Source organism: Chelonia mydas, chromosome 22 (assembly GCF_015237465.2).
Source record: "Chelonia mydas isolate rCheMyd1 chromosome 22, rCheMyd1.pri.v2, whole genome shotgun sequence".
Taxonomy (NCBI): Eukaryota; Metazoa; Chordata; order Testudines; family Cheloniidae; genus Chelonia; species Chelonia mydas.
Genome location: NC_051262.2, coordinates 234,584 through 344,366, shown reverse-complemented (window position 1 = coordinate 344,366; position 109,783 = coordinate 234,584). Strand labels below are relative to the sequence as shown.

General features: G+C 50.0%; 13 non-coding genes across 13 annotated transcripts; 5 read left to right on the top strand and 8 right to left on the bottom strand.

The window, feature by feature from the left end:
• Positions 1-10,543: 10,543 nt before the first annotated feature.
• On the bottom strand, positions 10,544-10,615 carry TRNAQ-CUG. Its single transcript has one exon. It is a non-coding gene; the product is annotated as a tRNA-Gln (tRNA).
• An 8,709-nt stretch (positions 10,616-19,324) lies between these two features.
• Positions 19,325-19,397, top strand: TRNAF-GAA. Its single transcript has one exon. It is a non-coding gene; the product is annotated as a tRNA-Phe (tRNA).
• A 7,663-nt stretch (positions 19,398-27,060) lies between these two features.
• TRNAK-CUU lies at positions 27,061-27,133 on the bottom strand. Its single transcript has one exon. It is a non-coding gene; the product is annotated as a tRNA-Lys (tRNA).
• Positions 27,134-42,845: 15,712 nt separating this feature from the next.
• On the bottom strand, positions 42,846-42,918 carry TRNAK-CUU. The gene has a single exon. It is a non-coding gene; the product is annotated as a tRNA-Lys (tRNA).
• A 7,679-nt stretch (positions 42,919-50,597) lies between these two features.
• TRNAK-CUU lies at positions 50,598-50,670 on the top strand. The gene has a single exon. It is a non-coding gene; the product is annotated as a tRNA-Lys (tRNA).
• A 3,989-nt stretch (positions 50,671-54,659) lies between these two features.
• On the bottom strand, positions 54,660-54,741 carry TRNAS-UGA. The gene has a single exon. It is a non-coding gene; the product is annotated as a tRNA-Ser (tRNA).
• Positions 54,742-72,650: 17,909 nt separating this feature from the next.
• TRNAN-GUU lies at positions 72,651-72,724 on the top strand. The gene has a single exon. It is a non-coding gene; the product is annotated as a tRNA-Asn (tRNA).
• Positions 72,725-83,920: 11,196 nt separating this feature from the next.
• On the top strand, positions 83,921-83,992 carry TRNAQ-CUG. The gene has a single exon. It is a non-coding gene; the product is annotated as a tRNA-Gln (tRNA).
• A 2,134-nt stretch (positions 83,993-86,126) lies between these two features.
• On the bottom strand, positions 86,127-86,208 carry TRNAS-UGA. The gene has a single exon. It is a non-coding gene; the product is annotated as a tRNA-Ser (tRNA).
• Positions 86,209-96,861: 10,653 nt separating this feature from the next.
• On the top strand, positions 96,862-96,935 carry TRNAN-GUU. Its single transcript has one exon. It is a non-coding gene; the product is annotated as a tRNA-Asn (tRNA).
• A 1,719-nt stretch (positions 96,936-98,654) lies between these two features.
• On the bottom strand, positions 98,655-98,736 carry TRNAS-UGA. The gene has a single exon. It is a non-coding gene; the product is annotated as a tRNA-Ser (tRNA).
• A 3,688-nt stretch (positions 98,737-102,424) lies between these two features.
• Positions 102,425-102,506, bottom strand: TRNAS-CGA. The gene has a single exon. It is a non-coding gene; the product is annotated as a tRNA-Ser (tRNA).
• Positions 102,507-104,463: 1,957 nt separating this feature from the next.
• Positions 104,464-104,535, bottom strand: TRNAQ-CUG. Its single transcript has one exon. It is a non-coding gene; the product is annotated as a tRNA-Gln (tRNA).
• Between the last annotated feature and the right edge of the window lie 5,248 nt (positions 104,536-109,783).

Genomic DNA, 109,783 nt, shown 5'->3' with positions numbered 1-109,783 from the left:
AGAGGAAGAATTTTCCCAGCTCAGTTCATCCTCAGATGTCTCATGGGGGCAGGGGCTTAAATGTCAATGGTGCTAGAATTTGTGAACTTTATGAAATACTATTTTTTGCAGGGGGGCTGTATCTTGGGAAGCCCTTGGTCAATTGACCCGAAATCTGAGTTGCTATCCCAACCTGAATTTCAAGGCAATTCAAATAAATGTGTCTATTCTAAAGCACTTAAAATAGTCAAGATTTAAACAGAAAGCTGGTCTGAACCTTTTCTAGAATAGACCAGGCTGTCCCCTGTAATAATCCCCTCCCATTTCTTTATAATTAACCCCTCGGATCTTGGGGCTTTTCTCTCATTTAGTTACTCCCCTTTTCCTCCCCAATTCTCAAATGTTGCTATCAAATACAAATGATTTGAAATGATGCCTGTTTTCTCTCTAGATATGCATCTGAGTGGCAGTCAGCACTCAGAGCGCCTAGGCTGTGGGCGGCTCGTCCCCAGCACCAGGAGTGCTGGGCAGGTGGGCGGAGTGACCCCCCCCAGCACCCGGAGTGGCGGGCAGGTGAGTGTCATGACCCCTGGAGCGCCAGGTCAGGCATCAGCATCAGGCAGGTGGGCAGTGCGTCCCCCAGCGGCTCCAGTGACCAGAGCACTGGCCCCCAAACCCTGAGCGCCGGGTGTGCATCACAGCCCCCAGTGCACTGGGCATCGCGAGTACCAGCCCCAGCCACCTGGAGTCCGGGGTCGCAGGCCGACCCCCCACAACCAGCCCCAGCTCCAGCCTGGCCATGGGGGAGAGTGGCAGACCATCGTGGGGAAGGAGGAGGGAACCTGGAGGTGGAGGGTGACCAGGGTCACAAAGGGCTGTTTGGGGAGGCTCTGCCTCCCTGGCCTGTGATACCCGCTGCCCATGCAACCCTCAAATATTTAGGTACTGCTGAGCAGAGCTATCAAAGGGATGCTGCAAGTGTCTCTCCGCGCAGGTAAGTTTTTGAACACAGGTCACTCAGTAGCATTGTTTTATTGTCCCTAAACAAATTATGTATCCATTAACCCTGCGCTGCTTGCCAAACTGGTAGAGCCATTCTCAAGCCAATCTGAGTGTGCACGTGGATTTTAGAGCAGTTTGGAAATGCAGATGTTAATTAGGAATCTCCACCCAGTCTTAATGGTGTCCCTGCTGTGCAAAAATCTTCAGTGACTTTTGGAAAAGGGAAGGGAAGGAAAACTGGTTCACCGACTCTTATGAGTTTTTCTTTACAATGGGATGTAGAAAGAAAGCAACTCCAGACATGGTTCTCCTGAGGTTTGCACTCAGATCACTAGATTCAAAGTCCAAAGTGCTGCCCATTACACCACAGAACCAGGTGTGATGGGAAAAATGCACCAGACTCATAATCTGAAGGTGCGGAGTTCGTGCCTCTGAGAGAGCAGCTTTTGTTCTGCTCATGAAATGAACTTAAAAGATGTTTTGTCAAAATATGTTTTGGACTCAGCAGTGACTAAAAAGTGCCCTTCCCTGCACCAGTCCACAGCTTTCTCGAGCAAATGTATTCAGAGAGATTTTTTAAATGAAGGTAAAGTCGTGGTTAACAGCTAGCACATTATGATTAAAGAAAACCAAATGACCTAGAGTTATACACTTCAGTATTTGGGTCACCAACACCAGTCGCTTTATTATACCCGCTGTTTCCATAAGAGATCTGTCACGGTTCCCTGCCCACTCTGAACTCTGGGGTACAGATGTGGGGACCTGCATGAAAGACCCCCTAAGCTTATTTCTACCAGTTTAGGTTAAAAACTTCCCCAAAGCACAAATCCTTCCTTGTCCTTGGATGGGTACTGCTGCCACCACCAAGTGAGTTAGACGAAGATTCAGGAAAAGAACCACTTGGAGTTCCTGTTTCCCTAAAATATCTCCCCAAGCCCCTTTACCCCCTTTCCTGGGGCAGCTTGAGAAAAATCTACCAACCAAATATGTAAACCAGATTCTTAAAAAACGGAACTTTATTATAAAGAAAAAAAAAGTAAAAGAAGCACCTCTGTAAAATCAGGATGGAAGGTAACTTTACAGGGTAATCGGATTCAATACACAGAGGATTCCCCTCTAGGCAAAACTTTAAAGTTACAAAAAAAACAAAACAAAACAGGGATAAACCTCCCTCTTAGGACAGGGAAAATTCACAAGCTAAAAACAAAAGATAATCTAACGCACCTTGCCTTCTTTACTTACTCTTTTTGCAATATTGAGACTCATTTTAGGATAATTTTAGGAGAAGGAGTTTTCTGCCCTGATGCTTCTCTGCTTCCCCAGGGAACACACAAACAAAGAGCACTAACAAAGCCTCCCCCCCACCCCGATTTGAAAGTATCTTCTTTCCCCATTGGTCCTTTTGGTCAGGTGCCAGCTAGGTTTTTTGAGCTTCTTAACCCCTTACAGGTAAGGAGGAATTCTAGGCTACCCTTAGCTGTATGGTTATGACAAGACCGTAGTGATCTTGAGTTGAGTAGCTGTCTGAAAATAAAAGCAAGGATGAGCTACAATTTCAGCATCTACAATGTATGTCCCATCATGGGAGTCCTTTGGGGGCTCAAACCCACATCTTTGGTGTGATTAACCCCACACGCTGTTTGTCTAAGCACTGAGGTTTAACTGACCCCTGTCTGGTTATGAGTTATTCTGTGACCACTTCTTACATTAATGATCCCACCAAGTGGAGCTTTCCTGCCAGTGCATTTGAACTTGCAGCCTTTTCATGAGAGCATCCCAGAGTGCACAGGATTCTCTTGTCTCCTTGGCAGCCCTGGCTGGCTTCCCCCTGCTGGACATTGTGAGAAGCAAATTTTCAACATATCTTTTCTGCCACAACCAGCAGCACCGGGGGTAGGACCATGGGGATGATGCTTAACCTGCCCATGTCATTTCCAAAGTCGGATTCAGTGAGTGGAATGCAACTACAGTGTGTCTGTAATGCTATCAAGGGACTGTAGTGCCCTGCCTGTTAATTCATTTCCAATGGGCCGAGGAAGAGATGTAGAAATATTCTCAGACTGTAAATGTCTTGGGGGCAGATCAGGGCTCCCTGGCATTGAAAATGGGCTTAAATGGCAGCAAGGGTGGTTTAGGTTGGACATTAGGAAAAATGTCCTAACTGTCAGGGTGGTTAAGAACTGGAATAAATTGAACTAGGGAGGTTCTGGAATCTCCATCATTGGAGATTTTTAAGAGTGGGTTAGACAAACACCTGTCAGGAATGTCTTGTTAATATTTAGTCCTGCCATGAGTGCAGGGGACTGGACTAGATGACCTCTTGAGATCCCTTCCAGTTCTACAATTCTGTGTCTGATATAAAACTGAGATCTTATCTAGACAGTGAAATCTAAGGTGTTTATACCACTATCAGCTACCAGGTAATGGGACATCAGTTTTCAGACACCCAGGATATCAAGCTCCCCATCACTGTTTTGGGAAGAGAATTCTATTAATTTCCTTTTCCAATGGTTTATCCCATAAAGATTCCTATAAAATCTTCGGTCAAATAATATTGAAAATGCTCCGTAATGCGGGGGGTCTCCAAAGTCAGCTTCAGGCACTGCAAAGCAGATGCATGCTAATGTAAAATCTTGACAGCAAGGAGTGCAGCTCAAGTCTGTGATTATTAAAAATCTAACAGGCATCAAAGTTTTTAAAGGGACCCGATAGAAGGGCCGGGACACACCCAGTCCTAAATGCCCCAAGGCAGCAGCAAGCAGAGCCTTTTCAGTGAAAATAAATGCCCAATGGACAAATGTCATGGGAAAACACAGGAATGAAGAGAAATGGAACCACACGGGTGCCTGAAATGGATGAGCTGAAGTCAGTGCTGGAGCAGGAATGGGCTGAACTCACTTAAACCCAACCGGTCACATACTGGTCAATTTTGCATAATAAATCTCACACAACAAGGAGCACAGACAGTCAGTGAGGGTGAATGACTGTAGTGTCAGTAACTGAAATGACCTTTTCTCCCCATCTCTCACTGTCTATTTCCTTCCTATTTCCCCCTCCCCGCAAAAATCTAACTCCCCTTCCAGCCCAGCTATCTATATCTAAGTAAGGGAGATGGGCCAGAGTGTCCATGAACTCCAGTACTGGACTTTGCTAGTGATGTGAACAGCGCTCCAGTACTAGGGTGCTGGCTGTCAGTTTTAAACTAGAGGGATGCATGGATGGGTGGGGGGTGGAGGAGAGGACAAGAGAATTGATCAGGAGGGTCTGGGTTTAAAGGATCAAGGAAGTCCCATTCTGCATTCATGGCAGGATTCAAACCCCATACCTCCAAAGAGACTGGAGCTTTAATTTGGGGGGAAGGGATAGCTCAGTGGTTTGAGCATTGGCCTGCTAAACCCAGGGTTGTGAGTTCAATCCTTGAGGGGGCCATCTGGGGATTGGCCCTGTTTTGAGCAGGGGGTTAGACTAGATGACCGCCTGAGGTCCCTTCCAACCCTGAGATTCTATGATAATCCAGCACCTTAGACTACTTGGCCACACTACCAGCTGTAGCAAAAAACAGCTGCTTTGTCTTCTCTCTGTGAGGGCTTGTCTGCACCACCAAATTAGGTCAACACTGTAGAGTGGAGGAGGGAACCCGCAGCAGCTCGGGGGATGGGGGGTTCTCATAACAGAAAACATTTCTTCCTTGCAAAGATGCAGCAGACAATCTCATAGTACCTGGGGAGACAGGTCAGGTTGCTGGGAAGGTAACAGGATATTGGGAATCATCAGGAAAGGGATAGATAAGAAGACAGAAAAGATCTGATTGCCTCTATATCAATCCATGGTACGCTTGCAGCTGTCCCTCCATCTGTCTGGGAGGGAGGCCCTGCCCCTTGCAACAAGTCCTCTGGAAGGGCACAGTTCAGGGGAGAATTAGCACTGGGGTCTCTGCCACTCTGTGGGGTAGCACAGGACTGAGGGTAGGGGGCACCAAACAGTTGGAGGGCTCTGGCCTACAATCAAGGTAGGGCAGCAGTGTCCATAAGCCCCAGCCCTCAGGCAGGGCAGAGCAGCAAGCAAGCAGGAGGTTCTGGCCTGTATTCTGGACAGAGCAGTAGCGAGTCTATATGCCCAGGCCCTATGAAAAGGGAGGGGCTCATGCCTCTGTAGCTGGAATGCAGGGCAGCCAAGTTCACAGTGGGCATTGTGGGATACTGGTGGAGGCCAGTTTTGCTGACAGTCAGAAAGCGCTATAAGAAAATTGGTAGCGCATGTTCACACGACGCTCCCTCGGTTAGCGGCCTTTGGCTGGTGTACACACTGCAATGCCACGTCTGGCGACAAAACTGCCCTGTTTTGGCGACGGAATAAAACCACCTCGATGAGAGGTCTAGAGCTTTTTGCGGCAAAGGTAAAGCAAGAAAACGTCAGTGTAGAAGCTGTTGGTCATTATATCACCATAACTGGCCTCTGCCAGTATCCCACAATGCCTGCCGTGAACTCGCCTGCCCGGCATTCCTGCTGCAGAGGCTGGGCCCCTCCCCTTTCATTGCTCCGGGAAGTTCTGACAGCTGAGCCTGCTGCTCTGCAAATCACGCCCATGGACATCTGCTCTCCCCCATGCGACGAACACAGAGCTGGGTGGCGGAAGCTTCCTTACTGTGTGGGGGCCACCAGCATCCGAACTGTGGAACCCCAATGACACCCCTTTCCCCAAGTCCCCTTACTCACTCCGCCCCTCCTCCCAGAGGCCTCGCCCCACCCCTCCTCCCGAGGCCACACCCACAGACAGGGCCGGATTAATTTTTTGTGGGCCCCCATGGGGAAAGGTGCAGGGGGAGCGGGATGGTCAGTCTCCAGCGTGAAGGGCAGGCTGGGGGCAATGAGGCACAGTGCGGCGGGAGCAGCCCCACTCTGCACAGCCCAGCAGGAGGCACTGTTTACAATCCTGCAGCTGCCAGATGCACACTGACCTACCCAGCTCTGTGCTGCCAGGATGCCCCTTCCCCCTGAGGGTGGCCCTGCACCACACCCGTCCCTGCCCAGTGCTCCACCCTTATGCCCAGCCCCCCCTCGCCCACAGCCCTCCTCCACAGATCTCTATGCCCAGCCCCTACACCTCCCAGAAAGCTCCCCCGCTGGCCTCCCACCACAACTGCACAGCACCCTGCACACCACACCGCTCGCCCAGTGCCCCCTGCCCATAGACTTCCTCACTGCCCACCACCTTCCACACAGTCCCACCATCCCAGCTGCACAGCATCCCAGATTCTTGAGGAGATTCTGCACCAAAAAATTAAAAATTCTGTGCACAATATTTTAAAATTCTGCAAATTTTATTTGTCAATAAATAAATGTGGAGGCTCCAACATGGCAGTGGGGAGTATAGGACACTGATTGCATGAAGGTGGGAGATCTCTGCAGCCTTCCCCCACCCCACCCTGGGACAGGGACTCGGCAGTGAGGCTGCACCCGACCCTGACACAGTGCAAGGGCCAGGCCTGCCCCAGAAACACCCTGGGGCCCTGCCCCCCGTGCCAGGCGCGCCAGGGGTGGGTGAGCAGGCTCAGCCCGGCAGCAGGATCCAAGTGCAGAGGGACTTAGTGTGGGAGGAACCCGGTGGGGGAAAGAGAGTTCTCTGTGGGGCAGTCTGGGTGCGGGCGGCTCAGTGGGGGATCTGCATGCACAGGGGCTCATTGGGGGGTTCTGGGTACCAGGGCAATGGGACTCTGCAGGGGATCCAGGTGAAGGTGTTTGGGGCTCAGCGGGGGGGTCCAGGTGCAGGTGGTTGGGGCTCAGTGGGCAGGGTGTCTGGGGGGTTCATCGGGGTGGTACAGATGCAGGGGAGGTGGGGCTTGTCACGATGAGGGTTCGATGGGCCTGCTTAACAGGTGAGCCCCAGCTTCTGCCAAGGGGATCCGCATGCTGAGCTCCAGCTTCCCCCCTGCCCCCGCTTCCCCATCCCCTGACCCTTCCCCACTGCCTCATCTCCTCCCCACCCCACCCCACCCTTGCCTCTTTCCCCCTGTCCCTGCTTCCCCTATCCCCTTCTCTTCCCCATCCCATGCCCCTTCCCCACTTCTCCATCTCCTCCCCAGCCCACTCCCTTCCTTCCCCCTGCCCCTGCTTCCCCGTCCCCTTCTCTTCCCCATCCCCTGCCCCTTCCCCGCTGCTCCATCTCCTCCCCACCCTACCCCCTTTGTCCTCTTTCCTCCTTGCTCTTCCTCTGCCCCTTGCACGTCTCCCCTGCTCTCCCCAAGTGTTTCCATCTCTCACTGCATGGCTGAGAGCCCCGCTGATGGAGCAGGCTGACAGCTGGGAGGGATGCTACAGAAACAGTGGCATGAACTCTGCTCCGAATATTACCAATGCCTCCGTGTCAAACACTGCAATTTGGGTGGAGGAGAGTTGGCTGAGCACCTTTGGACAGATCTCTCTCCATAGCCACTCCAGCCCCCATCACTATGGCATCCAAGCAGCAGTGAGCTCTAGGGCTGACTCTTGTTGACACTAGTCTTATTACTGTGGCACTGACAGGCCCCAATCCAGCGCGGCCCTCCAGGAGGTTTGGTCTATACCTAAAACTTAGGTGGGCTTGGCTGCCTTGCTCAGGGCTGTGAACAAAGTCCTGCCCCACGCGCTGTAGTTCGTTTGGTGTAACTCGCACTGCAGCTGCAGCTAGGTCAATGGAGTAATTCTTCCAGCTACTGCCATTCCTGGGGGTGGATTTACTAGAGGAAGGGGGAAACCCCTGGTCCCCTTTTGTCTCTGTAGTAAGTGTCTATCCTACACAGCACAGCTGCAGCTGGAGCACTTGCCATGTCGACACACCCACGGAGCATGACGGTCCCTGCCCAGAAGAGCTTCTAGCAGACTGGGGGCGGGGGAAGAACACCTAGTTCGGTTCCTTCTTCAGCACTGACTTCCAGTGTAGCCCTGGGCCAGTCACTTAATCTCTCTGTACCTCAGCAGCTCCTCTGAGCCTTGGGGATAGAGCCATGGCACTGCCCTGCTTGCAGGGGTGCTGTGAGAGGTTTTTAGTTGTTGGCTTTTTTGACAAATCGTTTTCAGTCCCAAAACTCCAGTTTTGTCAAAATCAAAATGTTTTGCATGTAGATTTGGGTGACATTTTTATCATTTTGGATCCTGTTGCCAATATGGTACTGCATCATGTTTCATAAAAGGTGACCAGCAAAGCAAAATAAACCTCCATGATCAAAATGCAACAATAGGAGGGGTCTGAACTGAAGCTTTTTCAGCATTCTTGTTCCAAGGGACACTTTGAAATTTCAGCTTTTTTGTTCCCTTTTTATTTATTTATTTTTTGTATTTCACAATCACCCATATTCAACCAGCTCTAGTTAGGAAGTGTTCCTATTCTAAAGTCATGGGGAGCGAGACACACGCAGCTAGGAAACTGAGGCACTGACTGATGGACAGGGACTTCACGGCTGAGGCAGGACTGACTACTGCTCACCAGAGCCCCAGGCAAGTGCTTTACCCACAAGCCCACCCTTCCTCTTCACTCCTACACCTTAAATCTCCATCTGACGCAGAGCCGCTTTCAGCAGTGCAGGCGCTGCCTCTCCTGGACCCAGCCAGGGGGTGGTTTCTGTGTTCCAGCTGCAGGAGCTTGTCAACATCATTCCAAACACCTGAGAGAAATCCCCACCCCCTGCCTGGCTAATTTGCAGGCACTGGTCTCACTTACCTCTTTGAGATCATGTGCAGCTGCACTTTTCAAAGTCCAAGCCCAGCCATTCTCAGGCTGGTTCTGGCTAACGCTTTCAGCCTAAAATAGCAGCAGAGCCTCCTTGAAAGACTAAAAGCTCCTTCTGGCTCTCCCCGCTGAATCCCAAAGCTGTGTTCAAAGTAATGACCAGAGATTGATCACTGGCTGGATTTTCTTAGGGTTTCTTCCGCAGCAAAAGCAGACTTTGAAATGCACAAACTAGAAATGCTCCCGGCTGAAATGCTGGTTAAACCGCTGCTGCCCAGCAATTAGTGCCACCCAAATTATGACATTAATGCTTGTTTAAGCCATGGGCTGCTTTGGCTCATACGCCTCTTCCCCAAGATTCCAGTCTCACCCCACTAGTTCCCTGCCTGGATACAGTGGCAGAAACATTATTACAAAGAGAACAAACTGAGGTGTCTTCACATTTTAAAGTAATTAGCCCCTGAAACAATGTACCCAGGGTTCTGGTGGATTCTCCCTCACTGCCCATTGTTAAATCAAGACAAGATGTTTTTCTAAAAGCTCTGCACTAGGAATGATTTGGGGGCAGGTCTCTAGGCTGTTCTAGAGGAGGGCAGATGAGATTCTCTCTCTATCATCCCTTCTGGCCTTGGAATCTGCATTATTCTGATTTCTCGGCTTCCTGGGGGGTTGAATGTCACACATGGAGTGGGTCTGATCTTCCTGGGGGAAAGTAAGAATTCCACTGATGCCTAGCATCGCAGGAAGAGCTGGGGCTGTGGACTAAAAGCGAGCACATGGATTCACATCACAGCTCGCTCTGCCTTCCCTGGCACCTGTGGAATGCAACAGGCACTGAGCTCCAGGTCCCCTTTCAAGACAGAGGGGAAAGGAGTGTGTGTGTCTGTGCGGGGGGGTGGGGGGGGCAGGACAACCCAGCCTCTCCACATCCAGCTGATGATCAGAGAGATCACATATGTCAATCAAGTTTCACATCTCTAGTGAAGGGGTGATTGCAGTGGTGCCGGGGGATACTGGAAAGAGATGTCTGTGAGTCCAATGGATGTGAAATCAGCTGTGCACTAACGCTGACAGCTCCCGCTCCCAAAGTGCCCCTGCCAGTCCATGCTGATATCCACAGGGGCCGGGGGCAGAGAAAAGCGGGCCAGGCAGGGGCCCCTTTGGAACCTGGGCCCGGCGCCATGACGCCAGTGGGGCCATGGTAAACCTGGTACTGATGGTAAGAGGCTCCACGGGGGGGCTGGCCCTGCTTTCCTACCACCTTGTGATGCTGGCTGCAGAACAAATGCTGGTCTGTGGGGGGCCTTCAGTGAGGGTTTTCCATGCCAGGGAGCAGGCTGGCTGGGTGTCTTTGTGGCTGTCTGCTGGCCACGCATAGGCATGGTCCTCTTGCCCCACCCACGGTTGCTCTGTGCCTTTTAAGCCTTCCCTTGGAGCTGTCAGCACCAGCCGCCTCTGCTCTAGGTGCCCAGAGGAGGAGAGGTGTGCTGGGCTCCAGCCTGGGACTCTTCCTCCCTCCTGCCTATCAAGCCTGGCCCTGACACTCCCTCCTTTAAATGCCCTGTGGGCAACAGGAAGAGGGTGGCAACTGCAGGTACAAGGACCAAACTTGTGGACATCAGGTGAAGCAGCAACACACACAACCATCAGGTCAATCCGCAGGAATCTCTAGCCAGACTGTGAAGTTCTAGGGCCCCAACCTATAGCGGCCATTCTGTCAAACCAGCTGGACCAAAGATGTCAGTGGATGTCAGTCACCCAGCACAAGGGGAAAAGTGTCACTCTGGTTCACCCAGAGACACGGAAACCAAGCACACTGAGCTCCAAGGCTTTGCAGCAAACCAACATAGCCCCAGGAGGTCCCACTGAGATTTGAACTCAGATCGCAGGATTCAGAGTCCTGAGTGCTGACCATTACACCATGGGACCTGCTGCTGTTTCTTTTTCCGGACTCCTGTGACTCCCAGCTGGCTGGCTTGCGCTCTGCACTTATTGCTTCCCTCCAGCTGCTTCCTCTTGCAGGATTCTCTCTCCTCCATTGACCATGGTCCTGCTCTACTGGATCCGCAGGTCCTGCCCTGAGTCCCTGCATCCCCCTGCTTTGTCTCTGTTCCCTGCAGGCTGCAAAAATGCCAGGGGAGGCCTCCCCTCCCTTCACTCAGTGGTCCCCCTCATATCAGCCAGCTGCAGCCGCATGTCCTGGAACTCAGCCAGCTGTCGCTTGATCCGGTCGTACAGTCACAAGCTGACTGGCTCCCCTGCCTGGATGCTCTTGTGGAAATCCCACAGACGATGCTGCAGGACTTGGCACCGTTGGTTTCTTTAACACGGTGATGTTTGCCCGGCTGCTGGAACAAAGCCGCCAACTCCTCCCGCACCGACTCCCACCAATCCCCCTGGTTGCCATAGAACCCTCTGATGCGTTCCCATTCTGCCAACACCACCAGGCCTAGCCGCTCCTCCCCTTTATCTTGCCAGCTCTGGATGTTCAGCTTCCAATATCCTCTGCCATGAGTCAGGGAATTGCCCACATTGAGGCACATCGTGAGAACTGCATGATCCGAACAGTCCATTGGCACTACCCTGCACTGGGCTGTCGACATGCTCTCTTTCATGTAAATCCAGTCAATGCGACTCCTGGCCTGTTCCCGCAGAAAGGTGTACCCCATCTGCGGCTGGTGTGAGCTTGGATCGGAGGAATAGGAGGCTACAGCCCACCCTCACTGGTTCCACTATAAAGAAACACATTGTCTAAGCCAACCTCGCTACAGACCTGTACCCGGTAGTGCTCATCATAGAAGAGTTTCCTCAGATGGTCAGGAAAACGGGACCAGTGGTCCTCAGGCTGGCTGACACAATTAAAATCCCCCCCCAACACCAAACACCATGAGGTCCAGAGGAAGGGAGCCAGTTCCTTCCATTGATCTTTCCTTTCACACCTTAACTGAGGACCATATACACTAATATAATGATAACCTGTGCCACGGAGCACAAAGTCCACCAATAATACCTGCCCTGGTCAGAGCTCTACCACCTTCTGTACTTGCACCCCAAATGTGAAGAACAAGACTCCAACCCCATCATTCCTCCCTGGCCCCGAGGACCAGAAAGACAGGCCCTTCCTCCAATCACCCTTTGCCCATCAAGCTACCCTAAAGTCATTAATGTATATTTCCTGAATGCCCAGCATGTCCAAGTCCAGCTGCTCCAAAGCACTGAATATCAAATGCCTCCTCCTGGGCCCCCAAATCCCTGCCCCGCTCCACCTGGCCACTTTTACAGATACCCCTTCCCCAGTACTGCCCTCGCTCAGCTGCACAGAGGAGCTTTCGTCCCCAATTCCTGTCCAGCACCCCCTCTGGCACCATTCCCGAGGGCCACCCTGCCTCACTCTCTTCCTCCCATACTGGGTCGACCAATAAGTTGCATGGGAAGGACAGTTCCCATCTCTCATTGTTAAAGGTCAGGAGGGCCAGCAAGGGGTAGAAGCCCACACTATCTTTTCCTGCTGCAGAACACGAGATTAGGGGCTTGCATTGGGTGTCGGCACTGCTAGAGGACAGGCCACCGCTGCATGAAGAGAGGAAAGGGCCTCCCAAAGCCCAGGGTTGAACCAGGGACCTTTAAGAGTTTCAGTCTAATGCTCTCCCTACTGGGTTACTTCAGCAGCTGCATGGCACCCTTTTGGGCTCCTGCATGTCTGTCCAGAATGTTTTTGTCAGCTGTGGCACACAAAAAGGACATCATTGTGAGCGGCTCATGAAGGCAAGACTCGCTTTGGCCTGCCTTGCTCAGCTTGACTTACTTCCTCCTATGACATGCCCCCCAAATCACAGATAGGGTGAAACGCTGGCTGTGATTTCTTCCTGGAGCTTTAGGAGAAAACAGAGTTAATGAGACACATGCACCTCTAACTATACTAACAATATTTTTCACATTTCAAGGATGATTTTAACCAGTTGATTCGGGGAAACTTTCACGGGAGAGTGCATCAGCCACTTTGTTAGAAGCTCCTGAGATGTGTTGGATGTTGAAATCAAAATCTTGGAGACCTAACTCCACCGAATAAGTTTTTTGTTATTTCCTGTGCCGGTATGAAGCCACTGTAGTGCAGCATGGTCGGTTTGCAGGTGGAAACACCATCCCCAAACATATGGGCGTAGCTTTTCCAGAGCGTAGACAATGGCGTAACATTCTTTTTCACTGACTGACCAGTTGCTTTCCCTCTCAGACAGTTTTTTGCTGAGAAACACTACAGGGTGGAATTCTTGATCCGGTCCTTTCTGCATTAAAACTGCTCCCACACCACGCTCGGACGCATCTGTGGTTACTAGGAACGGTTTGTCAAAGTCTGGGGCCCTTAGTACAGGGTCAGACATGAGTGTTGCTTTAAGCTGGTTAAAGGCCTTCTGACACTCTTCAGTCCACTGAACGGCATTTGGCTGTTTCTTTTTGGTTAGGTCTGTCAGTGGGGCGGCGATTTAGCTGTATTGCGGTACAAATCGTCTGTAATAACTGGCCAAGTCTAAGAAAGATTGGACCTGTTTTTTTTAACTTTGGGACAGGCCACTTTTGGATAGCATCCACTTTGGCCTGTAGGGGGTTGATAGTTCCTTGACCCACCTGGTGTCCAAGGTAAGTCACTCTGTTTAGGCCTATTTGACACTTCTTAGCCTTAACAGTTAGTCCGGCCTCCTTATGCGCTCAAAGACTTTTTGTAGATGTTCCAGGTGTTTTGCCCAGGAATCCGAAAATACGGTCACATCATCAAGGTAGGCAACTGCATATACTCCTAATCCCGCTAGGAGACCATCTACAAGTCTTTGGAAGGTGGCGGGTGCATTCCGCAGCTCGAAAGGGAGTACATTAATTTCATACAGCCTTACATTGGTGATGAAGGCTGACCTTTCCTTGGCGGATTCATCTAGCGGTACCTGCCAGTACCCCTTGGTTAAGTCCAAGGTAGAGATGAACTGGGCCCATCCCAGTTTCTCCAATAGTTCATCTGTGCATGGCATTGGATAGTTGTCTGGGTGAGTTACATCATTTAGCTTACGGTAGTCCACGCAAAAACGTATTTTTTCATCTGGTTTCGGAACTAGAACCGCTGGAGGTGCCCAGGCACTGCGGGGGGGCGGATTACACCCATCTGTAGCATATCCTGGATTTTCCATTCTATAGCAGTTTTAATTGAGGAGACACCCGGTAAGGTTGGACTTTAATTAGGTGAGCATTGAGTCAATGGAGTGGTATGCCCGTTCAGTCAGTCCTGTGGTGGCTGAGAACATTGGTGCGTAGCTAGTGCACAGCTCCTGGATCTGCTGTCGCTGCATACGCCCAAGGGTCAGGGAGAGGTTCACCTTTTCCATGCCACCAGCACTTTTTGCTTCATAGTAGACACTTTCAGACCAATCAACGTCATATCCTCCCTGGGCTGTGAACTGACAAACCTTTAATTTTTTGGAATAAAAGGGCTGTCAAGGCTCCTTCCCCACTCTGAACTCTAGGGTACAGATTTGGGGACCTGCATGAAAACCTTCTAAGCTTACTTTTACCAGCTTAGCTTAAGATTTCCCCAAGGTACAAACTATTTTACCCTTTGCCCGTGGACTTCTACTGCCACCACCAAACTTTATCTGGGTTCCTGAGAAAACGTAGTTTGGACACGTCTTTCCCCCCAGAATCCTTCCAAGCCTTGCACCCCACTTCCTGGGGAAGGTTTGGTAAAAATCCTCACCAATTTGCATAGGTGACCACAGACCCAAACCCTTGGATCTTAGAACAATGAAAAAGCATTCAGTTTCCTTACAAGAAGACTTTTAATAGAAGTAAAGGAATCACCTCTGTAAAATCAGGATGGTAAATACCTTACAGGGTAATTAGATTCCAAACATAGAGAATCCCTCTAGGCAAAACCTTAAGTTACAAAAAAGACACACAGACAGGAATATTCATTCTATTCAGAACAGCTATTTTCTCAGCCATTTAAAGAAATCATAATCTAACAAAAGGGCTTTAGAGAATTAATCTGGTACACGTTAGGCTTTTGGTTGGAGGTGGGGAATGCTATGAGATAATTAACAGCTCCCAGGCACTCCTGGACCATGAATGGCCCTTCCCACGACGCTTTCATTTTATGGGCCTGGAGCGCCTTTAAGACCATGACCTTGCTCCCTACTTTGAAGGAATGCTCTTTGGCATGTTTATCATGCCAGGTTTTTGCTTTTTTTGAACATCGTTTAGGTTTTCTTTACCAAGGACTAAAGAAGTTCAGAGGGTGTTTTGTAGGTTGCTTAAAAAGTCCAGAATGTTAGTTTCTGGAGAAGGTGTAAACCCCTCCCATTGCTGCTTTACCAACTGTAACTGCCCCTTAACCTTGCGACCATATACAAGTTTAAATGGTGAAAACCGTAAACTGGGAACTGGTACAGCTCTGTAGGCAAAGAGCAACTGCTGCAACACTAGGTCCCAGTCATTGGAGTGCTCAGTTACGAATTTACATATCATGGCCCCCAAAGTTCCATTAAACTTCTCCACCATGCCATTTGTTTGATGGTGGTAGGGAGTGGCAATCAAGTGATTTACCCCATGAGCTTCCCAAAGGTTTTCCATAGTTCCTGTCAGGAAATTAGTCCCTGCATCTGTGAGGATGTCGGAGGGCCAACCTACCCTGGCAAAAATGTCTGCTAGTGCCTGGCACACACTTTTAGCCCTGGTGTTGCTTAGAGCTACTGCTTCCGGCCATCGGGTGGCAAAATCCATGAAAGTCAGTATGTCCTGTTTTCCTCTGGGTGTCTTTTTCACAAAAGGACCCAGAATATCCACAGCTACTCGCTGAAATGGAACTTCAATGATGGGGAGTGGCTGGAGAGGGGCTTTGACCTGGTCTTGGGGTTTTCCCCCTTTTTGGCATACCTCACAAGACAGGACATAGGTAGAAACATCCTTGCCCATTCCCTCCCAGTGGAATGACCTCCCCAAACGGTCTTTGGTCCTGTTCACCCCAGCATGGCCACTAGGGTGATCGTGGGCTAAGCTCAAGAGCTTGGCCCAGTATTTAGTTGGAACTACCACCTGTCTCTGAGGATGCCAGTCTTCCTGGTGTCCACCAGAAAGAGTTTCCTTGTATAAAAGTCCTCTTTCTACAAGAAACCTGGATCAATTAGAAGATCTGAGAGGCGGTGGGTTGCTCTGTGCTGCCGTCCAAGCTCTCTGGAGGCTTTCATCTGCTTCCTGTTTGGTCTGGAACTGTTCCCTTGAAGCTGGAGACATCAGTTCCTCATCAGATTGTGGACCTGGGCTTGGTCCCTCTGGAAGCGATGTAGGGGATGGGGCTGTTTCCGTTGACTGTGAACCGCTCTCCGCTGGTGCACTATGTTGGGGTTCAGGCTCCAGCTGAACCTCTTGTGTAGGGTTATGGGCTGCTGCCGGTTCAGGTTTGGTGGGGCCCTCTGGTGTTGAGGTTGCAAGTACTGGATTCAGTGCTGGCAATGGGTCTTTTGCTGATTGTTCCGCCGGTTCCGGTTCTGGGACTGGCTCTGTCTGGGTCTCTGGGACTGGATCCACTACTGCTGTTGCAGACATTGGCCTGGGGTCCGGGTCCATCACCTCTGACCGGGTCCTGGTAGAAGTTTCCGGAACAGAGCAAGGCATGAGGCTTGTTTAGCCTGGCTGCAGGTGACCATTCCCACCCTCTTGGCTCGCTTCACATGATTGGCCAAGTCTTCCCCCAACAGCATGGGGATGGGATAATCATCATAGACTGCAAAAGTCCACGTTCCTGACCAGCCCTTGTACTGGACAGGCAACTTGGCTGTGGGCAAACTGAAAGAGTTTGACTTGAAGGGTTGAATCATCACTTGGATCTCTGGGTTGATTAAATTGGGGTCCACTAAGGAAGCATGGATAGCTGACACTTGTGCTCTGGTGTCCCTCCATGTGGTGACCTTCTTCCCATCCACACTCACCGTTTCCCTCTGTTCCAAGAGTATCTGGGAGGTATCTGGACCTGAGAACCCTCTGGTGTGATCCCGGAGCAATGAACTGTAATCTGTTGGGGTTCTTGGGGCAGTTGGCGTTTACATGCCCCGGCTTGTTACATTTAAAACATCGTCCAGCTGTCAGGTCACTGGGGCGACGTGCGTTGCTGGAGAACGGTGTGGCGGGACGATAAGGTGTCTGGAGGGTTCCTTGGGGGGGTAGGTGGGGCCTTGGGCGGCCCCTGGTAGTAGGGGGTGGTCTGAGGTTGTCCCTTCTGGTATCTGCTCCAACTGCGACTAGTTTTTTTCTTTTCTGCCACCTCCACCCATTTGGCTCCAATCTCCCCCGCCTCGATTACAGTTTTAGGTTTCCTATCTAGGATGTATCTTTCTATTTCCTCAGGAACACCCTTTAAGAACTGCTCCATTTGCATTAGGAAGGGCAAATGTTCTGGAGATTTAACACTTGCTCCTGATATCCAGGCATCCCAGTGTTTCACAATGTGGTAGGCATGTTGGGTAAATAACACGTCTGGTTTCCACCTTAGGGCTCTGAATCACCAACGGGAATGCTCGGGTGTTATCCCCATTCTGACTCTCGCCTTGGTTTTAAACAGTTAATACTTGTTCATTTGTTCCTTAGGCATTTCAGCTGCCACCTCAGCTAAGGGTCCAGCTCTACCATGTGGCCTCAGCTCTACCATGTATTGGTCTGTAAAAATGCTGTACCCAAGGCAGGCCCTTTCGAAGTTTTCTAAGAAGGCCTCAGTATCATTGCCTGCCTTGTAGGTGGGGAACTTTCTGCGATGGGAAGTGGTACCTGGAGAAGGATTGCTAGGGTTTTTTGGTATATTCTGCTGAGCCTTTGCCTTCTCCATCTCCTCCACATGCTTCCTCTCTTTTTCCTTCTCCTCCAGTTCTTTGTCCCTTGCCTCCATTTCTTTGTCCCTTGCCTCCATTTCCCTCCTGTGGGCAGCCTCCCTTTCTTTTTCCTTTGCCTCCATTTCCCTCCTGTGGGTAGCCTCTCTTTCTTTTTCCCTGGCCGCATGTGCATCCATCTCCATGAGTTCTAGCCGTCTTTCATATTCCTTTTTTTTTCTCAGCCTCAAATCTGGCTAATTCCAGCTTTTGTTGAACCGTGGAATCTGTCATCCTAACCTCTCTGTTTTTAACTAACTTTACACCTGAGAGTTAAAAACAAAACAAAACAAAAAAACTTGGCTTGTAAAATTTTGCTGTGCTGTCCGGATACCTATGTTCTCTGACAGTGATTGTCAGCCTACAGAGAAATCCTAAAAAAAACAAACCTAACACTTTTGTCTCCAGGCAAATAGGCAGAAAACCCCTCTAGTTGCTCTTAGGTAAAAAAAAAAACAAAAAACTTCAGGTCTGTGAAGAACTACTGTGAAGACTTGTGAATTTCCCTGCAGGAGGTTAACTACCCTGCCTTTAGGTAGAGAAAACTCCAGCTCACAAAAGACAATTCCCTTTTGTCTCTGCTATGGCCCCAAAGCAGAGAAAAAAAAACTTTAACTGTTTTCAGTTTAACCTGCTTTCGAGCAGCCCAAAGGAAAAAAAAATTTCCTTTTCAAATCTGTGCTTCTGGTTCAAAAAAATCTCAAAATGACTTCAAGTTGATCCCACCGCTCTGCCACCATGTCAAGGTTCCTTCCCCACTCTGAACTCTAGGGTACAGATGTGGGGACCTTCATGAAAACCTCCGTAGCTTACTTTTACCAGCTTAGGTTAAAACTTCCCCAAGGTACAAACTATTTTACCTTTTGCCCTTGGACTTCCGCTGCCACCACCAAACGTCTAACCGGGCTTATTATTGAGAAAAAGCCGTTGGAAACGTCTTTCCCCCCAAAATCCTCACCAAAACCTTGCACCCCCCTTCCTGGGGAGGGTTTGACAAAAATCCTCACCAATTTGTATAGGAGAACACAGACCCAAACCCTTGGATCTTAAGAACAATGAAAAATCAATCTGGTTCTTGAAAGAAGAATTTTAATTGAAGTAAAAGAATCACCTCTGGAAAATCAGGATAGTAAATACCTTACAGGGTAATCAGATTCAAAACATAGAGAATCCCTGTAGGCAAAACCTTAAGTTACAAAAAGACACAAAAACAGGAATATACATTCCATTCAGCACAACTTATTTTATCAGCCATTTAAACAAAACAGAATCTAATGCATATCTAACTAGATTGCTTATTAACCCTTTACAGGAATTCTGACCTGCATTCCTGCTCTGGTCCCGGCAAAGAAAAAACACACAGACAGAGAGAACCCTTTGTTTCTCCCCCAACCTCCTCCAGCTTTGAAAGTATCCTGTCTCCTCATTGGTCATTTTGGTCAGGTGCCAGCGAGGTTATCCTAGCTTCTTAACCCTTTACAGGTGAAAGGGTTTTTCCTCTGGCCGGGAGGGATTTAAAGGTGTTTACCCTTCCCTTTATATTTATGACAAGACTGAAGATCTAAAGGTCCCTGGTTCAATCCTGGGCTTTGGCAGGCCCTTTCCAACCTCTTTGTGCAGCAGTGGCTTGTTTTCTGGGAGTGCCATGATGCCTTTAACTGAAGCAATTCCCTGATCTCAAGCTCCCAAGCAGGACAACAGAGCATGGGCTGTTGCCTCACCTGACCTTTCTTTCACAGCTGCTGAAGTAGCTCAGTTGGGCGAGCATTAGACTGAAGATCTAAAGGTCCCTGGGTCAATCCCAGGCTTTGGCAGGCCCTTTCATTCCTCTTTGTGCAATGGTTTTCTGCAAGTGCAGTGGTGCCTGTATCCAAGGCAAGTCCTGATCTTGGGCTCTGCAGCAGGAAAATATACTGTGGGCTTCTGCCCCTATCTGGCCCACCTGACCTTTAACAATGAGGGATGGGAGCTGTATTTTCCACATGACTTATTGGTTGACCCAATATGGGAGGAAGAGAGTGAGGCAGGGTGGCCTTTGGAGATGGTGCCAGAAGAGGTGTGGGGCAGTGTCAGGCAGGGATTGGGGATGAAAGCCAGTCTGCGCAGCTGAGCAAGGGCAGTACCAGGGAAGGGGCATCTGTAAAAGTGGCCAGGTGGAGCGGGGCAGGGATTTGGGGGCCCAGGAGGAGGCATTTGATATTCAGTGCTTTGGAGCAGCTGGACTTGGACATGCTGGGCATTCAGGAAATACACATTAATGACTTTAGGGTAGCTTGATGGGCAAAGGGTGATTGGAGGAAGCGCCTGTCTTTCTGGTCCTCTGGGCCAGGGAAGAATGATGGGGCTGGAGTCTTGTTCTTCACATTTGGGGTGCAAGTACAGAAGGTGGTAGAGCTCTGACCGGGGGGGTATTACTGGTGGACTTTGTGCTCCGTGGCACTGGTTACCGCTATATTAGTGTATATGGTCCCCAGTTAAGGCGTGAAAGGGAAGATCTATGGAAGGAACTGGCTCCCTTCCTCTGTACCTCATGGTGTTTGGAGTTGGGGGGGATTTTAGTTGTGTCAGCCGGCCTGAGGACCGCGGGTCCTGTTTTTCCGACCGTCAGCAGAAACGTTTTTACAATGAGCACTACCTGGTGCAGGTCTATAGCAAGTTGGGCTTAGAGGATGTGTTTCTCCATAGTGGAACCCATGGAGGGCAGGTGCTAGCCTCCTATTTCTCTGATCCAAGCTCACACCAGCTGCAGAGAGTCGCATTGACCGGATTTACATGAAAGAGAGCATGTCGACAGCCCAGTGCAGGGTAGTGCCAATGGACTCAAAGAATCAATCCTGAAGCACTTACATGAGAGGAAAGTGATCAGGAACAGTCAGCATGGATTCACCAAGGGAAGGTCATGCCTGACTAATCTAATCGCCTTTTATGATGAGATTACTGGTTCTGTGGATGAAGGGAAAGCAGTGGATGTATTGTTTCTTGACTTTAGCAAAGCTTTTGACACGGTCTCCCACAGTATTCTTGTCAGCAAGTTAAGGAAGTATGGGCTGGATGAATGCACTATAAGGTGGGTAGAAAGCTGGCTAGATTGTCGGGCTCAACGGGTAGTGATCAATGGCTCCATGTCTAGTTGGCAACCGGTGTCAAGTGGAGTGCCCCAGGGGTCGGTCCTGGGGCCGGTTTTGTTCAATATCTTCATAAATGATCTGGAGGATGGTGTGGATTGCACTCTGAGCAAATTTGCGGATGATACTAAACTGGGAGGAGTGGTAGATACGCTGGAGGGGAGGGATAGGATACAGAAGGACCTAGACAAATTGGAGGATTGGGCCAAAAGAAATCTGATGAGGTTCAATAAGGATAAGTGCAGGGTCCTGCACTTAGGATGGAAGAATCCAATGCACCGCTACAGACTAGGGACCGAATGGCTAGGCAGCAGTTCTGCGGAAAAGGACCTAGGGGTGACAGTGGACGAGAAGCTGGATATGAGTCAGCAGTGTGCCCTTGTTGCCAAGAAGGCCAATGGCATTTTGGGATGTATAAGTAGGGGCATAGCGAGCAGATCGAGGGACGTGATCGTTCCCCTCTATTCGACACTGGTGAGGCCTCATCTGGAGTACTGTGTCCAGTTTTGGGCCCCACACTACAAGAAGGATGTGGATAAATTGGAGAGAGTCCAGCGAAGGGCAACAAAAATGATTAGGGGTCTAGAGCACATGACTTATGAGGAGAGGCTGAGGGAGCTGGGATTGTTTAGTCTGCAGAAGAGAAGAATGAGAGGGGATTTGATAGCTGCTTTCAACTACCTGAAAGGGGGTTCCAAAGAGGATGGCTCTAGACTGTTCTCAATGGTAGCAGATGACAGAACGAGGAGTAATAGTCTCAAGTTGCAATGGGGGAGGTTTAGATTGGATATTAGGAAAAACTTTTTCACTAAGAGGGTGGTGAAACACTGGAATGCGTTACCTAGGGAGGTGGTAGAATCTCCTTCCTTAGAGGTTTTTAAGGTCAGGCTTGACAAAGCCCTGGCTGGGATGATTTAACTGGGAATTGGTCCTGCTTCGAGCAGGGGGTTGGACTAGATGACCTTCTGGGGTCCCTTCCAACCCTGATATTCTATGATTCTATGATTCTATGACTGTTTGGATCACACAGCTCTCACCATGTGCCTCAATGTGGGCAATTCCCTGACCCATGACAGAGGATATTGGAAGCTGAACATCCAGAGCTGGCAAGATAAAGGGGAGGGGTGGTGAGGCCTGGTGGTGCTGGCAGAATGGGAAAGCATCAGAGGGTTCTATGGCAACCAGGGGGATTGGTGGGAGTCGGTGAAGGAGGAGTTAGTGGCTTTGTTCTGGTGGCCGGGGAAACAGTGCAAAGTTAAAGAAACCAACGGTGCCAAGTCCTGCAGCGTCGTCTGTGGGATTTCCACAGGACCATCCAGGCAGGGGAGCCAGTCAGTGTGTGACTGTATGACCGGATCAAGCAACAGCTGGCCAAGTGCCAGGAGATGAGGCTGCCATTAGCCGATTTGAGCAGGACCATCAGCATCCCTGGCCAGTCGCTGAACTAGGGCAGTGGTCACCAACTGGTAGATGGTGATCAACTAATCAATCCTGGACCCTCAGACAGTCGATCGCGATTGCTAGCTGCTAAAATTCCAGTGGTGCAGCGGGGCTAAGGCACACCCCTGCCTGCCCTGGCCCCACGCTGCTCCAAGGAGCAGCCAGCATGCCCCTGTGGGGAAGGGGTAGGGGTCTCTGTGCGCTGCTCCTGCCTGCAATCACCACCTCCACAGCTCCCATTGGCTGGGAATGGGGAACTGCAGCCAATGGGAGCTGTGGCAGAAGTGCCTGTGGGGAGGGGCTGCACGTGGAACCATATGCCCACCCAGGGGAGGCAGGGGTGTGCTGGCTGCTTCTAGGAGTGACATGGGGCTGGGGCATGCAGGGAGCCTGCTTTAGCCCCCCTGCACCACTGACCGGGAGCTGCTCAAGGTAAGTGCTGACCAGTGGGAGCCCACACTCCTCCCGCACCCCAATCCCCAGCACTGAGTCCCCTCCCAGAGCTAGTACCCCAGACCCCCTCCTCCATCCCAAACACCCTCCTGCACCCCAACCCCCTGCCCCAGCCCTGAGCACCCTCCTGGAGCCAGCACCCAATACCTCCTCCTCCATCCTGAACCCCATCCTGCACCCCAACACAGAGCCCCCTCCCAGAGCCAGTACCCCATACCTCCTCCTGCATCCCAAACCCCCTTCTGCACCCCAAGCCCCAGGACTGAGCCCCCTCCTAGAGCCAGTACCCCATACCCTCTCTCCAATCCTGAACCAGCACCTGAACCCCAATGCCCTGCCCCAGCCTTAAGCCCCATCCTGGAGCCAGCACCTGTCAAGATTCCTTCCCCACTCTGAACTCTAGGGTACAGATGTGGGGACCTGCATGAAAACCTCCTAAGCTTACTTTTACTAGCTTAGGTTAAAACTTCCCCAAGGTACAAATTAATTTTACCCTTTGCCCTTGGAATTTCCACTGCCACCACCAAACTTTAACTGGGTTTACTGGGAAACGTAGTTTGGACACGTCTTTCCCCCCCAAAATCCTCCCAAGCCTTGCACCCCACTTCCTGGGGAAGGTTTGATAAAAATCCTCACCAATTTGCACAGGTGACCACAGACCCAAACCCTTGGACCTTAGAACAATGAAAAAGCCTTCAGTTTTCTCACAAGAAGACTTTTAATAGAAGTAAAGAAATCACCTCTGTAAAATCAGGATGGTAGATACCTTACAGGGTAATTAGATTCAAAACATAGAGAATCCCTCGTGGCAAAACCTTAAGTTACAAAAAGGACACACAGACAGGAATAGTCATTCTATTCAGCACAGTTCTTTTCTCAGCCATTTAAAGAAATCATAATCTAACACATACCTAGCTAGATTACTTACTAAAAGTTCTAAGACTCCATTCCTGTTCTGCCCCCGGCAAAAGCAATATACAGACAGACCCAGACCCTTTGTTACTCTCCCTCCTCCCTTCTTTTGAAAGTCTCTTGTCTCCTCATTGGTCATTTTGGTCAGGTGCCAGCGAGGTTACCTTTAGCTTCTTAACCCTTTACAGGTGAGAGGATTTTTCCTCTGGCCAGGAGGGATTTTAAAGAGGTTTACCCTTCCCTTTATATTTATGACAGCACCCCATACCCTCTCTTGCCCCCAACACTCTGCCCTAGTCCATTGAAAGTGAGTGACGGTGGGGGAGAGCAAGCAATGGAGGGAGGGGGGATTCAGTGAGCAGGGAAGGGCCTCGGGGAAGGGGCGGGGTAGATCCTGGGTTGCCCTTACATTAAAAAACTGATCTTGTGCGTAAAAAGCCTGGAGACCACTGAACTAGGGAAAAGGTTACAGACAGCGGAGACCTTAGAAACAATTAAATAACAAAAAGCCCATAGACAAAGTGGCCCAGTACTTAAAACAATAGCCTGCTAATCATTTGTCATTCTTGTGGGCCTCTTTATTCTTCCCTCATTTCTCTCAAACAAGCATTTCCCTCCCACAGCTCAGTGACAGCCCCACACTCTTTGCTTCCTACACACAAAGATTCACACACAGACCTTGCAAGGAAAATTCACCAGTGAGTCAGATGCAGCTGCTGGATCCCTGCACCTCTGCTTTACAGAATCCAAACACAAGCAAAGCTTGTCAGGCCCAGTTAGGGGCTGGCTGGGAGCCAAGCACTGGATCAGTTAAACCAGCATTTAAATGCAGCCACTGCATGTCGCCACCAGTGGATTGTTTTGCAGCCACCCCAGCCGCAAAGCATGGGCGGAGACTGGGGCCGGGGAAGGAAAGGAGCAGCCCCTTAATGCAGCACCCAGCTGTTGCTCCTGAATAGCCATTAGGAAGGACAGCAAGACGCACTGACTTGGTGTTTGTGCTGGTGCCGCCAGCAGGGATTTGAACCCTGCACCATGCAGCATAAGTGGATTTTGACTTCTAGATTTGAGGGGGCGGTTCCAGTCAGGCCAATGAGGCCATGGGGTGAGGGGAATTCTGTGCCTGCCCACAGGAGGGCCATTTCCTATTTCGGGGGGCAACTTTAACCATGATTCACTGGGCTACTTGGGCAATGGAAAACTCTTGGGTTTTTCACAGATAACTTATAAATTAGCTGTCTGGAGCACTGTATCTAATTCCTATATCAGGAAATAAAATTAAATAAATATGAGACCCACACAGCTCTAATACTAACATGTTCCCACATCTTGTGGCAAGTCACTTAAGGGACACTCGCTAGGTTTAAAATTGTAATGTCTATTCTTACTCAGATTCTCTTACTAAAGTCAGAAGGCACCATCATGATCCTCTAGTCTGACCTCCTGCACCTCGCAGGCCACAGAACCTCACCCACCACTCCTCTATGAGACCCTGAACCTCTGGCTGAGTTACTGAAGTCCTCAAATCATGGTTTAATGACTTTGTTGCAGAGAATTCACCATTTACATTAGTTTAAACCTGTAAGTGATCCCATGTCCCATGCTGCCGAGGAAGGCGAAACCCCCGCAGGGTCTCAGCCAGTTTGACCTGGGGGAAAATTCCTTCCTGACCGCAGATATAGCGATCAGTTAGACTCTGAGCTTGCGGGCGAGACCCACCACCAGACACCTGGGGAAGAATTCTCTGTAGTAACTCAGACGATGGCTGCATTACCCTGGTAAGTCGACCTAAGCTACGCAACTCCAGCTATTTGAATAACATAACTGGAGTCAACATGGCTTAGGTCGACTTACCATGGGGTCCACACTACACTGGGTCTACAGGAGTCTTAAAAAATCATTTATCTTCTCAAAGCAAGATATTACTAACTTTGTTCCCCCTTCTTGAATACAACAATTGAAACAATTGTAGAAGAATCTATAGTTACTTTCTATCATTTAGGCTGCTTACATTTCACAGTTCACCAAGCTTGGAACAGATCATTTAACTTCAGGAGACATGCTAACAGTCATTTCTTATCTCAAGCCCCTGTTAATCACTCTATTTGTAAATGAAATTCTGGCTCCCTGCCTCAGGAGCACAAGCTGGGAGCAGCGCTCTCCTGTCTCCCCTGCACAACTCATTGCATTGCACACTGAAGCTGCACCCCTGCCCCAGCAAACTCCGCTAATGGGAGAGGGGGAAATGAGGTGAGGAGACATTTCAAGATTGATTAAATACAGATTAGGAATCAATTAACATGGTAAAATGTAATTACTGATTCATACAAAGAAGAGCAGAATGTGAAATAAGATCAGACACAAACCTTGTCAGTAAGGGCTAATTTCCAAAATGATTCTCAAATTGTTACAAATTCCCACCTGAACCACTGAAGAACTCTGTTCAGCTCCAGTTTCTCTTCTATTCATCCCTATTCCCATTCAAAATACTGTCCTTGGACATTCCTCAACTTGGGCAGACAAGGAGGGTGAGGTAATATCTTTCATTGGATAAACTTCCGTTGGTGAGAGAGACAAACTTTTGAGCCACACAGAGACCTACAGGTGATTCCATTCTGTGTGGCTCAAAAGCTTGTCTCTCTCACCAACTGAACTTGGCCCAAGAAAAGATATTAACTCACCCACCTTGTTTCTCTAATTTCTTGGAACAGACATGCCTACAACTACTCTGGTATTCCCTCCCAGAGAGTCCGACATCCCAAAACCGCACTGTGACTCTTTCTACTTCAAAGGAGCACTCTGGAACCAGCATAGTCACCTCTGGATCCAGTGGGTGGGGAGTCACCCAACAGGAAGGAAAAGATTCGTTTTTGTACAAATGGGGACAGGGGAGCTGAGCGCATTGAGCTTCCATGCTTTCCAGCAAACCAACACAGTGCCAGGAGATCCCACTGAGATAGCAGGATTCAGAGTCCTGACTGTTACACTGTGGGACCGGGTGGTGTAGCCCAGAGTGGAGACACCCTAGTACCTGTTCTAAGTGATCACAAAAAGTTTGGGGGTCAAGCCTCCCAGGAATCCTGGACCGAGCCTTGTTGGGGTTACCAGGACTCTGCCACACATGAGAGTTAAAAGAGTCCTCGAGGTCAGGAAGGCCTCTGGGTAAGGGGGTGGGGACTCAGATCTGTTCACTAGCCAATTCCTCTGAGGTCGGGTATAAGCCAGAGAAGTTTGCCACAATAGCCAGACCAGACCGCCCTTTACACTTGCACTCTGTACTCATTGCTTCTCTCTCTCCCACACCCATCTCTGGTGCTCTCCCTCTGGGCTTTCTCAACACCTGTCCCCACAGCACTTCCTGCCAGCCAGAGACTGTGTTTCTAGGTCTGCTCCTGTGGATGTGGGCCTCTCTCCTGATTCCTAAGGACTAAGCAGGAGCAAGGGGCTTTTCCAGTAAATCACCACAGCTTCTAGGAATCCGTGAGCGGCTCTGGACACCACCAGGAATCATTTGGCTCCTGGCACACAAGGCAACTTAAAAGCTAAGTGCCCGGACAGGGGCTCAAACCCTGGACCCTCAGATTAAGAGCCTGATGCTCTACCAACTGAGCTAGCCAGGCTTGGAGAGAGTATCTTCCCCTTTCACCACAACAGCGAGCAGGCAGGCAAAAGAGAGGCAAAAAAAGTCCCAGGAACCCCTCCTCTTTTTCTCCACAGCCACTGCCTTTCAGCAGGATTCCTCCTCCTCCTCTCTCCTGTGCCTCAGTGCGACTAAGTCTCCGCACCTAGACAGCCGGCCCGCCCGCTGCACCCCAATCCCCAAGGCCTAAGCCTCCCTGTCCAAGTCCTGCACCTGGCTCCATAGAATTAAGTCTCACGTCATGCTGGGGACTCGACTTCTTGTGCCCAGAGAGTCTCTGCCCCACTCAGTAGCTGACCCCAGAAACACAGTGTCCACCTTTTCCAAAGACGTGCTTGTAGCAGCTTTTTGCCTATGACCATGTGGCCTAATGGATAAGGCATCTGACTTTAATTCAGCTGATTGAGAGTTTGAGTCCCGTTGTGGTTGTGCAGTTTTCCCTTTGTGCTGAAAGTCCTGCTTTCTGCAGGGCTGGAACCTTTTCTTGGCTGCTCAGGAAGGAGTTGAGTTTGGGCGTCACAAAGACTAGGGCGTGAGCCCAGGTGCGTCCAGTCTATCCTTTGCCATTCCTGACTTGCCAAAGTAAATGGGCAGATGCCCGGGCTAGCGTGTAGAGCAGTTTCCCTCCTCCAAATGAGCGGTTGTCCCTGTGCTTGAGGGGGCTAAATAGCGTCTTGGGAGCTGGGTGTTTCTCTGCTTCTCGCCAGCTGGGGAAAAGCCTCTTGCGGTAAAATTTCCTGCCCCGCTGCAACAGTGAGCACCTGGTGGGAATGGTCAGAGGCCCTACCAGGGGGTGGCCCTGCTTTCCTACCATCTTCTGATGCTGGCCACTGAGCATTAGCAGCCACCCCGCATGCTGGTTGACTGGTGGCCTTCAGTGGGTGTTTGGCATGGCAGGGAGCAGGCTGGCGGCCAGGTGTCTTGTTGCCCGTCTGCTGGCCACACATAGGCATGGTCCTCCCCTCCTCTTGCCCCACCCTCAATTGCTCTGTGGCTTATAAACCTTCCCTTGGAGCTGTCAGCACCAGCCGCCTCTGCTCTAGGTGCCCAGAGGAGGAGAGGTGTGCTGGGCTCCAGTCTGGGACTCTTCCTCCCTCCTGCCTAGCCCTGAATATTAAGCCTGGCCCTGCCACTCCTTTCTTCAAGGACCATGTGGGCAAGAGGAAGAGTGAGGCAGCTGCAGGAACCAAAGTTGTGGACATCAGGTGAAGCTGTGAGAAACACAACCATCAGGAATCTCTAGGCAGTCTGTTAAACTCTAGGACTCCAACCTATAGCAGCCATCCTATTGAACCAGCCGGACCAAAGACCTATCTCCAGTGGGCATCAGTCACCCAGCAGGAGGGAAAACACATCACTCTGGTTCGCCCAGAGACAAGATAGACAAGCACATTGAGCTCCAAGGGTTTACAGCAAACCAACATAGCCCCAGGAAGTCCCACTGACATTTGAACTCAGATAGCAGGACTCAGAGCCCTGAGTGCTGACCATTACACCATGGGACCTGCTGCTATTTCTTTTCCTGGACCCCTGTGACTCTCAGCTGGCTGGCTTGCTCTCTGCACTTTTTGCTTCCCTCCAGCGGCTTCCTCTTGCAGGACTCTCTTTCCTCCTCCATCGACTGAGGTCCGGCTTGGCTGGATCTGTGGGTCCTGCCCTGACTCCCCGCATCCCCCTGCTTTGTCTCTGTTCCCTGCAGGCCGCAAAAATGTTCGTGGAGGACGCCCCTCCCTTTACTTGGAGGTCCTGCTCATATTGGCCCTCTGCAGACTTATCTCCTGGAACTCGGCCAGCTGGGACACAGGTGTAAGGCTCTGTGGTGTCAGAGCTGGGAAGGAGGATACTAAGGAAGGAAACTGGAATCATGCTTGCTGGAAGTTCACCCCAATAAACATCGAATTGTGTGCACCTTTGGACTTCGGGTATTGTTGCTCTCTGTTCATGCGAGAAGGACCAGGGAAGGAAGTGGGTGAAGGAATAAGCCCCCTAACATCTTGGTGCCGGTGACTGACTCGGATGCATTGCATGGGATAGGTGAGTGGCAGCCTGTAAGTCCCCCTCCGCAACAGTCCGCGCAGCTGCTTGGAGGGGGTATCGTGAACTCTCGTGATGGTAGTTGCGGGTTCCGGCAAGCCAGGGTAAAGGATTTTTTGGATAAATGGATAAGGAAGAACCAGGGCCCATACCAGGTGCAGGGGTCAACCTGGGATGAGATTAAAAGGAAATGGAGGAAGTGTTAGGGGACCTGGAGGGATGGGGGGTGGCTGAGAAGCCCACCCTCCTTGGTATATGGGTAGTGGAAGAAGGTCCCTGCCCATGGGGACTGAATGCCTTCCAGGGAAAGGAGGAACTTCAGTCTGCTTGTGAGAGGTTTGAAGTAAGGGCAGCATTATGGGAAGCTGCCAGGAATCTTTCAAATTTGGTGCTGCTCCAGCAAGGGCTGCTGAAGCGTTGTAAATTAGTTAGGGGGAGTGAAAGATGATTTGGCACAACAGGGTTTAAAGTCAAAAGCAGAGTTAACAGACTACCTTTAGAGACTGGAGCTGGGACTTGGTTCTGGGGGAGTGGAGAGAAAGAAGGAAAAAAAAAACTTTCAAAGTGCAACCTGCCTTTCCACACTCTTTTGTTTTTCTGAAGTTTTAATGGAGGGTACTTTGGATACTTATGTGAGATGTCAAGAAGGAAGTTTTTGTTTAATGATAAAACCCAGTTATATAAATGTAATTGTATGTGCAACTCTGTGCAGTCACATTGGATGGAAGTTTGGTAATTAAATTATCCAAGGGGGTCAGGTAGAGTGGCTACTACCACCACTATGCTTCTGTCCCCAGCTTTTCAGCTATTCTGAGGGAAAATGGGCCCTTTTCCCACAGAAATGGTCTATAAGGGACTGCTGCAGGCAGCAGGCGGAGAGAGAATCTGAGCAAAATTATTTGACTATTGGGTAATGTAATCAAAATCACTAAAGGATGTAAGGGGTTTCTATTGGAACTTAAGTTGGCTGCTCCTGGTTGTGTCTAGTTGTGCAAGATGGAAGTGTAATCGGGGTACAGTTGTGTAAAAGAGTAATCACAGTGCAAGGGATGTTATGTAAAAGAGAATTTTGTGTGTGTGTACAGTGCTAAAATCTGAAGCTGTGTCTCAGCTATTACCTGAGAATAAACTTAAAGCTTGGTACAGCAGAGAAACTATTGCAAAAATGGTCTGTTGTACAAGAGGGGAAACTGAGGTACACCACCACATCAATTTCATAAATAACCAGTGAGTGGGGTAATTCACTAGCCTGACTATAGAACAAAATAAGGACAGCCTGGAGGTAATTCTTCTGTTTTTCCTGCATTTAGCAAGGAGATTTGTAAAAAGGAAGTGGTATTATTATTAAGCAATAATCTGTTCCCACCAGGGGGCTGGAAATTGTTTCTTTTGTTTTTCAGACACTCTACAAGCAAGCTGGCACCAGCGGAAGAATAACTCAGAATACCATGGATCTATGTTTTGTGTTGTTTGTCTGTGGTGTTTGTCTTGTTGCTAGCATTGTTGTGTTTGAATGAACAGAAAACCTCATGATGTGGGTGGGGGATGGCTTCAAAAGGCTGACCTTGAGGGGAAGATGTGTATGGGAATACAAAATGCTCAACTAGGAGGCCAGCACCTGTGTAATAGCTACCATGGTACCTGGAAATGGAATGGCAACTAAGGTGGCCTCCACAAGCCCTATAGAAATAATGAGAAGGGGAGGAGCTCACTGGGAATCAATGGAGGGGTGTGTAAAATAGTGTAAATCAACAGAAGATGTTTGGATGTGCCCTTCTCCTATGACTATGGAGGAGCAGAATCAATGGCCTATGCAAGGGGTGGACAATTGGGTGTACTGTGTATAAGGTGTTTTGCCGGGAATGTACATAGTACTGGGGGCACAATTACACCAGCCCATAACTGGATGAATGCACTATAAGGTGGGTAGAAATGCATATGAAATGCAATGAATGCATAGCTGGATGAATGCACTATAAGGTGGGTAGAAAGCTGGCTAGATTGTCGGGCTCAACGGGTAGTGATCAATGGCTCCATGTCTAGTTGGCAGCCGGTGTCACGTGGAGTGCCCCAGGGGTCGGTCCTGGGGCCGGTTTTGTTCAATATCTTCATAAATGATCTGGAGGATGGTGTGGATTGCACTCTCAGCAAATTTGCGGATGATACTAAACTGGGAGGAGTGGTAGATACGCTGGAGGGGAGGGATAGGATACAGAAGGACCTAGACAAATTGGAGGATTGGGCCAAAAGAAATCTGATGAGGTTCAATAAGGATAAGTGCAGGGTCCTGCACTTAGGATGGAAGAATCCAATGCACCGCTACAGACTAGGGACCGAATGGCTAGGCAGCAGTTCTGCGGAAAAGGACCTAGGGGTGACAGTGGACGAGAAGCTGGATATGAGTCAGCAGTGTGCCCTTGTTGCCAAGAAGGCCAATGGCATTTTGGGATGTATAAGTAGGGGCATAGCGAGCAGATCGAGGGACATGATCGTTCCCCTCTATTCGACACTGGTGAGGCCTCATCTGGAGTACTGTGTCCAGTTTTGGGCCCCACACTACACGAAGGATGTGGATAAATTGGAGAGAGTCCAGCGAAGGGCAACAAAAATGATTAGGGGTCTAGAGCACATGACTTATGAGGAGAGGCTGAGGGAGCTGGGATTGTTTAGTCTGCAGAAGAGAAGAATGAGGGGGGATTTGATAGCTGCTTTCAACTACCTGAAAGGGGGTTCCAAAGAGGATGGCTCTAGACTGTTCTCAATGGTAGCAGATGACAGAACGAGGAGTAATGGTCTCAAGTTGCAATGGGGGAGGTTTAGATTGGATATTAGGAAAAACTTTTTCACTAAGAGGGTGGTGAAACACTGGAATGCGTTACCTAGGGAGGTGGTAGAATCTCCTTCCTTAGAGGTTTTTAAGGTCAGGCTTGACAAAGCCCTGGCTGGGATGATTTAACTGGGAATTGGTCCTGCTTCGAGCAGGGGGTTGGACTAGATGACCTTCTGGGGTCTCTTCCAACCCTGATATTCTATGATTCTATGATTCTATGATAACCAAACTACACACATCTACATGCTGCTATCTGGACTTTGGTGCACAATTGGATCTGTGAATCTTATTGCTCTGAATAATCAAACCAGGGCATACTGCCTGATTCTATACCAAGTGGTCAAGCTGGTTTGGACAATATCCCATTTCTCTGTGAACATTCAATGACTTATGATATGGACAAAAACATGCAAAACTTGCAGGAGCAGCTTGTTGCAACTGCCAGCAACTGGACACATAAGATCGTGACCCCGTCGAAGGAGGAGAGGCAGTGTTTTGGGGGTGTCTCGGAAGTTGGACCATACTGCGGTGGTCAGGACTCGGTGTTGCTGTGGATTTTGTATTGTTAACTGTACTTGTGTTACGTTGCATAGGGAGATAACCTATAAGTAATGTAATAAGCCCTCCAAATCCTACAGTGTACTAGACAACCCAGACCCAACCTTCTCGGGCCCACTATAATGGGAAGTCTGGAACACTAATTGGAATAGGTGTGGTATGCCCGTACGAGAGAAGGTGCAGTGCATGGTACTACATAAGTGGCAGTGGGACAAATGGAATATCGACACCTTCCACCTTGAGGCCTGGCCCTGTCAGGAAATGTGTCGCCATATGTCCTATGCTTTTCCAGGGATACCTGGGCAGGAGGATCCCAAAAGAAAAAGAAAAAAAAAGGAGTGGAGTGTTAGGATATAGATATTCAGGCCTGTCTGTGAAGGCCTATACTCTAAGAATTTAGGTGTATTCTTATCACTTGGCTAGTTATAGAGGTATAAAAGAAAGAATCAAAATCACTGTCTGCCGGTGTAAGGGCCTTCTCTTACTGTGACAGTCTGAGGCCCTGTGCTTAGGCTAAGGCCTTTGGCTAAGCAGCAGAGGCAGCCATAAGCTGGGAAGTGACCGGTCACCTCCTCACATCCCAAACTAGTCACATTGAAAGAAGGTGCTATGGGGCTGTTAGGATACAATCCTGTCCTGATAGTGTCTATTGCCTCCAGAGAAAGGGAAGTGCCTAGAAGATGTAAAAGGAAACTTCGTTTGATAGCATCCTGTCTGGCAAGAACTCACTTATCAATAGGTGGGATGTGAAATCCTCACTTCTGTATTGTTTTGTCATTATAGTTCCCACTTTGCTATTGTTTGCCTGTATAATCTATGTCTGGTTCTGTGATTGTTTCTGTCTGCTGTATAATTAATTTTGCTGGGTGTAAACTAATTAAGGTGGTGGGATAGAATTGGTTACATAATCATGTTACAATATGTTACGATTGGTTAGTTAAATTTCAGGAAAATGATTTGTTATGGTGTAGCTAAGCAGAACTCAAGTTTTACTATATAGTGTGCAGTCAATCAGGAAGCGTGGGGGTGTGGGTGGGGGAGATGGGAACAGGGAATGGGGGTGGGGAAATTGGAATCATGTTTTGCTAAGGGCAGGAATGGGAACAGGGACACAGGTGTAAGGCTCTGTGGTGTCAGAGCTGGGAAGGAGGACACTGAGGAAGGAAACTGGAATCATGTTTGCTGGAAGTTCACCCCAATAAACATCGAATTGTTTGCACCTTTGGACTTCGGGTATTGTTGCTCTCTGTTCATGCCAGAAGGACCAGGGAAGGAAGTGGGTGAAGGAATAAGCCCCCTAACAGTACAGTCACACGCTGACTGGCTCCCCTGCCTGGATGCTCTTGTGGAAATCCCACAGGTGACACTGCAGGACTTGGCACTGTTGGTTTCTTTAATGTTGCGGTGTTTACCTGACTGCCGGAACGAAGCCGCCAACTCCTCCCTCACCGACTCCCACCAACCCCCTGGTTGCCATAGAACCCTCTGATGCTTTCCCGTTCTGCCAACACCACCAGGCCTTGCTACCCCTCCCCTTTATCTTGCAAGCGCTGGATGTTTAGCTTCCAATATCCTCTGCCCTGGGTCAGGGAATTGCCCACATTGAGGCACATGGTGAGAGCTGTGTGATCGAAACAGTCCATTGGCACTACCCTGCATGGGGCTGTCGACGTGCTCTCTTTCACATAAATCTGGTCAATGCCACTCCTGGCCTGTCCCTACAGAAAGGTGTACCCCATCTGCAGCTGGTGTGAGCTCGGATCAGAGGAATAGAAGGAATACGCCCGCCCTCCACTGGTTCCACTATGGAGAAACACATCCTCTAAGCCCAGCTTGCTACAGACTCTGCACCAGGTAGTGCTCATTGTAAAAACATTTCTGCTAACGGTCGGGAAAACGGAATCAGCAGTCCTCAGGCCGGCTGACACAATTAAAATCCACCCCCAACATCAAACACTGTGCGGTCCAGAGGAAGGGAGCCAGTTCCTTCCATTGATCTTTCCTTTCACACCTTCACTGGGGACCACACTAATCTAGTGAAAAGAAAAGGAGTACTTGTGGCACCTTAGAGATTAACCAATTTATTTGAGCATGAGCTTTCGTAACTCACGAAAGCTCATGCTCAAATAAATTGGTTAGTCTCTAAGGTGCCACAAGTACTCCTTTTCTTTTTGCGAATACAGACTAACACGGCTGTTACTCTGAAACTAATCTAGTGGTAACCAGTGCCACGGAGCACAAAGTCCACCAGTAATACCCTACCTAGTCAGACCTCCACCACTTTCTGTACTTGCACCGCAAATGTGAAGAACAAGACTCCAACCCCATCATTCTTCCCTGGTCTGGAGGACCAGAAAGACAGGCCCTTCCTCCAATCACTCTCTGCCCATTGAGCTACCCTAAAGTCATTAATGTGCATTTCCTGAACATCCACCATGTCCAAGTCCAGCTGCTCCAAGGCACTGAATATGAAGAGCCTCCTCTTGGTCCCCCAAATCCCTGCCACTTTCCAGGTAGCCACTTTCACAAATGCCCCTTCCCTGGTACTGCCCTCGCTCAGCTGCATAGAGGAGCTTTCGTCCCCAGTCCCTGCCCATCACTGCCCAGTCCCTGCCCCCTCTGGCACCATCTCCGAGGGCTGCTCTGCCTCACTCTCTTCCTCCCATATTGGGTTGACCAATAAGTCATGTGGGAAAAACAGCTCCCATCCCTCATTGTTAAAGGTCAGGTGGGCTAACTAGGGGCAGAAGCCCATGCTCTGTTGTCCTGCTGGGGAGCTCAAAATCAGGGATTTGCCTCAGGTAAAGGTGTTGCTGCGCTCCCAGAAAACAAGGCCCCCCTGCACAAAGAGGGAGGAAAGGATTTACTGAGGGATGTGGTGGAATCTCCGTCCTTAGAAGTTTTTAAGGTCAGGCTTGACAAAGCCCTGGCTGGGATGATTTATTTGGGGATTGGTCCTGCTTTGAGCAGGGGGTTAGACTAGATGACCTCCTGAGGTCCCTTCCAACCTTGATATTCTATGATGTGCCGAAGCCCAGGGTTGAACCAAGGACCTTTAGATCTTCAGTTTAATGCTCTCCCAACTGAGCTACTGAGGGCTTTTTTTGGCTGCTGCTTCTCTGTCTGGGATGTTTTGTCAGCCTTGGCACACAAAAAGGACATCATTGTGAGCTACCTATGAAGGCAAGACTCACTTTTGCCTGCCTTGCTCAGCTTGACTTGCTTCCTCACCCCATTCCTGCCTTAGTTCCCGGGTTGACCTGGTGGTGGAAGGGGACGAGGGGCCAGTGGTGCGGGGAGGAAGTTGAGCTGGACCCTGAGCTACACTAGACCCTGGGGCAAGAGTCTGGCCACCACTTGCCACCCCACCCTGTTGTCCTGGCTTCCCCTACTGGACGTCATTTAGGGAGGGAAGTGGGGCTTCTGCCTCCCCTCCCCGATTTTCACACCGCAGAGGAGTGCGAACAGGAAAACGAATGGCTGCTCCACACTCCCACCAGAGGAACCCAACGCCCTTAGCTGTGGCTGAGTGAGAAGTGTTTGTTGGCTGGCAGGGCTGTCCCCGAGGAGCTGGAACAGCAGCTGCTGCCTCCCCCTCAGCTCCAGGCTGTGGGAAATGCTCATTGCCTGGCTGCATGGGCGGATGCTGCTCCGTGCTCTGGAGAGTGTCTGTATCAGTGTTTTCCCCAGGAATTGAAATTAGGGGGTGTGTTTGAATTTATGGGGTGGGGAATCAGGGCCGATGAGGGGTGAGACCATGAGAGTGAAGAGGGGCTGTATGGCACCATAGTAAACACTGAAAAATGTTTCATGACTATTTTATTAGACTTAACTCATGTTTTAAAATCATCACACAAATTAAAGTTGGTTACTCAAGCCTTCTGTGAAGCACTACGTCTACATCCTTCTTGGTTTCTTGTTATAATTTTGCATAACTCTGTTAATGAACTTCTTGAATGCAGTGCGTTCATTTCTGGTGGCTTCTCCTGTGTCCGGTAGTTCCATTCCTTCAATTGATATGCTCATTAGTTCATTCCCATGATCAGGCAGAAGGTGACTTCTTTCAGAACACAAAATTCTATTCAATGACGAAAAAGAACGCTTAACTATAGCTGTTGTGACTGGGAGTAGAAGGAGATGAATTCTTACTCCTTTCATCCCAGGAAACAGCACACAAAGATTGGTACGAGCCACCAGTGATGATAAAAAAAAGTTGAAGTCAAATCTTCATTCATTCATCACGTGATATTCCACTCTGTGTTCAAATTCTCTATTCTGTCCTGAGCACATGGCAGCCCCGTTGCTGGTAGTGCCTCACTCCACTCAGCCGTTGGTGTTTTATAGGACAGGGATCTGTAAAAGCTATAAGAAAAGGAGTACTTGTGGCACCTTAGAGACTAACCAATTTATTTGAGCATAAGCTTTCATGAGCTACAGCTCACTTCATCGGATGCATACTGTGGAAATTGCAGAATATCATTATTATATACACAGACACCATGAAACAATACCTCCCCCCACCCCACTCTCCTGCTGGTAATAGCTTATCTAAAGTGATCATCAAGATGGGCCATTTCCAGCACAAATCCAGGTTTTCTCACCCTCCGCCCCCCCACAGACAAACTCACTCTCTTGCTGGTAATAGCCCATCCAAAGTGACCACTCTCTTCACAATGTGTATGATAATCAAGGTGGGCCATTTCCTGCAGAAATCCAGGTTCTCTCACCCCCTCACCCCCCTCCAAAAACCACACACACAAACTCACTCTCCTGCTGGTAATAGCCTATCCAAAGTGACCACTCTCCTTACAATGTGCATGAAAATCAAGGTGGGCCATTTCCAGCACAAATCCAGGTTTTCTCACCCCCCCACACACACAAACTCACTCTCCTGCTGGCAATAGCTCATCCAAACTGACCACTCTCCCCACAATGTGCATGACAATCAAGGTGGGCCACTTCCAGCATAAATCCAAGTTTAACCAGAAGGCCGGGGGGGCGGGTAGGAAAAAACAAGGGGAAATAGGCTACCTTGCATAATGACTTAGCCACTCCCAGTCTCTATTTAAGCCTAAATTAATAGTATCCAATTTGCAAATGAATTCCAATTCAGCAGTTTCTCGCTGGACTCTGGATTTGAAGTTTTTTTGTTGTAAGATAGCGACCTTCATGTCTCTGATTGCGTGACCAGAGAGATTGAAGTGTTCTCCGACTGGCTTATGAATGTTATAATTCTTGACATCTGATTTGTGTCCATTTATTCTTTTACTTAGAGACTGTCCAGTTTGACCCATGTACATGGCAGAGGGGCATTGCTGGCACATGATGGCATATATCACATTGGTGGATGTGCAGGTGAACGAGCCTCTGATAGTGTGGCTGATGTGATTAGGCCCTGTGATGGTGTCCCCTGAATAGATATGTGGGCACAGTTGGCAACGGGCTTTGTTGCAAGGATAGGTTCCTGGGTTAGTGGTTCTGTTGTGTGGTATGTGGTTGTTGGTGAGTATTCGCTTCAGGTTGGGGGGCTGTCTGTAGGCAAGGACTGGCCTGTCTCCCAAGATTTGTGAGAGAGTTGGGTCATCCTTCAGGATAGGTTGTAGATCCTTAATAATGCGTTGGAGGGGTTTTAGTTGGGGGCTGAAGGTGACGGCTAGTGGCGTTCTGTTATTTTCTTTGTTAGGCCTATCCTGTAGTAGATAACTTCTGGGAACTCTTCTGGCTCTATCAATCTGTTTCTTCACTTCCGCAGGTGGGTATTGTAGTTGTAAGAATGCTTGATAGAGATCTTGTAGGTGTTTGTCTCTGTCTGAGGGGTTGGAGCAAATGCGGTTGTATCGCAGAGCTTGGCTGTAGACGATGGATCGTGTGGTGTGGTCAGGGTGAAAGCTGGAGGCATGTAGGTAGGAATAGCGGTCAGTAGGTTTCCGGTATAGGGTGGTGTCTATGTGACCATTGTTTATTAGCACTGTAGTGTCCAGGAAGTGGATCTCTTGTGTGGACTGGACCAGGCTGAGGTTGATGGTGGGATGGAAATTGTTGAAATCATGGTGGAATTCCTCAAGGGCTTCTTTTCCATGGGTCCAGATGATGAAGATGTCATCAATATAGCGCAAGTAGAGTAGGGGCGTTAGGGGACGAGAGCTGAGGAAGCGTTGTTCTAAATCAGCCATAAAAATGTTGGCATACTGTGGGGCCATGCGGGTACCCATAGCAGTGCCGCTGATCTGAAGGTATACATTGTCCCCAAATGTAAAATAGTTATGGGTAAGGACAAAGTCACAAAGTTCAGCCACCAGGTTAGCCGTGACATTATCGGGGATAGTGTTCTTGACAGCTTGTAGTCCATCTTTGTGTGGAATGTTGGTGTAGAGGGCTTCTACATCCATAGTGGCCAGGATGGTGTTATCAGGAAGATCACCGATGGACTGTAGTTTCCTCAGGAAGTCAGTGGTGTCTTGAAGGTAGCTGGGAGTGCTGGTAGTGTAGGGCCTGAGGAGGGAGTCTACATAGCCAGACAATCCTGCTGTCAGGGTGCCAATGCCTGAGATGATGGGGCGCCCAGGATTTCCAGGTTTATGGATCTTGGGTAGTAGATAGAATATCCCAGGTCGGGGTTCCAGGGGTGTGTCTGTGAGGATTTGATCTTGTGCTTTTTCAGGGAGTTTCTTGAGCAAATGCTGTAGTTGCTTTTGGTAACTTTTGGTAAAAGCTATGTAGAGGTTGAGTAGAATCTAGAAGTCACTACTGTAGATTTTTAAGAATCAAGGCTCTGTAGTTTTTCAGTTGTCTTAACAAACACTTCTTGTCCTTTACACTTAAGGATGCAATATAAATGCCTTCAGTAGTCAACTTCTGGAGTGAAGTCTTTGCTTCTTCCAGTACTTTTTCAGTGGATAGCTCTCTGATTGATCCAAATGTAGCTTCTATTGCTGGACAAAGATCTACTACTGTTGTAGCAGATGCCTGGATGACATTGTTTAATGACCCAAGTGGTTTCAACAGTAGACTTACGAGAGAGAGAATGGCAATAGTCTTCTCTGAACATAGTAGCAAAAGTAATCCACCAGCCTCACTACTTAGATCCATCCCATCTTGGCAGATACTTTCCAAAGCCAGTAATAATGGCTGGAATAATTTTAAGACAACAGCCAAGGATCACTCATGAGAAAGCCAGAGGCTTTTCCCAGGTTGGACTAATTTGAACTTCAGTCCCTATGTACCTTCTATATTTTCCAAGATATTCAGTCTTTTTGGACTCTTGCTGAAAAAACAATACAATGAAGACATTAAATGTACAGCTTTTTGAATGTCTTTTGAAGAGTCGGCAGCTCGTACTAGCGCTAGTTGGAGTAGATGGCCTCTGCAGTGTGTATAGGAGAGACTAGGGTTACACTTTTCTCTGAAGAAAGCTTGTACTCCACCATGTCTTCCAGAGAAGTTTGCAGCTCCATCAAATGTACAAGCAGCTGTTTGGGCTCCAGTTGACAAGCATTTAACTCTTCTAAGATGTAGGTTGTTACAGATGCAGCCGATGTGTCTTCTACAACTTGAACATCTAGAAATGCATCTGCTGGCCTACCACTGACATCAAGATAATGTACACAATGACTTAATACTTGATGCCCATTTGCATCTGTGCATTCATCAGCCATGTATGCAAATGTTTTGAATGTGGGGAGATAGTTCTTCACTTTTCAACTGTTGAGTCTTTCACTGTTGCACCACATGCTTCTAGCCAGCAAGTTGAGTTTCTTGCAGAAACATAGTATTTGCTGGTCTTGTTCGGAGCCAGTGTTCAACTTCAGGATGAACAAGTGACAATGCACTTAACATTGGCCTCCAGTTTATAGTATGTGGTATCTCTTGCTTAAATAGGAAGTACTGTATGATGCTTGTTTGTTCGCATGAACTGTGTTGTGTCTCCAGCATTCTTAACAGCCTCATTAACACTCACCGGTGTTGTCCTTGGTCAGTGGAGACTTGGAGTTCAGAAGTGCTTTCACATGAGTTCACCTCCCAGGTGAGAGGCAAAAAGGCACCTTGCTCGTTCCTCCAGCTGCTCACTGTTTGCTCTGGCCACTGTTGTTCGTTGTGCCACAGTTCACTCCATCGCTCTGTAGCCAATGGCCCTGCGCCATCACCTTCTGCTGCCACCTGCCACTGTGACGTCTGCGAGTGGGTCTCTTGAGGTTTCACCAGCTCTCAGTGATTTCAGGCAAGCTCTCAGGGCGGGAACCTCACTGCTAGTGCAGACTGGGCCGTCTCTTCCACAGAAACACTGTCCCACAGCAGGTCTAAGCACTTAGACCTGATTCTCAGTGATTTCAGCTGTAGTGGTCACGTAACAGAACAAAGACTCTCTATGGAGCCTAATCAGCTCTGTCTTTAAACAGTGGAGAGGGCAGGTCAACTAGTACTTGTGACTCAGGCAGACCATCAAGCTAAACACCTGTCCCCACCCTCTCTCCTGATGCCCTCAGTCAGCACAGGCTAAGGACAGTTCTACTGCCCTTTACTCAGACAATAAGAACAACATTTCATTACCCCCTGCAACCCCCCGCATCCAAGTGATTTGTAACCCAATCCCAGCCAAAATCTATCACTTGGGCAACGCAGCTATGTTTGCTGGATACCTCGGTAGATTAGGTGTGAATGTAAATACAATCCAGTCCTGAAGCCTTTCCCCACAGCCCTCAACTCATCACTAGCTCTCAGGGAGAGCTCATTTAGACTTTGCTTACAAATCATCATTTGAAATTATTAGGTTGCCCAACATCACCACCAAGAATGCACTGACATGGTCATAAAAAACAACAGCTGTATAAGGAAGCTAGTCTGTGTTCATACTTTCCAAATCTATCATAGTTTTTCAGATACATGTATTTTATCATACACATTATATGCTTTTAAAGTGTATATTAATATTTCAATTTCAATTCAAATGTCCAAACAATCACTACATTGGCAATATTGCATATAACTAGTTCACAAACCTAGGGGGGGAAGGGGTTTGAGGAAATTAAGGGGAGGGTGTATGGAAATCTTTGTCTGAACCCCTCTCCAACTGGGGGGCCTGAGCCCCACCCTCCTCACCGCTCCCTTGAAGGGAAGCCAAGTACTGGGTGAGCACCTAACGCTGACGGTGCAATTCTTTCAGGCTCTCCACGGAGCCCACATCACTGTGCTGTAGGAGGGAGCCCTCAATACGAGGCAAAAGCTCCAAACATTCCCCGTACCCTGTCTCAGATAGGCCAGCCAGATCAGCACAGCCATGTGAAGGCCGAAACAAAGGCAAGGAGACAGAGCTTCCACCTCCACCACGTGAGATGCAACCAACCATCTAGGAGGAACCTGCTATATGCCCAGAGGCCTTTATTCCTCCAGCCTGCGAGGACAGAGGGGATGTCAGGAAGTTTCCCCTTCAATCTCACACACAAAAGTGCCTTCCTAGGAAAGGAAAATTCTGAAGAGAAAAAGACACCAAGAAGGACACCAAAGAGAGAGACTTTTATGATCTTGGGGAATAGTTCAACAGCTGACCAGGGACTTGAACCCTGGACCCTCAGATTAAAAGTCTGAGGCTCTACCAACTGAGCTCGCCAGGCTTATGAAGAAAAAGGGCAAGTACATACAGAGGAGAAACTAGTCAAGAAAAAGAGAGCAAGAAACAACAGAGGAAACCTGCTGCTCTCTCTCTATCTCTTCCCAGCCCTAGCCCTGGTCTCCTCCTCCCTCCAGCACCCTGAGGCATTTTGCCAGCACAATGCCCAAGTCAACTCCACCCTCCCCAAACTCTAGAAGGCCCAGCTCATCAACCTGGCCACTCTTACAGCCTCCTCTCCAGCCCTGACCAATAGGGAGGAGGATTGAGTCTCCCTCCCTCAGGCCCACCCTTTAGCATTCCTGGGTAAAGACCAACACCGCCAAAGTGACTTTGGGCCAGCAGGTCAACCAAGAGGGCTGCCTCCTAGGCCTGGCTGCAGCCCAGCTGCAGGACTCAGAGTAAATCCAGCTCACATCCCTCCCTCTCTCTTCTCCTCTCCCCCTCCCCTTGGCTTTCTCAACACCTGGCCCCACAGCAAACCAGAGACTGCTGCTTTCTGGGCCTGCTCCTGTAGACGTGGGCTTCTATCCTGCTTCTTAAGGACTCAGCAGGAGAAAGGGGCCTTTCCAGGAAATGGCCACAGCTTCTGGGAATCCCTGTCTGGCTCTGGACACCACAAGGAACCATTTGGCTCCTGGCACACAAGGCAACTTAAAAGCTGAGTGCCTGGACAGGGGTTTGAATCCTGGACCCTCAGATTAAGAGCCTGATGCTCTACCACCTGAGCTATCCAGGCTTGCTGACAGGGTCGATCCCTTTCACCACAAGAAGTAAGCCAGCAGGCAAAAGAGAGGTAAAAAAAAGTCCCAGGAACCCCTCCTCTTTTTCTCTGCAGCCACTGCCTTTCAGCAGGATTCCTCCTCCTCCTCCCTCCTGTGCCTCAGTGCGACTAAATCTCTGCACCTAGACAGCCAGCCCATCCGCTGCATCCCAATCGCCCAGGCCTAAGCCTCCGTGCCCAAGTCCTGCACCTGGCTCCATAGAATTAAGTCTCACATCTCACTGGGAACTTACTGACGGGAGCCTTAAAGTATCTGCACATGGCCCGGGTGCCTGTTAAGTACCGAGACCTGTGGTGGTGCATCATTCATGGGAAACTGTCCGTCCATGCCAACGTGCACGGCCGGCATGTGCAGAGCAAAGGTTGCCCCTGGGCGCTGTGTCAGTTTCTGGCACCACTTGAAACTATGGACCACTTTCTGGTGGCTTGTTTTTTTACCCGGGAGGTGTGGGGACTTCTGGCTACATGATCGCGGATGCCAGACTTGGTTGGACAGGATTATTTACAGGTCGCCTGAAGCTTGTTCCTGGATCAAGGAGGGCAAGCCACAGGGCGCCAGCAGAACCAGCTGCAGCAAGGGCACGCTCAGCAGGGGCCACCATATAGTGGGTGGGTGTCATGGGACACACTGCGCCTGATCGATGCCATAGCAATGTACCACCTTTGGCAGAGCCGCTGTCAGGAGCATCTTCAGCGATGAAGGCAGTTCCCTGCAGCAGTGGCTAACCGGGTTTATGTGGCTGTTAACCGGCTGGCTGTGGGTGGAAAAAAAAGTGAGTGACTAGCAGAGTGGAGGCGGGTGTGGACTGGGCTCTGGGACCAGGACGAGCCTTGATTCCCTCCTGCCGGTCTTTCTCTCTAGGCAGGACGGGGCTTTCCAGCAGCAACTGGGAGCAGTTGAGTTTCATGTTCAGGCCCGGTATCAGTTCCTCCGGGTTTCTGCTAAGCACCCAGTGCCCTTAGTGGGTGCTCAGTGCACAGGACTGGCCCGGAAACCCTGTATTACTCGCGACTGCATTATTCCTTTTTTGGTATTTCCAATGGCTTTGTGTCAGTGATTTCATTTTGCTTTGTATAACGGGGTTTTCTGCTGGATCCGATATTTTAATTAACAAAAAAGACAAAAGACACAGGCTCCCCGTCACAGGAATTACAGCCAAGGCAACCTCCTTGCTAACGCATTTGCTTTTTCATCAGCTCCAGGCTGGTGATTTGATTCTTTCCAACTTTCCTCTGAAAAGAAGGCTTTTCCTTAACAAGCAATTTCTTGGATTGCTGACACAGGTCTCTTCTGTTTCCTAGAAAGACATTGCAAACTCTGAGCAGAGGAGACAAAAGATATGCAGTAAGGCACCACTGGGAGTTGAACTCAGGATTTCCTGTTTACTAGACAGGCGCGTTAGCCAGCTTAGCCATGGTGCCTGCCACTGGAAGTAATAGGTAACTGCTCCACTTGATGTTCCAAGACAACGCATCCAAATTCCAAATAGTTTTCTGCAAGGCCTCCCCGATGTCAAGCTGCCTGGCTCTCTGCACACAGAAAGCCACATCTGAGGGGAGAGAGGGTTTCTAAGGCACTCTTTTCCTGCTAGCAGCTGTGTTTGTATAGTGGTGAGTACACTGCATTGTGGTCGCAGCAACCTCGGCTTGACTCTGAGTGACAGTAGCCTTTTCATCAGCTCCAGACTTGTCATTTGCCGCATTCCAAGACTTAGCCAAGAGGAAGCCTCTCTCTGTCTTGAACAAGCATTTAAAGGATTGCCCAGGAAGGTCTTTTCTGGTTAGAAGAAAGAGATACCAAAAAGGGAGCCCGACAGATACAGTCGTCTCAGCAAGGAAAATCTGGCAGGTCAAGCCAGGAGTTCCTGGTTCCTAGAAAGGCTCTTCAGTGAGCTCTTCTGAAAGGTCACTCTCTGGTGGCCTTTCAAGAGCCACTGCCGATGCTCACTGAGAAAGAGATGCCAAACCAGAGTTCTCCACTGCCTCCAGACATGCAGCTATTAGGAGCTCTGGGCACAGAGAGGCCCCTGCTAGCGGAAAAAGGCTTTGGCAGAATGTGATGCTCTGGACCTCAAAGTAGCACCCTGGACCCCCATATTCACAGCTGTGCTATGATTATGATATGCTTTGAACAAAGCATGCCTTGTTAGGTATGGTTTAAAAAGTCTTGGTCCATTGAACATCACTATCCTGTTGGATTATATGTGCTTCTACGGACACAACGTTCTGAAGATTCAGAGCAGGCTGCAATGCGGGGAAAGGAGGACGGTGAAGAAATTTGGCAGCATGTGACCTCCAGAAGAAGAAAGGGAGCGTCCATGTACCAGCAACGCAGATACAGGTAAGTAACCGTTTTCATGTTCTCTCCACAGGTACTAATGCTGAGAGTGGACTAGATGATACATATGAGGGAAGGGAGCAGAAGGAGACTCCGCTGATTGGAAGGCATGAGATGCGCTGTCCTAGGGTTGGGGGTTCCACGACCACCGCTCCCAAGAGAAGGAGGCGGGTGGTGGTGGTCGGGGACTCTCTCCTCAGGGGGACTGAGTCATCTATCTGCCGCCCCGACCTGGAAAACCGAGAAGTCTGCTGCTTGCCAAGAGCTAGGATTCACGATGTGACAGAGAGACTGCTGAGACTCATCAAGCCCTCAGATCGCTACCCCTTCCTGCTTCTCCACGTGGGCACCAATGATACTGCCAAGAATGACCTTGAGTGGATCACTGCAGACTATTTGGCTCTGGGAAGAAGGATAAAGGAGTTTGAGGCGCAAGTGGTGTTTTCATCCATCCTCCCCATGGAAAGAAAAGGCCTAGGTAGAGACCGTCGAATTGTGGAAGTCAACAAATGGCTATGCAGGTGGTGTCGGAGAGAAGGCTTTGGATTCCAGGGGTGTGTCTGTGCGGATTTGTTCTTGTGCTTTTTCAGGGAGTTTCTTGAGCAAATGGTGTTGTTTCTTTTGGCAACCCTCAGTGGGATCAGAGGGTAATGGCTTGTAGAAAGTGGTGTTGGAGAGCTGCCTAGCAGCCTCTTGTTCATATTCCGACCTATTCATGATGACGACAGCACCTCCTTTGTCAGCCTTTTTGATTATGATGTCAGTGTTGTTTCTGAGGCTGTGGATGGCATTGTGTTCTGCACGGCTGAGGCTATAGGGCAAGTGATGCTGCTTTTCCACAATTTCAGCCCGTGCACGTCAGCGGAAGCACTCTATATAGAAGTCCAGTCTGCTGTTTCGACCTTCAGGAGGAGTCCACCCAGAATCCTTCTTTTTGTAGTGTTGGTAGGAAGCTCTCTGTGGGTTAATATGTTGTTCAGAGGTGTGTTGGAAATATTCCTTGAGTCGGAGACGTCGAAAATAGGATTCTAGGTCACCACAGAACTGTATCCTGTTCGTGGGGGTGAAGGGGCAGAAGGAGAGGCCCCAAGATAGGACAGATTCTTCTGCTGGGTTAAGAGTACAGTTGGATAGATTAACAATATTGCTGGGTGGGTTAAGGGAACCATTGCTGTGGCCTCTTGTGGCATGTAGTAGTTTAGATAGTTTAGTGTCCTTTTTCTTTTGTAGAGAAGCAAAGTGTGTGCTGTAAATGGCTTGTCTAGTTTTTGTAAAGTCCAGCCACGAGGAAGTTTGTGTGGAAGGTTGGTTTTTTATGAGAGTATCCAGTTTTCAGAGCTCATTCTTAATCTTTCCCAGTTTGCTGTAAAGGATGTTGATCAGGTGGTTCCGCAGTTTCTTTGAGAGTGTGTAGCACAAGCTGTCAGCATAGTCTGTGTGGTATGTAGATTGTAATGGATTTTTTACTTTCAGTCCTTTTGGTATGATGTCCATCTGTTTGCATTTGGAAAGGAAGAAGATGTTTGTCTGTATCTGTACGAGTTTTTTCATGAAGTTGATAGATTTCCACTGTATACGGCTAAATTCAGTGCCTTGCATAATGACAGGTTTTAGAGTAGCAGCCGTGTTAGTGTGTATTCGCAAAAAGAAAAGGAGTACTTGTGGCACCTTAGAGACTAACCAATTTATCACTCTTACAGATCTTGGGAGACAGGCCAGTCCTTGCTTACAGACAGCCCCCCAACCTGAAGCAAATACTCACCAGCAACCACACACCACACAACAGAACCACTAACCCAGGAACCTATCCTTGCAACAAAGCCCGTTGCTAACTTTGTCCACATATCTATTGAGGGGACACCATCATAGGACCTAATCACATCAGCCACACTATCAGAGGCTCGTTCACCTGCACATCTACCAATGTGATATATGCCATCATGTGCCAGCAATGCCGCTCTGCCATGTACATTGGTCAAACTGGACAGTCTCTACGTAAAAGAATAAATGGACACAAATCAGACATCAAGAATTATAACATTCAATAACCAGTTGGAGAACACTTCAATCTCTTTGGTCACTTGATTACAGAAAGTTGAAATTCTTCAACAAAAAAACTTCAGAAACAGACTCCAAGGAGAGACTGCTGAGTTGGAATTAATTTGCAAACTGGATTCAATTAATTTAGGCTTGAATAGAGACTGGGAGTGGATGGGTCATTACACAAAGTAAAACTATTTCCTCATGTTTATTCCCACCCTCCACCCCCCCCCCCACTGTTCCTCAGACATTCTTGTCAACTGCTGGAAATGGCCCACCTTGATTATCACTACAAAAGGTTCCCCGCCCCCCCTGCTGGTAATAGCTCACCTTAAGTGATCACTCTCATTACAGTGTGTATGGTAACACCCATTGTTTCATGTTCTCTATGTATATAAATCTCCCCACTGTATTTTCCACTGAATGCATCTGATGAAGTGAGCTATAGCGCATGAAAGCTTATGCTCAAATAAATTGGTTAGTCTCTAAGGTGCCACAAGTCCTCCTTTTCTTTTTGCGAATACAGACTAACCTGGCTGCTACTCTGAAACCTGTATGAAGAAGTAATATATACAGACGCACACCAAGCAGGGTCGTTTGGAGGCTGAAGACTTTATGCTTCCATCCCATGCGACTTTCAAGTTTTAGCAAATTAGGACAAGTCAGCAAATAAGAACAATGTCAGGAATCAGTAACTGCTACAGGTAGCAAATTCCTATAGGTAGCAGTTTCTGGCACTACACCTGTGCAGCTCTGCTCCCCAGCTCTTCTTGGGCTCCTGCTCCTGCCCTAGCTCAGCCCCACTCTGACCCAGGTAGTTCCAGCTCACATGGAGGATGGGACCCTCTGCCTGATGACTCCGTCATTAAACTGTCTGGCCTGTCAGTCCCGCTAACTTGGAGCTTTGGCCTCTCCACATTGCCCCTGATGACTGTCAGTCTCAGAGTCCTGATTCCCCATTGACCCTTCCCCCTTCTATTGGGACTGGGAACTAGCCAACCAAAAAAACCTCACTAAGATTTAGTACGGGGCCAACAGCCCCCTTACACAAGTCAGTCCCATGAGAGTCACCGATGTCCAGCGAAGGCGATATAAACTGGTCCCATGGTGTAATGGTCAGCACTCAGGACTCTGAATCCTACAATCTGAGTTCAAATCTCAGTAGGACCTCATATTGGCTTGGGGTAAAGCCCTGGAGCTCACAGTGCTCACCTTCTGAAACACTGGAATGCGTTACCTAGGGAGGTGGTAGAATCTCCTTCCTTGGAAGTTTTTAAGGTCAGGCTTGACAAAGCCCTGGCTGGGATGATTTGATTGGGGATTGGTCCTGCTTTGAGCAGGAGGTTGGACTAGATGACCTCCTGAGGTCCCTTCCAACCCTGATATTCTATGATTCTATGATTCTCTGTCTCCAGTTGTACAAGAGTGAGTTGTTTCCCTCCTGCTGGGTGACTCACAGCCCACTTGGTCCAGGTCTTTGGTTGGGATGGCTGCAGTTTGTTGGGGATCTTGAATTGCTACCAATTCCTGTGGTTTGACCTGGTGGTTGGGGTTCTTGCTGCTTCAGCTGATGCCTACAAGTTTAGCTCTTGTGCTTGCTGCCACACATTTCCTCTTGCCCTCATGGAGCTTGAAGAAAGGAGGCAGGGCCAGGCTTCATAGTCAGGGCTAGGCAGGAAGGAGGAAAAGTCCCAGGCTGGAGCCCAGCACACCTTTCCTCCTCTGGGCACCTAGAGCAGAGGCGGCTGGTGCTGACAGCTCCAAGGGAAGGCTTAAAAGCCACAGAGGAACCGAAGGTGGGGCAAGAGGAGGGGAGGACCATGCCTATGCGTGGCCAGCAGACAGCCACAAAGACACTTGGCCGGTCTGCTCCCCACCACCTGGCATGCCAAACACCCACTGAAGGCCACCAGTCAACCAGCATGTGGGGCAGCTGCTGTCGCTCTGCAGCCAGTATCAGAAGATGGTAGGAAAGGAGGGCCAGCCCCCCTGGTGGGGCCTCTGACTGTTCCCACTCAAGGTGCAGGAGATTTTTCCCCAAGAGGCTTTTCCCCAGCTGGTGGTGTGGAGGAAAAAAACAGTAGACCTAAGTAGGCCCAAAACTTTGGTCAAGCTAACTGTGTATATGAAGCCTAAGAAGAGAGTAAGAAAAATTCCATTGTGGGACAATTGCAGGAGCACAGCTTAAGAAATGTAACCCTAACAGCTAGAAATTAGGAAAGACCGTTAACCGCAAAAGAACAACCTGTCAATAACAGGAAAAGCTTGTTTTGTTATATTCCAAATAAGGCAAAACTACTGTTAAGGCTCGCATTACATGCCAAATAAGCGAAACCTCCATTGGTGGAAGCGCGCTTGACCAATTGTGGTTTTCAGCTACATAAACTCCTGTATTTTCTGTTTATGCCAGAGCAGCTCCGGCTGACTCTCCCTGTATGCGCATGCTTGAATAAAGCTGGCCTCAGGCTTGTTCTGAACCAAACACAACGAGTGGTTAATTTTCCACCACAGTGAACAGAGAAAGCAGAGAAACACCCAGCTCCCCAGGTGCTATTTAGCCCCCTCAAGCACAGGGACAGCCGTACATTTGGAGGAGGGAAACTGCTCTACACGCTAGCCCGGGCATCTTCCCATTTACTTTGGCAAGTCACGAATGGCAAAGGCTAGACTGGACGCACCTGGGCTCACGCCCTAGCCTTTGTGATGCCCAAACCCCACTCCTTCCCGGGGGTCTAGCTGAAGCCAGAGCATTGGCCTGAGCAGCCAAGAAGAGGTTGCATCCCTGAAGAAAGCAGGGCTTTCAACCAAAGCAAGCACAGCCATGAGGGGACTAAAATCCTGAATCATCTGATCCACAGGGAGATGCCTTATCCATCTGATCAAATGATGAGGGAGTCTAAGCACTTCTTTAGAAAAGGCGGACACTGTGTTTCTCGGGTCATCTAGGGAGGGGGCAGAGACTCTCTGGGCACAAGAAATGGAGTTTCCAGCCAGATGTGAGACTTAATTCTATGGAGCCAGGTGCAGGACTTGGGCACGGAGGCTTAGGCCTGGGCGATTGGGATGCAGCGGATGGGCTGGCTGTCTAGGTGCAGAGATTTAGTCGCACTGAGGCACAGGAGGGAGGAGGAGGAGGAATCCTGCTGAAAGGCAGTGGCTGCAGAGAAAAAGAGGAGGGGTTCCTGGGACTTTTTTTTACCTCTCTTTTGCCTGCTGGCTTACTTCTTGTGGTGAAAGGGATCGACCCTGTCAGCAAGCCTGGATAGCTCAGGTGGTAGAGCATCAGGCTCTTAATCTGAGGGTCCAGGATTCAAACCCCTGTCCAGGCACTCAGCTTTTAAGTTGCCTTGTGTGCCAGGAGCCAAATGGTTCCTTGTGGTGTCCAGAGCCAGACAGGGATTCCCAGAAGCTGTGGCCATTTCCTGGAAAGGCCCCTTTCTCCTGCTGAGTCCTTAAGAAGCAGGATAGAAGCCCACGTCTACAGGAGCAGGCCCAGAAAGCAGCAGTCTCTGGTTTGCTGTGGGGCCAGGTGTTGAGAAAGCCAAGGGGAGGGGGAGAGGAGAAGAGAGAGGGAGGGATGTGAGCTGGATTTACTCTGAGTCCTGCAGCTGGGCTGCAGCCAGGCCTAGGAGGCAGCCCTCTTGGTTGACCTGCTGGCCCAAAGTCACTTTGGCGGTGTTGGTCTTTACCCAGGAATGCTGAAGGGTGGGCCTGAGGGAGGGAGACTCAATCCTCCTCCCTATTGGTCAGGGCTGGAGAGGAGGCTGTAAGAGTGGCCAGGTTGATGAGCTGGGCCTTCTAGAGTTTGGGGAGGGTGGAGCTGACTTGGGCATTGTGCTGGCAAAATGCCTCAGGGTGCTGGAGGGAGGAGGAGACCAGGGCTAGGGCTGGGAAGAGATAGAGAGAGAGCAGCAGGTTTCCTCTGTTGTTTCTTGCTCTCTTTTTCTTGACTAGTTTCTCCTCTGTATGTACTTGCCCTTTTTCTTCATAAGCCTGGCGAGCTCAGTTGGTAGAGCCTCAGACTTTTAATCTGAGGGTCCAGGGTTCAAGTCCCTGGTCAGCTGTTGAACTATTCCCCAAGATCATAAAAGTCTCTCTCTTTGGTGTCCTTCTTGGTGTCTTTTTCTCTTCAGAATTTTCCTTTCCTAGGAAGGCACTTTTGTGTGTGAGATTGAAGGGGAAACTTCCTGACATCCCCTCTGTCCTCGCAGGCTGGAGGAATAAAGGCCTCTGGGCATATAGCAGGTTCCTCCCAGATGGCTGGCTGCATCTTATGTGGTGGAGGTGAAAGCTCTGTCTCCTTGCCTCTGTTTCTGCCTCCATATGTCTGTGCTTATCTGGCTGGGGGTGTGGGGAATGTTTGGAGCTTTTGCTTCATATTGAGGGCTCCCTCCCACAGCAGAGAGATGTGGGCTCCCTGGAGAGCCTGAAAGCATTGCCCCGTCAGCGTTAGGTGCTCACCCAGCGCTTGGCTTCCCTTCGAGGGAGCGGTGAGGATGGCGGGGTTCAGACTCCCCAGTTGGAGAGGGGTGCAGGCTAGGATTTCCCTACACCCCTCCTGAATTTCCCCAACCCCCTCCCCGTCCGGGTTTGTGAACTCATTACATACAGTATTGCCAATGTAGTGATTGTTTGGACTTTTGAATTGAAATTTAAATTGAAATATTAATACACACTGTAAAAGCATATAAAGTGTATGATAAAATACATGTATCTGAAAAAGTATAATAGATTTGGAAAGTATGAACATAGACTAGCTTCCTTATACAGCTGTTGTTTTTTATGACCATGTCAGAGCATTCATGTCGGTGATGTTGGCCAACCTAATAATTTCAAATGATGATTTGTAAGCAAAGTCTAAATGATCTCTCCCAAACAGCTGGTGATGAGCTGGGGGCTGGGGGGAAAGGCTTCAGGACCAGATTGTATTTACATTCACACCTAATCTACCTAGGTATCCAGCAAACAGAGCTGCGTTGCCCAAGTGATAGATTTTGGCTGGGGTTGGGTTACAAACCACTTGAATGCGGGGGGGGCAGGGGGTAATGAAATGTTGTTGTAATTTATGAGTAAAGGGCAGTAGAACAGTAGAACATTAGGCTGTGCTGCTGTTATACAGACAACACTACACAGGATCATTTCAGGGAACAAGAAAAGTTGTCACGTTTATTATAACACAATTTGATTTATGACCTGTCAGGGTTCCTTCCCCACTCTGAACTCTAGGGTACAGATGTGGGGACCTGCATGAAAACCTCCTAAGTTTACTTTTGCTAGCTTAGGTTAAAACTTCCCCAAGGTACAAATTAATTTTACCCTTTGCCCTTGGAATTTCCACTGCCACCACCAAACTTTAACTGGGTTTACTGGGAAACATAGTTTGGACATGTCTTTCCCCCCCAAAATCCTCCCAACCCTTGCACCCCACTTCCTGAGGAAGGTTTGGTAAAAATCCTCACCAATTTGCATAGGTGACCACAGACCCAAACCCTTGCATCTGAGAACAATGAAAAAGCCTTCAGTTTTCTCACAAGAAGACTTTTAATAGAAGTAAAGGAATCACCTCTGTAAAATCAGGATAGTAGATACCTTACAGGGTAATTAGATTCAAAACATAGAGAATCCCTCTAGGCAAAACCTTAAGTTACAAAAAAGACACACAGACAGGAATAGTCATTCTATTCAGCACAGTTCTTCTCTCAGCCATTTAAAAAATCATAATCTAACACATAGCTAGCTAGATTACTTACTAAGTTCTAAGACTCCATTCCTGTTCTGTCCCCGGCAAAAACATCATACAGACAGACACAGACCCTTTGTTTTTCTCCCTCCTCCCATCCTTTGAAAGTCTCTTGTCTCCTCATTGGTCATTTTGGTCAGGTGCCAGCGAGGTTACCTTTAGCTTTTTAAGCCTTTAGAGGTGAGAGGATTTTTCATCTGGCCAGGAGGGATTTTAAAGGGGTTTACCCTTCCCTTTATATTTATGACACCCTGTAACTAGGTAAGTGATGAAAACACACAGTAAAAATACACTGTGATAAAAAAAAGCCTGTACTCTTAAAGTATAGGCTTTACAGGCAGGCCTGAATATCTCTATTCTAACAAGGATTATTTGGGAAATTAGCCTTTGCTGACAAGGTTTGTCTCTGTTCCTACTTCACCTTCCGGTGTTATGCAGAGGGATCTTTGGCATATTTTTGTGAGCTTAATAACTATCTCCGAAATGTTATTTACTCAGACTTCAAAACTGGTGTCACCTGATTTTTGCATCGCCCTGTGAAAAAACAATGGACACGTGGGGCTTTCTACAGGGTGTCATGATGCTAAAGTTGAGGAATTCAATCGCTGTACTCGTGTGTGGGGGGGTTGCTTCTCTACAGCTGACTCAGAGCTTCCAGCCTCGGGCTGCCCCTGCCTCATTGCCAGGCACACTGGGCTGTTAGCTACACCCACTGTCCTTGCCAGGGGTCCCTGCTGAACCCTGCGGGTGACTCTGCAGGTGGAGAAGGTGCTGTGTAGCGATGTAGAGCAGGTGCAGGAAGGAGCCGGGGTCACTATTCAAATTCTGAATTTCACAATTTTCCAAATTTGGGAATGTCCAAAACCAATTCTAACGGGAAGGCGAATGCAGAGCAGTTACACTGGAGGGACCCAGACCTCCAATGGGGGTGGCGTGGAAATTAATAAAGGGAAAATCATTTCCGAAATTAGTCATCACTGACAAGATTTGTCTCTGTTCTTATCTCACTTTATGGTGTTATTTAGAGGAATCGGTACATATTTTTACTATGTTAATTAAACCCATAAGTTTATTTAATCAAGCCAAAAACTTTGCGTCACTTATTTTTTCTCTGTCCTAGCAGGAATGAATTGAATTTTGTGACGTTCTGGAAAGTGCAGAGAGATTAAGTGTGGGGAATTTAGTCTCTGTGTTTGTGAGCTGATGTTTTCCTCTCACAGTTCAGTGCCTGCATTGAAATCCTAAGAGGGATCTAAGGGCTGGTGTATGCTGGTCACTTAACTGGCAGAGCTACATCTCTCAGGGTGTGAAAAATCCACACCCCCAAACCAATATAGTTAAGCTGACCTAAGCCCTGGTTAGGTAGAGCTAAATAGAAGGAAGAATTGTTCTGTCAAAATAACTATTACAGCCATGGGAAAACCCCTCCACTCGCTGCAGCAACTTTCTACGCCAAAGTGCTATCGCAGTGTCACAGCAGTGTATTAAGTGTAGACAACCTCAGAGTGAGACCAGATCTGGCTCTAGTTCGCATGCTGCGGCACTAAGATTGCAGTAATCATAAGACTTTTGTGCTTCCGTAGTTGGCAGGATTTGAACCTGCGCGGGGTGACCCCAATGGATTTCAAGTCCATCGCCTTAACCACTCGGCCACAACTACGTGATGTATGGCTATTTCACTACACTATGATTCAGTTCTCACAGAATTGTCACTTCAAATTGCTCAGATCCATTTCCCCTACAGACATTGCTGTAGATCATTGTTCATTCCCCACATTGACAATTCAGACAGTCCCTTTCCTAGTCAAATCCCCAGCACATCATTCCAATAGCAGGGGTCAGGATTTCTCTGGGGAATGGACATTTTTCAGGGGGTTGGTGCATGAACTCAGCCTTGCATTCCATCCTTGATGTTTCATGGACTAACAAGAGCAGGATAAAGAAAGAGCTGAGCCAATATCTCCCTGTCAGGGATGCAGGTGGCCACATCCCCTGTGTCTGACCATTGCCATTGCAGGAGAGAAGGGTTCACTGGAGTTGAATGCCCTGGCTCAGACAGGACACCTAGGGAAGTTTGCTGTTCATGGATCTGTGCAAAGGAAATTGTGTCTCTGTGTTTTCCCCAGTGACTCCTACATCCCACCCCCAACATCTTCTGGTTGAACGAGCATGGATCATTCAGAAAGTCATCGTGTTTGGATGTAAAGGTGTGAAATGATGGGAAAATTGACCATTCTTCCCAGTTTAAATTCTGTAACTTCTACATTGGACAATAATACTCAGCTCTTCACTGGCCATGAATGAAAACCAGGTCTGCCGTATGAGAGACAATAATTCTACCGGAGAACCACAAATGTTCAAACGATAAAAAAGTGACCTCTGCATTTTAGGCCACACTCACTGCTGGGGACCTACACCGGGATAGGGCTGACACTCAGAGGAGCTCTGCGCTTCTGGTCTACATGGAATTATTTGGGCATTAAATCTATCGGGATGAAGAGGTTCGAGTTACCTGTGCCCTGTTCCTTTAAGGCATTGGAGCAATGCTGGGGAGATTGAAGGGCACGGAGCTGGGGAGCAGTGTGTGCTCCAAGGAAAGTTGTTGTGCTCTGGTGACACAGAGTGGGTCTGGGGGTTTTGTAAGCCGTGGGGTTTGTATACAGATAAAGTTTACTAACTCACAGGTTCAAAGCAGTTCCTGCTCTGGGCTACACAGGGCAGTCTTTGCTGAGAGTGTAGCTCAGTAGATGAATATTTGCCTGGAGGGCAATGGGTTCCTAGTTCAAATCCAAATGACTCCCTTTAAAAACTTTTTCAAATGAAAATCGATTTCCAGACCCATCTCCAGTGTGTTCAGGAGTCCGCTGAATGGGGATGCTTGAAATGAATGTAAACACTCAGCAGTTCCCCTTGCGAATGTAGAAAACCCAGCAGAGCTGTCCAGCAGCTGAAAACCACTCCAGTCCTCGCGTCTCCAAGAGGGGCACTCTGTATTTGGGGCATGTGTGACACCTCTGGGACGATGACAGGTGAAAAAATGCTGGATTCAATGACAGCTGAGACCACAGGAGGGGAAGGTGAATGGCAGCACCGCACAGGGTCATAACACTCAGACCCGGGGCTTCACTGTCACTGCCTCTGTGTTTGCCCTCATTTATATCCTAAGAAACACACTCTTCCCTCTCCCCCACACACTGTCACACCCAACCTTTTCCCCTGGAGGCCACCCCAACCCTACCCCACCCCTCTCCCACACACACACCATGGGACACAGCCTCTCTGTGACTCACCCAGGTCGGGACTTGCCTCTGCATCGCCCCAACAGGGGAGCAGAGAGCCTGAAGGGCCACAGGAGACAGATGAAGATCGGCCGGAATAGAAAAGTCTTCCGTTCGCTTCATCAGAGTCTCGTTAACCTCACCCAGGAGAAGTTCCAGCACCGGGTGGCTCAAAGCACCAACCTTCCCCTCAGCAGCGGAAGGTGGGAACCAGCTCGATCACACGGAAGGAGGCTCCCCACCTCTGTTGCTGCCGTCATGCAGCATTTGTTTTAGCTAATGCAACCCCCTCATCCATCCATACATCCATGGAACAATGAGACAAGCCCCTAACTAGGGGTTCCACTGGGGCAGTGGGTTAGCACATAGTACTTATAGAGCAGTCCTGTCTGGAATAGTGCTGAGGTTGTGAATTCAAACCTCACCTGGAGCACTGGTTTTCTTTAAGCAAATGGCTTCTGCCAATCATTTTGCCCTGTGGAAAATACAATCCCAGCTCAGAAGACACCTTTACCGAGTGCAGGGCAGATTTCACACTTCTACAAGGCTCTGCTCTCCATCAGCCGCCTGTGTTAGGAGGGGTCAAGCCGAGCCCAGAGCTCTGCCCATCCTGTGATTCTTCACCCCCTGACTCCTGCTCAATCTTTGATCCCCAAACCACCTTTGAGCACAGCCTCCTGGATGTTGGGGCTCTAGAACTTGCCACTCTGGGTACTGATGCCTGTGGTTTGACCTGAAGTTTGGGCTTCTCACTGCTTCACCTGATGCCCACAAGTTTGGCCCTTGTGCTTGCTTTCAAACTTTTCCTCTTGCCCACATGGTGCATGAGAAAAGGAGCTTGGCTTAATGGTGAAATCCTAGCGGATCTTAAACATAAAAAAGAAGCTTACAAGAAGTGGAAGGTTGGACATATGACCAGGGAAGAGTATAAAAATATTGCTCGGGCATGTAGGAAAGATATCAGGAGGGCCAAATCGCACCTGGAGCTGCAGCTAGCAAGAGATGTCAAGAGTAACAAGAAGGGTTTCTTCAGGTATGTTGGCAACAAGAAGAAAGCCAAGGAAAGTGTGGGCCCCTTACTGAATGAGGGAGGCAACCTAGTGACAGAGGATGTGGAAAAAGCTAATGTACTCAATGCTTTTTTTGCCTCTGTTTTCACTAACAAGGTCAGCTCCCAGACTGCTGCGCTGGGCATCACAAAATGGGGAAGAGATGGCCAGCCCTCTGTGGAGATAGAGGTGGTTAGGGACTATTTAGAAAAGCTGGACGTGCACAAGTCCATGGGGCCGGACGAGTTGCATCCGAGAGTGCTGAAGGAATTGGCGGCTGTGATTGCAGAGCCCTTGGCCATTATCTTTGAAAACTCGTTGCGAACGGGGGAAGTCCCGGATGACTGGAAAAAGGCTAATGTAGTGCCAATCTTTAAAAAAGGGAAGAAGGAGGATCCTGGGAACTACAGGCCAGTCAGCCTCACCTCAGTCCCTGGAAAAATCATGGAGCAGGTCCTCAAAGAATCAATCCTGAAGCACTTACATGAGAGGAAAGTGATCAGGAACAGTCAGCATGGATTCACCAAGGGAAGGTCATGCCTGACTAATCTAATCGCCTTTTATGATGAGATTACTGGTTCTGTGGATGAAGGGAAAGCGGTGGATGTATTGTTTCTTGACTTTAGCAAAGCTTTTGACACGGTCTCCCACAGTATTCTTGTCAGCAAGTTAAGGAAGTATGGGCTGGATGAATGCACTCTAAGGTGGGTAGAAAGCTGGCTAGATTGTCGGGCTCAACGGGTAGTGATCAATGGCTCCATGTCTAGTTGGCAGCCGGTGTCAAGTGGAGTGCCCCAGGGGTCGGTCCTGGGGCCGGTTTTGTTCAATATCTTCATAAATGATCTGGAGGATGGTGTGGATTGCACTCTCAGCAAATTTGCGGATGATACTAAACTGGGAGGAGTGGTAGATACGCTGGAGGGGAGGGATAGGATACAGAAGGACCTAGACAAATTGGAGGATTGGGCCAAAAGAAATCTGATGAGGTTCAATAAGGATAAGTGCAGGGTCCTGCACTTAGGATGGAAGAATCCAATGCACCGCTACAGACTAGGGACCGAATGGCTAGGCAGCAGTTCTGCGGAAAAGGACCTAGGGGTGACAGTGGACGAGAAGCTGGATATGAGTCAGCAGTGTGCCCTTGTTGCCAAGAAGGCCAATGGCATTTGGGATGTATAAGTAGGGGCATAGCGAGCAGATCGAGGGACGTGATCGTTCCCCTCTATTCGACACTGGTGAGGCCTCATCTGGAGTACTGTGTCCAGTTTTGGGCCCCACACTACAAGAAGGATGTGGATAAATTGGAGAGAGTCCAGCGAAGGGCAACAAAAATGATTAGGGGTCTAGAGCACATGACTTATGAGGAGAGGCTGAGGGAGCTGGGATTGTTTAGTCTGCAGAAGAGAAGAATGAGGGGGGATTTGATAGCTGCTTTCAACTACCTGAAAGGGGGTTCCAAAGAGGATGGCTCTAGACTGTTCTCAATGGTAGCAGATGACAGAACGAGGAGTAATGGTCTCAAGTTGCAATGGGGGAGGTTTAGATTGGATATTAGGAAAAACTTTTTCACTAAGAGGGTGGTGAAACACTGGAATGCGTTACCTAGGGAGGTGGTAGAATCTCCTTCCTTAGAGGTTTTTAAGGTCAGGCTTGACAAAGCCCTGGCTGGGATGATTTAACTGGGAATTGGTCCTGCTTCGAGCAGGGGGTTGGACTAGATGACCTTCTGGGGTCCCTTCCAACCCTGATATTCTATGATTCTATGATTCTATGAGTGTCAGGGCCAGGCTTCATAGTCAAGGCCAGGCAGGAGGGAGGAAGAGACCCAGGCTTTAGCTCAGCACACCTCTCCTCCTCTGGGCAGCTAGAGCAGAGGTGGCTGGAGATGACAGCTCCAAGGGAAGGTTTACAAGCCACAGAGCAACTGAGGGTAGGGCAAGAGGAGGGGAAGACCATGTCTATGTGTGGCCAGCAGACGGGCATAAAGACACCTGGCCAGCCTGTTCCCTGCCATGCCAAACACCCACTGAAGGCCACCAGTCAACCAGCATGCGGGGCGGCTGCTGATGCTCAGTGGCCAACATCAGAAGATGGTAGGAAAGCAGGGCCAGCCCTGCCAGTGGGGCCTCTGGCCGTTCCCACTCCAGGTGCTCACTGTTGCAGCGGGGCAGGAGACTTTATCCCAAGAAGCTTTTCCCCAGCTGGTGAGAAGCAGAGAAACACCCAGCTCCCAAGGCGCTATTTATCCCCCTCAAGCACAGGGACAACCGCACATTTGGAGGAGGGAAACTGCTCTACACGCTAGCCCGGGCATCTGCCCATTTACTTTGGCAAGTCAGGAATGGCAAAGGCTAGTGTCATAAATATACATGAAAGGGAAGGGTAACCACCTTTCTGTATGCAGTGCTAGAAAATCCCTCCTGGCCAAAGGCAACATCCTGTTACCTGTCAAGGGTTAAGAAGCTCAACTAACCTGGCTGGCACCTGACCCAAAGGACCAATAAGAGGACAAGATACTTTCAAATTTTTTTTGGGGGGGGAGGCTTTTGTTTTGTGCTCTTTGTTTATGTGTTTTTCTCTCTTGGGACTGAGAGAGGCCAGACACAAAGTCACCTTCTCCAACCCATCCTAATCCAAGTCTCCAATATTGCAACCAGCAAAGGTAAGCCAGGCAAGGTGGATTGGTTTATCTTTTGTTTTATGTGAATTTTCCCTGTGTTAAGAGGGAGGTTTACTCCTGTTTTCTGTAACTTTAAGGTTTTGCCCAGAGGGGGATCCTCTGTGTTTTGAATCTGAATACCCTGTAAAGTATTTTCCAACTTGATTTTACAGACATGATTTTTACCTTCCTTTTTTTTCATAAAATCCTTCTTTTAAGAATCTGACTGGTTTTCCCATTGTTCCAAGATCCAGGGGTTTGGGTCTTTGATGATTTTGTAACCAATTGGTGAGGATATTATTCTCAAGCCTCCCCAGGAAAGGGGGTGTGTAGGACTTGGGGGGATATTTGGGGGGAAGACTTCTCCAAGTGGGCTCTTTCCCTGGTCTTCATGTAAGACGCTTGGTGGTGGCAGCATACTGTTCAAGGACAAGACAAAGTTTGTACCTTGGGGAAGTTTTTAACCTAAGCTCGTAAGAATAAGCTTAGGGGGTCTTTCATGTGGGTCCCCACGTCTGTACCCTAGAGTTCAGAGTGGGGAAGGAACCCTAAGAGCTAGACTGGATGCACCTGGAGCTCAGGCCCTAGCCTTTATGATGCCCAAACCCCAACTCTTTCCCAGGGTTCTAGCTGAAGCCAGAGCATTGGCCTGAGCGGCCAAGAAGAGGTTTCAGTCCTGAAGAAAGCAGGACTTTCAGCACAAAGGGAAAACTGCACAAGCCCAACTGTGAAGGGACTTGAGCCCTCAATTGCCTGTTCGGAAGTCAGACACCTTATCCATTAAGCCACACGAGAAAAGCCTTTCCAAGCACTTCTTTGGAAAAGGTGGACACTGTGTTTCTCGGGTCAGCTACTGAGGGGGGCAGAGGCTCTCTGGGCACAAGAACTCGAGTTCCCAGCGAGACGTGAGACTTAATTCTATGGAGCCAGGTGCAGGACTTTGGCGGGGAGGCTTAGGCATGGGGGATTGGGGTGCAGCGGGCGGGCCGGCTGTCTAGGTGCAGAGATTTATTGACCCTGAGGTGCAGGAGGGAGGAAGAGGAGGAGGAATCGGCAGTGGGCGTGGAGAAAAAGAGGATGGGGAGAGGCTCTCAGCAAGCCTGGCCAGCTCAGTCCACAGATCATCAGGCTCTTAATGGGCGGGACCAGGGTTCAAGCCCCTGTCCAGGCAACTCAGCTCTTGTGTGCCAGGAGCCAAATCATTCCTGGTGCTGTCCAGAGCCATGTGTGGGAAAGGGAGGCTGAGATCTGTGCACTCTGCTCTGTGGCAGGGATCCTGGTAGCTCAGACTCAGGTGTTGGATCATATTAAAGAAGTTCTGTATTAAAATCACAAATGAGTTTGATTCCCCACAGTTTAAATTCCAGGGTATTGCTAATTAAGAGGTCTCTTGGTTTTTGGTACTGTTTCTCTCCCTCTCTGTGTGAACGTTGCAAGCTGCTAATTGTGTTAGTACATTCTAAGACAGAGTCTGTTCTCAAAGCAATTCTTTGTAACAACTACTCACACAGAGAGAGACTCAAAGCAATACTCTGTAAGAACAGAAACAGCACCCAGAGACTCCCCGCCCTTTTGTTGTATTCATCTCGCTTTGTCAACAATTGTGATTAAAACAGAGATAGAGGATGTATGTGGATGGATGCTTGGTGTGGATAATAACTGAATGATCAGGGAGGTGCCAGCCTAAGAATCCAGCGTCGATCGGCTGAAGAAGGTGTCAAGTGGAAACAACCGGAGGACCCCCGGAGGGCAGACTGGAATCCACCCAACAGCCTCGAGGATGGGAGAACCAAAGAACAAGATAACATCTGGCAGCACGGAGCCGTCAGGAATGTGCCAGATGCTGATTGATTCAGCAACAGCATGATCAAGCAATTCCCACAGACTGGCATAGGAAGAAATTCCTATAAAAATGGACTCTAGAAAGTGAGAACTTTGGGGTCTGATTCTGCAAACCAACTTCCAGGAGCGTCAGATGAGCATCTGACAAGGCCCTGCTCACTCCTCATGTCCAGGCCACCTGGCCAGTGGCTTGGCATGAGCAACTCTAAGGCTGGTAACTATGATAACAACCTTGCAGAACCTGTGTGTGTGCGTGCGTATGAATGAATGTGTGAATAAATATGAAATTGAATGGAATGTTGTAGCTATAACTAACTGCTTACTATGATTCTTTCTGTATTCACAATAAATGTGGCATTTGGCCTTTTCCCCTTTAATAAGATCCTGCTGGTTTTTATTTTACTGGTATAACACAGGGAAGGCTTCTGTACTCAGAGGTGCTGACTTTGAGAGTTCCTGGGGTTTGCTTGACCCCTGCTCCATCTCAGGCCCTGCTCCCCACCCCTGTCCAGTCTCTTGCCATGCCGCCCTATTTCTTCCTCTCCCCCCTCCTCCCACACACCTGATCACCGGCAGGTGGGAGGAGCTGAAGGAGAAGAGGAGGAGGTTGTGGGCCAGGCCGGCTAGCAGGTGGGGGGTGCCGGCAGGAGCTGGCTGCCAGTAGGCGCTGAGCACCTAAAACAGTAGCCTGCTAATCTTTTGTCATCCTTGTGGGCCGGAGCTGCGGAAGCCCCCTAAAAGTGTGGGGGCCACAGGCACCCAAACTGTGGCCCACCCCTTCCCCCTGAGCCCCCCCCATGCCTCCAAGATCCCAACCCTGCATCCCCCCATCTCCCCAAGACCCCGGCCCCTGCTTGCTCCTCTCCACTCTCTCCTGCAGTCCCTTGTCCTTAGGGCCGGTAAAGAGTTGGAGGGCATAGTCTCCCCAACCTTTAAAAGTTGGGGGCCAGACCCCACTCCCTCCCCCGCATTCCAGCACCTCTGCTTCTGGGACTATTTTATTCTTCAGCCATCTCTCTCAATTAACCATTTCCCTCCTTTAGCTCAGTGACAGCCCCACATTCTTTGCTTCCTACACACAAAGATTCACACACAGCCCTTGCAAGGAAAACCTCCCCAAGGAGTCAGAAGCACCTGAAGTGCTGCAAAATCGAGGAGAACTGACAGTGGGACCCAGAGAGGTTCCCCAGCAGATGAAGGGGATCCCCTGCTGCCCAGGATCACCAATTGTAGGGAAGAACCAATTGGGTTTGCTTTTGGGAAGCTGCCAGGAATCAGATCTAAAATCATAGAATCATAGCATATCAGGGTTGGAAGGGACCTCAGGAGGTCATCTAGTCCAACCCCCTGCTCAAAGCAGGACCAGTCCCCAACTAAATCATCCCAGCCAGGGCTTAGTCAAGCCTGACCTTAAAAACTTCGAAAGAAGGAGATTTCACCACCTCCCTAGGTAACGCATTCCAGTGTTTCACCACCCTCCTAGTGAAAAAGTTTTTCCTAATATCCAACCTAAACCTCCCCCACTGCCACTTGAGACCACTACTCCTTGTTCTGTCAACAGCTACCACTGAGAATAGTCTAGAACCATCCTCTCTGGAACCACCTCTCAGGTAGTTGAAAGCAGCTAACAAATCCCCCCTCATTCTTCTCTTCTGCAGACTAAACAATCCCAGTTCCCTCAGCCTCTCCTCATAAGTCATGTGTTCCAGACCCCTAATCATTTTTCTTGCCCTTCGCTGGACTCTCTCCAATTTATCCACATCCTTCTTGTAGTGTGGGGCCCAAAACTGGACACAGTACTCCAGATGAGGCCTCACCAATGTCGAATAGAGGGGAACGATCACGTCCCTTGATCTGCTTGCTATGCCCCTACCTATACATCCCAAAATGCCATTGGCCTTCTTGGCAAGAAGGGCACACTGTTCACTCATATCCAGCTTCTCGTCCACTGTAACCCCTACGTCCTTGTCTGCAGAACTGCTGCCGAGCCATTCGGTCCCCAGTCTGTAGCAGTGCATGGGATTCTTCCATCCTAAGTGCAGAACTCTGCACTTGTTCTTGTTGAACCTCATCAGATTTCTTTTGGCCCAATCCTCTGATTTGTCTAGGTCCCTCTGTATCCTATCCCTGCTCTCCAGCGAACCTACCACTCCTCCTAGTTTAGTATCATCCGCAAATTTGCTGAGAGTGCAATCCACACCATCCTCCAGATCATTTATGAAGATATTGAACGAAACCGGCCCCAGGACCGACCCCTGGGGCACTCCACTTGACACCGGCTGCCAACTAGACATGGAGCCATTGATCACTACCCGTTGAGCCCGACAATCTAGCCAACTTTCTACCCACCTTAGAGTGCATTCATCCAGCCCATACTTCTTTAACTTGCTGACAAGAATACCGTGGGAGACCGTGTCAAAAGCTTTGCTAAAGTCAAGAAACAATACATCCACTGCTTTCCCTTCATCCACAGAACTAGTCATCTCATCATAGAAGGCGATTAGATTAGTCAGGCATGACCTTCCCTTGGTGAATCCATGCTGACTGTTCCTGATCACTTTCCTCTCATGTAAGTGCTTCAGGATTGATTCTTTGAGGACCTGCTCCATGATTTTTCCAGGGACTGAGGTGAGGCTGACTGGCCTGTAGTTCCCAGGATCCTCCTTCTTCCCTTTTTTAAAGATTGGCACTACATTAGCCTTTTTCCAGTCATCTGGGACTTCCCCCGTTTGCCACGAGTTTTCAAAGATAATGGCCAAGGGCTTTGCAATCACACCCGCCAATTCCTTTAGCACTCTTGGATGCAACTCGTCCGGCACCATGGACTTGTGCACGTCCAGCTTTTCTAAATAGTCCCTAACCACCTCTTTCTCCACAGAGGGCTGGCCATCTACTCCCCATGTTGTTATGCCCAGCGCAGCAGTCTGGGAGCTGACCTTGTTAGTGAAGACAGAGGCAAGAAAAGCATTGAGTACATTGAGCATTGAGTACATTGAGCATTGAGTATCTTGGAGCTCTGCTGGTCGCTGCCTCGCGTGAAGGCCCAGAGCAAAAAGAAACAAGTGCATCCCTAGCAGAGGATGGTTTCGATCCACCGACCTCTGGGTTATGGGCCCAGCATGCTGCCGCTGTTCCACTCTGCTGTGTCTGCAACCACAGCCCCCAGCATCTGGATTTAGGGGCAAATTAACCTCTTGTGGGCCCTGGTGCCAAACATATTTGTGGGCCCTTATGTCGTCATTGTGGGCTCTGAGCATGAGTCTGGTGTGGCAGGGCCATTGGTGCCCTAGTGTTCCCGGTACTGAATCTCAGAGACATTTTTCATTTTGATCACACACCTCTACATGACTATCTGCATTGCCATACATAGCTCCCTCAGCCCCCAGTTCTTCTCATTGAGCTCTACCATGTGGGTTTACCAGCGTCCACAGTGAGCAGAACTTTCAGAGTGATCAGGGAAGCTCCCCACAGATTTATCTCCTTCCTCATTCAGACCTTCAATAGCCACGTCTCCAGTGCTACCCCATGTCACCAGTCGCTGTGTGTGGTCCCACTCTCAGCTCAAAGTTCCAAAGCCAGCAGATACCTGATCAGTTCTGACAAATCCCTTCCCCAGAGCCCATCCTGCTATTGGAGCAAGCCCCTTGCAAACACCATTTCCCCAAAGTGAGGACTTAGCCCTTGGGAATCTGAAGACACCAGCCTTTCTCCCTCTGCTCCCATCTACATGCTAATCACTGCCTGGTCCCCACCACCTCTGCCCATGCTTTTTTCCTTTCTACTTTGGACATGCTCCCCAACCAGCTGGGACTATTCTCCCACTGCAAGCCTGACTTGCTTCCTCTTTCCCTGCTCCCCTTGACATTCCTTTCCTATGGGTGACCTCTGTTCCTTGAGGTTAATTCCAGTTTCTTTATCCGCTCCTAGCTTAATGGCCCCAGTAGTCACAGAGCCACCTGCAGCTTCTCTGACTATAGCCATGGGGCCAATTGCCAGAGGCCAGCCTTAGATAGCCGCAGCTACTAGTCAAGGGAGGGGTGGCAATTCCAAAGCTGAGCATGCTTGAACCTTGCAACGGCGGCACTAGGGCCTCTAAATCCTCAGCACTGGCCCTAGGCAGCTTCAGACTCTGCAGTTAAGTGCGTCCCTCCTCTAGGCCATGGCTTTAAGTGCCTGAGATGCCCATCACCTGCAGCAGAGGCCACCAATTCCCACGCACCCCTCAGCTAGCACGTAGTCGTGCAGAAAGTGCAGCCTGGATGATTTTGGAGGCTGGGGTACCAGGAGGTTCCCATCCCTGAGCAGCAGCTCTGCAACAAGCTCACATGGCCCCCCCTCTGCTGTGGGCCCAGGACCCTGGGAAGACAGTGGAGTTACCCTGTGTATAACCAGTTCTGTCCAAAGCCTGTTGAAGTGAGTGGGAGTCTTTTCATTATCTTTAATGGGCTGCGTACAGAATCAAAGGACCCCATTCTCGACTCTGGGAGCAAAGCACATTCTTTGCTGCACTGGTTTACTATGGTAACAGGAAGGTCTCACATTCCCCAGTGAATAAGCAACACCTCCTACAACACCTAACTTTTTCTGAGAGGCCTCCTGCCCAATTACGAAATGTAAATGTGCTTCGGTTACAAGGGCTGAAAATATCTGGTAGTGTGGTCACAAAAGCAAGACCCTTCTGAATTCAGGAGGAATTTTCGATGTGCACAGAACACAGACAGGCCTGGTCCCTGCACGGTTACAGAACTGCGGTAAAGTGGAACAATTTTCAGCTTGTGTGATTGGAGGATATCTGGATCCATATGGTAAGACTGTCCTACATAAATGAGGAAAAGGTGAGGTGCTTTTGTTATTCTTTTATTCCACTCTTTGTTTCTGTGGGGAATTTGCCAGGGCAATATTACTGTCTTCCCTTTCAACAATCAACACTAAGGGTATGTCTACACTACGGAATAAGGTTGAATTTATAGAAGTCGGTTTTTTAGAAATCGGTTTTATATATTCGAGTGTGTGTGTCCCCACAGAAAATGCTCTAAGTGCATTAAGTGCATTAACTCAGCGGAGTGCTTCCACAGTACCGAGGCTAGCGTCGACTTCCAGAGCGTTGCACTGTGGGTAGCTATCCCACAGTTCCCGCAGTCTCCGCTGCCCATTGGAATTCTGGGTTGAGATCCCAATGCCTGATGGGGCTAAAACATTGTCGCGGGTGGTTATGTGTACATATCGTCAGGCCCCCCTTCCCTCCCTCCCTCCCTCCGTGAAAGCAAGGGCAGACAATCATTTCGCGCCTTTTTTCCTGAGTTACCTGTGCAGACGCCATACCACCGCAAGCATGGAGCCCGCTCAGGTAACCGTCACCGTATGTCTCCTGGGTGCTGGCAGATGCGGTACGGCATTGCTACACAGTAGCAGCAACCCATTGCCTTCTGGCAGCAGACGGTACAGTACGACTGGTAGCCGTCCTCGTCATGTCCGAGGTGCTCCTGGCCACGTCGGCTGGGAGCGCCTGGGCAGACATGGGCGCAGGGACTAAATTTGGAGTGACTTGATCAGGTCATTCTCTTTAGTCCTGCAGTCAGTCCTATTGAACTGTCTTATGGTGAGCAGGCAGGCAATATGGATTGCTAGCAGTCGTACTGTACCATCTTCTGCCGGGCAGGCAAGAGATGACGACAGCTAGCAGTCGTACTATACCATCTTCTGCCGAGCAGCCATGAGATGTGGATGGCATGCAGTCCTTCTGCACCGTCTGCTGCCAGCCAAAGATGTAAAAGATAGATGGAGTGGATCAAAACAAGAAATAGACCAGATTTGTTTTGTACTCATTTGCCTCCTCCCCCATCTAGGGGACTCATTTCTCTCGGTCACACTGCAGTCACTCACAGAGAAGGTGCAGCGAGGTAAATCTAGCCATGTATCAGGCTAACCTCCTTGTTCCAATAAGAACAATAACTTAGGTGCACCATTTCTTATTGGAACCCACCGTGAAGTCCTGCCTGAAATATTCCTTGATGTAAAGCCACCCCCTTTGTTGATTTTAGCTCCCTGAAGCCAACCCTGTAAGCCGTGTCGTCAGTCGCCCCTCCCTCCGTCAGAGCAACGGCAGACAATCATTCCGCGCCTTTTTCTGTGCGGACGCCATACCAAGGCAAGCATGGAGGCCGCTCAGCTCACTTTGGCAATTAGGAGCACATTAAACACCACACGCATTATCCAGCAGTATATGCAGCACCAGAACCTGGCAAAGCGATACCAGGCGAAGAGGCGACGTCAGCGCGGTCACGTGAGTGATCAGGACATGGACACAGATTTCTCTGAAAGCATGGGCCCTGCCAATGCATGCATCATGGTGCTAATGGGGCAGGTTCATGCTGTAGAATGCCGATTCTGAGCTCGGGAAACAAGCACAGACTGGTGGGACTGCATAGTGTTGCAGGTCTGGGACGATTCCCAGTGGCTGCGAAACTTTCGCATGCGTAAGGGCACTTTCATGGAACTTTGTGACTTGCTTTCCCCTGCCCTGAAGCTCATGAATACCAAGATGAGAGCAGCCCTCACAGTTGAGAAGCGAGTGGTGATAGCCCTGTGGAAGCTTGCAACGCCAGACAGCTACCGGTCAGTTGGGAATCAATTTGGAGTGGGCAAATCTACTGTTGGGGCTGCTGTGATGCAAGTAGCCCACACAATCAAAGATCTGCTGATATCAAGGGTAGTGACCCTGGGAAATGTGCAGGTCATAGTGGATGGCTTTGCTGCAATGGGATTCCCTAACTGTGGTGGGGCCATAGACGGAACCCATATCCCTATCTTGGCACCGGAGCACCAAGCTGCCAAGTACATAAACCTCAAGGGGTACTTTTCAATAGTGCTGCAAGCTCTGGTGGATCACAAGGGACGTTTCACCAACATCAACGTGGGATGGCCGGGAAAGGTACATGACGCTCGCATCTTCAGGAACTCTGGTCTGTTTCAAAAGCTGCAAGAAGGGACTTTATTCCCAGACCAGAAAATAACTGTTGGGGATGTTGAAATGCCTATATGTATCCTTGGGGACCCAGCCTACCCCTTAATGCCATGGCTCATGAAGCCGTACACAGGCAGCCTGGACAGTAGTCAGGAGCTGTTCAACTACAGGCTGAGCAAGTGCAGAATGGTGGTAGAATGTGCATTTGGACGTTTAAAGGCGCGCTGGCGCAGTTTACTGACTCGCTTAGACCTCAGCGAAACCAATATTCCCACTGTTATTACTGCTTGCTGTGTGCTCCACAATATCTGTGAGAGTAAGGGGGAGACGTTTATGGCGGGGTGGGAGGTTGAGGCAAATCGCCTGGCTGCTGGTTACGCGCAGCCAGACACCAGGGCGGTTAGAAGAACACAGGAGGGCGCGGTACGCATCAGAGAAGCTTTGAAAACCAGTTTCATGACTCGCCAGGCTACGGTGTGAAAGTTCTGTTTGTTTCTCCTTGATGAAAACCCCCGCCCCTTCGTTCACTCTACTTCCCTGTAAGCTAACCACCCTCTGCTCCTCCCTTCGATCACCACTTGCAGAGGCAATAAAGTCATTGTTGCTTCACATTCATGCATTCTTTATTCATTCATCACACAAATAGGGGGATGACTACCAAGGTAGCCCAGGAGGGGTGGTGGAGGAGGGAAGGAAAATGCCACACAGCACTTTAAAAGTTTACAACTTTAAAATTTATTGAATGACAGCCTTCTTTTTTTTTGGCAATCCTCTGTGGCGGAGTGGCTGGTTGGCCGGTGGCCCCCCCACCGCGTTCTTGGGCGTCTGGGTGTGGAGGCTATGGAACTTGGGGAGGAGGGTGGTTGGTTACACAGGGGCTGTAGTGGCAGTCTGTGCTCCAGCTGCCTTTGCTGCAGCTCAACCATACACTGGAGCATACTGGTTTGGTCCTCCAGCAGCCTCAGCATTGAATCCTGCCTCCTCTCATCACGCTGCCGCCACATTCGAGCTTCAGCCCTGTCTTCAGCCCGCCACTTACTCTCTTCAGCCCGCCACCTCTCCTCCTGGTCATTTTGTGCTTTCCTGCAGTCTGACATTATTTGCCTCCACGCATTCGTCTGTGCTCTGTCAGTGTGGGAGGACAGCATGAGCTCGGAGAACATTTCATCTCGAGTGCGTTTTTTTTTCTTTCTAATCTTCAGTAGCCTCTGGGAAGGAGAAGATCCTGTGATCATTGAAACACATGCAGCTGGTGGAGAAAAAAAAAGGGACAGCGGTATTTAAAAAGACACATTTTATAAAACACTGGCTACACTCTTTCAGGGTAAACCTTGCTGTTAACTTTACATACATAGCACATGTGCTTTCGTTACAAGGTTGCATTTTGCCTCCCCCCACCGTGTGGCTACCCCCTCAACCCTCCCCCCTCCCTGTGGCTAACAGCGGGGAACATTTCTGTTCAGCCGCAGGCAAACAGCCCAGCAGGAATGGGCTCCTCTGAGCGTCCCCTGAAGAAAAGCACCCTATTTCAACCAGGTGACCATGGATTATATCTCACTCTCCTGAGGATAACACAGAGAGATAAAGAACGGATGTTGTTTGAACGCCAGCAAACATACACTGCAATACTTTGTTGTACAATGATTCCCGAGTACGTGTTACTGGCCTGGAGTGGTAAATGTCCTACCATGAAGGACGCAATAAGTCTGCCCTCCCCAGAAACCTTTTGCAAAGGCTTTGGGAGTACATCCAGGAGAGCCGCGAATGCCAGGGCAAAGTAATCCTTTCACATGCTTGCTTTTAAACCATGTATAGTATTTTAAAAGGTACACTCACCGGAGGTCCCTTCTCCGCCTGCTGGGTCCAGAAGGCAGCCTTGGGTGGGTTCGGGGGGTACTGGCTCCAGGTCCAGGGTGAGAAACAGTTCCTGGCTGTCGGGAAAACCGGTTTCTCCGCTTGCTTGCTGTGAGCTATCTACAACCTCATCATCATCATCATCTTCTTCGTCCCCAAAACCTGCTTCCGTATTGCCTCCATCTCCATTAAAGGAGTCAAACAACACGGCTGGGGTAGTGGTGGCTGAACCCCCTAAAATGGCATGCAGCTCATCATAGAAGTGGCATGTTTGGGGCTCTGACCCGGAGCGGCCGTTCGCCTCTCTGGTTTTCTGGTAGGCTTGCCTCAGCTCCTTCAGTTTCACGCGGCACTGCTTTGGGTCCCTGTTATGGCCTCTGTCCTTCATGCCCTGGGAGATTTTGACAAAGGTTTTGGCATTTCGAAAACTGGAACGGAGTTCTGATAGCACGGATTCCTCTCCCCATACAGCGATCAGATCCCGTACCTCCCGTTCGGTCCATGCTGGAGCTCTTTTGCAATTCTGAGACTCCATCATGGTCACCTCTGCTGATGAGCTCTGCTTGGTCACCTGCAGCTTGCCACGCTGGCCAAACAGGAAATGAGATTCAAAAGTTCGCGGTTCTTTTCCTGTCTACCTGGCCAGTGCATCAGAGTTGAGAGTGCTGTCCAGAGCGGTCAAAATGGAGCACTCTGGGATAGCTCCCGGAGGCCAATACCGTCGAATTGTGTCCACAGTACCCCAAATTCGAGCCGGCAAGGCCGATTTAAGCGCTAATCCACTTGTCAGGGGTGGAGTAAGGAAATTGATTTTACGAGCCCTTTAAGTCGAAATAAAGGGCTTCATCGTGTGGACGGGTGCAGGTTTACATCGATTTAATGCTGCTAAATTCGACCTAAAGTCCTAGTGTAGACCAGGGCTAAAAGAAATGACCATGGCTGTTGAAAATAGCAATTCCAGTCCGAGTTAGCACTGGGGAGATGCCAGCATTTGTTGCTCAATTTTATTCTACTTTTTCCACAGCACGTTTCAGTGCATCAGCATATTTGATTGGGGAGAAATGAAGTAACAAGCAGCCCAAATTGAGCTTGAGAACTCCTGAGTTTTGAGAATGTTCAAATGTGGAAGACAGGTGCTCGATTCCCTTTCTGAATATTGGATAAATCAAGAAAGGAAAAGCCAATTTCTGCTTCCCTGGCTCAGAATGGAAATCCTCCTATGGGCCTGGTACTGTATCTACAGCTGCCCAGGTCCTCGAGTAGAGCCTCCCCTCCCTTACTTTTCATTTTAACTTCTTGTGGGATCCACAGACCTCCCTTGCTAGGCTTCAGACAGAGAGGGGCACTGTCCATTCAGTCCACCCAGTTCCTCCTTTGGGGGCTGCCTGGCGAGGTCACACCAGCATCCCTCATCCAGCCTGGGGAAGTCTTTGAGGGTGATAGCAGGACCAAAGCCTTCTACTCCTTGGGCACACTTGTTCCCCATTCACAGCGCCACCCCCTTCGAGCAGCCAGCTCCCCATTCACAGCAAGCTGCAGCGCATGGGGTCTCTGGTTCCCCACTCCCTCCCGCTCCCTTTCCTGTGGATAGTGGCCAAGGGAATGCTGGGAAATGTAGTTCCTTCCCTGCTCCAGGGCTGGCTCTCTAGGCAGGGAGCTGGCCAAGGAACTACAGCTCCCAGGGCCCCGTGGGCTCTCAGCTCCCAGGCTGGATCCCTGCCGCTCCGAGGCTCCACTTTGGCAGCGCTGCGAGAGGGGAGGAAGCGAGTGTTATGGGCCCCGTCTGAGCTTGGGCCTGTCACGATGGAGCCATTGGTGCCACGGTGAATCCGGTCCTGTCCGGACTAGCGTCTTGCAAGCTCTAGCGTGGGCAGCAGATGTGCAGGCTGCACAGCCTTGGTAACAGCAGACAGGTCTCTAGGTGTCTCTGTGGCGCAATGGGTCAGCGCGTTCGGCTGTTAACCGAGAGGATGGTGGTTCGAGCCCACCCAGGGACGCTGGTAACCTCATGCTATTTCCTTGCTCCTCAAGATGTGCTGGGAGCCTCAAAGGCCCCCTTTTTGCCACCTCAAACCCGACTCTCTTGGCCTCAGGGGGTTCAGCTGGTGGCCCGCAGAGTGCGCTGGATGCGAGTCAGAAACCCATCTCCCAGCAGCCATGCCGGGGGCTCGGGCTTAATCCTCAAGGCCAAGTGCAAAACCTTCAGCTGGGCACATTTCATTTAATTTCTTTTCATTTCATTCCCTTCCCTTCCCTTCCCGCCCCCGCACTGCAAGAGACCGACACACACACAATCTCTCCCTAACCTGTTTGCAAACCCTTGGCGCACGTTTCCCAAGCTGGGCAACGTGCTCCCAGCTGAAGGTGACCACACACCCTGCCAGGGGCAGGCTCTGCTCAGCCAGGCTCTGCACCGCCTGCACTAGACAGGTGGGTCCCAATCCCAAAACTTACTCACATTTCACCCCAATGGCCTCAAACTGCTGCTTTTAATATTCAAATAAGGAACAGCCACGCTCAGGCCTCTCCCCAGCTCTCCAGGGCAGCCTGCAGGCAGAGAACAAGGTGAGATTTAAATTAGCCAGTACGAAAAGGAGGACTTGTGGCACCTTAGAGACTAACCAATTTATTTGAGCATAAGCTTTCGTGAGCTACAGCTCACTTCATCGGATGCGTTCAGTGGAAAATACAGTGGGGAGATTTATATACAGAGAGAACATGAAACAATGGGTGTTACCATACACACAGGAAGCAGAGTGATCACTGTGAGCTCACAGGTGAGCTATTACCAGCAGGAGAGCGGGTGGGGGGAGGCGGGGAGAGGGGAAACCTTTTGTAGTGATAATCAAGATGGGCCACTTCCAGCAGTTGACAAAAACGTCTGCCGGAGGGAGGGGATAAACATGGGGAAATAGTTTTACTTTGTGTAATGACCCATCCACTCCCAGTCTCTATTCAAGCCTAAGTTAATTATATCCAGTTTGCAAATTAATTCCAATTCAGCAGTCTCTCCTTGGTTTTTTTGTTGAAGAATTGCAACTTTTAGGTCTGTAATTGAGTGACCAAAGAGTTTGAAGTGTTCTCCAACTGGTTATTGAATGTTATAATTCTTGACGTCTGATTTGTTTCCATTGATTCTTTTACGTAGAGACTGTCCAGTTTGACCAATGTACATGGCAGAGGGGCATTGCTGGCACATGATGGCATATATCACATTGGTAGATGTGCAGGTGAACGAGCCTCTGATAGTGTGGCTGATGTGATTAGGCCCTATGATGGTGTCCCCTGAATAGATATGTGGGCACAGTTGGCAACGGGCTTTGTTGCAAGGATAGGTTCCTGGGTTAGTGGTTCTGGTGTGTGATTGCTAGTGAGTATTTGCTTCAGGTTGGGGGGTTGTCTGTATGCAAGGACTGTCCTGTCTCCCAAGATCTGTGAGAGTGATGGGTCGTCCTTCAGGATAGGTTGTTGATCCTTGATGATGCGTTGGAGAGGTTTTAGGTTTCCAGTATAGGGTGGTGTTTATGTGACCATTGCTTATTAGTACCGTAGTGTCCAGGAAGTGGATCTCTTGTGTGGACTGGTCCAGGCTGAGGTTGATGGTGGGATGGAAATTGTTGAAATCATGGTGGAATTCCTCAAGGGCTTCTTTTCCATGGGTCCAGATGATGAAGAAGTCATCAATGTAGCGCAAGTAGAGTAGGGGCATTAGGGGACGAGAGTGAGGAAGCATTGTTCTAAGTCAGCCATAAACATGTTGGCATTCTGTGGGGCCATGCGGGTACCCATAGCACTGCCACTGTTTTGAAGGTATACATTGTCCCCAAATGTGAAATAGTTATGGGTGAGGAAAAGTCACAAAGTTCAGGCACCAGGTTTGCCAGGATGTCGCTCACTCAATTCCCTCTGCTCTCCAGCAGGTGGCGCCGGAGAGCGCCGAGCTCGCTCACTTCCCTTTCTCGCATTGGCTCAGCCCCGGGTTCAAGGCACCAGCCGGGCAGGATTCCAGCCGCAGAAGGTCCCTTCTCCCCGGGGCTCAGGGAGTGCAGAGCATGGGGCTGCTCTGTGGGGATGGACTTGCCCACTTGGGATGTTAGCGAAAAACATTCCTTCTTGGCTAAGTGAAGGGCAGAGATCTGCAGTTAGCCTGCCCGGAGTGTGGGGTCCCCCAAACTGACCCTCACTTGCTAGGCAGGCATCACCCTTTTGCTGGGGGAAAAGGCCACACGTCCCCACTCCCCAGCTGTGTGGGGGCGGACAGCCAATGAGACCTTCTAGTAACAGGGAAAGAGAATCAAGCCTGTGTTTGGGAAAACCATATGACCACATTCAAGGCTGTCCCTAGCCATTTGAGTGCCCTAGGCAGCCCGTCCTCTGGGGGGCTGTGTGGGGCCCCAGGCCTCCCCCTCCCCCCAGGGTCTGGGAGGCAGGAGCTGTGGGGGCACTTTTGGGGGCCCCACAGGCATTAGCGGGGGGCGGGGAGCAGCCCACTCTGCTTCCCTTGCCCTGGACCCAGCCGTGTCGCTCAGGAGGTGGGGTTGGGGAAAGGGAAAACCGCCCCCCCGCCCCCGCACTCACCGGCAGTGGTGGGAAGCTGAGGAGCCCAAGCCCCAGCCCGATCTACTCCACCAGCTCCCAGCCCCGGTGCTCTGTTTCCCGCCGCAGGTGAGTCCTGGAGCCGGGAGACCTTTGTGCTAGGGATTTTTGCACTCACTACAGGCTTGTGTCTATGTCTCTCTGTGCTGCAATGGGTCAGCGCGTTCGGCTGTTAACCGAGAGGATGGTGGTTAGAACCCACCAAGGGACGGTGATAAGCCTGGGCTACTTCCTTGCTCCTCAAGACCTGCTAGGAGCCTCAAAGGCCCCTTTTTGCCACCTCAAAACTGTCCCTCTTGGCCTCAGTGGTTTCAGCTGGTGGCCCTCAGAGTGCGCTGGATGCAACTCAGAAGCCCATCTCCCAGCAGCCGTGCCGGGGGCTCGGGCTTAATCCTTAAGGCCGAGCACAAAACCTTCAGCCGGGAACGTTCCACTCCCTTCCTGCCTCCCCCCAAGTGGCAAGAGAGAAACGGACGAGACATGCCAGCTCGAAGACGCCTCCCTCCCGCTTCCCGTTGGCTGCACACAGCCCTTGGCCTGCCTCATGCCTCCTCAGGGAAGCGCGGCCATGCTGCCCCAGCCTGAGTCCCGGCTGCAGCCTGGCCCGCCCCGGCTGATGGAGCGCAGAGCCCTGCGACTCAATGGCAGGTCGAGTCAGGGCCGCGTAACCCGCCCTCCCGGTGCTCCGGGGCTGGGGCGGCTGGGGCCGTGCAGCCCACTCTGGGGCTGGGAGGAAGCCTGGGGGCACAAGCCTCTGGCGGGAGCTGGCTGCTGCAGTGGGGGGGGGGGCGGCTCTGGGCTCCAGCGGGGTTTGTGGAAGGGACGGGGCCTCAGGTGGCAGGGGTGGGGCAAGGGGTTAGTCTCCCCCAGATGGTGGTTCATGCCCCACCCCTGGTGTTGCAATGGAAGAGGCTGCCCACTCTGCACTTGTAGTGAGGTTCCCCCACTATGTGGCCGCGCAGAGGCTGCAGGAGACAGGCGGGTGACGGCAGGGGAAGGGGCGACGTGGGAGATGGGAGGGTGATGACAGGGGAAAGGGTGACACAGAAGACAGCCAGGCGACAGCAGGGGAAGGGGCGAGGCAGGAGACAGTCGGGCAATGGCAGGGGAAGGGGCGACATGGAAGACAGGCGGATGATGGCAGGGGAGTGGCAATGCAGGACACAGGCGGGGGATGGGAGGGGAAGGGGCAATGCAGGAGACAGCAGGGGAAGGGGTGACATGGGAGACGGGCGGGCGACGGTGGGGGAAGGGGCGACGCAGGAGACAGGCGGGTGATGGCAGGGGAAGGAGCGACACGGGAGACGGGTGGGTGATGGCAGGGGAAGGGGCGACATGGCAGATGGGAGGATGATGGCAGGGCAAGGGGTGACGCGGGAGACAGGCGGGAGACGGTGGCGGAAGGGGCGACACGGGAGACAGGCGGGTGATGGCAGGGGAAGGGGCGACGCGGGAGCTCCCAGCAGCAGGGAAATGACAATGCCGTGGAGCGGCAGTGACGCAGAGGGAACAGGGCAAACTGAGAGCCAGTTGAGGGAGTGGCAGCAGCAGAAGCTGAGGTGTCGCTCGATGCCTTCCCCTCCCTCCCCCACCCCTGGGGTTTGCTGACCATGGGGAGTGGGGGTTGGGGGAAGGAGCGCGGAGGGGGGGTCTGTTAAAGGAACATTGGATGGGACTGTCACACCGCTCGGGGAGAAACTGAGGCAAAGGACACTGCCCAGCATACTCTGGGGTGGGAGTTTTGCTTATGATGTAGATTTGAATTTGCGATTGTAGATTTGAGTTAACTGCAATGAATCGACAGCCCTCATTTTTACTATATTAATTAAACCCATAACTTTATTTACTCAAGCCTAAGAATTAGTGTCACTTAATGTTTCTCTGTCCTAGCAAGAATGAACTGGATTTTGTGACTTTCTGGAAAATGCAGTGAGATTAAATGTGGGGAATTCAGTCTCTGTGTTTGTGAGTTGATGTTTTCCTCTCACGGTTCATTGCACACACTGAAATGCTCAGAGAGATCTCAGGGCTGATGTACTCTGGACACTTAACGGGCAGAGCTACGTCTCTCCGGGTGTGAGAAATCCACCCTCCTAACCAATGTCGTTCAGCTGACCGAAGCCCTGGCGTGGATAGCGCTAGGTGGATGGAAGAATTCTTCTCTCAACCTGGCTACTACGGAGATGGGAAAACGCCTCCGATCACCGTAGCAACTGTCTACTCCAACGTCCTACAGCCATGTTTTAAGTGCAGACAGCCTACGGGCAGGTCTACACTACGGGGCTCAGTCGACCTCAGTTACGTAACTCCAGCTACGTGAATAATGTAGCTGGAGTTGATGTAGCTTAGGTCAACTTATTGCGATGTCTGCGCCATGCTGGGTCGACGGGAAAGTTTCTCTTATGACTTACCTTATGCTTCTCGTGCCGGTGGAGTACAGGAGTCGACGGGAGAGCGATCAGGGGTTGATTTAACAGGACTTAGCTAGACCCACTAAATCGACGGCCCCTCCGCCCCGGTGGATTGATCGCCGCGCATCGGTCCACTGGCACGTAAAGACAAGCCCTAAGAGTGAGACCAGCTCTGGGTCCCGTTGGCACTGTGGATGCTCAGACACTGACCCTGGAACAATGAGATCACGCTAACGCTTCCGTAGTCGGCAGGATTCGAACCTGCGCAGGGGGACCCGAGTGGATTTCTAGTCCATCGCCTTAACTGACTTTTCAGTTTTTCTCACTACGTTCTAGTTCTGTACTCTGCGAGTTCTCACTTCCCGTTGTTTGCCCAGACCAGCTCCCCCAGCACGCTCACCGCTGTGCCATTGTGCACCTGTGTCCAGGCTGAAGAGCGAGAATTCCTGCCCATTTCCCGTCTGGCTGGAGCACGATGAGAGTGTGTTTGTGTTAATGCCATTGCTGTAGACTGTTCGTTTCCAACTTTTACCATTCACACCGTACCTTTCCCATTCAAATCTCCAGCCACTCAGGGATTCCAATAGCAGGGGTCAAGTTTTCTCTGGGGCACTGAAATGTCTCAGGGCGCTGGTGCGTGAACTCAGCCTTGCGTTCCAGCCTTATTGTTTCACGGACTAACAGCAGCAGCAGGAAGAAAGAGCCGAGCGTTCCTGCTCCGTACAGAGGAGTTTGATTTTGCTGCTTTCAATCCTTGGGCTCCGCCAAGGAGAAGGAACAATTCAGGTGTCACTGAACTGAAGGTGGGAGATAATTTGCTGACAGGGACGGCTGTCTCCTATTACAGGTGTTTATCTGGTACCGTGTAGCAGGCAGCCCTTGTTCCCAGGTCTCTCTGAGGAAATAAAGTTTCTGTGCAAAATACCACAACTTGTAACGGAGAGGAGGGAAAGGTGATGGGACCAGGACATAAGGGATGAAACATAACATGGTTCTTTCATGTGGATTAACTCTGAAAAGGGATTGATCTCCACTCTATTGTATTTGAAGCGATGTTTAGTTTTACCCTGGGTAAAATACAAGGCTGAAGCCATTTTATGGGGGGTGACACTAGGATTCGAAGGTTAGTTAGTGTTATAAAAATGGTTTTAAAAAAGTCAGTTTAAACGTGAGCTAGCTGTTATTAAAGGCGTTTTCCCCAGGTCAGCTCCAAAAGTTCTTCTAGAGACGCCCTGGGTTCCCTCATGCCTCACTGGGAACTAAAGGGAACCCGCCCACCCCCGCACCACCGCCAGTGCTGCCCTTAGCTCCAGGCTGATTTTTCCGGGAAGGGGACGTGGAATTGACTCGTTTGCTGCTGAGAAGTGAGTCAGACCAGTTCTCTGGGCACCAGAACTTCCAGCATCTTCCCAGCCCAACCCAGGCTGCTGCCCTGCCCCAGCCACTGCCCCACTGGAGCCCTGCATTTTGAATCTAGAGCAGCATACCTCAAATTTGGGGATTTTTCTACAGCCAGGACAGCCTCCTGGGCAGAGATGCAGGTGGGGGGAAAGCAGCAGCCCCTCCCTTCAGCGTCCAGCTGTTGCTCCTGGATGCACTGCCTTGGTGTTTGCTGGTGCAACCAGCAGGGGATCGGCGTCATGTACCACCCAGCCCCTTGGGGCTCCAGGCAGCGCATCTGCAGGCATGTGGGGCTGGGGGTGTTCTTGACGGGGTAGGAAACTTCAACTCTGCAGGCAGCTGGTGAGTTCCCAAGTCACCTACCAGGGGGCTGAGACGCTCTGGGGGAAGACTTTGGGCTCCAGCTTGCCAGGGCTCCAGGAGTGGGCTTGGGCTTTTTATAACAGGCAGCTCAAGAATGGCATCAGATGAGCAGACTATTGCTTTAACTACTAGGCCACCTTGCCCAATGAACAGCCTCTTATTTCCTTGTTATTAAGGTCTCTGTTTCCTGCAACCTTTTCCCCAAGTTCATTGGCTGGCTGGGCATGGGAGGGTCTGTATTATTGAAAAAGACCAAGTGCCAGGGACAAAACATTCCAATCCCACCTGGTGCAGGGAGCCGGGTTTGCTCTTCAAATTCTGTCATTTGGAAATGTCCAGGTTTGGGAATGTGCCACAGAAGCATTTCTAATGGGCAGCTGGCTGCAGAAAAGTTAAACTGCACAGAGCTCCTGTGGAGGACAGATGAGAATTAGAAACATTTTGAGGATCGTTTGGGAAATTAGCCTTTGCTGACAAGGTTTTGTCTCTCTTCCTGTTTCACCTTCCGGTGTTATGCAGAGGGATCTTTGGCATATTTTTGTGAGCTTAATAACTATCTCCAAAACTTTATTTACTCAAACCGGCGCTGGCGGGATAAGGAACAATTCAGGCTGTCACTGAACTGAAGGCGGGAGATCATTTTTTGACCGGGAGAGGGACACCTCCTCTTAAAGGTGTTTGTCTGGCTGGCAGCCCTGGTTCCCAGGTCTCTCCTGGGGGAAGAAAGTTTCTATGCAAAATACCAAAACTTTTAAGGGAGAGGAGGAAAAGGTGATGGCCACACGATGGGGCCAGCATGAACCACAATGTGGTGCTTTCATGTGGGACGACTCTGAACATTGACCGATCTCCACTCCCTTGGATTTGAAGAGATGTTTACTTTTGGACTTGGTGAACTGCAAGGCTGAAGCAATTATATCCGGGGTTTCAAACTCCCAGCCTCCGGGCCATTTGCGGCCTGCGAGCCTCCCCAATGTGGCCCGCAGGGCTCCAGCAGTTTTGGAGCTGGGTCTCACCCTTGGCCCCACCTGCCGCCCCCAGACTCTCCCCCTGCCCCACTCCAAGGGCCCCAGCACTGCAGTGGAGCTGAGCGGCGTCTAACTGCTAGCTCCAGTGGCTACCGGCCCCTCCCTGTGGCCCCAGGGCGGGGGGGGGCCTGTGCCTCCACATGCTGCCCCTCCCTGATTGCCCCTGTGGCCAATGGGACGCTGTAGGGGTGGTGCCTGGGGGCAACAGGGGGCGGAGGCAACCCTCTGCCTTCGAGCCCCAGGTAAGCACCGCACCTCTGACCCCCTCCCAGAGCCTGCTTCCCCATCCCACGTACCCCCCATCCACCACCAACTCTCTCCAGAGCCTGCACCACATCCCCCCAGGCCCCAAACTCCCTCCCAGAGCGTGCACCCCCTCTCCCTCCACACATACTCCTTCCCTCCTTCCCTCCCCCAAGGCACTACCAGAGCCTGCACCCCCTTCCTCCGCACCCCCCAAACTCCCTCCCATAGCCTGCACACCCTCCCCACATACCCCCTCCCACCGCCAAACTCCCTCCCAGAGCCTACAACCTCACCCTCTGCCCCAGTCCGGAGCCTGCACCCAGGACCCTAACTGCATGTGTCAAGGTTCCTTCCCCACTCTGAACTGTAAGATACAGATGTGGGGACCTGCATGAAAACCTCCTAAGCTTACTTTCACCAGCTTAGGTTAAAACTTCCCCAAGGTACAAATTAATTTTACCCTCTGCCCTTGGAATTTCCACTGCCACCACCAAACTTTAACTGGGTTTACTGGGAAAACGTAATTTGGACACGTCTTTCCCCCCAAAATCCTCCCAACCCTTGCACCCCACTTCCTGAGGAAGGTTTGGTAAAAATCCTCACCAATTTGCACAGGTGACCACAGACCCAAACCCTTGGATCTTAGAACAATGAAAAAGCATTCAGTTTTCTTACAAGAAGACTTTTAATAGAAGTAAAGAAATCCCCTCTGTAAAATCAGGATGGTAGATAGCTTACAGGGTAATTAGATTCAAAACATAGAGAATCCCTCTAGGCAAAACTTTAAGTTACAAAAAAGACACACAGACAGGAATAGTCATTCTATTCAGCACAGTTCTTTTCTCAGCCATTTAAAGAAATCATAATCTAACACATACCTAGCTAGATTACTTACTAAAAGTTCTAAGACTCCATTCCTGTTTTGTCCCTGGCAAAAGCATCACACAGACAGACACAGACCCTTTGTTTCTCTCCCTCCTCCCAGCTTTTGAAAGTCTCTTGTCTCCTCATTGGTCATTTTGGTCAGGTGCCAGCGAGGTTACCTTTAGCTTCTTAACCCTTTAGAGGTGAAAGGATTTTTCCTCTGGCCAGGAGGGATTTTAAAGGGTTTTATATTGATGACAGCATCCCAGAGCCTGCACCACAGACCCCCTCCCCCACCCAAACTCCCTCCCAGAGCCCAATCTCTCACTCCTGTTGCACCCAAACTCCCTCCCAGAGCCTTAGGCAGGGGGCAGAGTTTTTGGGGGGTGGAGTTTTGGGGAGCGGGTTCTGGGCGGCATGAGTGATATTATTGGCCAACTGGGAGAATTTGAGGATTGACACTGGCCCTAAAGTAAAGTAAGTTTGGGACCCTGCTTTAAGGGATTGGAGCAATGCTGGGAGATCGAAGGGCACAGAACTGGGGAGCAGTGTGTGCTCCAAGGAAAGTTGTTGTTGTGCTCTGGTGACACAGAGTGTGTGTGGGGATTTTGTTAGCTGTGGTGTTTGTAGAGAGATAAAGTTCACTAACCCCCAGGTTAAAAATTGTTCCTGCTCCAGGAGTCCTTTGCTGAGAGTGTATCTCACTGTTTGAATAGTTGCCTGCAGGGCAATGGGTTCCTAGTTCAAATCCAAATGCTTCCCTTTAAAAACTTTTTCAAATGAAAATCAATTTCCAGACCCATCTCCAGTGTGTTCAGGAGTCCGCTGAATGGGGATGCTTGAAATGAATGTAAACACTCAGCAGTTCCCCTTGCGAATGTAGAAAACCCAGCAGAGCTGTCCAGCAGCTGAAATCTGCTCCAGTCCTCGCGTCTCCAAGAGGGGTACTCTGTATTTGAGGCATGTGCGACACCTCTGGGACGATCACAGGTGAAAAATGCTGGATTTAATGACAGCTGAGACCACAGAAGGAGAAAGTGAATGGCAGCGCCACATGGGGTCATAACACTCAGACCTGGGACTTCACTGTCACTACCCCTGTGTTTGCCATCATTTATATCCTAAGAAACACACCCTCCCCCTCCCCCACACACTGTCACACCCAACCTTTTCCCCTGGAGCCCAACCCAACCCTACACTACCCCTCTCCCACACACACGGCATGGGACACAGCCTCTCTGTGACTCACCCAGGTTGGGACTTGCCTCTGCATCACCACAACAGGGGATCAATGAGCCTACAAATAGAAAAGACTTCCCTTCCCTTCTTCAGAGTCTCGTTAACCTCACCCAGGAGAAGTTCCAGCACCGGGTGGGCTCAAAGTACCAACCTTCCCCTCAGCAGCGGAAGGTGGGAACCAGCTCAATCACACGGAAGGAGGCTCCCCACCTCTGTTGCTGCCGTCCTGCAGCATTTGTTTTAGCTAATGCAACCCCCTCATCCATACATACATCCATGGAACAAGGAGATAAGCCCCTAACTAGGCGTTCCACTGGTGCAATGGGTTAGCACATAGTACTTATAGAGCAGTCCTGTGTGGATTAGTGCTGAGGTTGTGAATTCAAACCTCACCTGGAGCACTGGTTTTCTTTAAGCAAATGGCTTCTGCCAATCATTTTGCCCTGTGGAAAATACAATCCCAGCTCAGAAGACACCGAGGTCCCTCTCTTTACTGAGTGCAGGGCAGATTTCACACATCTACAATGCTCTGCTATCCACCAGCCACCAGTGTCAGGAGGGGTCAAGCAGAACCCAGAGCATGGCCCGTTCTGTGATTCTTCACTCCCTGACCCTCCTCAACCTTTGCTCCCCAAACCACCTTTGGGAACACCCTCTTGGCTATGAGACTCAAACACTGCCTGTGTGTGTGGTTTTTGTTTATACCTGTGTGGGCCTGTGCAGTGTGTGATTTTCTCTTTCTCTCTGTGTATATCTTCATGTGTAAATTCACTGTAACTTTTCAAAATATCCACAGCTTTGCCAATTTTCACCAGGAATTTTTCTCCATCAACAACTTCTCACTTGTTCCCTACCTGTTGGTGACCATTGCCCCAGGGCACTGTCACACTCAGGCTCCTGATTTCCCATTGACCCTTCCCCCTTCTATTGGGACTGGGAACTAGCCAACCAAAAATCCCACAAAGTTTTAGTAAAGGGCCAACAGTCCCCTTACACAAGCCAGCCCCGTGAGGGTCACTGATGGCCAGAGAAGGCAGCAGAAACTGGTCCCATGGTGTAATGGTCAGCACTCAGGACTCTGAATCCTGCAATCTGAGTTCAAATCTCAGTGGGACCCCGTGGTAAATCCCTGGAGCTCAAAGTGCTCCTGTCTCCGGCTGAGCAAAAGCGAATTGTTTACCTTCTACTGGGTGACTCGTGCCCACTGGAGGCAGGTCTTTGGGTGGGATGGCTGCCATGGTTTGGGGCTCTAGAACTGGGTACTGATGCCCGCAGTCCTGTGGTTTGACCTGGTGGTTGGGATTCTCTCTGCTTCACCTGATCGCCACAAGTTTGGCCCTTGCGCTTGCTGTCAAACTTTTCATCTTGCCCACATGGTGCATGAGGAAAGGAGTGCCAGGGCCAGGTGTCATAGTCAGGGCCAGGAAGGAGGGAGGAAGAGTCCCAGGCTGGAGCCCAGCACACCTCTCCTCCTTTGGGCACCTAGAGCAGAGGCGGTTTGTGCTAAGAGCTCTAAGGGAAGATTTATAAGCCACAGAGCAACATAGGGTGGGGCAAGAGGAGGGGAGGACCATGCCTATGCATGACCAGCAGACGGGCATATGACACCTGGCCGCCAGCCTGCTCCCTGCCATGCCAAACACCCACTGAAGGCCACCCACAGACCAGAATGCGGGGCGGCTGCTGATGCTCAGTGGCCAGCATCAGAAGATGGTAGCAAAGCAGGGCCACCCCCTGGTGGGGCCTCTGACCGTTCCCACTCAGGTGCTCACTTTTGCAGTGGGGCAGGAGATTTTACCCCAAGAGGCTTTTCCCTAGCTGGTGAGAAGCAGAGAAACACCCAGCTCCCAAGGCGCTATTTATCCCCCTCAAGCACAGGGACAGCCGTACATTTGGAGGAGGGAAACTGCTCTACATGCTAGCCCGGGCAGCTGCCCATTTACTTTGGCAAGTCAGGAATGGCAAAGGCTAGACTGGACGTACCTGGGGCTCACGCCCTAGCCTTTGTAACTCAGAAAACGAACTCCTTCCCCGGGGTCTAGCTGAAGCCAGAGCATTGGCCCGAACAGCCAAAAAGAGGATCCAGATCTGAAGAAAGCAGGACTTTCAGCACAAAGGGAAAACTGCACAAGTCCAACCGCGAAGGGACTTAACCCTCAATCACCTCATCTGAAGTCAGATGCCTTATCCATTAGGCCACATGGTCACAGGAGAGAAGCCTCTCCAAGCACTTCTTTGGGAAAGGTGGACACTGTGTTTCTCGGGTCAGCTACTGAGGGGGGAAGAGATTCTCTGGGCACAAGAAGTCGAATTCCCAGCGAGACGTGAGACTTAATTCTATGGAGCCAGGTGCAGGACTTTGGCAGGGAGGCTTAGGCATGGGGGGATTGGGGTGCAGCAGGCGGGCCGGCTGTCTAGCTGCAGAGATTTATTGACCCTGAGGTGCAGGAGGGAGGAAGAGGAGGAGGAATCGGCAGTGGGCGTGGAGAAAAAGAGGACGGGGAGAGGCTCTCAGCAAGCCTGGCCAGCTCAGTGCATAGAGCATCAGGCTCTTAATGGGCGGGACCAGGGCTCAAGCCCCTGTCCAGGCAGTCAGCTCTTGTGTGCCAGGAGCCAAATCATTCCTGGTGGTGTCCAGAGCCATGTGTGGGAAAGGGAGGCTGAGACTTGTGCACCCTGCTCTGTGGCAGGATCCTGGTAGCTCAGGCTCAGGGAAGGCTTCTGTACTCAGAGGTGCTGCCTTTGAGACTTCCTGGGGCTTGCTTGCCCTCTGCCCCAAACCACCACTCTGTCCTATTTCTTCATCCTGCACACTGGATCACTGGCAGGTGGGAGGTGCTGAAGAGGAGGAGCTTGTGGGCCAGGCCTGCTAGCAGGTGGGAGGTGCTGCAGGGAGCTGGCTGCCAGTGGGCGCTGAGCAGCTCTTGTTTTGTTTCCGTTGGTGCTGCAGCCCCATAGTACCCATGGAGTCGGCGCCTCTGGCTGCACTGAGTGCTCCATTCACACTCTGGAGAGAGGAACAGAACCAGGGTTATGGCTGATCTATGGGGCAGGGGGTGTTAGGTGAGTGGCAGAGGCTTCAGGTGCTGAGAGTTTGCCTGACACCTCAGGGACACAGTGTGAGGTGGTGTCCCAGGGCTGTCTATGAAAGGAGCAGAACAGGATTTTCTTGGGGTGGGGAGAGAATTGAGAGCGTCTCAGGGGTTGTAGAGAGTATTGCCCAGGTTAGAGACTGGCTAAAAGACAGGCCTCGCTGTGAGCAAGATTCAAACCTGCGCAGGGGAACCCTTTTGGATTTCGACTCCAATGCCTTAACCACTCGGCCATCGCAGCTGCGAGCACACTAGTGCTTCAATGCCACAGAAACTGGTAAATAATCACAGTGCCCAGGCTTGAAAAGAAAAGGAGGACTTGTGGCACCTTAGAGACTAACAAATGTATTAGAACACAAGCTTTTGTGAGCTACAGCTCACTTCATCGAATGCATGCAGTGGAAACTATAGTGTGGAGATTTTTATACACAGAGAACATGAAACAATGGGTGATACCATACACACTGTAAGGAGAGTGATCAGGAAAGGTGAGCTATTACCAGCAGGAGAGCGGGGGGGCGGGGTACCTTTTGTGGTGATAATCAAGTTGGGCCATTTCCAGCACTTTACAAGAACAGTAGGAGGAGAAATAAACAGGGAGAAATAGTTTTACTTTGTGTAATGACACATCCACTCCCAGTCTTTATTCAAGCCTAAGTTAGTTGTATCCAGTTTGCAAATTAATTCCAATTCAGCAGTGTCATAAATATAAAGGGAAGGGTAAACACCTTTAAAATCCCTCCTGGCCAGAGGAAAAACCCTTTCACCTGTAAAGGGTTAAGAAGCTAGGATAACCTCGCTTGCACCTGACCAAAATGACCAATGAGGAGACAAAATACTTTGAAAAGCTGGGAGGAGGGAGAAAAGCAAAGGGTCTGTGTCAGTCTGTGGGATGCTTTTGCCGGGGACAGAACAGGAATGGAGTCTTAGAACTTAGTAAGTAATCTAGCTAGATATGTGTTAGATTCTGATTTCTTTAAATGGCTGAGAAAATAAGCTTTGCTGAATGGAATGGATATTCCTGTTGTTGTGTTTTTTGTAACTTAAGGTTTTGCCTAGAGGGATTCTCTATGTTTTGAATCTAATTACCCTGTAAGGTATTTACCAGCCTGATTTTTCAGAGGTGATTCTTTTTTATTTTTTCTTCTATTAAAATTCTTCTTTTAAGAAACTGATTGTTTTTTTATTGTTCTCAAGATGCAAGGGTTTGGGTCTGTGGTGAACTATGCAAATTGGTGAGGATTTTTATCAAACCTTCCCCAGAAAAAAGGGGGTAAGATTTGGGATGATTCTGGGGGGAAAGACGTTTCCAAATGGCTCTTTCCTAATAAAAAACCCGGTTAGACGTTTGGTGGTGGCAGCGAAAGTCCAAGGGCAAAAGGTAAAATAGTTTGTACCTTGGGGAAGTTTTAACCTAAGCTGGTAAAAGTAAGCTACGGAGGTTTTCATGAAGGTCCCCACACCTGTACCCTAGAGTTCAGAGTGGGGAAGGAACCTTGACATGGTGGCAGAGCGGTGGGATCAACTTGAAATCATTTTGAGATTTTTTTGAACCAGAAGCACAGATTTGAAAAGGAAACTTTTTTTTCCTTTGGGCTGCTCGAAAGCAGGTTAAACTGAAAACAGTTAAAGTTTTTTTTTCTCTGCTTTGGGGCCATAGCAGAGACAAAAGGGAATTGTCTTTTGTGAGCTGGAGTTTTTTCTACCTAAAGGCAGGGTAGTTAACCTCCTGCAGGGAAATTCACAAGTCTTCACAGACCTGAAGCTGTTTTTTATCTAAGAGCAACTAGAGGGGTTTTCTGCCTGTTTGCCTGGAGACAAAGGTGATAGGGTTTTGGGGGGTTTTTTTGTGGATTTTTGTTGTTGGTTTTTTTGGGGGGGGATTTTTCTGTAGGCTGACCATCACTATCAGAGAATATAGGTATCATATTACAGCACAGCAAAATTTTACAAGTCAAGTTTTTTTTGTTGTTGTTTTATTTCTAACTCTTGTGTGTAAAGTTAGTTAAAAACGGAGAGGTAAAGATGACAGAAACCAAGAGACAACACAAATTGGAGTTAGGCAGACTGGAGGCAGTGAAAGAGGCAGAAAAAGCCCTAGAAGTTGCCCACAGGAGAAAAATGGAGTCAGCGAAAGAGGCAGAACAACACCGAGAGGCTGCTTGTAGGAGAGCTAAGGAGGCAGAAAAAAACCAAGAGGCTGCCCACAGGAGAGCAATGGAGGCAAAGGAAAAAGAAATGGAGGCAAAGGCCAAAGAACTGTAGGAGAAGGAAAAAGAGAGGAAGCATGCACTGGAGATGGAGAAGGCAAAGGCTCAGCAGAACATACCAACAAACCCTAGCAATCCTTCTCCAGGTACCACTTCCCATCCCAGAAAGTTCCCCATCTACAAGCCAGGCGATGATACCAAGGCCTTCTTAGAAAACTTCGAAAGGGCCTGCCTTGCGTACAGCATCTCTGCAGACCAATACATGGTAGAGCTGAGGCTGCAGCTCAGTGGACCCTTAGCTGAGGTGGCGGCTGAAATGCCTAAAGAACACATGAACCAGTATGAACTGTTTAAAACCAAGGCAAGAGTCAGAATGGGGCTAACACCCGAGCATTCCTGTCAGCTATTCAGAGCCCTAAGGTGGAATTACCCGACATGCATACCACATTGTGAGACACTGGGATGCCTGGATATCAGGAGCAAGTGTTAAATCTCCAGAACTTTTGCACTTCCTAATGCAACTGAAGCAGTTCTTAGAGGGTGTTCCTGAGGAAATAGAAAGATACATCCTAGATGGGAAGCCCAAAACTGTAAACGAGGTGGGGGAGATTGGAGCCAAATGGGTGGAGGTGACAGAAAAGAAAAAACTGGTCACAGTTGGAGCGGATACCAGAAGGGACAACCTCAATCACCCCCTATTACCGGGGGCTGCCCAAGGCCCCAGCTACCCCCCAAGGAACCCTCCAGACACCTTATCATACCACCACACCGTTCTCTAGCAACCCACCTTGCCCCAGTGACCCGTCAGCTGGATGATGTTTTAAATGTAACAAGCTGGGGCATGTAAACCCCAACCGCCCCAAGAACCCCGACAGATTACAGTTAATTGCTCCCGGATCACACCAGAGGTCCTCAGGCCCAGATACCTCCCAGATACCCCTGGAGCAGAGGGAAACTGTGAGTGTGGGTGGGAAGAAGGTCACCGCATGGAGGGACGCCAGAGCACAAGTGTCTGCTATCCATGCTTCCTTAGTGGACCCCAATTTAATCAACCCAGAGATCCAAGTGATGATTCAAACCTTCAGGTCCAACTCTTTCAATTTGCCTACAGCCAAGTTGCCTGTCCAGTACAAGGGCTGGTTAGGAACGTGGACTTTTGCAGTCTATGATGATTATCCCATCCCCATGCTGTTGGGGGAAGACTTGGCAATCATGTGAAGCGGGCCAAGAGGGTGGGAATGGTCACCCGCAGCCAGGCTAAACAAGCCGTGACACCTAGCTCTGTTCCGGAAACTTCTACCAGAACCCGGTCAGAGGTGATGGACCCGGACCCCAGGCCAATGTCTGCAACAGCAGTAGTGGATCCAGTCCCAGAGACCCAGACAGAGCCAGTCCCAGAACCGGAACCGGCAGAACAACCAGCACCAGACCCATTGCCAGCACTGAATCCAGTTCTTGCAACACCAACACCAGAGGGCCCCACCGAACCTGAACCACCAGCAGCCGTACCCTACACAAGAGGCTCAGCTGGAGCCTGAACCCCAACATAGTGCACCAGCGGAGAGCGGTTCACAGTCAATGGAAACAGCCCCATCCCCTACATCGCTTCCAGAGGGACCAAGCATAGGTCCACAATCCAATGAGGAACTGATGTCTCCAGCATCAAGGGAACAGTTCCAGACAGAACAGGAAGGAGATGAAAGGCTCCAGAGAGCTTGGACGGCGGCACGGAGCCACCCACCACCTCTCAGCTCTTCTAATCGATCCAGGTTTCTTGTAGAAAGAGGACTTTTATACAAGGAAACTCTTTCTGGTGGACACCAGGAAGACTGGCATCCTCAGAGACAGTTGGTAATTCCAACTAAGTACCGGGACAAGCACTTGAGCTTAGCCCACGATCACCCTAGTGGCCATGCTGGGGTGAACAGGACCAAAGACCGTTTGGGGAGTCATTCCACTGGGAGGGAATGGGCAAGGATGTTTCTACCTCTGTCTGGTCTTGTGAGGTATGCCAAAAAGTGGGAAAACCCCGAGACCAGGTCAAAGCCCCTCTCCAGCCACTCCCCATCATTGAAGTTCCATTTCAGCAAGTAGATGTGGATATTCTGTGTCCTTTTCCGAAAAAGACACCCAGAGGAAAGCAGTACATACTGACTTTCATGGATTTTGCCACCCGATGGCCGGAAGCAGTAGCTCTAAGAAACACCAGGACTAAAAGTGTGTGCCAGGCACTAGCAGACATTTTTGCCAGGGTAGGTTGGCCCTCCAACATCCTCACAGGTGCAGGAACTAATTTCCTGGCAGGAACTGTGGAAAACCTTTGGGAAGCTCATGGGGTAAATCACTTGATTGCCACTCCTTACCACCATCAAACAAACAGCATGGTGGAGAAGTTTAATGGAACTTTGGGGGCCATGATATGTAAATTCGTAACTGAGCACTCCAATGACTGGGACCTAGTGTTGCAGCAGTTGCTCTTTGCCTACAGAGCTGTACCACATCCCAGTTTAGGGTTTTCATCATTTGAACTTGTATATGGCCGTGAGGTTAAGGGGCCATTACAGTTGGTGAAGCAGCAATGGGAGGAATTTACACCTTCTCCAGGAACTAACATTCTGGACTTTGTAACCAACCTACAAAACACCCTCCAAACCTCTTTAGCCCTTGCTAAAGAAAACTTACAGGATGTTCAAAAAAAGGAAAAAGCCTGGTGTGATAAACATGCCAGAGAGCGTTCCTTCAAAGTAGGGGACCAGGTCATGGTCTTAAAGGTGCTCCAGGTCCATAAAATGGAAGCATCGTGGGAAGGGCCTTTCACGGTCCAGGAGCGCCTAGGAGCCGTTAATTATCTCATAGCATTCCCCACTTCCAACCGAAAGCTTAAGTTGTACCATTTTAATTCTCTAAAGCCCTTTTATTCCAGAGAATTAAAGGTTTGTCAGTTTACAGCCCAGGGAGGAGACAACGCTGAGTGGCCTGAAGGTGTCTACTATGAAGGGGAAAGTGCTGGTGGCGTGGAAAAGGTGAACCTCTCCCTGACCCTTGGGCGTATGCAGCGACAGCAGATCCAGGAGCTGTGCACTAGCTATGCGCTGATGTTCTCAGCCACCCCAGGACTGACTGAACTTGCATACCCCTCCATTGACACAGGTAATGCTCACCCAATGAAAGTCCAACCTTACCAGGTGTCTCCTCAAGCTAAAACTGCTATAGAATGGGAGATCCAGGATATGTTACAGATGGATGTAATCCGCCCCTCTGGCAGTGCATGGGCACCTCCAGTGGTTCTTGTTCCCAAACCAGATGAAAAAATACGTTTTTGTGTGGACTACCATAAGCTACACATTTCAGAGTAACAGCCGTGTTAGTCTGTATTCGCAAAAAGAAAAGGAGTACTTGTGGCACCTTAGAGACTAACCAATTTATTTGAGCATAAGCTTTCGTGAGCTACAGCTCACTTCATCGGATGCATGAAGTGAGCTGTAGCTCACGATGAAGTGAGCTGTAGCTCACGAAAGCTTATGCTCAAATAAATTGGTTAGTCTCTAAGGTGCCACAAGTACTCCTTTTCTTTTTACCATAAGCTAAATGCTGTAACTCGCCCAGACAACTATCCAATGCCATGCACAGATGAACTATTAGAGAAACTGGGATGGGCCCAGTTCATCTCTACCTTGGACTTAATCAAGGGGTACTGGCAGGTACCGCTAGCTGAATCCGCCAAGGAAAGGTCAGCCTTCACCACACATCTCAGGCTGTATGAATTGAATGTACTCCCTTTCGAGCTGCGGAAGGCACCCGCCACCTTCCAAAGACTTGTAGATGGTCTCCTAGCGGGATTAGGAGAATATGCAGTCGCCTACTTTGATGATGTGGCCATATTTTCGGATTCCTGGGCAGAACACCTGGAACGTCCACAAAAAGTCTTCGAGCACATAAGGGAGGCAGGACTAACTGTTAAGGCTAAGAAGTGTCAAATAGGCCTAAACAGACTGACTTACCTTGGACACCAGGTGGGTCAAGGAACTATCAACCCCTATAGGCCAAAGTGGATGCTATCCACAAGTGGCCTGTCCCAAAGTCAAAGAAACAGGTTCAATCCTTCTTAGGCTTGGCCAGTTATTACAGACGATTTGTAGCGCAATACAGCTAAATCGCCGCCCCACTGACAGACCTAACCAAAAAGAAACAGCCAAATGCCTTTCAGTGGACCAAAGAGTGTCAGAAGGTCTTTAACCAGCTTAAAGTAACACTCATGTCTGACCCTGTACTAAGGACCCCAGACTTGGACAAACCGTTCCTAGTAACCACAGATGCGTCCGAGCGTGGTGTGGGAGCAGTTTTAATGCAGGAAGGACCTGATCAAGAATTCCACCCTGTAGTGTTTCTCAGCAAAAAACTGTCTGAGAGGGAAAGCAACTGGTCAGTCAGTGAAAAAGAATGTTACGCCATTGTCTACGCTCTGGAAAAGCTATGCGCATATGTTTGGGGATGGCATTTCCACCTGCAAACTGACCATGCTGCGCTACAGTGGCTTCATACCGCCATGGGAATTAACAAAAAACTTATTCGGTGGAGTTTAGCTCTCCAAGATTTTGATTTCGACATCCAACACATCTCAGGAGCGTCTAACAAAGTGGCTGATGCACTCTCCCGTGAAAGTTTCCCAGAATCAACTGGTTAAAATAGTCCTTGAGATGTGGAAAATATTGTTAGTCTTTATATACTTGGTAGTATATTTAGAGGTGCATGTGTCTTATTAACTCTGTTTTTTCCTAGAACTCCAGGAAGAAATCCCAGCCAGCGTTTCACCCGATCTGTGATTTGGGGGGCGTGTCATAAATATAAAGGGAAAAGTAAACACCTTTAAAATCCCTCCTGGCCAGAGGAAAAACCCTTTCACCTGTAAAGGGTTAAGAAGCTAAAGGTAACCATGCTGGCACCTGACCACAATGACCAATGAGGAGACAAGATACTTTCAAAGCTGGAGGGGGAGGAAAACAAAGGGTCTGTGTCTGTCTGTATGATGCTTTTGCTGGGGACAGAACAGGAATGGAGTCTTAGAACTTAGTAAGTAATCTAGCTAGGTATGTGTTAGATTATGATTTCTTTAAATGGCTGAGAAAATAAGCTTTGCTGAATGGAATGGATATTCCTGTTGTTGTGTTTTTTGTAACTTAAGGTTTTGCCTAGAGGGATTCTCTATGTTTTGAATCTAATTACCCTGTAAAGTATTTACCAGCCTGATTTTACAGAGGTGATTCTTTTTTACTTTTTCTTCTATTAAAATTCTTCTTTTAAGAAACTGATTGTTTTTTCATTGTTCTCAAGATCCAAGGTTTTGGGTCTGTGGTCACCTATGCAAATTGGTGAGGATTTTTATCAAACCTTCCCCAGAAAAAAGGGGGTAAGATTTGGGATGATTCTGGGGGGAAAGACGTTTCCAAATGGCTCTTTCCTAATAAAAAACCCGGTTAGACGTTTGGTGGTGGCAGCGAAAGTCCAAGGGCAAAAGGTAAAATAGTCTGTACCTTGGGGAAGTTTTAACTTAAGTTGGTAAAGGTAAGTTTAGGAGATTTTCATGCAGGTCCCCACATCTGTACCCTAGCATTCAGAGTGGGGAAGGAACCTTGACAAGCAGTCTCTCATTGGAGTCCGTTTTTGAAGTTTTTTTGTTGAAGAATTGCCACTTTTAGGTCTGTAATCGAGTGACCAAAGAGATTGAAGTGAAATACAGAATTTCCACAGCAAACCTGGCTCCGAAAGCACAGGGGGCATTTGGGGTTTGTTCTCTTTGCTTTGCCATGTGCAGTAGCACAGAGAGGGCTTGCAAAAGTCTCCCCTCCCACAAAGCAGGAATGGGAAATGATTCTCAACTTGAAGCTTGATGTGAATGAGGATGTCTGGACCACAGGACCAGGGACTAATGTATGCTAGAGAAACCAGTGACACACAGAACCAGGCTAAGGAAAATGTTTCCTGGAGTCAATAACTGGAATAGCAGCAGTACTGTGCAGGAAAATGTCTCACAAGAGGTGTTAGCACATTGGTGGTTTGGTAGCAGAAGTCACGGAGACCGGGGGAGGTCTAGCTTTGGGTTCTGGCCAACAGAGGGATGAGTTTTATTGTCTTCAAATTTCAGTAGAAAAATTCAGACCCAAACTGTGTGTTGTGGGGGGTTCTGTGGTTTGCATTTGGTTTGTTTTGTTTTTCTCATTTGAAATGTCCTTGATAATTTGTCTGGGAAAACCATTTGGACAAGGCCAAGGATAAGTTAGAAGAATTAAAAATCTCCATGGGAGTGAGGGGGTCCCTCAGCGCCGGGGGAGGGGTGGAGATTTTCATGGGGAGAGTTGAGGCGATAAATGAGAGGCTTTTGCTCCAGTGAAAGAGAGGTTTGGCAGGTTCATTTTTATCAAGTGAATCCCCCACCCAAACACACACACACACACACACACACACACACACACACACACACACACACACACACACACACACACACACACACATTGCTGCCCTGCTGCTGCTGCCCCAGCTCAAACCCCACTGTCACCCCCAGCATGTGACCTACAGCTTCCTGCTGACAAAGCCCTTATATATCAGAGACAAACTCCCCTAATCTGCCCCTTCTCCCAGCTGAGCCCTCCCCCCACGGAGCCCAGGACAGCCCCAACCTAGCTGGATCTCGCGGCAGATGACCGAGGTTGTGCGTCGATGACACAAGGAGCCAAGTGTGCACACACCCAAGCAATGTAATAACTGTCAGTTCCAGTGACATAACTGTGCAGTACAAACATTGCCTGAGTATTTCACTCCGTGCACTGAGATGGGAGCGTAAAACACCCACCCACCAATGCAGCCATTGAAATCCCCCAATTTACTATCCCTGCCCTTCCCAGAAAGTCATAAACTTCAGTTCATTCTTGCTAGCAGAGGGGAAATTCAAGTGCTACTAATGTTTATGACTGATTAAATAATGTTTAGAGTTTAATTAATATAGTAGAAAAATACACAGTAATTTCTTGACCAAACACCACAAGGTGAAACAGGAACAGAGACAAACCTTGTCAGTAAAGTCACTTTTCCCCAAAGATCCTCAAAATATTCTTAATTCCCACCCCACCGCCATAGGATGTCTGTACAGGTTAAGTGCCCTACATCCATCTTCCCATTAGAATTGCCCTTGTTGGACATTCCCAGACCTGGACATTGGTGAAATACAGAATTTGAGCAGCAAACCCGGCTCCCTGCACCAAGGCAGGGGGGGTGTTCTTCCTGTCACTTACTCCTTTATAATACCACAGAGAAAGATTTTTCAAAAGCCAAACCATCCCAGCACCATCCTCAGTCAGCCAATGAACAGGGAAAAGGTTACAGACAACAGAGACCTTAGAAACAGTTAAGTCACAACAAGCCCACCTCACAAAGTGGTCGAGTAGTTAAAACAATAGCCTGCTAATCTTTTGTCATCCTTGTGGGCAGGAGCTGCCGAAGCCCCCAAAGGTGTGTGGGTCACAGGCTCCCAAGCTGTGGCCCCACCCCTTCCCCCTGAGCCCCCACCCTCCCCCCAAGATCCCAACCGCACATCGCCCCATCTCCCCGAGACCCTGCCCTCTGCTTGCTCCTCTCCACCCTCTCGTGCAGTCCCTTGCCCTTAGGGCCAGTAAAGAGTTGGAGAGAATAGTCTCCCCAACCTTTAAAAGTTGGGTGCCAGGCCCCACTTCCTCCCCCACCCGTTCCAGCACCTCTGCTTCTGGGACTATTTTATTCCCCCCCATCTCTCTCAACCAACCATTTCCGTCCTTCAGCTCAGTGACAGTCGCACACTCTTTGCTTTCTACACACAAAGATTCACACACAGACCTTGCAAGGAAAACCTCCCGAAGGAGTCAGAAGCACCTGAAGTGCTGGAAAATCGAGGAGAACTGACAGTGGGACGCAGAGAGCTTCCCCAGCAGATGAAGGGGATCCCCTGCTGCCCAGGGTCACCAACTGTAGGGAAGAACCAATTGGGTTTGCTTTTGGGAAGCTGCCTGGAGTCAGATCTAAAATCATTATTCAGTCTGAGATACGGTTACAGCATCCACAACCCCAGTGTCACAGCTCTTGAAATGGCTTGGTCCTTATATTTTAACAACCACAGAACTAAAGGGATTTGAAATAAATCCCTGTTTAGAGTCAATGAGGAGTGAGGGAACTTGGGGCTTTTCATTTCTTAGCCTCTGACACCATCACGTGGCCATTTCAGTTTACTCTTTATAACAGTGGTCACCACCCGTCAACTGCGATCGACTGGTCGATCCTGGAGCCTCAGCCAGTCAATCCCGATCTCTGAGCCAGTAAAAGTCCGGCCGGCTGCTGGCACATCTCTGCGGTCTGTGGGGTAAGCGGGGGGGGGGGGGAGGGGGGAGAGGCAGCTCCACGCGCTGCCCCTGCCCCTAGAACTGTCCCTGCAACACTCGGCCCCAGCCCGGAGCCCCCTCCGGCACTCAAATTCCCCCCCAGAGCCTACACCCCTCACCCCTCCTACACCCCAACACTCAGCTTCAGCCCAGAGCCCCCTCCTGCACCCAAATTCTCCCCCACAGCCTGTACCCCTCACTGCCTCCCGCACCCCAAAACTCTGCCCCAGACAAGCAGGCTGCTAGAGAGCAGCTTTGGTAAGAGCACATCAGTCTCTAGGTGTCTCTGTGGCACAATGGGTCAGCGTGTTCAGCTGTTAACTGAAAGTCTGGTGGTTCGAGCCCACCCAGGGACAGCAATAAGCCTGTGCTATTTCCTTGCTCCTCAAGACCTGCTAGGAGCCTCAAAGGTCCCTTTTTGCCACCTCAAAACCATCCCTCTTGGCCTCAGTGGTTTCAGCTGGTGGCCCTCAGATGCTGGATGCGACAAAGAATCCCATCTCCCAGCAGCCATGCCAGGTGCTTGGGCTTAATCCTCACGGCCGAGCACAAAACCTTCAGCCGGGAACGTTTCATTCCCTTCCCGCCAAGTGGTCTCTGCTTCCTGCAACCTTTTCCCCAAGTTCATTGGCTGGCTGGGCACGGGAGGGTCTGTACTATTGAAAAAGACCAAGTGCCAGGGACAAAACACTCCAATCCCGCCTTGTGTGGGGAGCTGGGTTTGCTCTTTAAATTCTGTCATTCATAAATGTCCAGGTCTGGGAATGTCCCTCAGAAGCATTTCTAATGGGCAGCTGGCTGCAGAACAGTTAAACTGCACAGAGCTCCTGTGGAGGACAGATGAGAATTAGAAACATTTTGAGGATCGTTTGGGAAATTAGCCTTTGCTGACAAGGTTTGTCTCTGTTCCTATTTCACCTTCCGGTGTTATGCAGAGGGATCTTTGGCATATTTTTGGGAGCTTAATAACTATCTCCGAAACTTTATTTACTCAAACTTCAAAATTGGTGTCACCTGATTTTTGCATCTCCCTGTGAAAAAACAACGTACACGTGGGGCTTTCTACAGGGTGTCATGATGCTAAAGTTGGGGAATTCAATCGCTGTACTTGTGTGTGTGGGGGTTGCTTCTCCACAGCTGACTCAGAGCTTCCAGCCTCGGGCTGCCCCTGCCTCACTGCCAGGCACACCGGGCTGTTAGCTACACCCACTGTCCTTGCAAAGGGTCCCTGCTGAACCCTGCGGGTGACTCTGCAGGTGGAGAAGGTGCTGTGTAGCGATGTAGAGCAGGTGCAGGAAGGAGCCGGGGTCACTATTCAAATTCTGAATTTCACAATTTTCCAAATTTGGGAATGTCCAAAACCAATTCTAACGGGAAGGTGAATGCAGAGCAGTTACACTGGAGGGACCCAGACCTCCAATGGGGGTGGCGTGGAAATTAATAAAGGGAAAATCATTTCCGAAATTAGTCGTCACTGACAAGATTTGTCTCTGTTCTTATCTCACTTTATGGTGTTATTTAGAGGAATCGGTACATATTTTTACTATGTTAATTAAACCCATAAGTTTATTTAATCAAGCCAAAAACTTTGCGTCACTTATTTTTTCTCTGTCCTAGCAGGAATGAATTGAATTTTGTGACGTTCTGGAAAGTGCAGAGAGATTAAGTGTGGGGAATTTAGTCTCTGTGTTTGTGAGCTGGTGTTTTCCTCTCACAGTTCAGTGCCTGCATTGAAATCCTAAGAGGGATCTAAGGGCTGGTGTATGCTGGTCACTTAACTGGCAGAGCTACATCTCTCAGGGTGTGAAAAATCCACACCCCCAAACCAATATAGTTAAGCTGACCTAAGCCCTGGTTAGGTAGAGCTAAATAGAAGGAAGAATTGTTCTGTCAAAATAACTATTACAGCCATGGGAAAACCCCTCCACTCGCTGCAGCAACTTTCTACTCCAAAGTGCTATCGCAGTGTCACAGCAGCGTATTAAGTGTAGACAACCTCCGAGTGAGACCAGATCTGGCTCTAGTTCGCATGCTGCGGCACTAAGATTGCAGTAATCATAAGACTTTTGTGCTTCCGTAGTTGGCAGGATTTGAACCTGCGCGGGGTGACCCCAATGGATTTCAAGTCCATCGCCTTAACCACTCGGCCACAACTACGTGATGTACAGCTGCTCCACTACACTATGATTCAGTTCTCACAGAATTGTCACTTCAAATTGTTCAGACCAGCTTCCCCAGCGCACTCAAAGCTGTGCATTAGTGTAAGTGTGTCCATGGATGAACAGCGAGAAGTCCCGCCCATTTCCCTTCCGGCTGGAGCATGATGAGAGTGTGTTTGTGTTAACGACATTGCTGTAGATCAGTGTTCATTCCCCACATTGACAAGCAGACAGTCCCTTTCCTAGTCAAATCTCCAGCACATCATTCCAATAGCAGGGGTCAGGATTTCTCTGGGGCATGGATATTTTTCAGGGGGTTGGTGCATGAACTCAGCCTTGCATTCCATCCTTGATGTTTCATGGACTAACAAGAGCAGCATAAAGAAAGAGCTGAGCCAATATCTCCCTGTCAGGGATGCAGGTGGCCACATCCCCTGTGTCTGACCATTGCCATTGCAGGAGAGAACGGTTCACTGGAGTTGAATGCCCTGGCTCAGACAGGACACCTAGGGAAGTTTTGCTGTTCATGGATCTGTGCAAAGGAAATTGTGTCTCTGTGTTTTCCCCAGTGTCTCCTACATCCCACCCCCAACATCTTCTGGTTGAACGAGGATAGGTCATTCAGAAAGTCATCGTGTTTGGATGTAAAGGTGTGAAATGATGGGAAAATTGACCATTCTTCCCAGTTTAAATTCTGTAACTTCTACATTGGACAATAATACTCAGCTCTTCACTGGCCATGAATGAAAACCAGGTCTGCCGTATGAGAGACAATAATTCTACCGGAGAACCACAAATGTTCAAACGATAAAAAAGTGACCTCTGCATTGTAGGCCACACTCACTGCTGGGGACCTACACCGGGATAGGGCTGACACTCAGAGGAGCTCTGCGCTTCTGGTCTACATGGAATTATTTGGGCATTAAATCTATCGGGATGAAGAGGTTCGAGTTACCTGTGCCCTGTTCCTTTAAGGCATTGGAGCAATGCTGGGGAGATTGAAGGGCACGGAGCTGGGGAGCAGTGTGTGCATCAAGAAAAGTTGTTGTGCTCTGGTGACACAGAGTGGGTCTGGGAGTCTTGTAAGCCGTGGGGTTTGTATACAGATAAAGTTTACTAACCCGCAGGTTCAAAGCTGTTCCTGCGCTGGGCTACACAGGGCAGTCTTTGCTGAGAGTGTAGCTCATTAGGTGAATATTTGCCTGCAGGGCAATGGGTTCCTAGTTCAAATCCAAATGACTCCCTTTAAAAACTTTTTCAAATGAAAATCGATTTCCAGACCCATCTCCAGTGTGTTCAGGAGTCCGCTGAATGGGGATGCTTGAAATGAATGTAAACACTCAGCATTTCCCCTTGCGAATGTAGAAAACCCAGCAGAGCTGTCCAGCAGCTGAAATCCACTCCAGTCCTCGCGTCTCCAAGAGGGGCACTCTGTATTTGGGGCATGTGTGACACCTCTGGGACGATGACAGGTGAAAAAATGCTGGATTCAATGACAGCTGAGACCACAGGAGGGGAAGGTGAATGGCAGCACCGCACAGGGTTATAACACTCAGACCCGGGGCTTCACTGTCACTACCCCTGTGTTTGCCCTCATTTATATCTTAAGAAATACACCCTTCCCTCTCCCCCACACACTGTCACACCCAACCTTTTCCCCTGGAGCCCACCCCAACCCTACCCTACCCCTCTCCCACACACACACCATGGGACGCAGCCTCTCTGTGACTCACCCAGGTCGGGACTTGCCTCTGCATCGCCCCAGCAAGGGACCAATGAGCCTACAAATAGAAAAGACTTCCCTTCGCTTCTTCAGAGTCTCGGTAACCTCACCCAGGAGAAGTTCCAGCACCGGGTGGCTCAAAGCACCAACCTTCCCCTCAGCAACGGAAGGTGGGAACCAGCTTGCTCACACGGAAGAAGGCTCCCCACCTCTGCTGCTGCTGTCCTGCAGTCTTTCATGTGGATTTGTTTTAGGTAATGTAACCCCCTCACCCCAAATCCATCCATGGAACAATGAGACGGGGAACGAACTGTGGGATCCGGTGGTGCAATCGGTTAGCACACTTTACTGATAGAGCAGTGCTCTGTAGGGTGATGTTTAGGTTAGTTCAAACCTCACCGGGAGCACCAGCTTTCTTCAAGCAAGTGGCTTCTGCCAATCATTTTGCCCTGCGGAAAATACAATTCCAACCCAGCAGACACCGAGGTCTCTTCCTTTACCGAGTGCAGGGCAGATTTCACACATCTACAAGGCTCTGCTCTCCATCACCCGCCTGTGTCGGGAGGGGTCAAGCCGAGCCCAGAGCTCTGCCCATCCTGTGATTCTTCACCCCCTGACTCCTGCTTGGGGGGTCTTCCATGTGGGTCCCCACGTCTGTACCCTAGAGTTCAGAGTGGGGAAGGAACCCTGAGAGCTAGACTGGACGCACGTGGAGCTCACACCCTAGCCTTTATGATGCCCAACCCCCAACTCCTTCCCAGGGTTCTAGCTGAAGTCAGAGCATTGGCCTGAGCAGCCAAGAAGAGGTTTCAGTCCTGAAGAAAGCAGGACTTTCAGCACAAAGGGAAAACTACACAAGCCCAACTGCAAAGGGACTTGAGCCCTCAATTGCCTGATCGGAAGTCAGACACCTTATACATTAGGCCACAGGAGAAAAGCCTTTCCAAGCACTTCTTTGGAAAAGGTGGACACTGTGTTTCTCAGGTCAGCTACTGAGGGGGGCAGAGGCTCTCTGGGCACAAGAACTCGAGTTCCCAGTGAGACGTGAGACTTAATTCTATGGAGCCAGGTGCAGGACTTTGGCAGGGAGGCTTAGGCATGGGGGATTGGGGTGCAGCGGGCAGGTGCAGAGATTTATTGACCCTGAGGTGCAGGAGGGAGGAGGAGGAGGAGGAGGAGGAATCAGCAGTGGGCGTGGAGGAAAAGAGGACGGGGAGAGGCTCTCAGCAAGCCTGGCCAGCTCAGTGCATAGAGCATCAGGCTCTTAATGGGCGGGACCAGGGCTCAAGCCCCTGTCCAGGCAGTCAGCTCTTGTGTGCCAGGAGCCAAATCATTCCTGGTGCTGTCCAGAGCCATGTGTGGGAAAGGGAGGCTGAGACTTGTGCACCCTGCTCTGTGGCAGGATCCTGGTAGCTCAGGCTCAGGGAAGGCTTCTGTACTCAGAGGTGCTGACTTTGAGACTTCCTGGGGCTTGCTTGCCCTCTGCCCCAAACCACCACTCTGTCCTATTTCTTCCTCCTGCACACTGGATCACTGGCAGGCAGGAGGTGCTAAAGAGGAGGAGCTTGTGGGCCAGGCCTGCTAGCAGGTGGGAGGTGCTGCAGGGAGCTGGCTGCCAGTGGGCGCTGAGCAGCTCTTGTTTTGTTTCCGTTGGTGCTGCAGCCCCATAGTACCCATGGAGTCGGCGCCTCTGGCTGCACTGAGTGCTCCATTCACACTCTGGAGAGAGGAACAGAACCAGGGTTATGGCTGATCTATGGGGCAGGGGGTGTTAGGTGTGTGGCAGAGGCTTCAGGTGCTGAGAGTTTGCCTGACACCTCAGGGACACAGTGTGAGGTGGTGTCCCAGGGCTGTCTATGAAAGGAGCAGAACAGGATTTTCTTGGGGTGGGGAGAGAATTGAGAGCGTCTCAGGGGTTGTAGAGAGTATTGCCCAGGTTAGAGACTGGCTAAAAGACAGGCCTCGCTGTGAGCAAGATTCAAACCTGCGCAGGGGAACCCTTTTGGATTTCGACTCCAATGCCTTAACCACTCGGCCATCACAGCTGCGAGCACACTAGTGCTTCAATGCCACAGAAACTGGTAAATAATCACAGTGCCCAGGCTTGAAAAGAAAAGGAGGACTTGTGGCACCTTAGAGACTAACAAATGTATTAGAACACAAGCTTTTGTGAGCTACAGCTCACTTCATCGGATGCATACACTGGAAACTATAGTAGGGAGATTTATATACACAGAGAACATGAAACAATGGGTGATACCATACACACTGTAAGGAGAGTGATCAGGAAAGGTGAGCTATTACCAGCAGGAGAGCGGGGGGGCGGGGTACCTTTTGTGGTGATAATCAAGTTGGGCCATTTCCAGCACTTTACAAGAACAGTAGGAGGGGAAATAAACAAGGAGATATAGTTTTACTTTGTGTAATGACACATCCACTCCCAGTCTTTATTCAAGACTAAGTTAGTTGTATCCAGTATGCAAATTAATTCCAATTCAGCAGTGTCATAAATATAAAAGGAAGGGTAAACACCTTTAAAATCCCTCCTGGCCAGAGGAAAAACCCTTTCACCTGTAAAGGGTTAAGAAGCTAGGATAACCTCGCTGGCACTTGACCACAATGACCAATGAGGAGACAAGATACTTTCAAAGCTGGAGGGGCGGGGGAAACAAAGGGTCTGGGTCTGTCTGTGTGATGCTTTTGCCGGGGACAGAACAGGAATGGAGTCTTAGAACTTAGTAATCTAGCTAGATATGCGTTAGATTCTGATTTCTTTAAATGGCTGAGAAAATAAGCTGTGCTGAATGGAATGGATATTCCTGGTTTTGTGTTTTTTGTAACTTGAGGTTTTGCCAAGAGGGTTTTGAATCTAATTACCCTGTAAGGAATTTACCTTCCTGATTTTACAGAGGTGATTCTTTTTTACTTTTTCTTCTATTAAAATTCTTCTTTTAAGAAACTGAATGCTTTTTCATTATTCTTAAGATTCAAGGGTTTGAGTCTGTGGTCACCTATGCAAATTGGTGAGGATTTTTATCAAACCTTCCCCAGGAAAGGGGAGTTAAGATCTGGGAGGATTTTTGGGGGAAAGACGTTTCCAAAAGAACTCTTTCCCAATAACCGGTGTTAGACGTTTGGTGGTGGCAGCGAAAGTCCAAGGGCAAAAGGTAAAATAGTTTGTACCTTGGGGAAGATTTAACCTAAGTTGGTAAAAGTAAGCTTAGGAGATTTTCATGCAGGTCCCCACATCTGTACCCTAGCATTCAGAGTGGGGAAGGAACCTTGACAAGCGTCAATCTCAATTACAAGCAAGCAAAAGTGTCAACTCAGAGAGAGTATCCAGAGTAGCAGCCGTGTTAGTCTGTATCCGCAAAAAGAACTGCATCGGATGAAGTGAGCTGTAGCTCACGAAAGCTTATGCTCAAATAAATTGGTTAGTCTCTAAGGTGCCACAGGTCCTCCTTTTCTTTTTTCAGAGAGAGTAGTGTCAATTGAGCGGTTTGTGTTGTAAGGTGTCCATGTCAATTACAAAGCATCGCTTAGAGTTAATTAATGGCTTACAAGGTACTTAGAGTCAATTGACAGTTTGCAAGCTTTAACACGGACACTGTCAGCAGCTAAGGAGAGCTGCAAATCAATATTGCAGAATTACAATTATTTCAAATAGGGGAATTACAAATATTAGAAACAGAATTACAAATATATAAAATATGCCTACAGCCTGGCCCTGGCACTCCTTTCTTCAGGTGCCATGTGGGAAAGAGGAAAAATGTGGCAGCAAGTGCAAACTTGTGGGCATCAGGTGAAGCAGCGAGAATCCCAACCGCCAGGTCCAACCACAGGACTGCAGGCATCAGTAGCCAGTTCTAGGGCCCCTACCCATTGCAGCCATCCCACCCAAAGACCTGGCTCCAGTGGGCAGGAGTCACCCAGTAGGAGGTAAACAACTCGCTCTTGCGCAGTCGGAGATAGGAGCACTTTGAGCTCTAGGGATTTACCACAAGGTCCCACTGAGATTTGAACTCAGATTGCAGGATTCAGAGTCCTGAGTGCTGACCATTACACCATGGGACCAGCTTCTGCTGCCTTCTCTGGCCATCAGTGACCCTCACGGGGCTGGCTTGTGTAAGGGGACTGTTGGCCCTTTACTAAAACTTTGTGGGTTTTTTTGGTTGGCTAGTTCCCAGTTCCAAGAGAAGGGGGAAGGGTTAATGGGAAATCAGGACCCTGAGAGTGACAGTGCTCTGGGGCAATGATCACCAACAGGTAGGGAACAAGTGAGAATTGGTTGATGGAGAAAAATTCCTGGTGAAAACTGGCAAAGCTGTGGATATTTTGAAAAGTTACAGTGAATTTACACATGAAGATACAAACAGAGAGACAAACACACAGAGAGAAAGAGAAAATCACACACTACACAGGCCCATACAGGTATAAACAAAAACCACACACACACACACACAGAGCCATACACACATAAGGGAAAGCCACTCAAAACATACAAAGAACAAATCCACACCAAAAAAACAAAACACAAAAACCACACACCAAAAGAATACTAAGCAAAAAACAATATGCATGCAAAAATCATACACACACGCACACAAAACTGGGCAAGGCATCCACAAAAATCACCCAGGACCCACAGGCACATCAACACGAGAGACACAAAACATACCAACATACAGAAGTCAGGCAGGGTTTGAGTCTCACAGCCAGGAGGGTGTGCACACAGGTGATTTGGGGAGCAAAGATTGAAGGGGAGTCAGGGGGTGAAGAATCACAGGATGGGCAGCGCTCTGGGCTCTACTTGACACCTCCTGACACAGGCGGCTGGTGGATAGCGAAGCCTTGTAGATGTGTGAATCTGCCCTGCACTCGGTGAAGGAAGGGACCTCGGTGTCTGCAGGGCTGGAATTGTATTTTCCGCAGGGCAAAATGATTGGCAGAAGCCATCTGCTTACAGAAAACCAGAGCTTCAGCTGGGGTTTGAACGCACAATTGCAGAATCGCTCTATAAGTCCTGTGCGCTAACCCATTGCACCACTGGAGCCCACAGTTAGGCGCTTGTCTCTTTATTTCATGGATGGATGGGTTGGTGGGGGTTGCATTACTAAAACAAATCCATAGGAAAGGCTGTAGGACGGCAGCAACAGAGGTGGGGAGCCTCCTTCTATCTCATTGAGCTGGTTCCCACCTTCTCCTGCTGAGGGGAAGGTTGGTGCTTTGAGCCCACCCGATGCTGGAACTTCTCCTGGGTGAGGTTAATGAGACCCTGAAATGGCGAATTGAAGTCTTTTCTATTCCGGCCGATCTCCATCTGTCTCCTGTGGCCCTTCAGGCTCTCTGCTCCCCTGTAGGGGCGATGCAGAGGCAAGTCCCGACCTGGGTGAGTCACGGAGAGGCTGTGTCCCATGGTGTGTGTGTGGGAGAGGGGTAGGGCAGGATTGGGTTGGGCTCCAGGGGAAAAAGTTGGGTGTGACAGTGTGTGGGGGACGGGGAAGTGTGTGTTTTTTAGGATATAAATGAGGGCAAAGACAGGGGTAGTGACAGTGAAGCCCCGGATCTGAGTGTTATGACCCTGTGCGGTGCTGCCATTCACCTTCCCCTCCTGTGGTCTCAGCTGTCATTGAATCCAGCATTTTTTCACCTGTCATCATCCCAGAGGTGTCACACACGCCCCAAATACAGAGTGTCCCTCTTGGAGACGTGAGGACTGGAGTGGATTTCAGCTGCTGGACAGCTCTGCTGGGTTTTCTACATTTGCAAGGGGAACTTGAGTGTTTACATTCATTTCAAGCATCCCCATTCAGCGGACTCCTGAACACACTGGAGATGGGTCTGGAAATCGATTTTCATTCGAAAAAATTTTTAAAGGGAAGCACTTGGATTTGAAGTAGGAACCCATTGCCCTCTAGGCAACTATTCAACCAGTGAGCTACACTCTCAGCAAATACTGCCCTGTGTAGCCCAGAGCAGGAACAGCATTGAACCTGGGGGTTAGTAAACTTTATCTGTATACAAACCCCACGGCTTACAAAATCCCCACATCCGCCTGTCTCCCACGTTGCCCCTTCCCCTGCCATCGCCCGCCTGTCTCCCACGTCGCCCCTTCCCCTGCCATCACCCTCCCATCTACCACATCACCCCTTCCCCTGCCGTCGCCCTCCCATCTCCTATGTTGCCCCTTCCCCTGCCATCACCCGCCCATCTCCCACGTCGCCCTTTCCCCTGCTGTCTCCTGTGTCGCCCCTTCCCCTCCCGTCGCCAGCCTGTCTCCTGCATTGCCACTCCCCCTGCCATCACCCACCTGTCTCCCATGTCTCCCCTTCCCCTGCCATTGCCCGACTGTCTCCTGCTTCGTCCCTTCCCCTGCTGTCACCTTCCTGTCTCCTGTGTCACCCCTTCCCCTGCCATCACCCTCCCATCTCCCACATCGCCCCTTCCCCTGCCGTCACCCGCCTGTCTCCTGCAGCCTCTGCACGGCCACGTAATGGGGGAACCTCGCTACAGCTGCATAGGGTGGGGCATGAACCACCATCTGGGGGAGACTAACCTCTTGCCCCGCCCCAGCCACCTGAGGCCCTGCCCCTTCCACAAAACCCGCTGGAGCCCAGAGCCAGCCCCCCCACTGCAGCAGCCACCTCCCGCCAGAGGCTTGTGCCCCCAGCCTCTCTCTCAGCTCCAGAGTGGACTGCACGGCCCCAGCCACCGCAGCCCCAGAGCACTGGGAGGGCGGGTTACACGGCCCTGACTTGACCTGCCATTGAGTTGCGGGGCTCTGAGCTCCATCAGCCGGGGCGGGCCAGGCTGTGGCCGGGACTCAGGCCTGGGCAGCATGGCCGTGCTTCCCTGAGGAGGCATGAGGCAGGCCAAGGGCTGTGTGCAGCCAACAGGGAAGTGGGAGGGAGGCATCTTCGAGCCGGTGCGTCTTGTCCTTTTCTCCCTTGCCGCTTGAGTGGAGGCGGGAAGGGAGCGAAACATACCAGGTTCAAGGTTTTGCACTTTGCTGTGAGGATTGAGCCCAAGCCCCTGGCATGGCTGCTGGGAGATGGGTTTCTGAGTCGCATCCAGCGCACTCTGAGGGCCACCAGCTGAAACCACTGAGGCCAAGAGGGACAGTTTTCAGGTGGCAAAAGGGAAACTTTGAGGCTCCCAGCAGGTCTTGAGGAGCAAAGAAGTAGCACAGAGTTACCACCGTCCCTGGGTGGGCTCGAACCACCAGCCTTTCAGTTAACAGCCAACGCGCTGACCCCTTGCGCCACAGAGACACCTAGAGACTGCTGTGCTGTTACCAAAGTTGCTGCCTAGCATCCTGTGTGTGGGGGGCAGAGTGTTGGGGTGCGGGAGGCAGTGAGGGGTGCAGGCTCTGGGAGGGAGCTTGGTGCAGGAGGGTGCTCCGGGCTGGGCAGGGTGTTTTGATGTAGGAGGAGCTGTAGGGTGTACGCTCTGGGGGGGGGAATTTGGGTACAGGAGGGGTTCCGTGCTGGGGCAGAGTGTTGAGTGTGGTGTCTGGAGGGAGCCCCGGGCTGGGGTTTGGGGTGCAGGCTCCGCCTGGGAGGTGCTTACCACAGGTGGCTCCCAGTCAGGAGCTGGCTGCTGGCACGTCTGTGCGTGCGGCCCCTGGGAGGGAGGGGGGCAGCGGGTCTTCATGCGCTGACCACACCTGCAAGCGCCACCCCTACAGCTGCCATTGGCCGGTTCCAAGCCAATGGGAGCTGTGGGGACAGTTCTGGGGGCGGGGGCAGCACGTGGAGCTGCCTCACCACCCACTTTTCCCGCAGGCCCCAGAGATGTGCCAGCAGCCAGCTGGGTCTGGGAGGGGCCCAGGGCCAGGGCAGGCAGGCAGCCTCTGAGCCCCGCTGCACTGCTGGACTTTTAGAAGCAAAGAGTGTGGGGCTGACACTGAGCTGAAGGAGGGAAATGGTTAATTGAGAGAGATGGGAGAAGAATAAAATAGTCCCAGAAGCAGAGGTGCTGGAATGCAGGGGAGGGAGTGGGGCCTGGCCCCCAACTGGTAAAGGTTGGGGAGACTATGCCCTCCAACTCTTTACCGGCCCTAAGGACAAGGGACTGCCGGAGAGGGTGGAGAGGAGCAAGTGGGGGTTAGGTCTTGGGGAGATGGGGGGATGCAGGGTTGGGATCTTGGGGACATGGGGGGGGGCTCAGGGGGATGGGGTGGGCCACAGTTTGGGTGCCTGTGGCCCCCACACTTTTAGGGGGCTTCCGCAGCTCCGGCCCACAAGGATGACAAAAGATTAGCAGGCTACTGTTTTAGGTGCTCAGCGCCTACTGGCAGCCAGCTCCTGCCGGCACCCCCCACCTGCTAGCCGGCCTGGCCCACAACCTCCTCCTCTTCTCCTTCAGCTCCTCCCACCTGCCAGTGATCAGGTGTGTGGGAGGAGGGGGGAGAGGAAGAAATAGGGCGGCATGGCAAGAGACTGGACAGGGGTGGGGAGCAGGGCCTGAGATGGAGCAGGGGTCAAGCAAACCCCAGGAACTCTCAAAGTCAGCACCTCTGAGTACAGAAGCCTTCCCTGTGTTATACCAGTAAAATAAAAACCAGCAGGATCTTATTAAAGGGGAAAAGGCAAAATGCCACATTTATTGTGAATACAGAAAGAATCATAGTAAGCAGTTAGTTATAGCTACAACATTCCATTCAATTTCATATTTATTCACACATTCATTCATACGCACGCACACACACAGGTTCTGCAAGGTTGTTATCATAGTTACCAGCCTTAGAGTTGCTCATGCCAAGCCACTGGCCAGGTGGCCTGGACATGAGGAGTGAGCAGGGCCTTGTCAGATGCTCATCTGACGCTCCTGGAAGTTGGTTTGCAGAATCAGACCCCAAAGTTCTCACTTTCTAGAGTCCATTTTTATAGGAATTTCTTCCTATGCCAGTCTGTGGGAATTGCTTGATCATGCTGTTGCTGAATCAATCAGCATCTGGCACATTCCTGACGGCTCCGTGCTGCCAGATGTTATCTTGTTCTTTGGTTCTCCCATCCTCGAGGCTGTTGGGTGGATTCCAGTCTGCCCTCCGGGGGTCCTCCGGTTGTTTCCACTTGACACCTTCTTCAGCCGATCGACGCTGGATTCTTAGGCTGGCACCTCCCTGATCATTCAGTTATTATCCACACCAAGCATCCATCCACATACATCCTCTATCTCTGTTTTAATCACAATTGTTGACAAAGCGAGATGAATACAACAAAAGGGCGGGGAGTCTCTGGGTGCTGTTTCTGTTCTTACAGAGTATTGCTTTGAGTCTCTCTCTGTGTGAGTAGTTGTTACAAAGAATTGCTTTGAGAAC